General features: G+C 34.3%; 1 protein-coding gene and 1 long non-coding RNA gene across 3 annotated transcripts in view; both read left to right on the top strand.

Moving 5' to 3' along the window:
• Positions 1-13,389, top strand: part of LOC145692693 (uncharacterized) — a 32,109-nt gene extending 18,720 nt beyond the window's left edge. Inside the window, exon 5 of the long non-coding RNA XR_014132627.1 lies at positions 12,875-13,389. This is a non-coding gene — a long non-coding RNA (uncharacterized LOC145692693). The remainder of the gene's footprint in view (positions 1-12,874) is intronic.
• Positions 13,390-44,871: 31,482 nt separating this feature from the next.
• LOC145692691 (uncharacterized) lies at positions 44,872-118,992 on the top strand. Of its 2 annotated transcripts, none has more exons than XM_081768082.1 (10): positions 44,872-44,998; positions 52,833-52,923; positions 57,649-57,705; positions 59,165-59,227; positions 60,237-60,299; positions 64,012-64,050; positions 69,650-69,673; positions 92,354-92,527; positions 116,060-116,083; positions 118,811-118,991. In XM_081768082.1, exons 2-10 carry the CDS (start codon positions 52,854-52,856, stop codon positions 118,834-118,836), a joined length of 540 nt encoding a protein of 179 aa, XP_081624208.1. In that variant the 5' UTR covers positions 44,872-44,998; positions 52,833-52,853; the 3' UTR covers positions 118,837-118,991. The 2 variants fall into 2 exon arrangements, with proteins under 2 accessions (XP_081624208.1, XP_081624209.1); XM_081768083.1 differs by lacking the exon at positions 44,872-44,998 and adding an exon at positions 45,086-45,416 and having other exon boundaries at positions 118,811-118,992.
• Positions 118,993-144,179: the final 25,187 nt, after the last annotated feature.

The raw sequence follows: 144,179 nt of genomic DNA, 5'->3' as shown, positions 1-144,179 counted from the left end.
ATGATTAACAGATGGGCGAGAGGAAGTAGAAGCTGAAACGGTATGTCGGTTTATAGTTGCTTGCAAGCGATTTGGTGTATGCCAACCAGGCAGAGATGTAAATATATCTTGAAAATAGGAAGCAAAAATAATAGCCTTTCCTACATCCGTAGGGACTGCTTGATGATTATGAACAATAGAGTAAGGCGTACGAGATACTCTACCAGTTAATTGATGGAACTTGTTGTCTCGTCACATTTTGTTGGTTATTTAGTCTCGTGCCTCTGAAAAGTATGAGTTTTCGAAGCGAAACGAAACACAACAATGTTCTGGTCTAGTGAGTAACACTATTTATATCACTGGAAAGGAAAAAAAAATGAAGACTCCAGCCATTTGAGATGTACTATCCCAGCATTCGTCTGATGAGTGAAAATGACGTACCATCTTTGTTGAATGATATCAGGAGAAAGCACTGTGACACTCACGCAATGGATGCCGTACCTAACCTAACCCACTCACATGAAGACACCTACCTGTTGGATCATCCTGAAAATGATAAAACAATGCTACAACTGTGCTCAGCCTGGATGTTCGAAGTGATGTTCATCTTGATGTGCACAAATTCGCACACGATGTCACGAACATGCCTTCACCCTTTGCAGAGTGTCAGTGGTAATTGCAGCAGGCCCCGCGGATATTGTATTGTAGATCAACAATTGTATGTAGAGCAAGCATTTTAAGTTGCCCGACAACAAAATCAAGTGGTGTTAAATCAGGAAACCCTGGTAGCTATGCTACCGGGCCTCGATTCCCGATCCAATGTCCATGAACTGCTGCTTCCAACCATTGTCGAACATTGATACTGAAGTGTGGTGGTGAGTCATCGGGTTGGAAGTAAACGTTCTGGCGTTTTGCGAGGGGCAAGTTGTCCAAATAAGGCTTCAATATCGCTTGTAGCAGATTTTGATAGGTTTCACGTGTCAATGTCCTCTATAAAAACACAAGACCGACCAGAACATTGTCAAGGTCCTGTGTGTCTGGGAATTGCATACCACACATTTATACCTGGCATGCTGCTAGGAAACTTCGGTAACATGAGGGTTACTCTCTCTCCAATACGTGTTGTTATGTCCGTTAATAGTTCCATTAAAATGAAATGTAGCCTTGTTAGAAAACACGATGTTAGCCGCGAGAATAGGTTGTTCATATTGTGCGCGTGTAGACCATTCACAGAATTCACGTCGTCGGTCGGCATCTTCCTCATGCAACTCCTGCACGAAATACACCTTGAGAGTATAAAAATGATGCTTGCGGAGGAGAGATATGGGCAGACATTCGACTGGTATTACTTTTCTGGGACATCTTTCGTGTCGATCTTGTTGACTGCACGTAACTTAAGTCAGAATGCCAGAGCAGTTGTGATCGTTGGTTACGACTCGCGGTCGGACAGAGCGTACTAATTTTATTCAATTGTCCTCATGTGTCATCTCGGCGACATCATTAAGCCATTAGTACCAATTTCCCTTAAATAAATTCAATTCAATTTTCTTTTGGTAACTTCCTCCATTCTGATGGTTACGCCTCATCCTTGGATAGACGTCGTGTGTGATCCTTCTTCATAACCTTGATTGTGGCCTTTCCTTCTATTCTTCTTGATAGAGTGTATATCAAACTACACACTCTTTCCTTCGTAGTTGTCCAATATAAACATGCAATGTCTCATTTTCTTTACGATTGGGTACTATAGCACTGTAGAGCCCAAACGATTGCTCCAATTTAAAAAATTCTAACCTTTTAGATTGGAAACACATACCTTCCAACAACATTGCTCTCTTATCAATTTTTTCGTATCTTCAGTAGTTGGCTAGATGGCCTATGTGCATGGCTTATGGAACGCCCTATATATATATATATATATATATATATATATATATATATATATATATATATATATATATATATATATATCACTGTGTCACTTACTCAGCATGAACCAGATAGACATTTAATAAACTATATAAAATAGGGAAGACAATGAACATCGCATCAAAATAAGAAAGTTGAGATGGATCTCTGGGAAAAATGTGTAGATTCAGAGTTAGGACTGTCCAGAATCGTCAAAAAGCAAACTTTCAACATGCGTTATTTCGAATTCGTGGAACAGTGGGTTAGCGTCTTATATCGGTCTAAAGGAAGTTATATATACACAATCCAAAAATTCATAGTTCGTGAATGTGTAATGGGTGTGCAAGGGGATTTGTACAGAGTATGATTCTAAGACATACTCTCAACAGAGATCTCATATAAGCTACAAGTTCAAAATGAGTCTAATGTATGCAAGAGGCAAGCCTTGACAACAGTCAGCATGGATTGCTAAGGGGGAAGTAGTAAGTGTTAGGAAATATCAGCACTACAATACTTCGTGTTTTTTATAACGTATGTTGTGATATTTTATTTCACACCAAACGTGAGAAAAACGTGAAATATACCGTGGCCATATAAAGTACATCCAGGACTGGATCCAGGATTTTCAGAGAGGGATGCACCAAATAACTGCCAGTACATTTGAATTAAGTTTGAATTTTTAAAATGTCTCTAGGGATCTGTAGTGTGAATGAGGAAGTGCCCTTTAAATGCTAAGTGTCTGCTCTCGGTCCTTCAATCTTCAGAAAATTGACTGAAACTATTGATTTTGCAAAACTCACTGCTAGCTTCTCACTTTAGGTAGTGTATATTTACAACGAAGGGGGGTGCACTGCACCTTTGCACCCTCCCTAAATCTGGCCCTGAGTACATCGCGGCGTGCGTTATTTCGAACACGAAGAAGCTGTGGAGTTGCCTATCCCTAACACTTCCGACTTCTCGCCAAAGTATTACGTTTCTACTTTTGTCAAGGTTTTCCTTTAGCCTGATTTGGACCCGTCTTTAATTGTGAGCTTATCTGATAATTCTGTTGAGAGCTTGTCTGGGGATTATACCTTGTAGAGAATCCCTTGCGCAGCTAATGTACTTTGATGAAATATACATTTATGAATTGTGTCTACGTTTATATGGACTGCTACTCTACAGATTTTAAACCTTTGTAAAACCAATCCTTCAATCAAAAACTTATCAAAAGATCAATGTTCTTTAAGTGAATTTGAAGTACTAATATGTCGTAAAATATCTAGAGAAGATGGTGGCTATTACTGTAAATATTTTTGGCAATCAAAGTGCTCAAATAGATTTTAAAGTTAACTGTCCATTTCTAAAAAAGAAGAATGTTCATGGTTTGTCCTAAACAGCTTAAAAGATTGAAAATTAAATGTTTTGATGTTGGCTATCCTAGAAATTATTTCAGGAAACAATCAACCAGTTTGTTTGTATTCATTGTGATATCGAATTACGTTTTTGAGCCAGGATTTAGGAGATAAATATACAGGGTTTGGACACAAAATCTAAAACGTTTGCAAAGATGTGAAAATCATACCTACTATGGTGCGGGGCCTCCTTTTGCGTTCAAGAGAGCCTGGATCCTTCGTGGAATGGACGTATACAGCTGCTGAATCGTGGTGTGTGGAATTTTGTACCATTGTTCCTCCAATGCATGCTCCAGTTCCTTAAGGGATGCTAGCGGAGGATAATGAGACCGAACATACCTTTCTAACTCAGAGCACAATGGCTCAATGATGTTCAGATCTGGTGATTGTGGGACCCAGAGAAGGTGTGATAGCTCCTGGTCATGCTCCTTAAACCATGATTTCACTGTTTTTGTAGCGTGACAGGGTGACAAATCATCTTGGTTGATGCCATCACCATCAGGGAACAATATTTGGGCCATGAGTAGAGCCTGGTCCCTTAAAATGGTCTCATACGCCTTAGCATTCATCATTCCATGCAGGAATATGATGAGACCTGCAGAAAACCACAATATCACTGCCCATACTGAAACAGAACCATCCCATGCTTTACAGTTTGGAGCAGACAGCTTGTATCATAGGCCTGCGACGGTGTTCTCCATACGTAAACACGACCGGTTGTTGGGAAAAAGATGAAGGTCGATTCATTGGACAACACTACGTGTTTCCACTGCTTATGAGTCCACGACTTGTGGTCCTTGCACGACTGGATACACCTCCGCGGTTTTACTGCTGTGACGAGAGTTTTGGTGATAGCGGCCCTGCCATGAATTTTCATTTTATGAAGTTCTCGTCGTACTGTTTCGATGAAACCGGGTTCTGTAGGCCGGAATTGAGTACAGAGTAATTTGCATTGCAGTGGTCGTCTTTTTAGCTGGTACAATCCGTTTTAATGCCCTTCGGTCCCTATCTGACAGAATTGTCCTTCGACTATTGTTGTGCTTTGCAGACGTCGTTTGCCCATGAATTGTGTATGCCCTCGTTACATTGGACACAGTGCCTTTCGATATCCCCACAATATTCGCCAGTGTTGCTACTAACGCTTCAACCAGAGGAGAACCAACGATCATGCCTCTTTGGAAGTCTGTCAGGTCGCCAATTTTACCGCACCATTTTCACTCCATGATACTCACAGGTGAATTGGTTACTGCTGAAGGAAGGGAAAGGTCCACATGGCACATTGAAAACAAAAAACGATCGGCAACCGCAACACGTGTTGTACAGTGGAGGGCCAAACTTACGTGTCCTGTATGAAGTGTTTTTACATTTTCTTGTCAAACCCCTGTATCTAAGGAAAATCTACGTCAGCTTCATTAGAAATTCGTTAGTATTAAAGTCCAAAGCAGCAGTGTTCTTTTCTTTAAAACAAATTGTTTAAAACTTGTTTTAAACAAGTGATTTTCTTCAAAGCAGATTTTATATAAGTTTCAAACATTTTGTTGTATATTTTGTTTTAAATACATGTTTATTTTATTTTATTTTTGTAAACAAATCTGTCAGAGAAAGAAAATTGTCAAAAAGTGGTCCCCATTAAGATGACAGTTTCCTTCCGTGTGAATGTTTTGATCTCTCGTGTCTATAGCAGGTCTATGTTGTGATCTACAATTTACTTTCTCTTCTTTCCCCTTGGTTTTAGAGATTATTGTATTATTTAAATGCTTATCTGTTAACTTGTATTATTTAAATGCTTATCTGTTAACTTGTATTATTTAAATGCTTATCTGTTAACTTGCGAGAAAATGTCGTACTTGAAGGTTGGACTACTTGTAGAACTGATATTAAAAATAAGTAAATGAATTACCATGAAAACAAGTTTTTGTGTTGTATTTATTAAAAAATATCTTTAGATAGAATGTTCGGGTCACAAGTGATTAAAGCCCATTTTCCAAGTTTTCCAACTATAAATGATGCCATTCTTGTTGAATCAGAGATAAACCATTAATTGAAGATCAAGTGTCTGATTTTTAAAAGCAAATGCTTAAAATTAGGAGTTTCGAAGAAGTTTTCAGTTTGTGGTAATGGTGTGGTGTGGTATAGAGTCTATGTGTCACTCGCATACTTGACCTTTTTTTTATCTGTGGGACCATGAATGGAGAGAACCATCAAGCTATGTTGCAGGACAAGTGATCCCCCTCATTGATAACTCCAGAAGGAGAAATTCCAACATATTTCTAAACAAATACCTTGCATTCTTCTCGTTCACCTCAACCATAGGTTGGTGGTTAATATTACAAGTTTAAAACTTTTCTCTCCCTTGAGAAAGCTGTTTTATACTTTGATAATATCTTTTCTTGGAAACTGCATCTATATATTTTATCCTTGGTCTTCCTCTTCCTGCTTTTATTCTGCCTTCCTTTCTATCAACACGGTGATCCAATGGGAGTGCCAAATAAGATGGTTAAGCATGCTGTTTCTTCTTTTTCCTATTATCTTCATGATCTGTGGTTCTTCATTAGCTTCCCTTAGTACGTCTTCATTTCTTTTTGCTTTCGGTGCATGATATGCGCAGCATTCTGCGTCAACAGCACATTTCAAATGCTTTCAGCTTGGATATTTAAGCTTTTCTCAATATCCAAGTCTCAATATCCAATATCAATATCCGAAGAGCTCCACGCTCCATACCAGGGTTCTAATAAATCGTTTTCGGAAGTTCAACTACACATTTCTTGATGTTATTTGTCCTTTTTTTTCTACTGAATGCTTGTTTAGCCTGCGCAATTCTGGAACTTACGTCTTTTTCACTTTTTCCTTCTGAGGATATTAGACTTCTTAGATAGGGGAGCATCTTAAGGTCTTTGATATTCTCTCCCTTTAGCAATACGTTTGCCCCTTCCTTCCCGGCTTTTGTGCACTATCACTTTGGTTTTCTTCTTATTTAACTTCATTTTGCATGTTTTTTCCAGTTGGTCCTCCAAGTTTGAAAGTGCTTCCTGGTAGTGCTTTTCGCTCTCCGATATCAGTGTTATGTCATCAGCAAACTTTATCGTGCTGAATACCTGTCCACTTACTTTTACGCCTTTCTCGTTTTTATCTATGAATTCTTTCATAACCTCCTCTATATAGACGTTGAACAGGAGTGGTGAAAGTCCAAATCCTTGCCTTCCGTGGTCCTTTCCTCTTCGGGATAGGGACCAATATGCTTTTCTCGAAGTCCCTTGTATTTTTTTACGAGATGTACATTTCATTAATAGGACTAAATACTTTCGTCTTTGTTGCTATTTCGATATTCTTAATAACTTCCATTGGTATTTGGTTTATTCCTCGGGCCTTACTATGTTGTATTCTTTTTAAAGCATTGTCAAGTTTGCACTGTAAAATTAATGGTTGTAATTAATTTTCATCGACGTTTTCTTCCCTATCTTTTCTTCGTTCACTTTATCTCCTTTGTAGAGGTCTTCCACCTGATGTACTCCTTCCATCTTGTTATCTGCTCGTCTTCTATTAGCGTTGTCCCGTTCTTGTCAATGATAATGTCTATGCGTTTCTTTTTCTCTCTGAACTGTTTTCTAACCTTTCTATATACCGTTTCTGTATTGCTTTCGACTATATGTTAATTAATTTCCTTGCACGTTATTTACCCAGTTTTCTATATTCTTCTTTACTTCTCTGTTGATGTGATTCCTGCACCTTCTGTGTTCTTCTTCGTTGTTATCTTGAACTATTTTCTTTTGTTCTTCATTTCCGATTTTTCTACTGTTATCCAGGGTTTATATTGGGTTCTCGGTTCTTATCCTATGTGTTCGTCGGCTGCTTTTATAAGTCCTACTTTCATGGCGTCTCATTTCGTTTATATCATCACTCGTTAAACCTACATTAGACGTCTCCCTGTCTGCCGCTGTTGCAAATTTCCTCTTCGTGTTTCCATCTCTTCCTAGCTTGATTGTGTTCCATCTTTTGATTGATGCTCCCACTCTTTCCTTCTTTAGTCTTTCTTCATAAAAACTAAATTATGGTCAGAATCAACGTCTGCACCTGAGTAACTCTAACTGTTTTTCACTTGATTTCTAAATACTTGTCGAACCATTATATAGTGTATTTGGAATCTCTCTTTGTCTACCGGTCTTGTCCATGTGTATCTTCTTCTTAGTGATTGTTCGAAGATCGTATTTGTTACAGTCAGGTTATGACCTTTGCAGGACTCAACTAAGCGTGCACCTCTCGCATTCCTTTCTTTTAGGCCGAAATTCCCCGTCACATTATCTTCTTTTACTTCGCCGATTACTGCGTACCAGTCACCAATGATGATTAAATTGTCCTGGTCTAGAACTTTTATCAATACTTCTATTTGTTCATAGGTTTCTTCTACTTCCACATCTGTGTAGCCTGGTGTGGGCATATATAGTTGGATTATCATGCTATTCCTCGGTTCTGTTCCTACCTTCATCATTACTACTCTTTCATTGTATCTCCAGTTGTCTGTAACTTTCTGTCCTATCTTCTTATTCTGGACAAAACCGACTCCAGCTGTATCGGTTACAGCTCCTGAATAAATCATTCTGAAGTATCCGCTCCACATGTCTCCTCTATCAGGCCAACAAACTTCGCTAATTTGCAAGGTAACTATCTTCGTGCGTTCCATTTCTTTCATCACATTTTCCAGTTTCCACACTGTAACAACCATCGTACATTCCATGTTACTATCCTGCAGTTGTTTCGTTTGATGACGACTGAGGAAGCCTAGCTTTACATCCCTCTACTGCCTTGGGCGACCCTCTGTGAATTAGTAGCTTGGTATGCGCTTACATTACGCTTTCTTATTTTTCTTTTCATGTTATTTTCTAGGAGCTGAGAAACATGATGGTGTCCTAAGTTCTTCCACCTGGCAGTGAAACAGCCAAAGAGGATATCTTGTCCCTACCTGTTTTGGTTCACATCTGAGCCTTGCCAATATCATCTTCAGCCTCAGTGTGGTAATGGTAGAACTACTCCCCAATCCCATAGTATCTCTTTTCGTCTGGCTTCTATCCCTAAAGACCTGTCCGACATGGGAACCACTCCGATAGCGAAGCTATCTGCTGCGTAGCTCTTGGGATCATTAGAGCACGCATTATGTAACACGAAATATTAGCTTAACCCCTAAAAGCATAATTACGAAACTTTCAGAAGAAGTAACTCCAAAATTACTTCTTTTAGGGTTAAAATAACCACAAAGGTATTTCTAGTAAAATTCTAGTGTCAAATCACGTAAAATGAATCTCTTTGCATTTCAAATTCTTAAGACTAATCTAAGATGGCTGCCATGATGCCTGATAGCACCATCTGATATTTAAGAACAGTGGCGGCCGGTGGATTGTGGTTTCGGGTGTTGCAGTACGAACGATAAGAGAAAATGAAATGAAATGAAATCTTTGAGTTTTACGTCCCACGGTTATGCCGGTTAGGCTAAAGGAGACGGTGATGATGAGTGATGAATGAAATGGTGGAATGAAGAAAGTGGGAGGAAACGGGAGAACCCCGAGAAAACCCACGCACACGGTGTTTGTCCACCACAAAGTTCACTTGGCGGGGGCTGGGATCGAACCCGGGACCCCAAGCACCAGAGGTGAACGCTCTACCACTGAGAATGATAAGAGACAGAAGATATAAAGTAGACTCTAACTAATCAGCATAACTTTAGATGCAAATGCTATGTTACATGTTAAATTAAATAAAATTCTGTTTTTAAAAAATAAAAAATGCAGATCATTTTATCCGATTAACCACCTTAATTAATTAGTAAGTTCATTCTCCTCTCTTTGATTGAAGCAAATCTGTCTAATACATGCTGGTTGAACTCTAGTATTCTTATTGTCAAGTCTTTTTCGATGGAAAGTATAACCAATGGTGATAACCTTTCTTGGGACATTCAATTCCTTTGAAAGTGTCAATTATTTCTCATGTGGAAAAAAAATTCATCTTTTGCTGACGCCATAGGTACTGTTAATAATAATTTCAAAGCTTTGTAGATTTACTAAATATTTTTTCTAGATTATTGCGAACGATTCACTCTAGCAAACTCAGTCCTTGACAGTGATCCAAATTCCTCTTCAGCGTTGACTAAAGAGAGTTCGTAGCAGAGATTAGTGTTATAAAAAAATGTACATTAAACACATTTTATTCACATTTTATCCAGGAAAATTTAAAATAAATTAAGGAAATATATCTGGTGCAAACAACACTACTGCATAAGATATCCTGTAAATTTAAACTGGATTTTTTTTCGAACACTCTTCTGAATTGCCCTTTGCTTGTTTTGTCTAAGCCTTAATTGCAAATTTTTCCTCAGTTGAAAGCTGGTCAATGTTTTTTGTAAGTTATTTACAGAAGTCATGGTATACAATTCATTCAGAATTTGTAGGTTATTTACAGAATTAAAGCACACACAATAAAATTAAACCTAATAATTAAAAACCGAAACAGCTGATACAAAATAGGTACTGGTATATGGATTCCGAATGTCACATATTCATACACCAACACACACACATGTGCGTAAAAGAAAAAAAACTACATTCCAAATCATCCGTCTTGCTTGTTACGTAATGCACGATGAACACAATATACTTCCACATGAGGCGAAACAATGCCTACCAATGTGATATGTTCTGGAAAGGAAACCTCGAAACCCGCCAAATGAAGGATCAGCATGTAACAGAAGCCAAAAAATCAAAGAACAGCACTTCCACTTCTACACCCAGAAATGTTAATTGGGAGGGGTCCAAAGTATTTGAGGGAGGTCCAATACGTCTACATAATATGGAACTTATACTGCACTCGAAAAGACGATTAGTAATTCTTACTTACTGTCACCTATATTTTTAGAAAAAATGATAGAACGATTATTTTTATAAGAAAAGAAGAGTACATGATGAGGCATAAAATAAAATATTTAGCATACATCAATCGTTTCTGTGTTAAGAAAAAGTATAGTTTATTAAGAAAGTCTACAAATGTTAGCCAAGATTCGAAATTTTTGGGAGGTCCGGATCCGGTGGACCCCCTAATGGCTACGCCCCTGAGCATTGCTAATTAGTCCCAAATTCAATGTGGCGTTCCCCATCATACAGTTTTATGTGGAAATTACCAAGAGTATAAAATATACTTATTTTATAAAAGAAATACGTTTATACTAAAAGACTATCCACAGAGGAGGGGGGGAGCGATTCTACATACTTACTTATTAATATTTGATTCACAAATCACTGTAGAAGAAGCCTTCATTATCAATATAAGCTAAGAATTAACTTGTAAATGTGGGTCAACTTTCATTTGTTTTCTCCTCTACTAGATATTTTCTTTCTTATTTTGTAATTTTACAATCACTTTTTTTAATTGTCATTATATTGATTTGCTTCAGTATCGTCCCGTAATTTAAAAATATGAATGCATAAAAACAAATTCCATTTGTTAACTGCTAGTGAAAGAAAATTCAGAAATCTTATTTAGTGTGAAAAACCTCCTCGTTCACTGGAAATCGTGCTGTGTTGCAGGAGCACTGCAACGACCAGTCCCTTTAACTTCTGAGATAGGGGAAAGGAGACTTAACATTTGCTCCAATTCCCGCGCTGAAGGAATCTGGTCGTTGCATGCTCGCTGCAACACAATGTAAATTAGAGACTATGTGACGGGTTATTTTTCGCTTTTTAAAATGGATTAACGGAACGGACAGTTACAGAAGTAAAAAAATATGTTATTTAAAGTGTATATATGCAAGTATTAAAAAGTATTTTTTCTGTTCTTTACTACTATTAATTATAATATTTTTTCTTGAAATACTTTGGTCGTTGCGCAACGCTGCAACACTAACATTAGCCGCCACTGTTTAAGAACACTTACAAGTGATATCATTGTCCCTCAACCCAATCATAACACACACAAGAGCGGAGAGGAGTTTTGCTTCACTATGTATATTGATAGATTGTGTGAAATGTTCATAGTGGGTAGATTTTAAAATCTATATAAAACCTTATTATAAAGGTAACCAAGAAACTTCTTTCGCTTTTTTTGGAGGTCTGTGTTCAATCGGCCTTCACATTGTGAGTTGAATGCGAATATGGACATAAGACGAAGATAAGTTGTTGGTATAGGTTATCCAGCATTATACCTGGTTGTGGCAGTTCAGTTACACCGTGAACTTGGGTAAGGACAAAGTAAACATGGGACAAACACAGAGCATCATAAGGGCATGCATGCTGTACGAGTTCAAACTGGGGTCAAGCGCCGTTGCAAAGATTTGCGAGGTCTTTGGCGAGGGTGTCATGACTACGCGGACAATTCAGCGTGATCTAACAAGTTTAAGGACGGTGACGAAACACTCGAAGACGCACCACGTGCCGGAAGACCAATACATACAGAACATGAAGATCTTCAGGTAGCAATTGAGGCCAACAGTGGCCAGATATGTCTGCAACTGGGACTACAATTCAGTGTGAGTTGGTAAATCATTCGGCAGCACCTCCATCAACTTGAGAACCACTACACGTTTGGTCGATGAGTGACACATGATTTGATTCCGAACCAGAAGGCAACTCGAACAGAAACTTGTGTTTCTTTGCTGTTTCGTGTGAGCAAGGAACCATTTCTGTACAGGGTGTTGACATGTGATTAGAAGTGGGTCCTGTACGGAGCTCCTCGGAACCGTCATCATTGGTTAGCATCTCATGAACCGGTTGCAAACAGCCGAAACCAGAACTGCATCAGTAGAAAGTTCTTCTCTGTGTATGGTGGATTGCAGCATCATGCATCGGGAGCTGCTACCATCTCATGAAAATATCGATGTAGTTGTGTGCTGTCAGCTGTTCAGCCATGTTCAAGAAAACCAAAAACTCTGGAGCTAGCAATTCTGAATCGCTAACGGGTCCTCCTGTCACAAGAGAACGCTAAAGAACCACGTGGCTAGAATGAAACGGAGCACCATTCTACGCCTTGGATGGGAAACACTATTGCATCCGACTTACTCCCCGGATATTGCACCGTCCGATTATCACCTGTTCCATAACTCGGAGAATCATCTTAAAGGACGGAGTTCAAATCCCTACTAGAGGTGCAAAATGCAGTTGATACATTGTTCGCTTCACGGCCCAGCACATTCTACCGCGATGATATCCATGTCCTTCCAGAACGTTGGCAGAAGGTCATCGATGCTGATGTGGACTTTTTTGGTGCCTCAGGTATGTCTTAAGTGACATATCAATGTTCGGGTGAAAAAGAGACAGAACTTTTTTGTTTATACAACCAACAAAGTACTTTTATGAGAGGTACTAGTAAGAGGGTGTAATAAAACGCTGTAATACTGTGTTTTTAAAGCAGCCATAATGTGAAGCAGCCATATCACTTGTTTCTGTTGATATGTGTTCATTGTGGTATTAAAATGTTTGCATTTGAGAAGTTTACCAGGCTACAACAACATATTTACCCAGTAACGATAAAAAGTGAGCGTATTAGTTTAACTATGTTTCTGTATCTAGTTTAGAAAATATATTGGGTTGATTTTGTTTTTAATAACACTTAAATTTCAGACCATTAATCCAGATGCTACAAAAAATACAGACGAAGACTTTTCTGGAAAAAAGCTTATTCATCCTCAGGTACTAACCACATAATAATAATAATTTTGCTATTGTTACATTGTGCGTGCAAATTAAGATGTACCGTTATGAGGAATGATGCATATATCTGTTTTGTAATGCACATTTACGACGGCAGAAATACAGCATAACTTTCGTTTGGAGAATTAAAATAGAAAGTAATTTTTCTACAGGATTAAAATAGGATTTTTGTTATATGCTTTAGAACGAATGATACTAACTAAGAAAACATTTTGGAGTTTTCAAACCTATTCATTTCTTTCATAGACTTAAAATTATGTTTGGAAGATACTTACAAAGTAAAGTGTAAACAAGAGAGAAAAATAAAAATAATTGTTATTGGTTCTTGTACTTACACTGGGAATAAAAATGGCGAATTTCAATGCTGCGTACGGATCCATGTAAATAGACGTTTAATTTGTCTCAAGACAAATATAATGCTTTAGGAGCAGAATAAGAAATTTGTTTTGAGCTTAGCAAACTAAGAAGAATATTTGAAAACTTTGTAGTAATTTTGGTACATTGAAACTTAACTTTTGTATGTTTGTTTTAGTTCGTTGTAAAATTAAAATATGTGTAAAGTATATTATTATCACCAGGAAGAAAAAGTGAAACACGTGAAGGAAAATCTGGTTTTTCTTCGCTTTGTGTAGGAGTAGGGAAATGACCTGCATTCCCAGATTAATTCTTTCGCTGATTTAAGATATGTCCATTTTCAGTACTACTGGACTTTTTTTTTTTTTTTGGAAGAAAGGTCAATTCAAAATCATATCTTTATAATTTTTTTTTATTAAAAGTCGGTAATTTTACCATGTGCCGTAAATATCTACCAAAAAAGGAGTATTTTTTGGAATGTAAGCAGCTAGATACCTAGGTAATGTAACGGTTTTTGCAAAATGTTTAGCATCACTATTCCACACAGTTTTGTCACCCAGCTATTACGAAATCTGCGAAAAATCTAATATGATTAAGATAAAATCTACCAAGCAAATAATCTTTGAAAATTCACGTTAACTGTATTTGAGAAAAAAATCTAGATATCTAGGTGTTTATATTGAGATAAATGTAACGAACCGATCAGACAATTATCAAACCTTTAACATTAAGAGTTGTTCAGTTTTCAGCTAAATTCCTAAGAATCACTTACTATAATTTTTCTCCACTTTATATTTATTTCTTTTTTATGTTAATATCTGATTTTCTACTGAGTTGACATGTCTTACATTTCCTTCCTCTTTATTGTATATATACTTTTATACAGGGAACATTCTCCTCACCATGTTACTACATGACATGTAGGCTATAATGAAATGATTTTTTATTTCTCCAAATCCCTTTCCATGTCATACATACCTTTTCCTATCAAAAACATGAAGAATAACACTAAGATGTTTCATTAATTTATTCTATACTCTTTACTATAATAAAATTGTTTGTCACTACTTTCCTTACCCTTTTCAAGAACGACTCAGGAGCCTCGTTCCTTTTCAGTATTCGCGATATATGACTAAGAATTGTAATGTAAAATTACGTTAAATTATACGATATTTGGAAAATAATGAATCGTATGGTTTTTCGAATATCATAATATATTTTGCTGTTTTGTTGTTGTATGCTAGAGCCAATACAAGAAATGTTTTAAATATTACCAAGAACAGAAATAGGTTTGATATAGTATGATATTAGTTACATTTCTAATTACTAGGAAATTTACAATTCAATTATTCGTTTTAAGTTAAAAATTTATACAAGTTAAAGCTTGAATTTGCCTTACCTTTATATTTTAGGTAGATGTTCAAATGATCCCTAACATTATATATGTTTACAATGTTGTAATCTAAAGTAGTTTTGCCCATTAAATGATTTGTAACCTCTCACATAATATGGTTGAATCATAATTTATCATTTCGATAATATAATTTGGTTAAATCTTGTAAACAAATAAGAATTAACTTAATGGACAGTTACAAACAACTCTAACTGGGATCCCCAACCATATTGCTAGATTTTTTTGGAAAGTTACCAGAACAGCACTAATAACTTCTATGAAGGAACTGCTATCAGACTAACTAACTAACTAACTAACTCTATGGCCTATGGAACCCGGAGGTTCAGTGCCGCGTTCACAAAAGCTCTCCACTGACTTCTATCCTTAGCTAATTGCATCCAGTTTCTACTTTGTATTCCTATCTCTGCGAGATCCATCTTAATATTGTCCTCCCATCTGCGCCTAGGTCTTCCTAATGGTCGTTTTCCTATGGGTCTACCAGTCAAGACTGCTATCAGACTTCCACATTGAATTCTATTCCCTTCAATAAGAATGACAAATATAAAGTGCAAATGCAAGGATCATAACTTAAAAGATAATGTTGTTCAATGGGTTGAATTGTAAGGATCTATTGCAAAGTGCTAAGTAAAAGATTCATTTTCTTGAGTGGAAAAGTGAATAAGTAGCTAGTACACTGGAATAACCTTTCGCTACTAGTCACCTGAGATTATTTATTAGGCAGAACTATGCAAATATAATAAAATAGAATAGAATATTTTTATTGTCGTTAAGTCTGTTTACAGACAATAGACAACGTCAAATGCAGTTTTACAACTATTTTTTTAAATCTCTATTTCAATATACTCTTATCTTCTTCAAATTCTTTTATATTATAATATGGTACAGTAATTAACCAATCATATAGTTTGTTTTCAAAATGAGTGAGCGGTAACTTTTGGATGTCTATTGTTACCCTATTCATAAATTTTGTACCCTGTATTGCATAGCTAATTTTAATTTTTGTTAGCCTGCTGTATGATACATCAACTTGTTTAGCATATCTTGTGTTGTATGAATGAATACCCTGTCTACGTTTCACATCTGACATGTTTTGTTTTACATAAACTAAAACTTAATATATGTACAAATTTACAACAGTCATAATTTTCAACTTACAAAATAATGGTTTACAGAGTTCCTTGTATGCCCACTGATTATTCTGATGAATTTTTTTGTAGTAACAGAACCTCATTTATGTAGTTACTGCTCCCCCAAAACAATATTACATATTCTAAGGTACTCTGAAGAAAGGCAAAATAGGCTGATCTTATATAGTTGTTCCGTACAATATCTCTTAAATTTCGTATTAAACTTATTGTTCTTGAAAGTTTTTCACATACATATTCTACATGTGCCTTCCATGTTAACTGCCTTTCGAGAATAATGCCAAGAAAGTTCACATTATTTGACATTTCCGGACATTCATTTAATGAAAATACTTCCTGAGTAGTCTTATGTTCATTGAGAAGAAATCCGTTTGCCTTGAACCATTCCTTAGTTTCTATAAAAAATTTCTCATTCATTTGCATTAGATCTATAAAGTTATTGCTAGTGTTTAGAAAGGTTGTGTCGTCAGCATAGAGAAAGGATTTAGCTGAGATATTTAGTGGTAGATCATTTATCATTAATATAAACAATAGCGGCCCCAGTACAGAAACTTGGGGAACCCCATGTTTTATTTGAATACTATCAGATTTCATTCCATTAACACTAACAATCTGAGTATGACCTTCTAGGTATATTTAAAAAAGTTCAGACTCTTACCTTGAAAACCATAGCATTCCAATTTTCTTAACAATGTATAATGTTCTACACAGTTAAAAGCCTTACTTAGATCACAAAAGGTAGCCAATGCAAAACCCTTGTTCTCAAATACTTCATGAATACATTTCACTAGATTGTCAATGACATCTATCGTTGAGCTACCGCTTCTGAATCCAAACTGTGAATTATTAAGCATTGAGTGTTCATTTAGATAATGATATGCCTGTTCCTTCGTCACCGTTTCAATAATTTTTTAAATTTCTTTTTCTCTTCTAGTACAGACTTTTTATATCTTTTACGTGTAGTAGTGTAATTTCTTTTATTACGCTCTTTCCTCTCATTTTTATATAAATTATAATAAGTCATTACTTTCTTCTTCATATTTCCTAATTGCGTACTGTACCACGGAATTTCGTTATGTCCTTTACTTAATTTACCGGTGTTTTTGTTCATGACCATTTTTCTTTCCGGAAATGACATTTGCAATTTACTTATAAAAGTCTTGAAAAAATAGTTAAATGTATCATTCGCATTTATGTTCACATCTCTATTTAGTCCCTCCCAATCTTCATGTAACAGTGACATAATGAAGTTATTCATTTTTTCAATTGTCATCGGTCGAGATTTAACCGTTACAATATCAGGAGCCTTCATGAGACAGTTTTTATATATCGTATAGTACTATTTTCTAGGTTTGAGTTTTACCTGGAATATTTTCATTTGTTGCTTTATTTCCATGTTAATTTGATTTGTAATGAATCTCTATGATTTACTTGTAAATATTATGTAACAATTATGAAAAATCTTTCCAATTTCAGGTCTCTGTACATACAGTCCAACTAAAGACTGTTCACATGTTGAAGGAGACGAATCAACAAGTAATTAAAAAAACACAAAACAAGATAAATTTCACATTAATTTACAATCAGTGTACCGATATCTAGGAGAGCATCCACCAGAGATAAGTAAAAATGAGAAGTAAGCTTTAGAAGACAATGCAGATCTTACGTATTTGAGAATAATAGGCTGTACAAAAAAGCATTACAAACGAAATAACTAAAGAAAGCTAAGTTGCAAAAGTGTTAGTTGTTGTACACAGAAGTCAACAAATGCAGTTAAATTCGCACATGACAGAGGATATTCACGTATAGAGGTAATATCGTTGTCGGAATTCGACGTAAGAAATAATTTCAAGAAAATGTTTTTCGCCAGGAAGCTATAAAAACGTAAAAGAATATGTTGAAACTTGCGACATTTGCCAGAAAGTGAATAAAATATCCTTAAGAGTGAATACAACTTTGCATTCGATTCACGTAGACAAAAACGTAACGCAACAGGCGTTTGTACCTTGCCTGAGGTAAGAGGTTACAAGTATATTGTTGTTCTAGTAGATTATTTTTCAAAGGGGACGAAGCAAAACCTGTACAAGAGAGGTCTGCAAGACAAATAGCACGATTTCTGTATGAAGTAACCTATCTCCATGGTTCCTTTCAAATCAAATTACCCACAAAGGGAGAGAATTCATAAATTCTGTTTCAGATGAATTGCACAGATTTTGTGGAGTTAAGCAAAAGATCACATCCGCATGTCACCCCCAATCAAATGGTCTTGTTGAGAAGCAAAATATGAATATGAAGAACACTCTGCTCAAAGTATTGCAGAAAAACATACATTCCTGGCCTTTAGTTCTTGAAGGGTCTCTTTTAGCATAGTGAACCTGTAAACACATATCTACTAAGTTTTCTTCTTTCTGTTTATTGTATAAGAGGAACCCTTTCCTTCCGGTAGATATGCTGACCGACGATGAGGATAAAGTAAATTGAGATAAAGATGACAAGTATGATTGTAATACAGAAGAGTTTGAAGATTATGTCAATAAAATTTTACAAGTTAAAAATATGGAAGAAAAGTCGATAAAGATTATAAAGATTTCAAATGAAAAGGACAAAAAACGTTACGGTATTCATGAATCAAGAAGAGCAATAAAAGAAGGTGACTCTGTACTTGTAAACAATTTAAGGAGAAGAGACAGAAAAGGAAGGAGGGTTACAAATCCTTGGTCAAATCCTTATTACGTCTTACAGACATTTCCAAATAAAACATGCTCTTTGCAGGATTTAAAAGGAAAGAATTTAAAAACAAAACATTTAAGTAACTTCAAAGTTTACAGAGGAAGGAATATCATAAAGAAAGACGGAGGTTCAAAGAAAGATACAGAAATTAGAAGCAAACAATATGGAACTAGTGAAAATGACAAAGATTTCGCATTGGTAGGAGAACAGATAGAAAATTATTCTTTTTACCCTGTAAACTCCAAATGGCAAACTGAAGTTTGTAAATTTATAAATATGGAGGTACGAAGAAAACACTCTTTTTCCACTCTAAGGGAAGGGAAACCATTGGGAACACCTTCCAAAACTATCAATATATCTAGTGATGGAAATTGTTTTTTCAGAGCCATCGCTTACTGGATTACTGGAAGTCAGAAAACCCACGCAAATATTAGGGAAAAAATAGTTACTTTCATGAATTCAGATGAAATAAAAGTACTAATTGACTCTTACACTGGCACAAAAAATTACGTAGTAAACAGCAGCATGGCGTCAGATGGGGTGTGGGCTACTGATTGCGAAATACTAGCTACAGCTGCTTATCTACGTACTGATATCTACGTTTATACTAAAATCAGTAACAGGAAAGGCAATGAAACTTGTAAGTGGATGAGATTTAAACACACTTCTTTAAGGGGAAACGAAAGAGATTACAAACTAAAAAGAAGTATATATTTATCAAATGAAAATGGGGATCATTTCGATGTGGTACTGCAATGCAATATTTAACTTCTTACTAAGCCAGTGTTGTTTTGTAAAATGGAAAAGGATCTATTTGAAGGTCTTATTTTACTGTACGAAACTATGTATCTTCAGCAAATTTTCGTGTTGAAATTTGTACTTAAACTTGTTCCTGAAATCACTAAGCAACAGTAAGTTTTTAAATGTTTTAATGTAATATTTAATACAAATTTAAAGTGAATTATAATCCTTTTTTTAGGGTCGTACTTATATTTAATATAGCATAGGTTACACATTTATAGCTAAAACATTTTGTAATTTATATGACATGATATATGAGTTAGAGTAGAATTTTCTATAATATCTCTGGAACCAATAATGTAATTATAAATATATATTCCAATTGCTATCAAGTAGTTTGAACCTTTATATAAATTTAGTATAATGTCAAATCCAATTTCGAGATATTTTATTTGTGGTTATCCTGTTACATGTATATTAGTCTCATTTACATTCATACCTTCATCAGCATTCTTTATATTCACATTATCCCAAAACACAACCCCAAAATCCTTTCCATTTACTGTGTATTTATTGTGTATCTATGATCTTTTATTAACATACTTAGAGTTCTTATTCATGTTTTTGGAAATAGAGTTTAATTTTAGCCAGCAAAATATCTCGTGATAACGAGCCTCTGTTTTAAATTTAAGACCAGTTCATTATTTTAAAATGTAAATATTGATGATTATGGTTATTACAAATAAAAAATATAGCGTTGAAGAGCATACATTATTTCCACACAATAACTATTAACACACATTTTCAAAACGTAGTATAAATCAGTAACACGTTACAAAATAGTAACAATAAAGAAACTGAAGTCCCATAAACATCTTCCGTACTAGTATTAAAAACGTTTCAGAGAAAAGACTATAGAAGCAAGACGAAACTCGAACTATCTTTACAACTTTATATTGACATCTACGTTTAGAAGGCAACCTGCCATCTGATATGAAGCCTTGATAGAAACAAAACCATAATATTAGCCTGTAAAAGCAATGCTGTAAAATAAATAAACAAATTGAATAATACACTAATTCGAAACGAACAACAAAATATATTCAAGCAACAATTATTTACTAGATGTTCAGAAACTTCATTTCAATTCACCCGTAGCTTAATAAAACCTGCGGTCATACACTATTTTAAATAACCCCCCCCAGAGATTTTTTTACCGCCCGGCTAGATTAAAGGAAAGTTATAACAATAGTGACGGAACTATGTTAATCGATGCCTTTGGCAATGTCCAGTCGATGGATACCAATGAAGCTAATTTTACACTTATATAATTTAAAATAGTATAGAGTACAAATTTACCGGTGATTTTTCACCACCGCGGCTAGATCAAAGGGAAGCTATAACAAGTCGCAACTATCTTAACTGATACCTCTGGCAACGTTCAGTCGATTGATACCATTGAAGTTAATTTTCTACTTATATATTTTAAAACAGTATGGGAGTTCAAATTCCCCTGTCAAATCTTACCGGGGGTAAAAAGGCTCTGATGAGTTTCCCATCCAAGGCTTAGAATGGTGTCCCAGGTCATTCTAGCCACGTGGGGCTTAGCGTTGCCCTATAACAGGAGGACCGCCTTGCATTTCAGAACTGCTGACTCCAGATTTTTGAGTTTTTCTTGAACATGACTCAACTCCTGACAATATATAGTTGTATTGATGATCTAACAAGCTGGTAGCAATTCCCGATGCACGATGCCGCGAGCAGTCCAACAAACAAACACTGGACCTTTTCCTGGTGCTGGTTCCAGCTGTTTTGGAACCGGTTCATGAGATGCTAACCAATGGTGACGGCGGCTCGGAGCTTTGTACAGAACACCCCATCCAAACACATGTCAACACCCTGTCCGGAAATGGTTCCTTTCTCAGACGAAGCACCTAAGAAATACAGGTCTGCTCGAGTTGCCATCTGGCCTGGAGTCAAATCAGGTGTTACCCAGCGACACAACTTATAGGGCTTTCCAAGTTAATGGAAGTGTTGTCGAATGATTTCTCACTCATACTGAATTGTAGTCCTAGTTCCTCAGATGTCTGCGTAGTCTTCGCCTGAATTGCTGCCTGAAGATCTTCATTTTGTACATGTGTTGATCTTCCAGCACGTAGTGCGTCTTAATTTAATAGCGCCCAAATTTTATAGCATATGTTTATGAATAGGAAAGGAATGTCACACGATGTGAAACTGTCTCCAGCGTTTGTAACAGAACTCTGAACAATGAAGTTTATGTTTCTCAGAGTCTGCGGAATGTGCTGTTGCCGTAGCTACGCAGTATACACATTAGTGACCATATTTTATTTTGATCCACGAATACATCATCGTTTAACACATAGAGCCTAGGTGGCTCAGTGGTTGAGCGTTCACCTCTGGTGCATGGGGTAACGGATTCAAACTTTGATCCCGCCAGGTGAACTTTGTGGTGGACAAACACCATGTTCGTAGGTTTGCTCGGGGTTCTTCCATTTCCTCCCACTTTTTATTCCAATATTTCATTCATTTCTCATCATCACCGTCTTATTTAGTCTAGCCGGCATAACTGTGGGACGTAAAACTCAAAAATTTCATTTTATGTTTTCTTTTAATACATAGAGCACCAAGCAGTTTATGTAGAACACTCAGATCCCATATGCCGTGCGGTTGAGAATTCAACGTCATTTCCTCAGTGCAGACTCAGTGGTTTTGAGGTCTGATGAAAATGGATAAGGTGGTTAGAAAGCTCATTAGCGCAACCATTACGAAGTTTAAGTACAATTTTATCCTCATTTCAAATCAGGTGCCAGCAAACTACTGAGAAGCTGGTTTTGCCAACTTCTAGAGGAAATTATACGGTGCTGGACAAGACAAGCCCTGTGCTTTGTATTTGAAGAAGTATTAATTTGTATACCCATAACATAGTGTACGAAATATAGACATTTGGTCTGGGAACCTTGTTTCATTTATTTGTAATTTGTTTTGTGCTATAAACATGAATTATACCTTATTTGAAGAATGTTTAACGACTACAGGAAATATCAATTCGAGGGGTATATAAGTTATACGTAACATTAAAATGGTACCATCATTGTGAACTGTGTTTAACACTTCTCTATAAATGAATCCCTGATTTGAGAAACGTCGTAAGTCAGCCACATGCCGAAAATGAGTTTATATGCAGCATTGATTCTTGAAGGGTAGCTACAGTGTTGGGTTGTGATATGTCAGAAGTCACGCTAGTTCGTGCAATATCGAGCTGCAACAAGTGTCCATGAGTTGAGAAACGTTTCAAATCATTGGCGTACGCATTATTGACGTTATTGACTTACGACGTTTCCCAAATCAGAGATTCAAATATGGTATTAAGAATTGCATGTATGTATCGTGAATACCATGTATGTCAATACTAGTACAATGTAATTTAATTATTACATTTCTAATATGAAAAATGCAGCAATGAATCTTACTAAAATATCAGAACCAGGTTTCTGTTGTAATTAAATCATATAAGGAATTACAGATAAAAAGTGATGAGATATTTCATAAAATGTAAAAAAATATGAAGAACAGAGCAATTATTAACAATAAATTTCTTTAGAAATTCTTTACGAATGTCCGTGAGAAATCAGAAACATCAACAAATCAATCGTAAATAATATTGTTGAATGTACTGTGATTGTTTGCTTGGTTTCTAAAATAATAACGTTATTAAAACACTGAAACATATTGCAATAAGACATATCATCAATTTATGTAGTACATTCTGTATTAGTTGTCGCGCATTGGTGTAACTTGTATTTATTGATTTACCAGAAACAAGCAAATATTTCTTGCATCATTTCTATCCTCCTTGGAAAGTTATGTAGGAGTTAGAAAATGTTTTGACTGGATTTTGTTTCTGTTGCTTAATTTCGAAACATACTTTCAGGGTCACACTTATGAAATCAGCAGTTAATTGCTTATTTTTTGTTAATGCATTTTCTTAACTGCATTGATACTGTAGAAACTATGATTCCAGTTCATAGCTTACGTGATACAAAATGCGAGAACACAGTTCAAGCGAGTTCGATGTGCTTTGTTAGAAATGTAATGAGGTCACTGGTTGGTTTCTTTAGTACTCGCATTTTTTAGTTTTCATTCTTTTTATGTCAAATTACATAAAATAGATTTATAGATATTTGTTTTGTGATGGTAGGTTGTGGTAGATTTGAACACTTCGACAAATGCTTGGTTGAATGCCAGAATACATGTGAAACTGACGTTTCGGAAACCGTTTGTAGAAGAAATTGTTCACAAGGATGTATTTGCAATGACGGGTACGTCCGGAGTCATATCACATTCAACTGTATGAAAGAAGAGGATTGCCCATATAGCTGTAAGTGTTAATTATATTTGTTAACTTTAATTTTACATTATTATTTTAACAATATTTGTTGTTCTGTTTATCTTAGTTGAGACTGATCAGTTAAAGCATTTGCAAAACCTATTAACTTGTATCTTCAATTTATTTCAGAGAAGATAAAACTACTGAATATGTATAACAATTACTTCACTATGTAACTCTAATATTTAGTATAACATTTCGAAACTATCAATTCTACTCGTGTATTTATATGCTTATTAAAATTCCAGTTTTTCATTTAATGAGTTTTTAAAAGGCTATTTCAACTTAATGAGAAAGGGTAGATACGTTTATTGCATGATAAATACATTTTTACACTTTTTATCTTAAGATGATTACATGGTTTGTTGCTATTAATAGGTGGAAATGTAATATTTTTACTTCAATCAAAAACTCTTATTTGCAATAGAATAGTTTTCACAACAGAAATAAAAGCAGAATAGTGCAACATTTGCATATTACTGTAATCATGGGAGGAAACTACTATAAAGATGCATAAATTAAATCCCTTTTCATCACGAGCAAAGTAAGAAGAACCCAATAATAAAGGAAAATTGAGAAAACCGTTGAAAAATAGTTGGATTTCTATAGTTCGATTAGATATATCCTATAAGCACAGCGAAACACAATAAGTGAGTAAAGAAACGAAAAATTAGTATGGTTAACATTTAATTGAATAGTTTCCGACATATAATTGATGTTTAAGAGTATTTAATGTTTTCTGTTTTAATTAATTTTGATTCTTTCTCGAGAGTGCCTTCATGACTATTCCGAGAATTGTAAATCATTAGATCCCTTTACTATCAGCCTTGCCGCAAAAAATAAGATTCATTGGTTATGTATGATTAATCAGTTTTGATTCATTCATATAATATGACAGAAAATAAAAGAAAGAATCTAGCATATAATTAATGATTCGATTGGTCTTCAACTGCAGTATTTAGCTTAGAAGAATTTCCCAATTTCATTCCGAGGTCTTAAGAAAATTATATTTTTTTTTGGCAGTTACTAACTCCAATAACTTTTCTATGCAGCGAAAAGTAACCACGACTCACGGAAGCTTTTAGGAGACGTACAAATTCTCATAAATCCATTCCGTGCCCAATTCAGCTTTCGTCAAGTTGCATCGAAAAGTTACCCCAAGTACTTGTCGGGTTGTACATTTTAGAACATATTGTAAAATCAGTATTACGTAAATCATTTTCAAATTGGCCACGTTAGAGAATTAGAAAATAAATCGAATATAAATCGAAATAGCATCATAAAAGCTTCACGACGTCTGAACAAGGTAATTGTAATACATAATATTGTTGTTTATTGATGAACGGAGAAGAGAAAATATCACACTGATTACCCGTCCTCTTATTTATTATTGTATGCTTGATTACACAAAAATACTAGCAAGTTTTATTTAATTACTTTTAATTTATATGAAGTTGACGAAATCACGAAAGGGAAGTTTGAAAAATAAATAATGTATTACGACTACCTATTAATCAGCTTATAACTAAGACTGCCATCTTTGAACTATTTTAACTACATGTCTAAAGTGAGTTTTAGTATAATTTCATTATCGAAAACGGAGAAATGAAGTTTAAACGCAAATTTTTTATTTTCTATTTGAGTGACACGATCAGCCTAATTTATATCATATTTATGATTAACTTATTAAATATATTCAATTAGTAGTGATTTTTACACTGGAAGTTACTTATATCACTTCGTGTAGCGTACTGTTAATAAATATAAGTTATTTCCTTATAAGCTTACTTAAGCCTTAAATTAAATGGAATATCCTAACATATTTGATCACAGATCCGTCTTTGTTCTCACATGGAAATTTTGAAACCTGACAAATATAGCGACTCATGTTTATGAACAAATTATACTGAAGCTGAAAGAAGCTAAAATATGGCATGACTTAAGTAAATAGTAAGAAATTATGTATCTGAAATAATTAAATGATGCTGTACTGCTACGTTCTTTAATTGAATGCTCTGCGATATAATAGAGAACGAATAAGAATATGTACTAATCAGTATATGTCCGAGGTTTACTCAAGGATGCAATATATTCAAAATTATGGTTACCAAAATTGTTAAGTATATATATATTGCTTTGAGTTACAGAACTGAAATGACGATCCCGTTATTCGATTTTGGTATTCTAATCTTCTAATATAAATAAAATAAATAGTTTGCTTATGTGTTTGTCTGTCTGTCTGTGTACGACTTGGGGACCAGACGAGTCGACCGAGAGTTACCACATTTTAGTCAGAAGTACCTTGGTCCAGACCCCAGATCAAGACGAAGAGTTTCTTCTAAAATTTTAACCCGGGGGGGGGGGGGCTCAAGGGGGCGTTAACAGTGACATGTAAAAGTAGTAGAAAATGACCGATATTAGTGTCGAAGTCATAGTTTTCGCGGTCGCTGAGATCAATGGTGAAACTCCGATCGCATTCTACCCATTTGTCTACGTGTCACGGATCACCTGTCTTGATGTCAAGGCATATAATCCAAAATTACCGATAGTAGTGTCAAATTCGTAGTTTTCGCGGTCGCTCAGATCAATGGTGACACTTCCACTAGCAATGACTTGCAAATGCAGCTACCGTTGTATGAGCGGGCTCATCTGCAGGTGGAGGTTACCAAGACATGTAAAAATAATCCAAAATGACCGATGTTAGTGTAAAATCCATAGTTTTCTGGTTCGCTGAGCTCAATGGTGAAACTCAAGATCGCGTTTACTTTGAAATTTAGCTCCCATCAGCTAAGGAATGAGGGCCATAATAGAGGTGTCATCGAGACATGTAAAAATAATCCAAAATGATCGAAAAATGTGTGAAATCCAGTCTTCGCTGTCGCTGAGACTCCCGTAGGCGTTGACTTCCAAATACAGCTCTCATCAGCTAGAAGCTAGAGGTGTCTTTTTTTTTTAAAAAAAATTAGAATCAGGTTGTGTCAGGGTCGTTTACTGGGATATGTAAAAGTACTAGAAATTAACCAATATTTTTTCGTTCCATTTGTTTCCATAGATATTTTATCTGACCCATGTGAAGAATGGGTATATTCAGCTACTATATAATATTTTTGTCTCTATATTTTAATTTTGTTTTAAAAAATGAACAAGTTAGCTTTCACTTATGATTAAGATAATTTTATTGCAATTTATTGGTTTAAGTAAATAATACCTACTTCAGCTGTTGTGAGGTTCGTTATTACGAGTGAAACTTCCAATCCTTATTACAGTAGTATAATTGAAGAATCTATTTCATGTTTTCTGACATTGCAATATTGAACATTTCCAGTGGTTTTCTTTAAATATATTCGTTGGTAGAAATTCTAATCACTATTCTAACAAGTTTCTCATATGGTATTGTATACACAAAAGGATATTAACTGTACCAATTGAGTTGGAAAGTTTGAATTGTGAATAAGGATTTATTAAGAAACTTTGTTATTTAATACTATTTATTGCATCCTGACCCTTGACTAGATGATGCACATATTAGGAGTGTATTGCCAAAACATGCTAAATCCAAAAATGTCCGAATTTGAATTGAGTATGGAAGAGTATACTATGGAACCTCTTACGTTAAATTTTATAATTATTTTTCATCAAAACAATTTTCTGTCCTAAATTCCGTTTGAAATTTCATTTTCTACAGTGTTTCAATGCAAAAGGGTATATTGTTTCCCTTTCTGAAGAATTCTACCAAACAAATATGGCATGTTATGAAAATAGACTCCTCATATGATAACAATACAATTAGGTAATAATTATGTACTTATATGTTATTATATATTGTATTTCGAAACTATTTATAGCATGTAATAATTTATGTTGCTATTCCTCCTTTCTTTCTGCATATCCAGTCATATCAGGTTAGTCTTATTTAAATATTATTCAGAATTATTCTTATTATTCATATTACTATTCCTATTTATTACATAGTATAAATTTGAACAATTTTGTTCATTCTATTTAAATGATCAACATGTATAATTGTGGATCTTGTGATCAAATTGTCACAGAAGCTATCAGGTCAGATAATAATGAACATTTAAGTTTATTAAAATATTCTTATTATGAGAAGGGAAAAAGAATGAATGGAATAAATATTATGTCTTTAATCAATTATGTGGTAAACGTTTAATAATATAAAAATGTTTTTAATTCATTTGTATAAGGCAGAAATTCCTGAATCCATATAGTTAAGTGATATTTTACATATGACAAGTTCAAATAATTTAATGTTTACTCAATACGATTCCAAATGTGCTTGTAATATTAAAAATAACTTTTTTTTTTATCATAAAGAGTATGTTTGAAACTTAATATTGGTAATACCTAACAGCGTGCTAGAAGTGACCACATTTCCATAAAAATATATGTCCTTGCAACTTTATAAGTTTATGTTTTTATATTTATGTAAAGTATTTGAAGATAAACTTTGGAATGGAAATTAACAATGAATCATAAGTATATTTTAGAAACAACTTGAGATTGTCCTACAAGTTGATGATAACGTTATATAAATTATAAGCGAATTCAATAAAGATAAAACGTTTCGTTACGTTTAGAAATTAGCATGTTTAAATTATTACTATATCGATCATGTTCATTACAAAGCAAAAACTGGTGTTCAGTCTCGTGCTTATTGAGGACATATTGTGTAACTTAGATGTTTTAAAAGTATTAATTCCAGTAAGCATTCAGTCAGTTGCACTGTATAGGCTAAATCGTGATTAATTAAGATCTAATTGTTTGTATTTAGATTTTTTGAAAATTTGCAGAGAACCTAAATTTCGGTGACAAAATAATAATCTTGTTAGGTTTCCAGTTCAAAATACTGAAAATTAACAAGCTTGGTTTGTATCTACTTTCTCATAAGTCTTAATGTTAAACGTTATCCATTGAGACTCATTAGAGACTTCAAGAAACTAGAATACACAAAAGTTTGAAGACGAAAGTATATTTCGAGGAAATAAACCCAACATTGATTGTTTAGGTATGATTGATGCATTGTATTCGCAATTTGAAACGACAGCAAATCCCGCGATTCTCATTTAGTGTAATTAGCACACGCAATCAATATTAACACAGTACAATCTACCAGATTCTTGTAAGTGATAATAGCAATAGTTACGCACATTTGTGTAACTTTCTCAAACATAAATAAACCGAAAGGTAATGTGTAATAGTGTTCGCAGCGAATACAAGAGATATATTATACAGTGAGTTAAATTTTATTTAATATGTTAAAATTTGCAAATAAAAGCAACACTTCATACTTTTGCGAAAGCTGAAGGGTTTTGGATCCTAAATTACACTATCTTTACCTTATGTTCTTTTGTTGCTTTCTATGGACTCCTTGAGATGTCTTTGTAATCTGTCTGTAGTTGTGTTTTTGGGAATCAGTGTCTAAACACATGAATATTTATTTATTATTTTTTAAAAGAATAATAGGCAGAAACTACAGCAGTTTTCAACGTAAACAAGTTATAATCTTTACTTCTGAATGGCAGTGAATTTTGCGAGAAAATTGCATGTGAATTAGTGTACAATTATTCGATCCCTGAGAAATTAAGAAGGACATGGACCACCGTCGATCAATAATTTGTAATCGTGAGAAGAAAACGTTCCTTTAAGGGATCATAGCAAGGAGAACATGGCACTGAGCAACACAGCAGTAAGTTCAGGTGAAGTTGCATTTGTGCTCGAGCAGAAAGTGAGACTACTTCATAGCCATGTTACTGTACTGATCCGTTTTTAGAAAGTGAGCTAAAAAAGGTTTCACGTAAAAAAGAAGAAACAATCAGATTAACCGAAAATCATGTGAATTTATATGGAAAATATATGAATTTTCCATGGAAATGTACGGACTGGGAAGATGTGATATTTTGTATGAAAACTATCTAATTTTCTGGGTATAGAAGCGCAATTAAATTATAATCTTGGATGCGAAAGGAAGAAAACATCAAAATATGCATTTCGGAGACATAACAACTACGATAGAGTTATGATATGTTAATTCTTTTCTACAGTAGAGGTTGGTGTGATTAGAATTTGTACTAACAATGTTAATTCTCAAGAGTATCTGGAAATCTTGATCGTAAAGTTGTACTGACTGCATGGGATGATTTTCAGAATATATTCTCTATTACATCATCTCTCAGAATGATAAGGGGGCTTGTCAGTGTGTACAGATAATAATCAAACAATTCTGTCACGTGGACATACGGAGACAAACTTGGCTATCCAGACTGACTAGAATCCCTTTCAAAACTTTCGGGGTACAGGAAATATGGCAATCAAGCTATGAATTCTAAAAAAGAAATTGTTTAAGCCGTTGTGTTTGATTCCATAAATTTTTCATTTGCATATTGTGAAACACTCATTGACATCACTAACGTTGGAAGCACTGCAGAGAAATAGGGATGAATACACTACAAAATTAAAGGAACAGAGTACATTTAATTGTTGATTTTTGTCTTTATATTCGTTTGTGAATTTTGGTTTCTGGAATCCTGAAATTTGCTACTTCATCATATATATATATATATATATATATATATATCAGTTTAATCTTATCTACTAATATATAATAAATGTACAAGTATGTGTGTAAAATATACAATAACGCAGGGAAAATAGGAGTCATATCCCATGAACTGAACCTACACCGAAGGTTATATTACATTATGCAGTTTTGAATTCGACAACTTTCAGATTTCACGCAAGTATGAAGTGTTACTAATTTCTTATACAATGTATTTAAATATGAATTTTCATAATGCCATTACACCCCCCATATATATATATATATATATATATATATATATATATATATATATATATATATATATATATATATATATATATATATATGTATTTCCTGTATTACATACAGAGTCGGAATCGGATATTGGTAAGTACAGCTTCTTGGTACAGTTTAGTTAAATAACTGTGAATCCTAAATCTCAGGATATATGTTATAGCTAAAATCAGGGTTAATGTAATTTGACTGATGATGAATAAACGTAGTAGTCGTTCAAAAAGTGTTGCAAATCTTATAATCAGCTTTCGTGTACAGTGTCGTAAACTCAAGTGAACATACCCTAACACTATGCTATACTGAACAGCCCATAGGGAAAGTTAAATAGTTTCGTATGTAAGATATAGATTGGATTATGATTTTGTAATTGTAAGCTCAATGTTCTATTTTCTGTAATACTTGGGTATTACATAAAAATAAAATAATGCATTCACTAAAGATCGCATAGTAATGGAGGAGTGGTACAAAGCCTGTTCCGCCACAAGTGACAAAATAACTGCCTTATTGTAGAAATTGGAACTGTCACTAATAATGACTCGAAAACAGTTATGTGCGATAAGTCTGAACTATGACTGAAACATCCTTCATTGAAACATCTACCTTGTAGAGTGGTTTAGTAATGTAATCCAATAAAGATTAGTTAACAAAAAATATTGCTCTCCGTCGACTTTTCCTCCAGAAAAACATGTGTAGGCAAAGGCGATCTGGCATCAAGACCATTTTATCAAAATTTGACGCATAGCAAGTTCGGTATCCGTAAATTCATAAAGAGTTTTTGGAATCGATTTCTTTTAACTTGCTTCCTGTATGTACCATTTAAGTTTGATATTTTGTGTACTTTGGGAACATTCACAAATACCTTGTAGGTCTAGCGTTATCATGTGCCATTGTTATTGTTTAATAACTTAGGAATGTATTGATTATTCCTTGTTCTTTAATTATGTTCTCCCTACATCGCACCTTTCCTAGAATATTGAAAGTTTAATTTATGATCATTTACAGTAAAATTGTTCACGATTGCTAATACTTATAAGGAAAAGTATAAAGATCCAGTGTGATTATGCTTTATATTTATGGAATATTTTTGAACAACTTCCATATTCGACTTTCCCGTGATAATAGTGAGTAATTTCGATAATATTTTTAATGTGGACTATCCAAAGCAATGATATTACTAACTTTAGTTTTTATACTGATCGTTGTCAACGAAGGCTCGAAAAATTCTAAGACTTACGCATAATCTTTGAACTAAAGAATCAAATTTGGTACGTCGCCTTTTGTATGTCTTTGTTTTATGAAATTTCAAATATTGATATATTTTGTTTTCTATGTAGTGAAATAATATTTTAAATTTTTGTTACTATATATTTAGTAGCTTGAATGAGTGCTCAACGCACGGAAATTTAAATTAATCAATCATTTCAATGTATGTCAATATCTTGTAATTGCAGATTTAAAGGAAAATAATGATTGTAATCTGCATTATATAAACAGTAACGTTAAAATTCTAGGAATAAAATTTAAAATTGTTTCAAGAGAAGAACAACACTATTTGCTATGTAATTGCAATAAAAAAATAACACATTGTCGTTAAGTCATATCCAATATATTAGCAATATTTTTAAGGTGGACTATCCAAAGAAATGATATTACTAACTAGTTTTTATGCATTCTGTTGCTAGTTGAATGTTCTAGGGAAGACTAAAAAAGTTACATAAAGCCATGGTTCATGGATGTACCGAAAACAATCAAAATCAGTACAATGGAATGTTTCGTTTATTTATACGTTTAACATTATTTTCTTTAATGTTTAACATTAATAAAATAAAAGCACTTTCTACATGTTTCATTTATATTTACTACTGTTCATATCAAAAACAAATATATTGTCATGTCAAGTTTATAAGTGTTAGGTGTATGACACAAAGTCTGTCTCCATGCAAGAACTTATTATTAATAAATAATAGTGTTATTAGTGTAACCAGTATTAATAGCACACTTTCCTTACAGTATGCGGTATCAACGAAGAATATGATCCATGTACAGCCCATTGTCAAAATACATGCACCTATCAAGGTCAAATAGCGTGTCCGAGAATATGCATACCTGGATGCAGCTGTAAAGAAGGATATGTTCGCCATGAGCGATCATTCAATTGCATTAAACCAAGTGAATGCTCATAGTCAGTCATCCTAGTTTCCAGTAAATGTATTCGGTAGTTACTAAACTTTGAAGTGCAAGAATTTCTAGTTTAAACGTGGAAGTGAATTGACGTTAAATTAATGGTTCATATTTATATTTTTATGCGATTATTTGTTTCTCATTATGTTAAGTTCAATCTGTAGTATAGCACGTTTTATAACTTTGGTGACCTATTCATTTGTTTTATATTTAATCGAGGTACGTCGTAAGGAATACAACTGTAATATTAAACGATATCTACTGTACTAAATTACGTAGGTTGTGTAGATCTGAGGCCCGTTACAAACCTCATTGTATCTGAAAGTTACATGGAATGATTTACTTCATTAATTTTATTTATATCTTAAGTGCTCAAAGTATTAAGTAATAGTTATTTGTTTTAGAAAATATATGTTAATGTTATCATAAGCATGTAACAAAAACACATCGTATTTTTTTATTTTGTAAAATAAATATGTCACTTTTAGAGTGTGTTAGATTTGAAGGTGTGTAATTACGAAACAGACTTACATGAATAAAGTTTGTAAAACTAAAGATACGAATATTATTACACTCTTAAAAATTTCCTTGCTCAGAAATGAGAAAAATGCATGTTCAAACAAAATAAGTAATGTTTACTCATATTTGAGGAAAAATGTCTCATTATTTCCAAATGTGTTTTCATTTGTAAACTCAAGGCAAATTTTCAGGTTCCCATTTATGAGATTTTCTCACTTCTTTAAAATGAGAATGGAATAGTGCGTGATTTGCAATATCATAGATGATTAAAAAGTAACGGTAACAATCTTACCGAAATAATATTACTATGTTTTACTAGGGAGTACTATTGCTAGGGCTTAATTACTATTCAAAAAACGAGATAAAGGATTTCAGTTGTAGCAGAGTGCGAATGGTTATGAGTACGCAGTAGGTGATGGAGCTGAGGTAGCGTATGGATACATGTCATGTGACAGCGGCGAGGAGCAGCATACATATCAACTTTCGAACGTAAGTTTGGGTAAATTGTAAACATACTACCATAGACTAAAAGTTGCTGTAGTACATTCGTTAGGGTGTAGAACGCTGACCCTCATACAGGCTATATAGGCTATAGCAGTCAGGTTAACTCCTTTATGTATCAAAGCTCAGTACTCAATTCACATAATAACGAGTGCAGCAATAACAAGTGGAAAGCGGGTTATACCCTCGTAGGGCACGTTGTTTTTTATATTATAATAGGACGGGGAGGCATGTCAATGTTCTATACCCTTCGCCATTCGTTATAATGTGCAAAACACCATATGTACGGAAACAAAGAATACATAAGTCATCTGTATATTTAGAAACAGCGTTACAAAATTGTGATTTATAATTATGGAATTGTAATACAAGGGTACATTGTACTGATCACCTAGCATAGATTTGCGCCTTCTTTTTTCATCACCGTAATCGTTTTAATGACACACGTTTGCAGGTTATTTGTGGCATAGTACTGTACGCATTTTCACTTAATTTAAGAGGCTGCAGTAGCTCAGTGGTAGGACGTTCACCTTTGGTACGTGAGGCCCTTGCTTTGATGGCAGCACGCGGCAAGTGGGCTTTCTGGTGGATAAACACAGTGTGCATGGGTTTCCTCGCAGTTCTCCCATTTCTTCCCACTTTCTTCATTCCCTATCATTTTCGTTCTCATCATCATTGTCTCCTTTAACCTACCCAACACAACTATGGGAAGTAACACTTAAAGATTTCATTTTTTAATTTGACGTCCCACGATTGTGCTCCAAGGCTAAGAGAGACAGTGATAGAGATGGATAATAATAGTGTAATGAAAACGTGAACGTACGTTTCTTGGCAGGTTTTGCATGGGTTTGTGTCCTTGTTTCCAATTTGAATTGTATCCTTAGCAGTGGAGTTTCAGCATACTTATGAGAGGCAGAAACTGTCGCATGCCACTGCCGTAATAAAGAAGGTGGAAGGAGGGGGGTGAGTCCTGGGACTCCGGACCTTCCCCGAAATCGCAACTTTTATGTAAATTTTATCTACTTTTAGGGGCAATTTTACATATTTATTAGAATTTGTCCTTGTATTGAACTTGAACCCTATCCGAAATAAATTCCATTGTACGTTTCTTGTAGGAGGAAACTGGAGAATTCTAGAAAAGCCCACGAACACGGTGTTTTCTCATGTAGACAACATTTTATGGTAGAGAAGTAGGCATATTGGACTGTGATGACTCAGTGGGAGAAGTAGGCATAATGGCCATATTGCTGATATTGGCCTCGTCGGTTTGGAATACAGCATGCCAAGCGCGGTATTGTATGTTATAACAGTTATGATATTACCTATGATATGTTCAGGGATTTGAACCCAATTACTGAAGGTAAATCATTCTGTTGTCCAATGTTTGGTACATTATTTCAATCCGTGAAATCATATATTCCCAATTATCAATAATGTTTGTTCATAAAATTATTAACAGACTGAAAAGGAAGAAAAAGGTAACAAAACACCATGTTTAAGTTCCGCGTTCGATTCTTTAGTTTTTCTCTAAATAGCCACGATATTCGTGGGGAATTGTATTACATACTATTACCGATTTTTAAAAATGTAGTATTAATGTTAGGCAGAGAACCTGAACTTACTTAATACATTGCATAAAAAAATCATGTAAAGAAAACACTTAAATTAAAAATTAAAACTTTACGTTTGAAAAGGTGAAATGCAAAATCACGTCTCTTCAAAAATACAACGCAATAAAATTTTTCTATAATTTTTAAATCTAGTTACAATGTTTCATTTTAATTTATAGATTTGAAATGTGTAGTAACCTCACAAAACGCCATTTGAGAAAATATGAAACTTATTTTTGGTTGGCAATAGTCTTAATCTAATGGTATTTTAGAGTATCAAAAATAGTGTGTCGATGCTGATATTAGCATACAAAATTTCACTGTTACTATTTATTATTTTAAATGTTATAAGCTCGTATCAAGGTTTATTCTATATATTACATAACCGCAAGGTTATAGACGAAAATTATAATGCAACCTCATTATTAAGATTCTTAAGAAACTCAAATAATTTTACGTGAAGTAATTAACAGATCTGCATTATAGAAACTACTCACCGTCATTCTGCCGGTTTAAAATTCTTCCAGTCCGCTATCCTCGCATATCACCAATATCAGGTATGTGAAATAACATTTAGCTACAGTTGACGTTTAGCGTATTGATTGACTCTCTACCTGTGACGTTATAGGGAAATATTGCCAAAGATATTCTGTATGCGTGCGTTTAACTCGTAATATAGATATGGAATAGCATAATTAATTATGAATTTTCTATGTATTTGGAATGACAACAATATATTCTTGTACTAACAGATGAGAAACTATACTTGAAAAAGAACAATTAGTTCATATTATTATTATAACCGTTACCAGGTTACAAAAGTAAATTTTCGGACGCTCTGTATATTTTGGAAAGAAAGAAACCATTCTTCGTTTTATATTTTACTTTTGCAGCTAAAATAATTTCTTCGATGGGAACTGCTAACAGCTCGATTTCTCTCCAACGAGTTAGAAAATTGGATCTTTCATCGTTCACCAACAAATAAGTGTAAAACGTCGTTTCACAGTGAGAGGATTTCAGTGAGTCACACATTCATTTGGTGAACTATATGAGTGAGAAATTTACCTCGTCTATTTCGATACCTCAGTGTTTCTTCCTTACTCATTAATATTCGAATACTGCATTATATAGTTATTTAGAACTGAACTAAGTGATTTCTTCAATTACTTATGGAAATACTGGATCACAGGTGCAAGGTAGCCAGACAGTCTCCAAGCAATATTGCTCTGCAAACTCTTATCTTGAAGTTCTCACGATCGAACTATTGTCGTCTCTTCTACATTGTGGACAGTGAACTGTGAATTAATGCAAGTTCTTTCAACTATAAGTTGCATATCCATACAGGTGGTTTAACCCGATTACAGCTTTAAATGAACTACCAACATTGACCAGTTTGTCAACCCAGCTCGTACCTGGAGTACCTCGACTCTAGGAGTTTTCTCCGTGCGTTGACACAGCCAACGCATTAGTTTAATTCGTTATAGAACTAAGCAAAGAGGCGTAAGTTAAGTAGTCGCCCAAGAACTTTCTCTGCAGCTAGCTCCATTTAGTAAAATCGTGTGTCCTTCGATCCAGTTCGAATCAGTTGACGGATTTTAGCAACTTTTCGATTTTTATATCGTGCTGGTAAACGCTCATAAGATGGTTACGCCACTTTGAATTGTTGTTGAATTCTCAGTAAAATAGCAGGGAACTTACGTCATGAGATTACTTTCAGTGTTACCCCACAGTATTAACCCCAATTTGCAGCTTTTAGTGGTGTGAGAAAGGTGCTTACGGAGATCTCCAAAATGTAATATGTTATTCATATATATTCATTTGATTTTCCAGATTTCCAGAAAAATTCGTCATTTTTCATTCCATAGGTAAAATGGAATTCGTTCATGTTATATAATTATGAAACCCGAAATATACGGTACCACAAATTTTACTTTATTAGCATTCAATGCACAGGGTACCAACATTTGGATTTGCAATATTTCTTGCCAATTAATTTAGTTATGCTAAACGGCAGAGTGCAATCAAAGAAGAGGGACAAATGCTTTTGTTTCTTTCATTATTTTTCTGGTGCTTTTTTATTTCTTCATATTCCCCCTTTCTCTCTTTCACAAGGATTAATATATCAGATATAATGCAAACGTCTACAACCAACTGATATCTCCGGACACATGCATCGTTAACCCGACCCTTGTCCTCAATCCCCGCCCATCGTTAAAACAAAAATAAAAGTAATTTATATGTTGTACTTTTACTCCAAAATATTCCACCCTCCTTAATGAAACAAAAAAAAAAAAAAAAAATGAACGCTTAAAGCAGAGTTTACCGCAGTGGTTCTAGTCTGGTTTTAGTTTTTTTTGACTTGAAAAGAAGCGTTTTAAACCCAATATGAGTTCTTCACTATATTACTTTATGAACTCTTTCTGAAATTGAGAGCGTTGTAGAATGCGATAATAATTACAAGCAACACTACCCACTCGTTACACTCTGATTTTGATAAAATGTGGCGGGTAGATACTTCACATGAAATAAACGAATACATCCTTTATTTAATTAATTTTTCTTGCGAAAAGCCTGGTTAGGGGGCAAAAAACCAAATCAAAACTTTGAAAGTTGATTTCCGAAAGTTAACAAGAAGTGGACCGAAGAAAATTAAAATGTGTACAGATATTGTAGATGTAAACCCAGGGAATACGGATTTCGTATCTTCCTGGAAAATCAGTTGGGTGAGACACAGACTTCACTAAACATTTGATCACGAAATATCAAAATTACTAGTAAGTGTAACCAGTGGCGGATCCAGAATAGGATCAAGGGAGCGGCTAAACCATAGTTTACAGTTTTATCCACTGTAAGGCATAATTGACGCCCATTTTATCTAGTGTATTCCTGAGTGTCAGGGGACCCCTATAACCCCCTTGGATCCGCACCTAAGTGTAATTCAAAAATACCTAAAGCACATGCATAACTTCAACGAAACTGAACGGAGCCTACCCAGTACCTCTTCTCTGCTACAGTAAGTACATCTTCTACTAACTTTCATTCTATATATAGTTAGATTGTCTCCCATGTTTTTCCTGAGGGGTTAACGACGAATATTTAAATTGTAAAGTTATTGCTGCGCAGTTTTAGGCTTTAATTCTCAAGTAAAGAAATGCAGATTAACTTACTACATGGTTCTAAACACTTAGTTTTACAGAAACTTAATAGAGAAAAGATATTACAATGTAACTTATTTTAAGCACTTTTAACTTCATAATGGCAACTCTCGGAATGGGAATTCCACACGGGACCCATATAGATCTATATAGACTAGATAGGATATTGAGATGTCATATAGATCCATCTCGAGCCAACATGGGATGCCTATTTTCTTTTTATCTACTCTTTTACTTTATAAACTATAAAATCGACATGAAATTTTGTTTCTACATCGACCTCTACATTTGCTTTATAAGAAACGTGTACTATATTTTCGTTGATATGTCCAGGACCAGGACCCCTTTTCCGCTTAGGCATGCTAGGCACGTGCCTAGAGCGCAAAAGGCTTAGGGGGGCAAAAAAAAAGAAAGGCAAGAAAAGAGAAAAATAAAATACGCTGGTGCAGAAAACGTTATTTATGTTCCGGTTGAGCTACTGGTTACAAACCAACTAGATCTCTGCGGCTAATGTAAATGTAATAAGTATAGTTTTACTTTTGTTAATTGAAAGTAGAGATTTATATTACTTGATAAAGAAGAACTTAGGACAGTTCTGTGAGGATAACTGGGCGGTGAAAACAAACTATTAACTGAACTAATATCAGGAAAAATTAGCAGATAAAAGCCGAAACTGTGAAAATGATTCCTCCTCACTCTTTACTTATAATAATTTACGAGAGTAGCCAAACCATGCCACTATCCTTTCCTTACGGCTGCCGGTTGCCAGTCAGGGACACGGCGGATCCATAGGTGATGGGTAATGGAAATACTCTCCAAAGAGTAAAAACAATTAAAAGAAAAGAGTAAGAGAGTTTGAAAAATCCTTGAGAACCAAAATTGGCAAGTAGGATGGGAAGAAAAATTTTGGGGGGAAATTTCGATTGGCCGGGTTGTGGAAAATTTGCCTTGTGTTGGTGATAGTCAACTCAGAAAATTTGGATTTTTTGGTCAACCCTTTCCTTTGCAACATTTTTACTGCTACGCAAATCGCACAACACTAGGAAGAAAATTGTGCTGCACAGCTATAACCTTCGGTTGTGTTTTACGCTGAAGATTTCTAAGGCTGAAAATAAAATGCAAGAGAAATTTGAGATGCGATATGGTTCATATGTACTTCCAATGAGATACGGTGTTCTTATGTGGTTAAAAATGATAATCAATTAGACGAAGAAATTATATTGATGTTTTCAAAACATATTATAAATATAGGTCATGAAAAACTGTTGCTAAACTTTCCTTTGCAGCTCTTAGATCGTATCGGCACACACACACCGAAACTCCCGAGAACCTATCACGAGGAGGTAGCTGCAAACCGAGTACCACCCACCCACCCACTTGCTTCCGCTTTTTGGCTCACTTAGATTTGATAGTCATACTGGGAATCAAACTTTTTCATTTTTGTTCGAAATTAATATTTTGCCCTGATAAAACCATCCCTTCGATCTGCTTCATACACTGATCCGGACGCTTCTGTTACTACTTTTATAATCCTTTTCACCGGATGCGTATGACACGGAAAACATCGAGTTTCCTCAAAAGCTGTAGCCGTAGTTTTAATATTTTCTTCTATCTGGCGCGACGAAAGTTCTCTTGTCAATGCTGACTCGGTGACGTCCGTTGAGAACCAATCGATTATTTCATGATATTTACTTTCGTCTAAGGTTACTTTCTGAACAACGAATTTATGTTGACTTGATCTCTTTGTCTGCCGACATTTCTTTATTCTTCTCCATCCTAATACCCGGATGTCCTGGCTACTGTCGGTGATAATTGTCAACAACAAGTTTTCCAGGATGGGCAAAGTACGCGTTTGCTTGAGACATCTAAAGCAGGAGTCACGAAATACTTTCTGGAGGAATTGTGCTTCTTCATGACAATGCCCGCCCTGACACTGTTGCTACAGCTCCAGAAGAGTTTTATCAATTTCCGGAGGAAATTTTTGATCAACCACCTCATAGTTTAGACTTTCCTCCTCGTAATTTCCATCTTTTCCCTAACCTGAAAAAGTTTCTGGTTGGTAAGCGTTTCGGTAAAAGTGATAAAGAGTTGGAGAATGCAGTGACCACCTAGCTTAAAGAGCTGAGTTCTGAAGCTCGTGACCAGATATGGCAAATGTTTAAATGTAGGACGAGAGATGTAGGGAAGTAAAGGAAGCTTCAGGTATGTAACGTAATTGTTTTAAAAATAATTGTGTTTTTCATTTTCAACGAAATTGGAAAGTTCGTTACTAAATTCTCTCTCTCTCTCTCTCTCTCTCTTTATGTGTGTGTATGTCTGTTATTTTCGAATTTTTCAATTTTGAGCCCTTCACTCGATAGAGCATCAAAAACTATCTGAAAGAAGTGATGGAATGTTTCAAGTTATTCTTACCTTTCCGACATATTTTTCAAAATTTTTCGATTTCGATTTCGGTTTCGGATGATATTCTTTAAAATATATATCTCTCATTGGGGAAGGGTACAAATACGTTCCTCCATTGTGACCAACGCTGATTTGGGGATCTCAAAAAAATACAATGATGTGCCGGGCTCCGATGACATTTGTTACGGCAGTGAGTATTTTATAAGCAATGTTCGAAATGAGTTATATACACCGGCATGATATACTCTGACACTTCTTTTTGGCATTAATTTTCATATCGGGATATTTCATGGTTTGATTACATATAAAATGTTTTTAATTGAATGCACACTTGAAGATTCATATACAAAGTATATAAGCTACCTGGGCTTATGTTTGACATTCGTTGCTTCCAGCACTGTGGAATGATTTGAAAACAAGGAGAAAGGTTAACTCAAAAGAAATTAAAAGAAAGTATATATCGTCCCTCCTAATTCAAGCACCTTTATTTCTATAAAGGCATTATTATTACGGAGAGACGACCAAAATTACCAGTGATTGTTGCGTTTTGTAACCATTATATTGTTTCAAAATCAAAATTCAACTTTGAATTTATAGCAGTTGCGATTTCAAAAATTGAAAGCAGTTTTTTTTTTAAAAAAAAGGTTTCAGTTCTAGTAACAGAAAATCGTTTTCGGTTGTAAAAAACGAAAATCAATTTTGAAATATTCGACCTCCTAAGAAAACAGAAAACCGAAAATATCATGAGATGTGAACAGCACTAATAGATAAGGTATTATAGAGAACTGAATTCTGAAATGATTTAAAGTTATTTAGAATTATTTTATTTCCAATTTTACGAGAGGAGGCTGGAAAGTTCATAAAATCACCAAGAAGAAATTTATCTGGAAGAACCATTTTTAAACACTATTCAACTTATTCCCTCCGAAGCTCAGTAAACTTTTCACAAAGATGTTACACCACCTCTAACTCTTGCAAATAGTAGGTCTTGTCCTGCTGTGTAAACCATCCCTCCACCTGCGCAATGAGTGCCTCATCGGATGGAAAATGTTTGCATTTGAGATGTTTTTTTTTGAGATGTGGGAAGAGGTGATAGTCGGAGGGGACCAGATCAGGTAAGTAGGGTGGGTGAGGTACACAGGTGAAGCCCAGATCCAACAGCAATTGCATGGTTTGATGAGCCTTGTGGGAGGGTGCATTGTTCTGCAGAAACTGAACTCCATTGCTCACTTTTCCGCGCACAGCCCCCTTCAGCTCAATCAAATAGTTGGAATAAGCCTCAGCATTGATGGTTTCACTCTTTTTAAGATAATTGATAAGTATGACACCGTCCTTATCCAAAAACACCGATGCAAGCACCGTCCCAGCAGATCTTTGGCTTCGGAGCTTCTTCGGTCGAGGAGATCCACTGTGGCGCCACACAGTGGTTGAACACTTGAAAAAAGCGGACAAAAATAGTTCATTCCGAAACAATGAAAGTTGACGGACGTCTCTCTCACTATTATTCTATACGTAATTGTCTTTTCTAAATTCGTAATTATGTTTGGCCTTAGGATACAAAATTAAAGTTGGCGGTTTTGTACTCGCACCATCTTCGAAGAAACACTAATATATACTGGAATCTAATTTAGTTCAGAATTACGTTGTTTCGGTAAGATTAAAAGATTCAGTATAGAATCTTCTTATATACTACTGCACTGACGTGTAATATACAGCAGCTACACACGACTGATATTTTATCACTGCTTCATGTATGAGGTTTTCACTACAACTTTGATTCAAAGAACAATGGGCAATCCTAAATACGTACAAGACAATATGCCTTTTCCCTTTGTAAGGCTCAGATAACGGATCTCGATTGTAACCACAACAACATTACTCATCACGCATTTCCAGTTAGATGGGGCTGAATCCTTCAGCTGCACTTGTCTGCAACTAGTTCCAATGCTCAACCTTTGAACTACTCATGGTCTACTCAATAAACTTTATTTTGCAGATAAGCAAGGATAAACTTAGAATGCAAAGCAACTAACATCAACGTATATATAGCGTTTGGTAACACTAATAAAGTTATCATATAAATGATATGACAATGGATAACAAGTAAAAATCTTCACTACACACACAGCATTTGAGTGCAATGTACTATCCAACGGCTATCATCGACCTCAGAAACGATATAAATGGTTAAAACATGTCATATTTTTCGGTTCATTTTCTGATTTCTCGACATTTTTATTCGTTCATGTTTGCATGCATTTTATGGACACGAAACTCCATGTCCTGAAACTCCGGGTTTGGAAGCAGGAGAGATACATATAATCAAATATGAATACCGATTTCATAGGCGAGGAAGTTTGACGGCTGTTTTGACCGCTTTTTTCCAGTTTCTGACCACTGTGCGCCATTCCATGGTTCGCTGTTTAGTCTGTGGATCATAGTAGTGCATCCATGTTCATCTCCGACTGCGCAAAAACTCGCCAGGGTTTTTGAAACTTTTGCAAAATGTCCTGTAACATCTGCACGCGTGTTCTCTTTTGGTCAGCATTCAAATATTTTGGGATCCAGTTGACACTGACCTTTTGCATGTCCAAATATTCTGCTATTATGACAACTACGCACTCACGCGATATTCCTACACACGCAGCAATGTTTTTAATCGATATGCACGTATCCTCCATGATCATGTAATGCCATTTGCCGTTTGCTTCCGCGATCAGTGCACTTGAAGGCCTGCCTGAGCGGAATTCGTCTTCAGTCTCACGATGACCAGTCTTAAAACGCCTCACCCACTTCGCTACTATTGTATCCAGGAGCGTGTTCCCCCAAAGTATCCTGCAAAGGTTTATGAATTTCCATAGACGAATTGTCTTGCAGCACAAAAAAACTTGATGACACTGCGAAGCTTATTCTTCTCGCATTTTCGTAGATCCTCCACCATATCTTCTTACAGAACCAGTAACAAAGGACATAACAATGATCATATACGGGATGAGAGGTTCACAATATGTGACCTTTCTAATCACTACAATATTATGTTTCACTTTTTATTTCTTCTTGGTGATTTCATGAATTTTCAAGCCCCCCTCGTATTGTAGAATATAATTCGACGCATATTTTAAAAACAATCACTCAATGATCACATGAATCTAGAAATTCCGTTTTTTCAAGTCGTTAGTTGTATTTACAAACAACGAAGTAGTACTACTTTTACTCGAACTAAGAGTTTTTACTTATGTCCTCAAATATGATCCAACAATACCACAAATTATTTTATAAGAAGGTTCATATCATATGGTGCAATTAAAAAATAATGTTATATGATAAAAGGAAAACGACTTTACAATTGAAGATATCTAATTTGTACACTATTATGTACATAATATATTGTATAAATTTTGCTTCATTTTTAAATCAATGCGCTATGTGTTGTTTCCTCAGAAGTAGCTTATTTTGGAAATGTATTTTTACTGAAATACATCTGTGAAGTTCCTTAACCGAAAGCAAGAGTATAGTCGATTTTTCGAATATTACTTTCACTGGATAATTTATAGTCTAATCTATTGTATTTTTCAAGATGAAAGTTATGTAATGGTCTTTAATGAAATAATTTTCTATATTGGATATTCTGTACCGTGAAAACAAACGAGGAGACAAAGCATTTGACAGCTATTAATCTATAAAACATAAATGTAAAATATTTATAACTATTGATGTGTGGGAAGTAATAATTTGACATTTTTGAATAACGTTCGCAATATTGACAATGTGATAGCAATTATATATAATAAATATTTTATTAATAATGTAAAACATTTATAAGTTAACAAGTGTTCATATTGTAATATTGTTTCTTGCCAATGTAAAATTTTAACAACGAATATCTAATATTTAAATCTGAGGAAGAAAAAAATACACATAAATATCTACACAATGGGTAGAAGTGTTTTACTAAGAGTCTTATTACTTAAAAAAGATTATTATGTAATTAAAGGAAAACGAGATTATATGTGTAACGTAAGTAAAACTACGATAGAAAATTACTTCTTGTTATGCACACGAAAAATATAATAATTGGGAAGTTAATATGAACATTTCTAACTTGAATGTTGTTGTCCTATTCTGATTTTAACTTATAATCTGTGATACTTCGTATATGTTAGTCTTTATGTAACTAAAGTAATCAAATTGGCTATAAGTCTATTGATATACAGCAATCGTAATTTTATATACGAATTTTGTTACTGTTTCTCAAATGCAACTGTCTGTTTAATGTCTGTTTGAAAGAAACACTTGAAATAAGACAATCATTACCAGAGTTACAACGAAATAACTCTAAAGTGTTTGCAAACATCAATATTTTAGAGGCGTTCGCTAATAAAGCAAGCAAAGCGAAAGTGAAATTGTACAAGATTATCTTAGTGCCTATTACCACGTTAGTAATACAAATACATAGAAAATAAGTTATAGCTATATTAAACTTATAATTGTTTATACAATTTCCAAAAGTATTGTTAATTAAGTATCACATCGTATCACGTTGAAAATTATGAACTGAGGTGTAGATTATATATTCATTTCTTCAATTTTACATTTCGTACTATTACGTAGCTGTCAATAGATTTGGTATAATTCGAATTACTTTTTTAAAATTTTAAGTTATCAGCTTTAATTAAATTGATGTCTATTTGTAATTAAATTAAAACCAACTGTAATTGAAAATCTCAGGCGCTATTGCTGCATTGTACTGCAATGAAGTGAAAAACTCAAGATTTAATAAAAAAGTTAATAAGCAGAATTGTCAAAGAGGGAGAAAATAGTATGAAACCGCGGTACACGTAAATCGGGAAATACATTGTTGGAAACACCAGGCCGTAATGTACACTCAAGTCCAAAATGATTGTCGTATATCTATAACTGTCTTCTTGTAAGAATATAATTTGATAATGTTTTTGCAGGATACTTTTAATACTGATACTATGTGTGTAGTCGGAAAATTTATATTTGTGGTAAATTTCATAGGAAAAGAATTATAAATACGAAATTTAGAATGAGTAAACCAAATTTTGCTAAGTAGAGAAGAAAGTTTTATTTTCGTTTCATTGTTCTTATTTACTGCTCTTTTGACATGAAATTTTCCACATACTTGTCTTTCCGATTATACACATTAGTGCTGTCGAAATCGGTTTTTGAAAAATCCGAAAACCGTTTTTTGAAAAAAAGTGAAATTTCATAAAACCGAAATGTCGGTTTTGAAAACCGCTTTTTCGGTTTCAGTTTTGAAAACCGCATTTGCTGTTTCGGTTTGGAAACCGCATTTGTTGTTTCGGTTTTGAAAACCGCTTTTGCGGTTTTGGTTTCGGTTTTCAAAACAACATTTGCGGTTTTCGGTTTTCAGAAAACCGTTTTTCTCAAAACCAAAACCAGCAAATGTCTAAAAAATTCGACAACACTAATATCAGGTAACGACGAGAAGACAGCAAAGAATCTTTCACCACTTCGGCTCACAGTTGCCAGATGGAGGGAAACTTCCCTCGGTATAGGGAAAAAAGGATCAAAATTTGCAGAGGGGAAAGAAGGTATTTTTTCTTAAAATGTCTTAAAGTGTAGAGAAATTCTTGTTGAGTATATTTTTACAATTGGCTGAATAAAAAAGTAAGTTTCAATTTCTCACAAAGAGGAACGGCCAAGGTGACGAGACGTCCCGTTTTAGCCGGGACAGTCCCTTTTTTCCACCGTAGTCCCATTTTTATCTGATTCTCAATAGGGATGCCTAAATGTCCCGTTTTTAAGCAAAAATTACCCAGGTCTCTAGTAATTATTATTCAAAATATAAATAGTCCATGCAAGTTCTACACCCTTCCGTACCAACACTCATTGGGAAGGTTCACCTGTGTCTGGAACTTCTGAATGATCAAATGGGAATTGAGTGTTCTGTGTTCAAGTGAAAATTTAGTTGGAATTCTGAGTGTTCAAGTAGTTAAAAGTATTGTTCGGTTGTACTTAAGTTAGAAACGGTGTGTTATCATTCTTACTTGTATATTTTGTAAATTGAAAACACTGCTGAGTCCAAAAATGTAATGTGGAAGTCAGATATATAAGCCCCCCTCCCGGTCGCCGATTAGTATATGTCCCGTTTTTGAAAGTAAAAGTTCTGGTCACCTTGGGCATGGCTATCATTATTGGGAAGTAAAAAGATACAGGATAAAATATGATCGGTGTTCCCTTCACGTATAAACTATTGCAGGTGTCTGGGACTTGCGACAAGAAACCAGACAACACATGCAAAATCACAACCTTCACATTTATCGGAGTGGCAACAAATCTACAATAAAATTGTGTATTGCGATTTAGATTTTCTTTCTTTCTTTCCTTTTCATTTTTTTAAAAAAAAGAGAGGTGGCGTTTTTTAACAAAAGAAAGAGTGGCAGTGCTATTTTTAAAAACAACATGGGGAAAGAGTAATAATAATATAAAAGATCTCAGTCTAAGTGGATGATATTTCAAATTGAATTTCATGAGTTGCATGTGTAGTGATCTTAAATAGGGATATACCATATTTTTTTATTCAGTTTAGTGTTGCCATATTACCCAATTTTAGCGGGTACCACCCGATTTTTACGTTCTACATAAACATACCACCCGCTTTTTTGAGATTGGAGAAAAATCTAAGACGACTTAGTTGATAAAGTGTTGGCATATTCAACGTAAACCGCTACACCTCTGACAATCTCAATTGTGATTGAGTTAAATTTGGACTCGCGCTCAGGCTCAGCTGTGGGCTATCTGAGCAGTGCGCGTGTACAAAGCCATTTGCTAATAAGCGATCTGCTCTAATGCACAATGGTTTTCTTTGTGTAGTTCAGATGTTTTTAATGTAATGTATTGGAGGTTCTATAGAAATTAATATTCGTTTCTAGTTGTTGTGACAAACATACTTGAATTATTCATGCCTTCATAAGTACAAGAATGCCGGACGACAATTTCAAGTGCGACTTTAAAGACTCATATAGAAGCGATTTTATGTTTCTTAGCCAGGGCAGAATTCAGTTTGAAGCAAAATGTACACTCTGGAAAACTCAGTTTTGTTTGAAAAGTAGGCTGCAAGGAAGGAAACTGGACCCCACCTGATGTTTTATATATTTCGTAAATTGGACCTCGAGGAACACGAATCTGAAGGGATTTTGACATTCCGAATTTCGAAACTAGAGATTTTAAAAGTTAAAGTTTAATATCGATAATATGTACTTACTTGCCACGTGCTGTTTGTCCACGAGCTTTCACGTGGAAAATGGCCTGAAACAAGGAGATAAGTTATCGCCATTATTATTTAACTTTGTTCTGGAATACGCTATAAGGAAAATCAAAGATAGCACCAGGGCCTAGAGTTGAACGGTATTCACCAGGTTATGGCATATGCTGATGATGTAAATTTAATAGGGGATGATAGGAGGGCCATACACAGAAATGCAGGGATCATATTAAATGCTTGCAGAGACGTGGGTTTAGAAGTAAATGCAGAGAAAACTAAATACATGGAAGTGCGTTAGGACGTTAATACAGCAAATTATGGATGCGCTAACATATTAAATAATACTTTTGATAAAGTGGATAGTTTCAAATATCTAGGAACAATATTAACAGATGAAAATCATATTCACGAAGAAATTAAATGTCGACTAAAAGCAGGGAATTCGTGTTACCATTCGGTTCAAAATCTCTTGTCTTCGCGAATTCTGTCGAGGAATTCGAAGCTTAAAATATATAAAACGATAATCATGCCTGTTGTTCTGTATGGTTGCGAAACATGGTCGCTTACTCTGCGAGAAGAACATGGACTGAAAATATTTGAGAACAAGATCCTGAGACGAATATTCGGGCCCAAGAGGAACAAGAATGAGGAATGGCGGAAACTTCATAACGAGGAACTACATAATTTATACGGTTTACCCAACATTGTTAGGGTCGTCAAGTCTAGGAGGCTTAGGTGGGCAGGCCATGTAGTTAGAATAGAAGACAATAGAAATGCTTTCAATCTTTTGACAGGAAGACCAATCGGAAAACGACCATTAGAAAGACCCATGCGGAGATGGGAGAACAATATTAAAATGGATCTCGCAGAAATAGGAATGCAAAGTACTAACTGGATCCAGTTGGCTAAGGATAGAAGTCAGTGGAGAGCGTTCCTGATGCGGCATTGAACCCCGGGGTCCATAGGCCATAGAGTTTGTTAATTGTTACATTTCTTCAACATTTTCTGATATACTCGTTTGAAAACTATGCTTTTTAGACCTTGACAAAGTGCTTTCTTTCAACTTGCCCTTATTGTTAATTGCAGAATTACCTAGAAATCCATATATTTAACTCAGAGCCTGTTAACAGCATAGGAAAACTTGTTCTTTGCACTATATAATAAGGGTATAATGGTACGTCAATTTTAAACGCCTGCAAAGTCTGCGAATTTTTTATATCTCCTTACTGTAAATGGGCGAGGTAGCGAGTAACATACAAATGAACGCAGCCAATTCATTGGTTGTTTATCAAACTGAAACCATTGTTGACGTATAGTAGGTATGGAAATATTATATTGAAATGGTAGTAGCAAATGAGCTCTAGACATAAGGGAAAAGCAAGTCACGTACAGCGTCATGTAATAATATCAAGAGATATTTTCTCTGGGATGTATGTCGTTACAATAGTTTTAAAATTACTCTGTAAATACATTTACAGGGAATGTCTATTGTTACACTTTCGTATGATAACCGTAATCTTATAATCTACTATATTGGATCAAAGCGAACATTTTAAACGTGAAGAAAGTCATTTGAAGTATTAAACAGGAGCAGGTCTTCTGAGCATGTTAGGAATTTACAATACTTAATATAGCAATTTATAATTTACAGCACTTAAAAAGTTCACAATTTTGGTGTTTGTATCAGATAACAGATGCCAAAACTGACAACAAACATACCTCTAGATTTACTTTGCACGGATTATAGTAAGCGACACCTTGGTGAGGAAATAGTAGTATTAGCCAGTTACGTTAGTAAAGTTCGTAGCAACAACGGAACCAATTTAGAGCCTGAAAGAAAGCAGATACCGTTTCAGAAAGAGACTTGTTTCAAAAAGCTCCAAAGTCATGTGAACCTTTCTTGAGAAATACCTATTGTGCTTATGTGTTTCTAATTTCATGAGGTTCCTGTATGTGTGTTTGAATCAGTATGTGCAGACAAAAATGACAAACGGAAGACGTTAGAGAATGCGTTAAACAATGAAACTATTGCCAAATATGTTACAATAGTTGTACAAGTATATTACTGTTTAATTAAAATTAACGAATACGCCAGAACAGGAAAAGTAATAGGAGAAAGCAATTTGGTTTCTAGGTGATGAAGAATCGGAGTTTTAAATAGGGTACAGTCTAAGTATTCTAGAGATATTTAACAAGAAGAGATCTTGGGAGCTGAAGGGAATACTCACACAACAGATTAAAATAGTATTGATAAACATGAACACACCATAGATTTCGTTAGATACATCATTATAGTTAGTACAACGTAAGAAAGACAGTTTCTTCTCATTTGGCAAGGAATATTAATTGTACGACATAACATTTAAAACCAGGGCAAAAATATGTGCGACCTATTTCGTATTAATGAATAGACATTTCAGCGTGTTGTTAAGAAACATTGTCAAGCAACATCACTTGAAGACAAGAGTTATTTTCACCAACAACATTATATCGTTCTGAACGTGAAATACTTTCGCAAATTCTTCTATCAGGCAGTGATCTGCAAAGAGAGGCTTTCATCGCTAGCCTGATATAAGATATGAACAGTTGAAGGCCTCGGAGACTACGGAAGGTACACGAAGTTCACCATGATTTTGATTTTTGATTTCAAATATGTCGGTAATAATGTGTAAAGTAACTTACTACTTAAAATGCACCGACTGACATTTCTGGATATAAGAAGCTAAAACAAAACACATTGAGATTAGAACATTGTTTATGTGTGCTATGACACTCTTCTACGCAATCATGTAATTAATTCAAGAGAGAAATAGTGGCTAAAGTGTCCAATGGTCTTCAGGAACAGATTTAAGTAGTACCTGTAACACTGACTGCAGGCTTTAATACATATGCAGACTCTTTCCACTCAGCACATGACAACATCAATATCCGTATAATATTACTTAAATTAAAAGAATGTTACGTGGATTACTATTGTTGTAATGTAGGTAACATGGGTTTACTTAAGATAGGTAGCTAGGCATCATTAGTAATCAATAAATGCAACACACAATACCTTCTCCTGAGAAACTGTTGAAGTGCAACATATTCCAAAACGGACTATCGGCAAATTCAGTGATTGTGTAGTAAAGAACAAAAACTTTCAATTAAATATTCCATTGGTACGAGATACAGTTGATAATTTGCATTCATTTATATACGAGGTGCTTGTGTATTCTAGCTTAATATGAGTCCTTTGTTATGTATCTTTTAATTCGAAATAAATGGATAATCAGATTGACTGTTTCAGGTACACTAGAAGTACTAAAGTATGGTTTTAAGATACCTTGGCATTCGATGTTTGACATTTCTGACCTTGCATTTTATATCATGTCCTCATCGTGCACTAAAATTTTTATTTTTGCATTTAATAAATCCTAATGTCCATTTTTATTATATGGGAAATTTTCTAGGTAAAATATTATCTTTGGAGCTATTTTTATTGTCAATGTCGACATCTGTTATCTGCTTTCACTGTGAATTTATTAGTGTTCTTAGTACTCTAAATTATAAACCATTTCAGATATGAAAAAGCTAATTAATGTACTAAATTCTTCGGAAAGGCTTTTTATTGAAAGACATGATACACCACATGACCTTAATTCTATTTTAAGAAGTTGACTTTGATCGAATATGGCAGATATCAAGATAGCAGTTGTGTTCAGGAAGTGCTACAAAGGCAGGCCCAGTAAACCGAGTTACATAATTGACATTAAAACTGTTGTAGAAATATATGTCTCGGAGAAAATTTCTCTTGGAATTATTACATAATAGTGTACGTTGATTGTTTACATTCATGATTCCAATTGCATTATTCACATTTCTAGTGCTATTTGTACAGAAAATTTGCGTCAATATATTATATTCATGCATACTATAGCAGTAGATGTTTAATTGTGATTACCCACCAGTGAAGTTTTGAAGTCAATTGATTAGTAAACAAAAGTAACTTGATTGTATATAACTATGTTTTATTTGACAATGATATAGGAAATGCATTCATGCATTTGTGTTTTAGTATGTCTTGACTTAAATACATTCTTCTCCTTCTTCATATAACAAATATTATTCTGCTTTTATCTCCTTTATACAAATCGCAAAATAATAAACATCGTGACGTTTCAAAGCATGACACAGCAAGATGTGCAAAATTTCAATATGTGAGAAGCAAAACATCTGAGCATAAAATCAATGAATAATACTATTATACAAATGTGTATGCAGTAATGCAAGGCGTTTCATTAGATTTATATATTACTTGATATTTTGTTATGATCACAAGAAAAAAAAAACAATATTTACAATTTAAGCTGCAATCTTCGCTACTAGAATGTAAGAGTTTTGTAAATTTTAGTACATTTAAATTTAGCGTTGGAATTGTGTTTTTCATTAAGGACATAACACAGAACATATGATAGCTTTACTGCAAAATGTCGGAATTGCATAGACTTTAGAAATTGAATTAATTTTAAAAGGTAAACTAGTTTACATAGGACATAACTTTTTTATGTGCAAGAAATATAAAATGTGAACAAAGAAAGTGATTATGCTATTTTTCAGTTATTTTAGGTAACCATAGAAATGTCAGTCACACCCAGAATATTTATCTTCATATTATTAACATGGGAAATATATGAATCCAATGCTTCAGGTAATTTATTTTACTCATGTTTCATTTAAAAGTAAATAACTAACGGATTAAAATTAGATTGCACAAACATTATTGCATAATACTGAACATGATTTACATTTTTAAATCGCAAGGAAGAAACAACTTGTTTCTGTTTTCTTAATGTCTATAAATACTAATATCATTTACTTGTTTCTTGAACTACTTTAAGAAAACTGTGTTTGTTTTACTGTTGTAGTAAGTTCAAATATATTTTCCTAAACTAGCTTTGTACTTTCTGAGAGCTATAATTAAATGTCATTTGAAGCCGAAATTAATATTCTTCGTTTAGGAAGTCTGGTTAGACATACGAACATTACGTTTGAAAATAATTTAGAAATCATAATTTTCCTAATTTTAAAACGTGTTTAGCTAAGTTTGTTGTTGATGATTTTTTTCCTTTCTGTATGGAACAGCTTTCTTCTTGATTACACACAACATTGTAGGCACTGAGTTTGCAGTAATTTGAATAACGATTATTCGCTGAAGCTGTGAGAAAATAGAACGAGAAATGAAAGCAAAAAAGATTAAAATATCAGAAATACTGAAACAAGTGCTAACGAATGTTACATTACTTATTTATCTTCGGAATATTAAACTGAATGATGCGATGAATGTTATGTTCTAAAAAAACTTTCTTCTAAACTTTGGGACCTATTCAGTACGCTTATACACTACTATCGTAAACATGATTCATTTTGCTTATTAATTCAACCAAAGTAATTACCTGCGAATCCAGATACTGACAATTGTTCTAGAAATGTATCAGGCAAATACTTCACCACGAGTCTGGAACTTATTACAAGTATAAATAAAACTTTTCTGATCAGAGTGTATACACTTTATTAAATTTAAAATACTGTGTTATTGTTTTGACAACTTAACGTTATCTTCATCAAACACTAACTTAGATGAAAATAAAGTTATCTTATGTAAACTGTAATTGTATTTTAACTTTAATAAATATGTGTTCATACTCTGATCACAAAAGGTTTCGCTATTCTTGTAGATACATATTATGTAAAAGAATAATAGGTCTGGAGTTGTGATGTTGCAAAAGATTTGTAAATTATAACAGGCGTATTTCGTTTTAGAATTTACTAATTGTAAGGCATTTTATTGAACTATTCTGTCAATTAGGGTAAAGAATTGATGACCACGGGAAACTAAATGCAGCATTAAGTGATACTATACAAGATGTACTCAAACACACGAGAAAATACAAACGCTGGAAAAATCAATATAGAACATCATGTTTATCTTCTCATCGAAATATGAAATTAAGTACATACTTTTCTTTAGAACTGTGATGAGGAAAACTACTGAGAATCAACATTTAAAAACGTTTTACCAATAAATTGATATATCTTTCGATCTATTTATATATCCATTCTTTGAGATTTTATAGCGAAAATTTGATGGAATAAATGTATAAACGAAATAAAATAAATATATATTTTTAAACTATCAGAGATGCTAATCGATAAGAGCTGAGGTGCCATACAACAAAACCGGCAGCTTCACATGTTGTTGTATCGGTTAGCGTTCTACTCAAGGCACGTATTTTTACACTTAAAGTACGTAATATTTTGTAAACAATTGAAACAGTTTAATTTATTCCAGTGTTGGCTCGTACTTTAAAAATTAGTTTTGTTTAGTTAAACATCATGGCTAATCTAGAATGTATCTTACACGACTGATTATATCTAATTTAACAACTTTACATACATTTGTTTAATAAACAGAATGTAGTGAAAAGTTTTCAAGAATTCTGTCAGAAATAAAGGTTTACGTTTAAAATTTTCTAGTAAATATGTTCTGCTGAAAATTATATAATTAATCACCCTCATAAAACAGAAAATTAGTCTAATTGTAGACATCTATGTATATTTCTTCTAACTTCTTTTCTGAAAATATATAACATGTTTGAGTCTCTCGATATGAAAGTCTTGTTCCTTAGAAAGCAATGTATAAACAGGATCTATCCTTATATACTTGGAGGTTGTTATTGGAATTACATTCGTAACTGAGATTCAATATGAAATATCTCAGATGAAATATCTCTGGGAACTAAGGGATAACAAAATAACAAGAGAGAGAGAGAGAGAGAGAGAGAGAGAGAGAGAGAGAGAGAGAGAGAGAGAGCATTTCCTAGAAGTTCACAAATACTTTGAAGGAAATCACATCTCAAAACTTTTCTCAATGAAAGAGGAGTAAATTAGTAAGTAATCAAATGTTAAAGTATATGACAATATTGTTTAAAAGTTGTGAAATGTTTCAACATATATATCGTTTGGTGTGTTAGCATACGTTATATCTAGTGGTTTTCTTAAATATGTAAATATACACGTACTTATTTTCACTTTACTGTAGTATTGTGGAAACTTTAAATTATATTAGTATTAAAATAGAATTGGAACAGTAGCACTAATTTCTCATATAAGCGCAACTAAATTTTATAAGATGTATTTAATAATTAAAAATTCGCTTTTAAGTAAATTTCATTCAAGTTTATTGAGAAGTAAAACACATTAAAAAGAACATTACTCACTATTAGATACATTTGTGTTCTTAAATTTCATCGTTGGGTATATAAACACTATTGATTCTCTCAAATCTATTTTAAGAGTATTTCAATCATTAATTATGTAATCGTACTCTTATGAACACACTAATTGAAAGAAAAGCATAAGTTCATAATATGTAGTTTCTTGTGACACAGTAGAGCATACATTAATATTTATCAATATAAACTCTCTGAAACAATACTTACCTACAAATACTTCTTTGATTGAGATCAACTCATACATATTGCTGACCCTAGACAGACTAGGAAAAATTAAAGTCAGTGTAGAAATTAAAAAAGAAACATTTGAAATTACTTCAAGGTAAATCTTGCTACAAATTCAAATTTTTGTTTCGTTATATAGTGTTGTATTCACCGTTCCAAAACACCGTTCCAATACTTGAAATCAAGCTCTAGCGCAAATACCTCTTCGTAGTATTAGATGAGCATAAGTTTTGTACTAAAAGAGCAGATAATCTATATGCTTCTTTTCCGCAACGAGATATTAATAATGCGATTGAGAAAATAAATACTGAGTTAAACAAAATCAGCGACTGGTCTACGGCTCATGGGTTAAAATTAAATGCAACAAAATCGCAGTGCATCTTAATTGGCTCTCCAAGAATTATCTCTTCTATTAATATCTATCAGCTTCCGAATATAAAATTGTCCAATACTTTTATTCCATTCTCCACAACTGTCAAAAATTTGGGAGTCATACTAAATCAAAATCTCTCCTGGTCAGATCAAATAAATTGAGTTTGTAAGAGAGCATTTGGTGCCCTGCATACGTTAAATCGACTAAGAAATTTCTTACCAATATCTCTGAAGATCAAACTTGTCAAGGTACTGGTGTTTCCACATCTTGACTATTGCGACTCAGTCTATTCTGATCTAACAGAAAATCAATCAAAGCGCTTGCAAAGAGTGCAAAATGCATGCGTTAGATTTATTTTCAATATAACTTACAGGGAACATCTCACATCCTTTTATAAAAACCTGTCATGGCTGACGTTAGTTGGAAGAAGAAATTTACATAATCTTACCCTATTGTACAAAATACTTACTACGTCAGAACCATCGTATCTAGCCCGTAGATTTTTATATTTATCAGACTTTCATACTAGAAGCACAAGATCACAAGATAATTTCTTGCTCTCCATACCCAGTCACAATTCTGATTCATGCTCAAAATCCTTCACAGTAAGTACTACACGCCTCTGGAACAGTTTACCTCAATTAATACACAACGTTTCCACAGTTGCCAAATTTAAAAAAAAATGTAAATTCCCTTCTCTTAAGTAAAGATAAGGATACTGGTAGCTCATGAGTCATCTTCGTTTTACGAGATTATTAATAACCCACATATGAACACACAATCAATAGGTAACCTATGTTAATTTGTACAGCTTATATATTCATAGTTCTGGTACCGCTATATGATATATGCATTTTAAGTTTCTCCATGTTATTTTTGTTTCCTATATTGTATATTATTTTCAATTTTCGTTTTTCAAGTGTTTACCTATTTTTTATTTAAGTAGTATATTCTTCTTTTTATGTGGTTCAATAATTTTATTTTGTAATTGTTAATATTTTCTATGTATTGGTGCTTTTTTAAATAAAAAAGAACATATGCACGTGGTTAAGTGCTCGGAGAAGGCTGCAGAGCCTTAACTTCGCCACGTAAAAGAAGTCATAAATAAATAAATAAATAAATAAATAAAAGATTTAGAAGACCTTAAGAAAAGTTGAAAACTCACATAAACCAAATTAAACAGATAGAAGTTTCAAGTTAGTGCTCAGAATCTGAACTACATGCCATTCTAAAGCTAATTAGCTTTTAGTTAATACCTCTCGATAATTGAAATATTAATAGCAGTATTACGGTGGTTAAATTATTTTGAGGAACAGGTAATAATATTGTTGGTTATAATATTATAACTGTATCAAACTTGCATCAATTTTTATGACTGGTACCTTTTTATTTAAAAATAATAGCCAATGCCACCTATAATAGGCAAAACTGCAGACATTCATTATGTAATTTGTTTGGAAGTTTAGGTCCATTACAATGTAAATAATAAATTGCAGTTGTATATGACAATATGAAGTATTCATATTCTATATTTTTATTTTAGGTATTAGTTTGATGGCAGGTATATTACTTGGTATAGGTAAAGATATTCAAACTAGAGGTACGTAGTAAAGGTATTGCCTGTTTGTTTAATTCGAACCTTTTTGTTTAGTTTTTATCTTGTCGTTTGAGGACATAAATATGAGTCAGAAAATTTGAATTTAGCTTCTGATTATGATTTATTGATACTAAAACTAAATGAACATCGTTCATTGGGAGCAAACTTTATATAAATCAAATTAATTGTAAAGCATTGTATGTGAATTTAATGTTGAAATGGATAGTTACTAAAGTGGAAATAATTTTTTATCAACAAAAATATCAACGATTCTTATCCTTCTATATCAGTGATATTCATTATGCTAACTATGTACTATATGATCACCATATAAGCAGAATCATGTATTAAGTTAGTTAAGACTAGAGCTATTTTAATTTTAGAGCAAACATAAACCTTGATCTGAAAACGCATCACTATCCCTTGAAAAATATAGATTCTTCACTTACTAATTCCATTCTCCATTTAATATAATCTGAAAAAGGAAACTTATTTGACTAACAACGGTGGATCTACCACTTAAATATCCTAGCCTCAGATAAAATTATTTTTTGTCGTTTGATTAGCAGAAGTGAGCAAAAAGAACAATGTCCTACAAAAATTAGGATCATCTCCAGCTGAATACAGAAAAATATGACAGGTATGAGTAATACACAGAATATAACACTATTTTGACGTAACTCTATCAATTTTTCAAAGATAATGGCACATTTGTATAGTTTGAGTTTACAGACATTATCGTGTTGAGTTGTAGTAAAAAATCAGGCAAATATTATACAATTAATCAAATCGTAGTTGTACAACACAGTGTACTGAAATCATTGAACCGCTGTTACCTTGAGATTAGGTGCCCAGCGTATTATATGCTGGGCACATGAATATTTTTGTTTACCTTAAAAGGTATGCAGTCACTTATTTCTGTTTCTTGACATCTAAACTTACCCACAACTATACACCTAATGTCTTCTTATATTTCCCCGTCAATAGCAAATATCAAGCACTTATTTGCAGAGATTTTAACTCACTTAGAAATTACTTTCTATATAGACACTCATATTTTTATTTAAGGTTTAAGTTAAAAAAATATACAATACAACCAATACGTATTGCGGGTAATTATATGTCGCAATAGCTATTGGAATAGTTTAAAGATATTATAGACAGAGGAAAGAAAAAGGTATTTTATATTAATTCCTTCACTTTCATTAATGGTAATCCACTGCTTTTGTGCAGAGAAAGTAACACAATCATTTCTATAGTCTCAGCTGTTTTCGAAAGTGTTCTACTCTCTGAGCTATGTTTATTTAGTTGATAATATTATACAATCATTAATTTTGTCTTTTCAAAGGATATTTTTGAAACTCTGAAGTAATTGCAAAACTTTTAAAGTAACTTAGAGATAAACTATTTTATTCTTAGCATAATTTCTTAGATACAAATATATACTATTCTCACTTCACAGATAGAGAGTTTAAAAATAATTCTCAGACTGAAGGGAACACTGTAATTGATCCACAGTCTGTAGGTATGTATATTTTTACTATAATATAGTATATTCTATAAAACAATGTCGTCAGTATTAACTGATATTAGAGTGTTTAGTAAATTTTATTTAAATTTGTTGTTCAATCTAGTCTTAGAACAGAATAATGATGATGTGATGATATAATGATGTGATGATAATGGTATAATGTAGAATATGTCACAAGTTTGACGACAAATTTTGGATTTGTATAATGTATTTTACAAGTATGTTATTAATTTTAAAAGTAACTAATATGATTTAAACTAGTTTACATGTAGTTTAGTTATTTTAGATATCAAACAATATAACACAGGAAGCTACAAAATGCAATTATGTTTATATTATTTTTAGTCATTGCTGCTAATGATGTAGATAATAGCTTAATTTAAGAGCAAACTTGAAATAAATGATTTTATTTTCTAACATTATCACTTAGATTGAAATATATACTTTCTCATTTCCTAGCGAGAAAATTTCGTTCTCATCTACCATATCAGCTCGTCTTCAGCGATTTTAACTAAAATAGGAATTACTTCCCGCATACACACACTAATTATATTTTTATGGGTGTAAACAGAATACTGTATAACCAATACCGTTTTGTGCATAATTATATGTTACCACAGCTATTGGAATGATTTAAAGAGTTTTTAGACCAAAAAAAACTGAAAAAAGTAATTTACATTAATTGCTCTGCTTTCATTAATAGTAATGTAGTGCTCTTCCCCAGGAAAACTAACAAAAACATTCCTTTGGTCTCATCTGTATTTTCACAAACGATTTACACTTTTCTCTATGTTTACTTATTTCATAATATTATACCCACATTAATTTTATTATATTTCTAAATATCTATTTAGAAACTGTATAAAATAATAATAACGTTAGGAACAAACTTAGAAGTAAATTACTTTATTGTTAATATCATTCCTGATATATATATATATATATATATATATATATATATATATATATATATATATATATATATGTTATCAACACTTCACAGAAAGAAAATTTGAACATAATTCTCAGACTGAAAGGAAGGCTATAATTAAACCACAATCTAGAGGTATGTACATTTTTACTATAATGTATGGTCTATTCTGTAAAACCATCTTATCAGTATTAACCTCCTCAGACCTGGGGTATCATATGTGATACCTTGGATTTTGCGTCGTGTTTTGAAACGTTCTCAACGAATAAAGTTGTGCTTGTGGTATCACCAACTATACGGCGTGCGCTCTGTGATCGTAAATTGTTATGTTGGTTTTGTGTGGTTGTGAATCCTGCAAGAGGCAAAAGAATGGCAGGAATCTCTGGACGAACACATGTGAAGAGTTCTCCTGGTACGTTTCACTTATTTCATTATTTGTAGTTGATATTACTGAATAATATTTACGTTCCATTCTCTTACAAGAAATGTCATATCTTTTTATGAAAGGTCATATAAGTTATTACATAATAATAGTAACGAACAATGAAGGTATAGAATATGATATCTTAGGTCACAACCGATACAAATGTAGTTACAGGAGGGTGTTTTATATTTACAAATGTAATTACAGAATCCAACTGAGTATTTCAGTAGACACTTCGGAGATTACTTTTTTGAAGATGTAACTACAATTTCCGGAATTTTGGGAAATCTTTCAATATAACGCTATAACCGCTACCAGGTTATAGAAGTATTTTTGTGGACGCCCTGTATATTTCCTGAAGACAGTGATTATTATTTTCGATTTATACTTTATTCTGAAACGCACATAAGTTCTTTCTTTGGTGGGAATTGCTTCTTTCCCACAGAATTGGACAAAGAAGTCTTTCATCATTTTTTCATATATATATTTAAAACATTGCTTTTGCTGAGAACATTTCAGTTAGTGATTAACCATTTCAGTGTTTCTCCCTGACTTATTATATGCACAGTATATATTCTATAGTTATTGCGAACTGAATTAAGTGCTTTCTTTAATCGCTTATTTAAACATTATAATAGATTAGAGAAATACGGGTTGACGAGATGTTTCAGCAACCAAAGTGGCACCAATTGCGTTGTTTCGTAGTTCGTTATCTGTACTTTCTCACGCCAGTGTTATCGCCGTGTCTAGTGCATTATAGGCAGTTGATTAAAATTAACATGAATTGTTTTCCGTATTCTGTTTGTATGTGCATACAGGTGAGTTAACTGAGTGATTTTTGAAATGAACTGCCAACACTTTTCCGTTTACCATTGCAACCCGTAGCTTGAGCTTGGATGCTCAGGGAGTTTGACTCCAGGTCTGGATGACCGTCTGATCGTCCGTGAGGTTTTCGAGACGAGACACCCGAACCTCTGGGCGCCTAATGCTCATCTCATTATTGAGACCGACGAGCGATTTTGAAACAGTTTGTAACCTTTCTTGGAGAGGTTCTTCATCGTCCTGTCCAGGTAAGTTAAAGTATCAGGAGTATACTTATTGGTAGTACCACGAGCCACGGACAGCGAACAGAATACGGAGTGGTTACAAATAAATGGAAGCCCGAACAGCAACCCAAACTCCTGCCGGTTACAAATAAATGCCGCCCGAACAGTGACTCAAACTCCAATTAGTTACAACGCTACAAGAGATCTAAACTCTACTTGGTTGTTCTATTGCAATGAACCTATTCGGGCTATCAAGCATCAGAATGTTGTGGGACAGATGAACTAAGATACCGCTTGTGTCCGACAATATTAGAAGAGACAGTTTTCTCCAGCTCAGAAAAAATCTCAAAGCTGTGGACGATGATTTAGTTACACCTCACTAACGTGAAGAAAACAGGTTATGGAGAATACGCCCAATGGTGTCCCAAATTGCGAATGCGTGTAGAGAAAACACAAGATCTAAACATGTTTCGATTGACGATTAATTTTTTTTCATGCGAATGTAGCTATGAAACAATACATAAGAGGAAAGCCAAATCCAGTTAGACTAAAGGTACTTATCGTCTGTTCACGGAACGGTTTGCCCTTCGATCTGTATTGTATGAGGGGAAAAAGCAATATTGCTTCTAATATTTTACAAAATCGGGAGACACTTGATGTTGGCAGGTGTGTTGTTCTTAAATAGTGAGACAGTTTATCATATAACACAGAATTATCCACCGACCGATATTTTACGTCCACCCCTTTATTGGACATGTTATCTGACAGAAATATTTTGGCAACAGGAACAATAATGAAATCTCGCATTCCAAAATATGTGCTTTTGAAGACTCACTTGCAACTAAAATCGAGGGTAGAGGCAGCTACGATCAGGTGGTTGGAAACGATGATAAGGTAGTAATAGTAAATTGGTTCGACAATCGATCTATGCTCTTTGTTTCTTCGAATACTGGGGTGAATCCTGTAGATGAATGTCGCCGTTGGTGTAAAAAGAGGAAAGAGTATGCGCAGGTTCCAAGACCAGCAATTATCAGGAAGTACAATGTTTATTTTTGCTGTGTTGGTATGTTAGATCATGTAATATCCAAGTATCGCTTTAAATCAAGGACAAAAAATGGACTGTAAGATGTATTTTCACTTCGATGTTTTGGCAGCAGCAGCGTGGATTGAATACCGTGAAGAGGCTAAACACCACCAAATGTCAAGAAAAGACATTTTTCGTTACTATGAGTTCAAGTTATCAATTGCACAACAATTGATACTTGATACGGATTCTGCCGCTGAAGCACGTTCAACAGAGGCTTCCAGTGGTGAAAAAGACGTTAGAGGGAAAAGAAAACAGAGGCAAATTCTTCCTGTGCCTCCTCAGAAAGGAAGAATGCGACATTCAGAATATATGTCAGGATATAATCTTGAAACACAGGCTAGTAGGTCAAAATGCAGGATGGAAAATTGCAAGGGGTTAACATTTGTACGATGCTCATCTTGTCACATATACCTCTGTTTTACCAGTGGAAGAAATTGCTTTGCTGTATTTCACAAAATATAAAACAACATACGAAGACAACTTGAAATTATAACTAAGACAACAGTTAATAATATTCAGTGTAACGTTTTAGAAATAAGAAAACTGCTTAATTTTCTGGATTTATTATTGGAACACTATTATAATAAGTGCATATTGTAATATTTAACTTGTTTATTTTATGTATTTAGAATGTAATAGAAATTTAAATATTGTATAGACGTGTAACCACAACATTGTTTCTTACTATTTTCACCATTTACATGCACAACTTCCCATCTAACTTGGAGGCAAAGAATTCATGTATTTGCTTGGTTAAGACCTAAGGTATCAAATATGATACCTTACTGTGTGATGCACCCAGAGCGTTGATACACCAAATGTCCACATTTTCTTACTTTTTGATCATGAATGACCAATTTAATTACAGTCTTATAAATTTTTACCTGCTATCACAGCCTCAGGTCTCAGGAGGTTAACTGATATTAGAGTATTTAGTAAATTTTATTTAAATTTGCTATTTAAAGTTGTATTATGTTAATGATATAACACACCATATGTGACAAGTTTAATGAAAAATATTGGATTTGTATAAAATGTTTTACAAATATGTCATTAATTTTAAAAGTAGCCAACATCATTTAAACTAGTAAACATGTTATATATTCTTTTAGAGTATCAAACAATAGAACAGGAGAAGTTACAAAATGGAATTATGTTTAAAATATTTCTTTAGTCATTGCTGGTAATGATGTAAATAATAGCTTAAATTATGAATAAACTTGGATGTAAGTGATTTTGTTTTCTAGCCTTATTATTAAGATACTAATATATACTATTCTCATTCCCTAGCGAGACAGTATTATCCTTATCAACCAGTTCCACATCACGGTATGTAAAGTCATCTTATCACAATTAGTTATATGAAATTATAATATTGTTCTAAATGTGTTAGTCCTTACATATATATATGTTACCGTCAGAACCCGAAATTAGGTAAAACTAGAATTTCCTAGTTAAAACTAGTTTTCTCAAAGCCGTTTCGAAAGAACTAGTATTAACTAGTCAATACTAGAATATACTATGTTAGTTAGGTAATTCTGGAATTAACGAAAAAGACTATATAATGTGAATCATATACAGTTTTTACTAGTTAAAACTAGTTCTGACCAAAATGGATCAGTTAACAGTGTTTCTGCAAGTTCGGACTTGCTCCTACTGGGAAAGTATTGTTTTGTTTTCTCTCAGTCTGTTCGGAGCCTTTGTAAAGTGTGCAGGTGCGTCTCTCTTGTCGTGGCTACGCGTGTGTTAGTGTTTCGGGAAGTGTGAGGTGATTATCCGTTGTAATGAGTCAGTCCGATAAAGAAACAATTTTGAAGGAAAGATTCTTCAAAGAAATTATTCGTTTGGAAAATGAAAAAGACAGTCACTATAATGCAATGACCAAGGACGTTTACTATAAACTTTTAACTGAAGTTGAAGAGGCAAAATCTGCTGCAAAGAAAACACCTTTACAGTTCAGACGTTTAAAACGGTTTAATATTTTGGAAATTTGTGAAACAAAAAAACTGGTGTAGAATAGTGAGCCTGTGAAGTACTACTTACCTGCCGAGGAGATCTTTGATGTTATTGAAGCATCACATGTTGCTGTGGGACACGGAGGTCGAGATAGAATGAAAGCTGGAACTTCTAGGAAATATGCCAACGTTACGACTCAAATGATAAATATTTTTCTGTCAATGTGTGAAACATGTCAACGGAAGAAAAGTATGAAAAAGAAGGGCTTTGTTTCTAAGCCAATACTTCACACAGAAATGAACAGCCGATGTCAAGTGGACCTGATAGACATGCAAGCACACCCTGATCGTAAGTTCAAGTTTATCATGGTATACCAGGATCATCTGACGAAGTTTGTCTTACTGCGAGCGCTGCAAACCAAAAGAGCTGAAGAAGTAGCCTACCAACTGACAGACATATTTTTGACATTTGGTGCCCCCTGCATTTTACATTCTCATAATGGCAGAGAGTTTGTTAATTCTGTCATCAAGAAACTAACGACACTCTGGCCTGAGTTAAAGTTAGTCAACGGAAAGCCCAGGCACAGCCAAAGCCAAGGGCCGGTAGAACGGGCAAATCAAGATATAGAAAATATGCTTGCCTCGTGGATGCATGATAATAAAACAACAAACTGGTCAAATGGTCTCCGCTTTGTTCAGTTTATGATAAATCGAGCTTATCATTCCGGAATAAAACAGTCTCCATACCGTGCGATGTTCGGCATTGAGCCAAGAGTAGGACTTACGACTTCAGCACTGTCATCAGATGTTCTCCAAAACATAAACGATGAGGACGACCTCATGAGAATTATTGAGAACATGAATGAGCGCCTTAGTGAACATGAAACATTTGATGAAGGAGAAAATGAGGCTGGTCCTAGTGCGGTTGATATCACATCATCCAGGAAAGAAGCACGTGAAAATTTGTCAAAGCAGGCCAAGAAAATGAAACGTATTTCTGATGCCACCCATCCACCTGTTGAAGTGGGAGATAATGTCATAATACCAATCCCGGAAGTGGACAGAGCAAAGGCGGATTTTCGGAATGTCATTGGAGTTGTTCTAGAAAAAAAATGATGATCTGCACAAGATTGGAACCAAGGATGGAAAGCTGGATAAATTATATTGCAGGTAAGTTTTCTGTCTTTTATGTGCTCCTTATTGATACAATTTGTATTAACGTCCTAAACAAGCTAAGGAGCTTCTAACGACGGGACCTACAGGTTAAAGTGGGATCCGAACCATTGCTCGGGTTTGCATCCGAGGCGGAGGGCTCCCAGCGGGATTTAGAGGCCGCGACCACGCCCGCAGAAGGCCTTAAGCATTTTCATTTAAGGCCTTTAAGCATCTCTGGTACACACCGGGATGGGGTACGAGATAGCATATGGGAAGGAAGTTGGTTAAGGCCTAGTTTTATAGGTACTATCACATTCTTTGATTGGTATGAGAGGGATAAAAGCTGGAAATCCTCAGTCAGGGTGGTAGGCCGCTGGACGCGAACTTGCGACCTTCCGAATGCGAAGCCAGCACTTTACCAACTGATCTTTGGCCGCTCGGTAATTAAGAGCTATATTGTACATGTAACGCTGTTGACTAAGCTCCCCACCACTTTCTTTTCTTTCTTTCTTTCTTTCTTTTTCTTAAGATTGTGGGAAGTTGTAGGTCACTATCACAATTTTGGATAGCAAGCAAGATAGAATTTAGTAAGTCTGTGATCTGAAAGGATTATTCCTGTAAACAACTTATTTTTTTGTTTAGATTTTTGAGTAGTCAGCGTGTGGCATCATTATTCACAGCTATTCAAATGTCTATACAGAAAGTAGATTGTTTACAGCGCTGATCCTTTTAGATCATAGAATTACTTAAATTCTGTCTTGCTTGCTTTCCAAAATGGTGATAGTGACCTACAACTTCTCACAATCTTCAAAAAACGGAAAAATTAATGGGGAGGAGCTTGGTCAACACCCTTAACCATAGATGTTAGTGTTTTATACGTATCTGTAATATTATTATTAACCGAAATAATGATGGATTCTTCACATCATTTTATGTCAAAATAATTTTCTGTTATAATGTCTATTATGTTTTTCCGGAACCGATTTAATAATGTGTAATCCATCTGTTGTTGTCTGCTGTGTACTCACCAGTAGATTGATAACATGTCACGAACTTGACCCCGGTAAAAGACTGTTGTTTAGCTTGTGAAACCGGTACTCGTGAAATGTGCTTTAGTGCATAGGCGTTTTTGTAGGAAATACGCAGATTAACTACCGGTGTTTCTCTGAAATACTAATTATGACGAATGTGGAAATTGTGCGTTAAAATACATTATTATTTTGTTTTGAAAAGTCATTATTATTTTTTATATAAGTGATTCAGGATTCCCACACCATGTGATTAAACAAAATGTGTCTGTTGTAGGTCTGAATTCGACATTTGCCACGAGCAGTTCCTGACACCAGTCGAAGTACCAGATCCTGAAATTTCGTTGAGAACTGCAGCCAGGAAAGCAGCATTAACCCCACAAGGGTTCACACGTTGTGTGTGCAAGAAAGCATGTATTTCGAAAAGATGCTTGTGCAAGAAGAAAGGTTTTCTCTGCAACTCAAAATGCCATGATAGTTTACCTTGTGGTAACAAATAGAAACATTTCAGATGTTTTAGCAATAAAAACGTTTTTCTTTGTATTTCATAATAAATATACAATATTACGTCAGTAGATTGGCTTTGGCACCACCGAATTGAATAAGTAGTAGTGCAATAGTAGTGTGTATTTTACTTGTGCTAACATACAAAAGCATTTCAGATATTTCTGCAAAACGGAAGTCTTTTCTGTGTATTTCTTAATAAATAAGTGTTTCTATAGAATTGTATTTGAACGACAAGGATTCACATATTATGCATGCAAGAGGCCTTATATTTCGCAAGGTACTGCAAAAACAAAGGATTTCTATGATATTGTGAGTGCCATAATAATTTTTAGAAATATATAGAAACATTTATGATGTTTGTGCAAAAGAAAAGTTATTTCTAAGTGTCTTAATAAATACATTTCTTCAGGTTTCACTAGTAATATTGTATTTTAATGAAAATAAATAGTAAACTACGTATTCTTAATAAGCGTTGTCAATTTTACAATTCACTAGTTAATACTGAGTTAATACGAAAGGCTGACGAAACTAGTTTTAACTAGGGTATTCTGGTTTCTACAGATTTCGGGTTTTGACGGTAACACATTTCAGTTAATACTAGTTTTGACTAGTAATAACACGTTTTAACTAGAAGGAAAAATAGTAAAAACTAGAACTACCTAACTAACATTGTAAATTCTAGTATTGACTAGTTAATACTAGTTCTTTCGAAGCGGCTTTGAGAAAACTGATTTTAACTAGGAAATTCTAATTTTACCTAATTTCGGGTTCTGACGGTAACATATATATATATATATATATATATATATATATATATATATATATATATATATATATATATATATATATATATATATATATATATATATAATTTTTGACATGGGCTTAATAGATGGCAGAGTGCACACCTAATAACGAATAATAGAGTGTTTTTCATGACATACAAAACATAACTTTATAATCATAATTACCAAACAAGCACAATCACTTTTAGATATGTTTTATTTAAACCTGTTACCGCTTGTTATTTTACTCCCTAAGTAACCAAATTCCTACACTTCTTCCAAAAGGTGATTTCCTATTTTGTTCTACATTTTTGGTTGTTTGTTTACTAGCGTATCTTGTGTCTCATAACCTTGTTCTGCTCTTGTTAATCTTTACGTTGAATTAGCTGCTAAGTTCCAATTTGCATACTGTATAGAGCTGTCTGTAATATTTTCTTACTATCTGCCAGCGTTACATATAGTTTGAAAATCTAGGCGTGTATATTTTCTGCCCATGTAAAGTTATTCTCCTGCTTTGAATGTGGTTGACTTCTTTTTTCATTGCTTCTTGTATTGTGGAAATTAAAAAATTCATGACCTTAAACACCTTTGTTTAAACCCCTTCTGTCATACTTCTTATCTCTCTCCTTCTTCAACTGTTCCTTTCTATTCTTTGTACACGCTATATGTTATTCTTCGCTTCTTATAGTTTATTTCTGCTTCAATCATAATTTGAACATCTTGTTCGAATCTATATTATGTTATGATATTTCCATCTCTAAAGGCGCTACATAAATTGCTCTTCCCGCTACAATTGAATCGTTGAGTTCGAAAACCGGTCATCTCCATCGACGCTGATTTGAGAGGAGCGACAAATAAAACTAAGCTACTCAATACATATCTGACATACAGAGCTGCTTTCATTTTCGGACAGTAGAACAGTTATTTTTCTACAGTCCAAAAATGAAAACAGTCCTATGTGAGATATATATTGACTAATTTAGTTTTGGTAGTCGCTTCTCTCAAATTAGCTTCGATGGAGATGACCGGTTTTCGAACTCAACGATTCAATTATATTTGCTAGTAAAACTTTTAATGCAAATATTACTTCCCTTATTCAGATTTTCTTTTTAAATCTAAACTGGCAATCTGCTAGTATTTTTTCGAGTTTGGACTCAAGTCTTCAGCATATAATAGTTGTGAAGGTTTTTGAAGATGCAAAGGATGTTTAGCATTCTGTGATTCTCGTTTTTCATAGGACCTGTTGGTTTTCATGTTGTTACTATTACGTTGGCCTGAAGTCTGTATCCATTTGCTTTTCTCCGTAAATGTTTTCATTTATTTCTTCAAATTAATTTATATAATCCATATTAAATTTCCTGTTCCACATTTTGCATTATTTGTGCTTCTATACTGCTGGCGAGTTATTACGTTTTAAATCTTTTAATGCTTTCCATACTCAGATCTAAGCCTAAGTTTAATTTCTGGCTTTTTACCCAAAATTTCCGTTTTCTTTCAGGCGCTATCGTCACTAAACTCTACGGTAAGTTTTTCAAAGTATTTTACTCAATCGCTGTTATATTAAAAATAAAAGATGAAACGTTAATAAAATATACTAATACTTAACGAGTATTATAGTGTAAACCTCAACTAAATGTAATTCTCCTAACTGATATAAGTCCTTCAGTTCGTGTCCAGTACTTTGTATGGCAAGGCAACCACTTCCGTAGATGCAGAATAATATATACGTAATATTGTACCCGAAAGAGAACAGTTAATAAGCCGGTGAATAGTGGAATAGGATTTCTGTGTTCCGTTGATAAGTTAGGAATGTCTATATTTTAGTATTGGAGCGCTGTGTCCAACTAGTGGTATATATTAAAAACACTTATTATAGCTATAATTTATTATTTCACGAAATACTGCATATGAGAGAAAAGAAAAGAACACGGATCATGTGTCAGTTAGAAAATGGTTGAAATAATGTGAAAATATCAAGTGTAGAACAATTTAGTATAATACGTTTGTAAAGGATTCTATCGTTTTATCCTCCCCATCCAATTCTTACTTATTCTCATCATTGGGCACTTCTTTCTTTTCGTACAGCACAAGATCTTGATTATCACAATCAGCGTGGATTGAATGTGTGTGATGTTCGAAAGCTTGGCACTGCCGGAAATCGAATATGTATCTTCTGCTTGAAAATGCAATTCCGTAGCTCCTTACCTACACTATTCACATCTTTCAGCAGTGACGACGCCAGAGGAGGGACAATTGCAGCGAACCCACAAGATGGTTACTCTTGCTCCCCTGACTGCCCCCCAGACTCTCGTGACCTTAAAACATTTTGAATATGGTATTTTATACGCCATTATCATAGATAATCTTTCTGTCAGATTGTATTATCCATGGAGTTACCACGTCGCGGATTACTGCTCAAGCTTTCTGCTCTGGGCGTCTGAGTATAATCATGTCTATTTGTGTTTTATAATACAGCGCTTTTTCCAGTAAATTTTATTTATAGTTCCTTCTTATGAATTTTAATTTCCATCAGCAAGATTAGGGAAATTTTTTCTTTTGCTAGAATTGGCTACATTGTAGATCCCGAATCAACTGAAAATTGTGCTTTCATTGTGCAAATTGGTTAACTTGATTTGTTTGTACTAAATAACTCATGTGTATTTATCCAAATTTGAAATTTCAATTACACATCTTGATTTAAAAATATTTAAAGGTTGCATGTTTTTTTCTGAATCATTATTCTCGATATTTAGTATTTATAGGATGGATTTATAACAGCTTAATTTGTAAGTATCAAGAGTTAAATTTTTGGAAGAGATCAAAAGTAATAATAATAATAATAATAATATTGATTTTGAGTTTAACGTGCCTTTTAGGAGCGAGGCTATATGAGACGTGGACCTAATGACTAACGTGGAATCCAAACCACATGAGCTCAAACCGGGAATCAAACCCGGGTTTCCCACGCCAAAGCCATGTACGGTAACCGCTTAGCCACGATATTATTATTATTATTAATAATAATAATAATAATAATAATAATAATAATAATAATAATAATAATAATAATAATAATAATAATAATAGTATTGTATATGATTAAACTGATTAGTTCTCAATAAAATGTATTGTCAGAATGCTGGTATTTAGTTCCCTTTCTAGTGCTCCCTTTTGCCTCAAAGCACTGGCGTAACATCTACCATATTGACCATATTGTTTGCCATATTGAGCAGAAATGTGCAAGAAACTGCTAAAAAGTTCGTAGTCCAACCGAGAAGTAGGCCTAGTGCACGTGAAATGAGAAAATGTGAGTTATTTTACATTCTGTCCTCCGAAGTTCAGTGTTTCCTTTCATGGTGCTCCAGGTTTTAAAGACCAGTATAAAAATCTGGAGACTGTTCCTTGCACCACTGTTCATAGCACTGGGGCCGGGGTGACTCAGTGGTAAAGCGTTTACCTCTGGTGCATGGGATCGCGGGTTCAAACCCAGCTCCTGCTAAGGGAAGTTTGTGGTGGACAAACACCGTCTGCGTGGGTTTCCTCGTGGCTCTCCCGTTTCCTCCTACTTTTATCATTCCACCATTTCATTTATTTCTCTTCTTCACCGTCTCCTTTAGCCTAGCTGCCATAAGCGTGGGACGTAAAACTTAAAAATTTAATTTCATTTGTTCATAGCACTACCATTATCAGATCCAAAACGGTGTCCTTTCAAGTGTTATTTGAGTTTGGGTAATAAATAATAGTCATACGAAGTAAATATGAGGAATACGGAAGATTATCCTATATATTAAAATACTATATCATGCAATGTCAGTTGTGTTTCCAGTGATCGATATACAGATGCATTCTAGTGAAGAAAGCAATTTTCTTTTCAGTTTTTCGTGGCTTTACACTTTCCATTTGTCTTTAAGTTTCCTGATTAATGCAGATAATCTCCATTTAATGTCTGGCCTTTGGGCAGGTAGTCTATGAGTATGAATTCCAGAAGAATGTTACAAACACTTTTTCAGCAGACTTCTCTTTCTTGAGATTCTTGGGGAAAATGAATGCTTTCACTCCATTGACTATTGCTTCGTAAATTCCATGAATTAAGTAAATGTCGATTTCTCTCCAACCGTTAATTTAAATTCTTGTATAGAAAAGAGTAGAAAATAAATATTTTCCCCTTTATATAACAATAAGAAATGAGTAATATATCTAGTTCCAATTATTGAGCTTAAAATCCATAATAACTATTATAAAATTTGGTATAGATTCAGGGAATCTTTTGTAGAGTTTTGGATGGTGATACATTTGAACTGTTATTAAGAAGAGAACGTTTTCAAACTTTTTCGGAATATTGTCAAAAGGCAATGAAATGTAATTAGAGAATATGTTTTTATGAATAAACATGTTAAAACATATAGTTACTTATGATGAAGTTGTGTTCATCCTTTGATTATAAAAAATATGTTATTATTGTAATAAATATTTTACGGGGATTAATTAAGCTGAGTAAATCAAAGTTCGTATACGTTTATTTTGCGTTTACCTCAGCGTATATATCTTAAAAATCAAAAAGTCAAGGAAATGCTAATTTCCTCTCGTAGGATATATTGATGAAAAGGATTACAAGTAAACTATGTCGGATTAATCAAATCACAAGGATTACAAGTAAACTATGTCGGATTAATCAAATCACAAGGAATATTGATCAAAAATCTGCAGTAATTCTATTTTATTTTTCACTAATCCTTCGTATTTTCAAAGAATATGAAAAAAATATTATAATTATATATACTCATCTCTTGATTTAACAAATGTAAGAATTGATTCTGTCTGGAGGAGACTATTCTGTCTGAAAGTCAAGATTTTAAACCAAAAATGTTGGAATTATTGTCTTATGTGTATTTACAGTGTATACGGTATTTTACGAGGCCACGTTGGAGATTGTGCTGGATTAAAAGTACATAGTACTGTATTATTCAACTTTCGCACTGTAATTGTAGATATTAACCACTGCAAATATTTTCAGTGGATAGTACCTATTGCAAGAATTTACAGACAATCGGAAACATTTGGCCACTCATACTAACTTTTTAAACGACTTAAAAAATAGAGGAGGTTCATTTAAATGAGGGGTGAGACTGTATATATAGCGTGAATTTTGTTACTTCATACTACGAAATATATTGAGAAACAAGCGTCGGACGAAACATGTACGAACTAAAAAGTTAATATTTTGTAAGGAGAAATTTACCTATGCTAAAATAAGCCTCCCGCTTCCCCATTTAGGAGTGGGATGCGGGAAAGCTGAAAAATGATAGCTATGGGAGTTCCGTCATTTTGATTGAAGATTCTGGTTCTAGTTCGTAAATTTTAATCGAAACATTTTTGTGGTAGTCTAGTAAGTGTGGTGTTATCAAATAAGTCTAGGTTCACTAAGGTATTTTCAATTAGGTTGGTTAGATAGGACTTTAGGGTATTTATCAGCACCGAGGCTACATAAGTGTAGCTAGACCTTTTAATGTGCAATTCAAACCACTGTAATGAGCTGAAATGTCAATATCTTTCAACGGGAATAGAATATTTCACGTATAGACATTACGCCATTTGCTACTTGCAAATTTTATTTGAAACGAATTTAATTTGTAGTTATACAATATGAAAACAGCAAAGTAGTACACGTTGTAGTGTAATGTAAGTCAAACATCATAAAACTGTCATTTTGGCTTGCAAAAATAGGTGACCCCATAGAAATGTTTCTGTCCCTCCTTTGCTCCCCTAAGAAATCAAAGGTGGATTCGTCACTGTCTTTCAGTATACACAAAAACAGTTAGCTAGATATAATTTTTTCGTAAAAGTTTTCAGGAGCTACTAAGGACTTCTGAAGAGTGGACCACGATAATGCTTTTATAATTCTATCAATATTTGATTGTTGTTAAAGACCAAGGAAATTTGAATTTTGTATAAAAAAATATACTTTAAAAGATATGTTTGGTCGAATTATGTCCCAGAAAGTAACCCGTAACTGACTGAACAAAATAAAGTACTGAAGGGAAAATCACATTACACAATTCAGTTTTGGGGTAAGATATGAAATATCCGATTTGTTCGGGTGAGTAGTTTTTTAAACTATGTTTGTTTTTAAATCTTGGCGATACTAAAATTTATTTCGTCGTTTTCTTGTATATGCTTGTTCCTAAACTAACCCAAAGTCTGACAATATTTTTAAACAACTCTTTATTAACCATTTTATTTTCAGAATGAATTACGAACAATATTACACGAATTGCAAATACAATATACCATAGCTGAGAACAGGATATTTCGTTTCTTTCCTATTAAATTATAGTTCCCACGAGCGAGAGAAAGAAGGTTTTGATTGCTAGCACTAATTTATGTGTTTCGAATTCTAAGTGTAATAGTAAATTCACGTCTTACATAAGGTTGTTATTCAAAGAACTACTAAGGTTTAACTAGACAACTTTTAATGTCTAAGTCGTAACATTAAAACAAGATTTTGCAAGTTTTCTTCACATATTTAATAGTTCATTTGTTTCTTGTTATACAGTTTGAAACGTTAAAGTCATAACGTTGTGGAAACTAGAAAAGAAATATTTACATTGTAAATTACTATGTATAATACCGATTTCCATGCATAGGAAGTTCTTAACTCGAAGTGAAATTTAGTATTGTTGGAATTGCACTTCCAAGACTGTTTTTACTTAGAGAATAGTACTTAGAGAATAGTGCTCAAAAGAGAAATCTGATCTCAGTCAGTTAACTAAGTAAAGTATTAGTAGTTTATTCTAACATAGTAATAAATATGCCAGAGCACATCTTAGAAAATTACATTTTGGTAAAACAACATATAGCACATCGTTCATTGAGTATCATAATCCGTCAGTCTAGAATTTTTATTGTTTCTAGGGAAAAAATGTGAGACATCTTTTACCGCCTCCACTTCAAACTAAATTAGCACTATTCCGAGAATTGTGCAGGGAACTAAGCACACTAGACACTGGCAAAGTCGTGGTTATACGGTGGATGCACTAAGACTTTCCAACCGAGAATTTGCAACTTCTGACAAGTAGTCAAATATCTTAGTATTTTGTTGCATTTTGCATGGTATACAATAGTCTTTCTCTTGACCAATTAAGGAAATTTCCTTCCAATTGTAGCTCAACTCGGGTAGCTGCTGACAATATAGTCCCAAGTTTATCTTTATATCGTTGGCAGCAGACTGTAATGCACAATTCGTTTCTCATTCTACTAAATCCATAGCATTACCTATTCGGCCGTCAGTATAGACTTCGCAAACACACTGTAGAACTTCTCATTTCAGCAATTATCCTTATGAGACAATATTACCATGTATTTCCACTCATCGTCACTCATTAGCGATTGCTTAAGAAATATCTCAAGTTCCTTATGTTTCAATAGAGATCCGGAGATGGAAATTCAATCGGTTAAATATTTTTGAGCCTGATCTTGTGTCATCTAATCGTCAAGCTTTATTTTATAGTGAGATTTCTTTTAATTCTTTATCACCGTTTGATGATTGGTGTTTATATTATTAGTAATGTCATGAATGCTTACTCGTCAGTCTTTCTCGACTGTTGTCAAAATATCCTGTACTTTTCTCTGATTAGTTACAAACGTCAAGGAACATTAGACATAAATTATCAGAATGAACACCATATTATCATTGTTTCTTTATATTGATCTATATTTCGTATAAATATTATAAATTTCTTAACTTGCTTGTGTGGCGTTTGTATCTTTATCGAAGTAAAACTATAAAATACGTATGCGCTCAATTTTGAAGAGAGTTCACACTTCTTTGTATCTCAATACTTCACGCCTGATAATAAGATTTACAACACGTTTTGGATATGAACTAGGTTCAACTCTCTGCTCTCTGTCACACTGAGATTTCATGCTCTAAGCTTTGATTTATTAACTATCGCATGCCGAAATGCTGAATACTTTTTGACTTAATGATATCTTCTACTATTCAATGGTGTTAACATTTTAGCTCCATAATTGGGATCTCTCAAATGGACAAACTCACTTCCGAAAATAAATTATAGTTTATTTTACTCCAATGGATCGCTACTATAAAATGTTTTTCTATAACTAGCTAACTGACTAACCCAATCTAAAGCCTACGGAATCCCAGGTTCAATAACACATTCACAAATACTTTCCACTAACTTCTATCCTTAGCCAACTCAACCCAGTTTCTATTTTATGTTAATATTTGTGCGAGATCCATCTTCATATTGTTCTCGCATGTGCGCCTAGGTTTTCCTAATGGTCGTTTTCCGATTGCATTTGCAGTTGAAACTTCAAAATCGTTCCTACTTTCTTCCATTCTGGCTAGATGACCTGCCCACCTCACCTTGTAGATTTGATGATAATAACAATGTTTGGTAGACGGTATAAATTAAGAAATTCTTAGTTGTAAAGTTTCCGCTATTCCCCATTCTTGATCCTCATGGGTTCAAATATTCATCTCAGGATCTTGTTCTCCAACACTTTTTCCCTCAGAGTAAGCGACCATGTTTCTGAACCATACAGAACAACAGGCATGATTATTCTTTTATATATATTATTAGGTCTAAATTCCTCGCTAGAATACGTGGGAACAAAATACAAATATTTTGAAGTGAATGATATCATGAATTCCCTACTTTTAGTCGATATTTAACATCTTCATAAATATTTGGTCTGCTAATATTGATTCTAGGCATCCACTTGATCGAAAATATTATTTGATATTTTAACGCATCCATAATGTACGGTATTGCGATTCCGACTCATGTATTTAGTATTCTTTGCATTTACCCATGTCTTTGCAAGCGTATAATAAAACCTCTGCCTTTCTCTGTATTGTTCTCCTTTCATCCCCTGTTAAATTTACATCATCAGCATAACCCATAACCTGGCGAATACCATTCAACTCTAGGTCCTGGTTGCTGTCTTTGATTTTCAATATAGGATACTCCAAGATAAGGTTGAGTAAGAAATGGCGACAACACATTCCCTTGTTTCAGGCCATTCTCGACGTGAAAGATCATAGACAAGATTTTCCAACCCGGGCTTTCCTCTATGATTCACTTAACATACCTTAATTAATCTAAGTAAATTCCTTGGTATTCCAAATACTGTAATAATGCTGTATGTTTCAGAAGTATCAACCTCTCTAATTGATCTAATTCCATTACCTAGTGTCCAGCTCATTTGCAGTTTAAAGAGACGATTGAACAAATGCTGCCCAACCTACACGAAACATTTCATCACAACAACACCAGTTGGTAGCACTGAGTCAAGTCTTTGTGCGTAGTGGAATTTGTGGGGTACGAACTCTAACTCTTTCATTCTAAGAACAGTATAAGTCTCTATATCGTAGTGTAAGAAAAAAGATCACTTCAATTAACTGATTTATGAAACTCTTACGTAGAGTTTTGGGAATTAATGTCATTAGAATGAGACTGAAATCATGAAGTACGTTTTGATATGTAAATTCATTATTTGATTCTTGAACGGAATGAGTTGATTAAACGTCAAACATACCTAAAAGATATACATTCTTATATTGAAGTAACAATAATAAAAAAACAATGCCATGTACACTCATCTCCCAAATTATTGTCGCATGTCAATAAATACGTTATTGTAGGAATATAATTTGTTAACGAATCGCCCTGTATTTCTTATAATGTTAGTAAGTGTATAATCAACAAAGACATGTATGGTGCAAATTCAATGTCAAAAGAGCAGTAAATAAGAATAATAAAACCAAAATAAAATTTTCTTGCCCATTTCGAAACATTTTATTCAACTCATTATTATTTTCGTATTTATAATTCTTTTCCTACGAAATTTACCACAAATATACATTTCTCGATTATACATATAGTATCTGTATTAAAATACCCAGGAAAAAATTGTACGGTTATGAAATGAAATCTTTGAGTTTTACGTCCGGCTAGGCTAATGAAGACGGTGATAATGAAAAATGAATGGAATGGTTCTGAAGAAAGTGGGAGGAAACGGGAGAACCCCGAACAAACCCATGCACACGGTGTTTGTTTACCACAAAGTTCACTTGGTGCGAGCTGGGATCGAAGCAGTTTCCCCATGCACCAGAAGTGAACGCTCTACCACTGAACAACCGCTGCCCTCCTGGAACGGTTATATCACATTATATATAAAGGACTTACACTGATCTCCCCCAAGTGAAGTTTGTGGTGTACAAACACCGTGGTCGTGAGTTTTCTCGGGGTTCTCCCGTTTCCTCCCACTTTCTCCATTCCACCATCTCATTCATTACTCATCACCGTCTCCCTTAGCCTCACCGGCATAACCGTGGGACGTAAAACTCAAAGATCTCATCTCTTACACTGATCTTTACTTAAAAGCTGTTTCCTTACATCATGTAACTAAGAATAATAAATTTTTAAATACGTTATTACACAGAGCTAAGATGATATTGGATAAAGATCAAGTATTTTCTCTCACATAAATTTTTGCATGTTTTCCGCGGGATAGTATTTTTGCCCCTTGAAGCGATGGCAGATATGAGGAAATCAGGAAATAGCTTAATGTAATTGAAAGGTAAAAACTTTTATTTCTGTGGATCCTGGTAAAACATCAAAACATATTACGTTAACAAATGCAATTTACAGAATAAATAACACGAATAGTATGACAAGCAGGGAAAGCAGAGGAACTGTTATATGGTAAGACGACAGAAGCAAAAATCACAAGCTGAATGTTAAAGTGTATAGCAAGAAAACAAGCACCCGACTATTTGGCGTAGTGGTTAACGTATTAACCTACCAATCGGCTGATCAATGTTCGAATTTTCATTAAGTTCGTTTTCTTCCATTTCGTCGAAGGAACAACAATTATTTGTAGTGTTTACTTTTTACATCCGAAACTAAATATACAAGTAATTTAAATGAAAGTAGCAAGCTGGTGAGTCACCATCGGGCAAATGAGCAAAATAATATAACCTGAAGCGCTTTCAAGTGCCTTTTGTGTTTCTGTTTTAACCGTGAACTAAACAAACCTTTTCTTAAAACACAACATTATCAAAAAACAACTGGTGTGTGTAAAAGCATAAAGAGAAGAGGAACGAAACAGTATTAGTGTATTTTGTTTTTATTATTAGACGTTTCAGTGTGTTGAAAAATGAAAACGTGTTCACTATTTAATGAGAAAATACCTAATAAACTTGTGTTCGTACCAAGTGAAAAGACAGTATGTGTTTTGGAAGGTCATATTCTATTTGGGTCATATTCTATTTGGAAGGTCATGTGAGAATAATAAGATTTTTTCATTATATTAATAGAATAACCTTTATAGAATCAACCTTATCAAGAGATTGATTTCTGATGGGAGTTAATTTCGCTTATTGTCCCAGTTAAGTTGTAAAACCATGTTTCATATAGTCTCGGTGCTGAAAGGATGTTATACTCCCAATGAACCAACTGATCAGTCTTAGAACTATCACTTTGAGGAAAAATGATTGGCTTGTGAACTGTGAAAGGTCTCTATTAATCTATAAACCATGTATGGAGCAATTTCCAAGTAACCCAAATAGATTAAAGTCACACATCTGCGCATAAAAGTTGATAGCTCGCTGAACTATTGTGGCAATAGAATAATTAAAGTTGATTTTCAGCTTCCTAAAATTGTACTTCTAGCTTGATAAAATTCAAAATTCAATATATTCTAAAATTCAAAAAATAGCATGCACAATTCGTTTAAAAATATAGGGTGGAGCTATCTTTAAAGACCAGACACAAGCTAGTTGAAATGCTCATTCTTCGAACGAGAAGAATAAGTTTATGGAAATATTATTTACGAAATATTCAAAAATCTTCCCCAATAGAATAGCATTTTAATTGAAGTAAAATGAAACAGACCCAAGTGAATTTAACTGGTAACTATCTTCTAGATTTATTTTAAGGAGGTAAAATACTTACTAACTTTGCTCAGTTTGTGAACATAAAATGGAAAGTTAAGATATTGTAGCAGTTGGCTTGCTTTCTTTGCTAAAGTTAGAATTTCCGAATAGGATGGACAATGTCGTCACAGATATGTAAGAATTTTAAATGTCGAGTTTCATCTTCCTATGGTGAGAGATTAATCAGAAACTCTCTTTTTTGGAGTATATATTTTTAATACTCCTTTCCTCGCTTAGAGCATGTATTGTATGAAAGTAACATGAGGAAAACCAGGCCATTGTTAACTAACAAGAGTAAAGCCGACTCTTGTAAATGAAGTTCGGAGCCATCCTTCGCGATGCAGTTGTGCACATTTAACCCTAGAAAGGTAGCGTTCTCAATATGTACGTTAAAGGTAGCGGCACGTCAAATTGACTTGTAGGTCATAAAAGTGATGTTTAATGTATACACTTATTTTATTTATTTTGTTTTTATTCAAATATTTTATTTTTTATTTATCTTAAATAAGACACTTTCTGCTATTACAAGAATAGTTTTGTTTCCACAAATGACTATCTAAGAAGTAGGCCTATTTATTTTACCGTATATAAAAGAAATTACAAATGTGCTTTTTTTTTAAAAAAAAACACCGTTCTATGTATACATTTTACAATTATAAAAATCTACTCCTTGGATACAATGTTGAATAAGTATAATGAAAACAAGGACAGCAATGTAACACATTGGCATTTAGGTGCAGTCAGGGCAAACTTTTTTCTGGTGCTCCCCACATATCGCTTTTCCACATTCGCAGTAAGTATTCGTCATTCTTCTTTTCCTTACATCACAAAAGGCACAGAACTTTCTTGCTCCTCTTTGGTCAGCTGTTGGTTGCGATTTCTGTAATTTCCTATAGTCCCCAACAACCTTCTCAATTGTCATCCTCAAATCTCGACTCAGTGTCCTTTCCCTCAGTCGTTCCTCTTGCCATGGTCTTGTTAACTGTTTGTGCAGGTCTATACAGAAGTCTTACCTTGACATTGGTTTGGAATTCGCTCCACTCCTGAAATGGTTGTGATGATAAATTACATATCCATTTATCAGAGAGATGTTTATCATATTATAGAAGAAACAGAGAGGCCACCTTTGTGTCTTATGACCACAGTTTGTTTTGGCACATTCGGTCCATGGTGTCAACCGCACCTTTTGTTGCATTATATGTCACTACGATCTCTGGCTTTCCTGTGCGATCGTTCAGAGTGGCGTCATCATGCATTGTGCTCAATAAGCACACCATCTTCTTCGAGTTTGGTTTATAGGAGACTGCTGTTACGTCTTCATCAAATAGAAACATTGAAGATCCTTCTTGCCTATTCTGAAATTTCTTGTCTTTGAATTCTTCTAGTAATTCTGGTTTGTTTTTCTTCACAGTTGCAACTGCAGTCAATTTCTTTTGGTGAAGTTCTTTGAGCAATGGGATGCTAGAGAACCAGTTGTCCATGGTGATGTTTCGGTTTGAATTTTGAATGGTTTTCACCAAGTCATTCACAAAATAGTTTGCAGCAGGAGTTTTTGGCGGCACTGTCCCTTTCCCCAAATAAACTTTTGCATCAACCATATATTTGGTTGCATTGTATATAACAACGATTTTAATACAATACTTGTTGGGCTTTGAAAGAATGTACAATCGAAAAGGGCATTTACCCCGAAATCTAACAAGTTGCTCATCAATGGCCAATTATGACCCAGCCTTGCAAAAACATATTCCAAATATCATATATAGCGGCCAGGGTATATTCTTTTTTCCTTACTTCTCTCGTTTCTTTATTATCAAATCTGATTTAGTTTATCAAGAACTTAAATCTCCTTTCCGACATGATTCCTTGTAGCGATCTCCACATAGGGTCGTATCAAACATCTTTTCAGTGGGCAGATGATTGTCTTTCAGGGCAGCAGATAAAATTAATATCCCTAACAGTGCTCGAAGCTCTTCCATACAAACATGCCTCACGCTTCCTTCAGGTCTTTTGTACTTCTTACATTGTTGCTCAATTTCTTCATTGGTGTATTGGAGAATAGTCGCAACAATTTCGTCACAAAAAAGAGTGCAAAACATTCAAGAGAAGATGTGGCTTGACGGGAATTATTTGATGCTATGGGTCCTGGCCGTATATGAATAACATTTTCGGACGGTGTCTTCCCCTTTTTCTTTAGGCATGACGTGTTCCAAACAAACCCATTCTTGCTTTTCAATGTTTCTTCTTGTACTTTGATAACACTTCCAGCAGATCTTCCCTCAACATTGTTCGAACATTCGTCTTTGTTTCTTTTACTTTCGTTCAGAACATTGTCTTTTTTCTTTCTCCGAGGCTGAGTTGGAGCAGTAGAAATTTCAATGTTCTTCACTGCTTCTACACAATTTAAGTCGTCTTCTTCGGGTGTGTATTCGGGGTCAGCATCACTATCGTAACAGCTTTCACCAGAATCCGAATGGACTTCAACTTCTAAATTATCTGCTTCCAAATCTTCGGAAATTTCTTCTTCCTTTTCGAGAGCAGCCAATATTGTATCTTCATTGTCCAAAATGTTTGTCATTATTCTCGTCCTTGAAGTGTCTGCCATCACCCAGAAAACGATCGAAAGTGAACCAAAGCATTTAACAAAACACCCGTTAGAGGTAGCAACGCGTCAGATCTACGTGTACGAAAAAGGTGGTTAAAGGTAGCGACACGTCAAACTGACGTGTAGGTTTTAGAAAAAGAAAGTCGCCTAGAACAAAGAAAGCGGAGACTATTTACACCCGACGCCAACTAGTTGGCAACTAACACAAGTAAGCACTGCTGGCGTGCGGAGATCTGGAAGCGAGAGGAGGGGAAATGAGAGGCTATTATTCTTTACCTACACGTAAATTTTACGTACGCTACCTTTCCCGGGTTAAAGGGTTAGTATTACAAACTGGAAGACTGCAATAGCCAGAAATAGTGGAGAAAAACGTCTTAAATATTCCAACTTACTGCATGTATGACAGGACTCGAAAAGTTATGAAAAGACTGCGTGGCAGAGTTAGGAAATTCTCGAGTTCTGTGCAATGGGCCCTGGATTCAATCACTGCTTGAATCATTTTTTGTTTTTTGCTGTAACCAATAAAGTATCCATTTGTATCTTCATACATGAAAATGAAATGAAATTTTAAGTTTTACGTCCCACGATTATGCCTGCTAGGTTGAAGGAGACGGGCGATTATGAGAAGTGAATGAAATGGTGGAATGAAGAAAGTGTGAGGAAACGGAAGAAACCCGAGAAAACCCACGCACAATGCCTCAAAATGTACTTGGTGGGAGCTGGGGTCGAACCCGGGACTCCACGCACAAAAGATGAACGCTCTACCACTGAGTATTTGTAACTACAAGTAAAATATTAATTCATCATATGTTTAAAATACATAAAACTATAGAAAGGTTCAAATCAGTTGTAAAAACTGAAAATTTTATGTTAACGAACAATAAAATTTAACCTAATTTGCGTTGTATATGGATGCCATGGATTATATTATGGTTAGTAAAGTCGTTGTGTAAGAAATATTACTGACGTTTCGTGTCTATATTTGTGAACAGAGTGCGAATTGACCGGACATTTGCAAGGGGGATGGATTGTGCTTCAGAAGACAATAGCATGGCAAACTATGTCAGTTTAGCCAGAGGCGTTCTTTAGTTAGAGCAGGGGGGCAATTGCCCGCGAAGAGTTTGAGGAAATTGATTATCTACTAATATACTAGTACAAAACATTAAAGTATTATGTCGGTGGTGCTCTTACCCCCTTTTGAGCGAAGTCTGAAATGCCGCAACTGGTTATAGCTCTATCCAGTATCACCAAAGGGAATATTTCTCTCATCCTCCTTGTAATTCGCACACTGTCCACAGATATAGAGAGCAAGCGTCTAGAACATTTTTACGCAACGATTGTGCTAACTATAATATAACTCCAGATATCAATGCACAACTCGGAATAGATTACATTTTATTCCTAGTTAACATGGAACATTGAAAGATTTGACAATTGATTTGAACATTTTTATTGTGTTATGTATTGTAAACATATGGTGAGTTACCATATATGGCTATTTTATTGGTTAAAGCATAAAACAAAAAATGGTTGATTCAAGCGGGAATTCAACCCGGGACCCTTTGCACGGGTTCGTGGATGCTCTGCCTGGCCGTCACTTGATACCTTTATGAGTCGTATCATATATGCGCGAGTAGTAATCTTTAAAATCCTTTTCCTACACCATTTCTGGCTATTGTGCTCTCCCAGTTTGTGATATTAACACTTTGAATGTGCACTACTACCTCGCGAAGGATGGAGCGTAAGCTAATTTACCTAAGTCTGCTTCCCCCTTATAAGAAATGGTCACCTTGCGTCTTAAGGCGAACTTGGATACTATTTAGAGAATAATCAATTATGGCTGAACGAAAAACATCAGGTGGATATACACACGAGGAGAAGTTATGGAGTTTTAAGTGAAATTTAGTAATGAAAGTCAATAAAAAAACAATTGTTAATGTAGCTGCAAGCAATTAGCATCAACTGAGAGCGCAACTAAGCACTTCGGACTCGTGTAAGAAATAGTCGATTCGTTGGGATAAATAATCTGTTAATCATGTCTTCAAACCATATAAAAAGTTATGTTTTTGTCGTTTGAGCGCATCTCATCCTGTTTTTCAATGACTTCCAATGCTAAACTTAAATACGCTATTACTTCTTTCCTCGTGTTCACTTCCACCTGGAATGTTATATTTAGGCATAGTTGACCATCCTCTAAATGGTAACGAAGTCTTGTCAAGTTTCCAGTGGACATCAGCTATCATTTTCTTCCAAGTACTAAATGTATTGAAATATTCATTTCAAACAGTTCATTCGATTTCCGTAATGATCGAACAGATAACCACAATATGTTACTTATTGACTGCGTATTAGGAACTTGCCCCTTTTCTCCTCAAAAGCGGATTAATAAGAACAACAGAAGATGGGCTCACATATTTTAAAATAAGATGTTTATGTCCATCTCTTCCTCTTATGATATATATGTTAATGTATGATAGAAACCCGACTGGACCAAATGCTAAATGCGGTATGACAAGACATAACTTCGATGTCATCATTCTTAAATATTCAGCAAAAATGATACAAATTGCCTATATTCTCCACTTAATACCGAAATCTCTAAACACGATCGGACACTTACACCCTCATTTTAAATAAGGATTTTATATATTAAGTTTCATCTCACAACATTATATATACTATTTTTGGCATGTATATTAAACCCCATCTCATCTGTTATGATACGTAATATAATAAAAAAGGCGTGAAAAGAGCTCAGTCCGAGGTAGGTGTTAACAATGTTAATAAAATTCATTTAAAACGGTTCAGTCATTTTTCGTTGTGATAGGCCACTTTTCACTTGTACACTATGTAGATATAGAGTAATAGTATTGTTACTGTCTTGTTATTTATTTATTTAAATTATTTATTGATATAAAATGAAGTGTTATGTTTAATGTTTAAGAATACGTAACATTTTTCATGTTATCAGTAACCAAGTAGAGAATTTTGTGTAATATTTATATTACATTGAATTTAATGTGTCCCGCTAGTAGTAAATTAAGCACGAATGCTAAAATACTCTTCAGTTTCAGTTCTCAAAAGAGTTTCTTTCTTGTCTTTGTTTTAGTTCGTCAGTAGATTACAAAACACTGGCACCTGACTTTTGCATGTATAGTATTTAATAGTTTTTCCCGTATACTTTTCTCAACGTTTAAGTCCTTTAGGCTAAAAGAGACGGATGATTATTGAAAATAAATTCTAGTTAAAGTAAAGCATTAATTGACCCTTAATGGGAATCGAACACGAGACTACTAGTACCAGAAAAGGACGCGCTAGCCACTAGACCAGCAGAAAGCGTGTAAGTTTTACTAATAGTATCATACAATTCTCCGTGTGTATGACGAGGTTTTGTCGTCCCATTTCTGTTCCGATCATACTGGGACACGAATATTATTTCTTCCAGGTGTGGAAATTCTTAACCAGTTTCATCACTGCTTTCCAATACCAGTACAACAATAGGGCCTGTTCCAACCCCAACGGGTAAGAACTGACTGTAATCAGGTACTTTTCTCTCGGCGGGAGCTCGTGTTTCGGATCCCACGTTAAGCTGTAAGTAAAGCCTCGCTGCTGAATGAGACGCTAAAATCAAACCAACTACTACAACTAATAACAGACATTCTAGAAAGAGCTCTGCAGACCATTTTCTTCATAAAGGTTTTTTTGTACCAAATAAAACAAACATATATGTTTAATAACAAGCATTCTGTAAAACCTTCCGAAGTATTCTAACGCCTTAGTAATCTTGTAGGAACTTCAACCAAAAATAGGTTCTAGCAGGCAAAGTAGGCCATTTTTGGCATTATTCAGTTTGATCAGTTGCTACATTTGCTAATGAAATGTTGACGTTGTGCGTTCTCCTTGAAATATATGCAAAGGAAAAAAAGTATTTTGACCAAAACTCCCGGCGTTAGATACGTTAATATATATAAAAAACCGGAAAACAGGAGCTGGTTCAGTTCGCTGCTCCCTGTATTTATCGCTAGTTTATTCAGTTTGTAATGACAATATTATAAAAATGGGACGTCAAACTTGTGTTGCGTTCTTCAAGGTTTAAAGTTCTTAACATATTTCAGATTCTATCGAGAATCAAATTCGTGGTGTATATTTCAAGGCGAAGTTTCCCTATCAATTCAAGAAAATTCTGTTTCAGCGTATAAGGGCAAATACTTTTGCTAAATTCAAATACCCTGCAGTTTATAAACCATTGATTAATTCTATTATAGAATTGTTCATAATATTTGTCATATTATCTTCGACATTTTCAAGTATAAATATATTATTTTTTTCATTCTTTACATAAAGAGATCTAATGCCATAGTGATACCTTGCAGTATGATCTCTGTTTCGTTAAGAACTAAATTTGAGTATTTTATACCACATACGAAACCACTGAAATCCATCTCTTTACCATAGCTAATTAGGGAGTAGAGTTGAAGAGAATTCAATTTATTTTTGAGCTGTGAATTTATTTATAGTTTTTATGAATAGTAAAATCTAGATCGGTATTAGCTTGTAAAATTCTACTTCATCTTGTTTGCTTGACAATAGATATAAATAAATACTTGCAGAATATCAAATCACACCTTAAACTGTAACCATATTTTTCCTTTTTATTGGAGTTTTACCTGATCAATGAAAAAAATAAAAATAAAAAGTAGTAGGACGAAGAATGGAATACAGGCCCAGAATGGGAATTATACACGGATCCAACGAGTTACGGAACAAGATACAGAAGAAATCCACTCTATAAATATATGGCAAAAGCCGTAAGCTTCATGCTGCGAAAGAATGTGGTTTTGGTTTCTTTTTTCTTCTATTTTGGTTAATATTTCTGTAGTGCCTTTTGTTAACTGCTAAGAGAGAGATCGTGCAGTTATCGCTTTGGTTAGAGATTGAGTTTATAAAATCTTTAAAACATTTAATTAAATCGCGAGTTGGCAGCAAGGAATGTGTACTGATTTCATTCTCATAGTAAGAGGCAAAAGATACTATCCCGCGAAAATCATAACTAAACTTATGTGTCAGATAATACAAGGAGAAGTAAGTCGCCTAACAGTTACATACATACAAGTCAAAAGCAAAATGCCACACTGAGTAGAGCTGAAACAGAATTTTGAAAAAAAATCTTTTGCCTTTACTTCCTTCATTCATAACACCTGGAATGGACTAAGTCATTTGTGTTGCCAAAGTAATTAACACGCCATTTTTTAAGATTAAAAATTTCATACATTTAGTCAATTCTATGTGAATGTGGACTAACATATATTGGAGAAAAGAATGATTAACAAAAACTAAATGTGAAGATCACTAACACATATAGTATTAAATCAACCAGAGAAATCGCCCTTGTAAACGTCTACATGAAAATTGCAAGGAATATATAATCATAACAATTCATTATTATTAATTGTGAATAATCCTTTCTCCTTTCGTAGAAGTAGCACAATTTACGTTGTATGTGTGTTTGCTTAACAAGTTATTTTCTATTCCGTTTTACGAGATGAGTGTATTTTGAGTTGCAATCGACTATTAGATATTTCCTAGGCATCTGATTTACAATTTTTTTTAAAAAAAAACTGGAAATTTGATTCTTTCTTGCAATTTTCCATTCTTTATACAAATTACCAATAAGATCACAATTTCATTTGGTACTTTCTCTGATTTATCTCTTAGAAATTCTGATGTATCGGAGAAAAAAAGGTTTGATAACTAGTCTAAAAGAGAAAGAAGGACAGATGTCATTAATGTTAGATTGTTATAATTTCAAACTTCCTTATCAGTATAACTTTAAAAATTTCCTTATAAATTGCACAAGTATTGAATTATTATAATATAAATCATAGTTCTTTCATTACGTTTTACTGGAGGATCTACATTAAGAAAAAGGATTTACTTGTGTATATCATATATAAGCATTTTTTCTATTGTTTCAAAACTATTAAGCATGGCTTTCGAAATATCGGTTAGATATTAGAAATAGTTTTCAAGTGATAACAAAATAGTTGTTTTGATTAATTCCATTGATAGAAATAAGAATATATATGTAGTTTAGTATTCATATAGTAAATACTTTTAACTAGTGTTAGAATTGTATATAAAACATATAATATCAATAGTAAGAGCTAATTTTACGAGTATACTTTTAGCACTGATTGTTAATAAAATAAACATTTTGCTTTAGAAACTTTCATACTCTTTAAAAATAATTTTGGGAGTACTTTTCATAACTGTGTTTATAATTTTATATCTTAAAACTGTTTAAAATGTGCTTCTACGTTTTAAAGTCATAATCGAATTTCCTTTATCTTTATAAAACACAGTCAGATTATAATTTACACAATGTAATCAGGATTGCAAAATGACCAAAAATTGTATATATTCAAAATTTTTCATTTTACAATACATTATATAAAATACTTTAAAGATAGAGAAATATATAGACAGTGCACAGAAGGCAAGAAAATGAAACAATTACCAACTAAAAGAATGAATTGAAAGCAATAATAAATAAACAAAATAAATAAATGAAAACTGAAAAAATGAAAAAGAGTAATAGATCCCTTATGAGAGTAACCTCTGCGAGGGATATCTACAAGAATGGTGTAAGACCTCGGTGCAGTTTGAAGCTGACGTATTCTACACATTAATTTGACTTATGCTCATTCAAGGAAAACAGTTTACAAATTTTCCATCATTGTACCGGATAAGAATTTGTCCTTCGTTAATTGAAATATGTAAACTGAAATTTAACGGAAATTTTAGATCCTTTAAGTTGTGAGCAGTATAATCATTTCGGAGCAGGTGATTGTTATAAGGTATAATTCGAACATATGATTGTATTGCCCTTGGTGGTTTGGCCAGGTCTGCAAATTAAGGGCACTCTCTTATACAAAAATAAATCTTATGAGGAAAGAATATTAGGAAACGATATATAATATGATACGAAATATTTATATTTATGTGGTGATCTTATACATGATGATGTTTGATGTGAAAATAAAAAGAAAACAATTACAAATGCAATAATAATCTAGGAAATATGAGAGGGATTGTAAGTTATTAATCAACAAGAACAGATATTAAACTTAAACACACTTTCCAGAAATACAAACTACGAGTAACTATAACATTCTTTTATGTATGATAACAAGATTAAGCAATTGTAAATAATACATCCTAATTGGCAATCGCACGTTAAACGCTACTATATATAGTGTTATTATTTATTTCATATTAGCAAAGCAAACGTCATATTGCTGAATAACTTAATATAGTTTGATAAACACATTCAATACATCATGTTACACGTTACACGCCAAACGTGACTTCTCATTCTTATTAACTATGAGAACACTACTGTAATTAACAGCTTGTATCCCGAGTAAGCCAAATATGCTATTACCAATCAACTGGATGAAGTGTCAATAAATATGTAATCACATTAGCCCATGTATTGCGCAATAGAGAACACTTAATTGCATTGGACAATATTTACAAGATCTTTTAGGAATTTACCTCTTGGATACGACAAAGACAGGAAAGGTGATCTGTTCAGAACATGGAATTTACATGTTCACATTAGTACTATCATTTCTAGAGAAGGTGATATCAAAAGAAATGTTATAACTGTATCTAACGTCTAGAGTAGAACTTATTGCATAACTTAATCTACTAAATAAATAACTATATGGCTTATGGAACCCAGAGGTTCAATGTCACATCACAAAAGCTCCCAGTCACTTCTATCCTTAGTCAACTGAATCTAGTTTCTACTTTGTATTCTTGTATGTGCGAGATTCATCTTAATATTGTCCTCCCATCTGTGCCTATGTCTCCGTAATGGTCGTTTTCCGATTGGTCTTCCAGTTAAGACTTTGAATGTTTTACTGCTTTTCTCCATTCTGGCTACATGACCTGCCAACCTGATCCTCCTAGATTTAATGACTCTAACAGTGTTCGGTAAACCGTATAAATTATGCAGTATTAACTTAATCTACAATCATTAAAATTATGTCGTTAATTTTTGTAAATATTATATAGAATAGCTTTCCATCATAATGTCAAGATATAAATGGAAAATCAATAAGTACGCTGGTGTCCTCTAATGAGATGACACAACAAAAATATAGTTGTATAAACACTAGAACACCTAACAGAGGAAACAAAAAATATAGACTAATACTTGAAAGCAATACATGAAGGGGAGATGTTTCCCTCTTCTACCGATTAAGTTAATATCTTGTCCAAAATATTTATTACAAGCTAAACATAAGAAAAAAGAAATTTAGAAATGTTAATATTTTGTATGGTTTTTGGAAATTTGCGTATGTCAACTTTCAAACTAGCGTGATTTCAATAACCTAGTTTATTAACCTTTTATTTATTCCTACTAGTTAAATTGATACTTATTTATTTTTGAAGATATTGTAAGTGTCGTATCTTTCTCACAAGAAATGCGGTTTACTAATCGTTTGGACAAAAATATTGTTCTGTGAATAAAACGATGTTTGCTAATATTCTGTTCGTGCAAGAATAATTCGAAGGTGACTCAGGACGAGAAATGTTTGTTCAAATGAAGATATGAGAAGTAAATCGCAGTTTAATTGGTCTCGTGTTTATTTCATATCTGTCAAATTAATTAACATAATAGTCAATAGAACAGATTAAATATCTTGGTGTGCATCCCTGTGTTTCGTTTATTGAGCATCTCAAACTTGTTCTTATCGATTTATTAAACAATGTTACAATTAAACATATTATGTACACGAGGATGAAATAAGTAATTACAGAGTGTACACATGAAACCTCTCTGATTACAAATATTAATTGCATGAAAGCTATTGGTGCCAGAGAATAATGTTTTGTGGTGTCTTGAAGAGCAACTTACATTATGTTTTTTTGTCTATATATGCATTTTTATATTGGTCCCGTTAGTAGCTTTGAGAATGTCCAGTTGATATTCAATCTCCTGTCATGTGTTATGTTGCAAGTCTGGTGTGACCGAATTGATGACTTATCAATTTTTTGACGAAGAGCAGGAATATCACGTACAGGTGTGGCGTAGGCTCTATCCTTGACATAGCTTTATAGGAAGAAATCCATAAGGGCTATGTCAGGGGATCGCGGTGGCCAAGTAGTGAGTTCAATCAGGCTGCCGGATGACACTCCCCGATGGTACTTTCGTCTCAGTTTCTTTGCACGGTAATTGGTGATTTAGTCTCAGCCAACCACACCGCACACTGTACTCTCTCTGTGCTGTTTTCATCTTTGTTCATGAACACCTGCAACAAATAACAAAAATTCATATAAACTTTGTTACTGAATATCTGCAACAAATAAAAATAATCAACAATCAACAAGAAAAAAACTGTTTGAATTGCTTTTGAAGATGCCGCAAACCGTTATTCTCTTGCTCTAATAGTTTTCATGCAATTAATGTATGTATTCAATAAGGTTTCATGTGGACACCCTGTATATTTTAAACTGAATGAAATAACAAATTCGAATATGTGGACCATTCCAATAATCACTTATGCATTTAAGACTTTGTTGTGAAAAGTTAAATGAATAATATTCACTGTTTTACTTTTTTCTAGAATGTGGGATCAACGAACATTACAGTGAATGTTTAGGTAGTTGTAAGCTAACCTGCAGCACAATGTATGACGAATGCCCAAAAATCTGTGTACCAGGATGCACTTGTAATGAAGGATACGTCCGAGATGATATAACCGGGATGTGTATCCCGAGAGACCAATGTCATTATAGACGTATGTATAAAAAAAAGTTTCGTAATTTGTATATTAAAATCCAATAGTTAACTTACACATTCCATTCCATTTCATTTACTTCAAAATTAATTCATGATCATATCAACATGATTGAAATACTGTTGGGGTGATTAGCGTAAATGCTTTTTCTGCATCACTATTTAATTTTTTTTCTTATGCGATTTAAACATCTCAAAAAGTAAGGATATACTTTAAAATGTACTTTTGTGTTATTATTTATGTCGTAGAATATAAAGTACTGGAATTATTGTTGAATAGCAGGAATTTAGTTTAATAAAAGCTTTAACAATAACAAATTGACAAGGCATGGATATTGTAAAACTTTATCTCATATAGGATTTTGGGTAGAGCATTTAATAAAAAGAGCGTCCGGAAATCGACTCCCACTACCAGTTTTTATTATAAAACTTCCTCTATAAAAGTATTTTCACAGAATACTGTACAAATTATTCTATCTAGAATCAAGGTTAGTTATTGGTGGTCTTTGACCGTAAGAACGCAGACAAGATCTCCAACAGAGCCTCGTAGCAGGCTAAGAAGAGTGGAATTAAGGAACCAATGCTCCGTAGCAAGCAGAGGCGGGTTAAGTGGCCAACAGAGCCGAGTAGCAGGTTAAGCCAGGAGATAGGATAGGCGTAGTCCCGTAGCAGACTAGAGGCCTGGGGTTACCGTAACAGAGTAAAGGAGGGTCACCAGAAACTGGTGTCGAGTTGCCTTCGTCCATCCAATTTATAGGGTCCTTTGGGTGGCGGTGGCGCTGCTGCTCCGATGTCGTTTTCTGCTCCGTGTTAGGGGCCAGAAGCCGTCGTCTGCATGTGATTATAGGTTTATCTGGTGGGAGATCATCTTGCTAAAGCACGTGGTGGTGTTTGTAAACACTGATGCGTGGAATTGTTTGTTTACAACATCACATAGGATATTACACCCCCTGGCTTGTTTAAAAAATAAGCCGAAGGGTTATGTTTATATAAGGGTTGACAACACTGAGGTGTCACACAAAAAAATCACTAAAAATATTAATAACACTTCAACACTGCAAAAAAAATCACTTTTCGGAGCAGTAATAAGGTAGCGGAAGAAAGCACTAAACAGTTAGTTCCAAATCACAGGTAGGATCGGTGCATAGTATATGTCACTTCATTTCCCTCGAGGTAGGGCTGTTTTAAGCTTTGGCTTAATACACATAAATTAGTTTACTTATAGTGAGTGGTAGTGATCTCCATAGTTAAATTATTGGTATTAAATGTGTCCATCGGAATTGGAGGAGATATTTCTAAGCGAGGCGTTTTGGATATTTTTGGTATCGAGCGAAGACGGATATATAATATATATATAATGATAAGAGTTAGAAGTACTAAGAAAACTGCTTTTTACAGTGAGATATAAAGATGTTCCATACTGGAAGAAGAAAAAATCAAATTACGATTGGTTATTATCGGAAATCCTTTATAAAATAAAATGTTTATGAAGCGTTTCTATGAATAAAGCGTTTATAAACAAAATATAAAAATATGCCAAATCCAATCAATAATATAATAATGAGGGTAGCAATTGCAAATATGGTCCATGGGAATGCATTGGAGAGATGACATTCCGGCATCTTATCCAGCAAAGAGCTTTGTTCATGTTGGAGTAAAGAATTCATGGAAGTAATAGTACGTTGTAGATTTTGAAAATTGTAGATGAAGTTCAAATTTGGGTTCTCTGGTAATTTCCTATATATTAACGTAATGTTCGCCGATGTTCTAGTGGGAAGATTTAAAGTATCCCTTATTATACGTTGAAATTCTTCATATTTTAAAAAATAAGTTGATGAGCGATTAACTGCACCAGCGGCTAACATATGGTTTCTTTGGAGTGCTATTTTAACAGATTTACGTGTAGTAAGATGAAGTCTCATGGGTATATATAGATAAAATTCCTCTGTCCGTGAAAAGTAGGTTTCATATGGCAGCTATCAGTTGTATTTCGAAAAACTAAATTATATAGACAGCCTGTTTTTTGAGAGCGAGGTTGTGCCTGCAATTTACATATAGAGAACATTTATGAGATTGGCATAGTGATGAGTCTAACTCATAGATTCCTTGGTCCGTCCAGATTGCATGTTCAGGTGTTTGAATACGTATATGAGCTGTCTTAGAAATCAATTGTTATAAATTTTATATAAAATGTGATAATCATTAGTGTGCACAATTGGTGTTTGTATTATAATGTCTAAATTGACAGATTCTGGGTCGAATGAGAGTAAAAATGCTTTTGAACACTGATAAAATAAACCAAGATCTCTTTCCATTAGTGTGCTTCTTAGGTTTATATTCTGTCTAATCATTTCTTTAGCTAAAACAGGTTTTATTAAAGCGTCGTTAACTTTATTTTGAAGAATGCTTTGTATTATATTATCAAAGTGTTGTTCTAAATTTTGGTAATTAAGAAGAGCGATCAGATAACGTTCATTTGTGGGCGTTGTACATATCAATTTCAAAATACTATGATGAGTTTCGCTTATCAATTTTTCGACAGCTACTGAAAAGTTTGTCACCAAATGTGTGAGTTCTTTATATTATTTTGAGCTACAAGAAGAGAGAGTTCAGCCATTTGATTTGCTAATTTAGTGAAATCTAATGAATTATTTGCACTGGAATTACTAGATGTGCTAGGCGCGGGGGCTTCGGGAGGAGGATTCGGATTAGCAACTTGGGGGGAAGGATTTGGAGTTGTCTGACTTTGTGATGCATCCTGTAGCTGTGGTGCTGAAGGTGTAGGAAAAACTGGGGTCGGTTGTTGGTATTGATTCCAACTAGGTGTTGGGTTACATAATGAATAGGTCAGTTGTTGTTGATGCACAGGGAAGGAAGCGCCAGCGATTGTTGATGAGTGTAAATTGCTGACTGGTGAATTCTGATCGCAGAGCGAATATATTGCCTGTTGTAATTCCACCTAATCACGTTTCTTCATTAGGTCATTTGCTTTCTCGAGATTGTGTTAATGCGTTTGTAAGGCGTGAACAGTTGTAAATGTTTCTAACGCTATCTTTTGCAAAAATGTTTTGTTTAAACCCAAGGATAAATAATTTAGTTTCTGTTCCTCCGTGGCCTTAGGCAGAACTTTTTTTGTTTTTTTAGGCTCAGGCCCGCCTTTCAGAACCGGTATCTGAAAATTAAAACCGGCACGGGTTATCATCATTGCCTTTTATTTCTTTAATTTATTTTGTTTTGCATTTTGAAATAGGTGAAAGGGGATTTGAATTAGGGAGGGAAAGGAAACCACAAACAAGAAACAAGAGACAAGAAAACGAAACAAAACGAAACGAAACAAAGAATGAACAAAGAATAAACTATGCAAAACTCAACTATTGACTGTTGTAATTTCCAAAGTGCTATAACCATTGAGCTTGACCCTAACATATTCTAATATTAAACTATGCAATACGCAACTATCTACTAATACTATTTCCAGGGTATTTGACCATTGATCTTGACACTAACATGTTCTGATACTAAATTGTTTGCTAATCAAATCAAGATTATCTAAACTCTTTCTGATCTGCGTTGTCATTTCCTACCTCTGTTTGGTATTTTTATTTATTTGATTTTGATCTTGTTAGTATTTGGTTAGTTACTTCTAACTGTTTAGCTACTTCTATTTTTGGTATATTTATGTCTGTACGTAATATTAGTATTATTATTATTATTATTACCATTCTTCTTCTTCTTCTTCTTATTATTATTATTATTGGAGTTATTTAAACTTTGTTTCTTTACTTAGCTTGGTTGAGTCCATATTTATTAACTATGATTATTATGTTTTATTTTTTAATATGCTTTATTTATTTATTCTATTTCTTTTTAATTTAATTTAATTTATTTTATTTTTGAATTTAATGTTTATTTAGTGTTTATTTTTTACTATGTTATTTCATTTACTTTGATGGACTTCTTCTATCTTCAGGTTTCCTCTGTATGAGCTTGGTTTTCACTTGCTATTTCAAGTTTCTCTCCTGTGATCATATTTAATTCTTTCACTAATTATACACTGGTTTTTCCCTGTATATTTTGCCTGTTTCACACACTAAAAGCACTAAGAACACTAACTTGACACATAAACCGCATTCACCAAAACACACTAAGCCACACTAGTCTTCACTAATCCATACCGCATTCCTCTTAATAGTCCCTTGAGTCTTCGTTTATTGAATGTTCTCGTGGTTGCAATAGATTTCCACCCAATAACACAGGTTTGAGGTCCAGGGCCCACTCAGAGTACTTAGTGTGGATCCTGGTCCGAGGTATCCTTCCACCTGTGCCAATATAGGGATCAATCTCCATTAACATACCGTTATTGAGTCATTCACGAAGTAAACTTGTCTCCTATGGGGACATAGTCACAGCCAACACGCACACGGACACACAGATGGACCCGCCACCCGAAGGAAAGACACTTCCAAAAACACACTCTAGTGCGTCCAGAGTTCCGTTCCAAGTCACCTATGCCTGGAGACGCACTAGCACAACCACACTCGTCCTCCCCGGCAGATACGGAGTTCCAGTATCTTCCACGAGACGTTCTGAGGCCTCCGGTCTTGAGGAGAAACTGGATTCCATTCATCCTTCCACATTCATTCTGCTCTTGTTTTTCTTATGTGTTTTTCTCTATAGAATTGTTCTTTTTTTTAGTTTCGAGTAAAGGTCTGTTATTTTCTTCAGGATATTGTAATCTTTCTCGCTTCTCATTATATCAGCTATCGTCTTCTGTCTTATGTCCACTCTTTCCTTAAATAACTCTTCGAGAAAGGGGCACCAGAGTATATGATGCTCTGGTGTCCCCGTTTCAGCACATTCGCAAATTGAATTGTCTTTGACGTGTATATTTTGTAGGTAGGTTTCATATGGACCATGTCCCGTTAGAAAATGAATGAGTCCTGGGGCTGGGTCAAGAAACTTTATTTGTTCTCTGATTTCTACCGTTGGTATAATATTTCTAAGTCTTTGTGACTTAGCAGAGTGCGTCCATTCAATATTCCACATTTTTTGATTCTTTCTTCAATCTCTTGGGCGCTTTCAAAAACATCACCCAACAGTGCCCTTACCTCTTCTCTATTATTCCTTTTCATCCAATAATTTGCCGCTCTCTGTACTGCTATTAAGTTCAAAGGCTTGACATCAAGTAACAAACACAGGGCATTGTTGGGGTGGTGCTATATGCACCACTTAATCTCATCAGAAGGTTTCTTTGTGGTCTGATAAAGTTTTCTTTTATTCTCTTGTTTTGAAGCAGTCTGTGCACCCATATGCTAGATCCGCAAGTCATTGTAGCACATAGCAGGGTTTCGTGATATAATTTTAATATTTTGTTAGGCAATTTATATTTATTTTTACCTAGGGCTATCAATTTATTTGTCACCTTATTTCCTCTCGTAACGGTTTCTTGAATGTGTTTACCATAGTTCAGGTTTTCATCGATTGTTACTCCTAGGTATCTAAATTCTTTAACTCTGTCTATTTTATGATTGCCTAGTTTTATTTGTGGGCCTCTATTCAATTTTCTACCGAAAAGCATGTATTTTGTTTTTTTGACTGATAATTTTAGTTTATTTTCTTGACACCAATTGTTTAGGTCTTCAACTATTGCATTTGTTTTCATTTCTATTTCTCTTCTTGAATTGGCTGATAATATTATCGCAATATCATCTGCAAAGGCTATTATTTTGTCTATTAGATTGTTAGTATTTAATTTTTCTAGGCAGGGTTGTATCAAAATGTCCCACATTAAGGGTCCTAATATTGAGCTCTGTGGGCAGCCTTTTTCATTACGAATTTGCAACTCCTCTTGCTCCATTTGTACTGAGATCCATCTGTTCCGAAAATAGTGTTTAATGATATTTATCAAATAGGTTGGCATTTCTAGTTTAACTAATTTATCGACCAATGATGGGACCCATAGGTTGTCAAATGCTCCCTCTATGTCTACGTAGAGCGACAGGACATATTTACTTTCTGAATTACTCATTCGAATTTGTTCTATGTACTTATTCAGAGCGTCTTCTGTTGATCTGCCCGCTCTGAAGCCAAACTGTAGCGTATCTTCACTCATATTCCTATGTTTGTTAATCCTATTTGCTATAATCTTTTCGTATATTTTACTTATGTTTTTTAGCAGGCAAATTGGGCGATATGAGCTTACATCAGTTGGGTCCCTGTCTTCGTTTTTTAGCAGGATTATTAATTTTGACATTTTCCATGAGTCCGGAAATTCTTGCCGTTGTAGTAGTACATTGCAAAGTCTTGTCAGGTACGGGGTCCATATTTCTCTATTTTTCGTGAAGACTTCATTTGGTATTTCATCCAATCCTGGTGATTTTCCTGTTTTTAGTTTCCTAATGATGTTTTCGATTTCTTCATTTGTTGCCATGTCTTCCTTATTTACCGGTTCTACTTGTGTCGGCTCTTCGAATTTTCTTCTTATTCGTTTCTGATCTTCTGTTTCATCTTCCATTATATCCTTCGGGAAAAACTTTCGTGTTAAATTTTCAATGCTTTCCTTTCTAGTTACTGTATAAAATCCGTCATTTTTTCTTAACGTGCAAAGTGTTAAGGGGTTTATTTTCTTCATTATTAATTTGTATGGAAATCCCCACTGATCAAGCTGTATGTTTTTGGTTAGGAATAGTTCCCAGCTTCTTTTCTTTGCTTCTATGATTTCTGTTTCATACTCTTCTTTGGCATTCCTATAAGCTAAGAGTTTCTTTCTTTCAAATTTGGAATTGCTGTGGCTTGGTAACTTTTTCTTTTTGCTCGCACGATTTTTCTTAATCTTTCCAGTTTAGGTGACCAAAAATCGCCATATCCTACTCTCTGCGTGGTTTTAGGAGTGGATGCCTCTATTGCCAATTTAGTAGCCTGTTCAATTTTTTGTACTAATTCGTCACTGCTTTTGTCTATGTCCAATTGTGGTAAGGTAAGCTTCTTTTTAAAATTTTCCCAATTTATCTTTTTAATGTTTAACCTTTCTTTATTCTTACTTGGTGTATTTAATTCCATGTTAAATGTTATTATTTCGTGATCGCTTGTTGTTTCTCGATCCCATGTATGCCAATCTGTAATGTTATCAACTAAATTTGGTGTACAGAGTGTTATATCAATATAAGATTCTCCTCGGGAGCCCACAAACGTTGGTTTGTTTCCAGTATTTATGATTACTAATCCATTCTGGGCTATGAAATCTTCCATAATTTCTCCTCTTGTATCTGTAGAGGGTGATCCCCAAGCAGTACTCTTAGCATTCGAGTCTAGAACAAACAATATTTTCTTTTCAGGATTCTGCCAAATGATTTGTTGAAGTTTACCTATAAATATTTCAATGTCTTTGCTATACTGGAAATATGAATTGACTATCCAAAAGGTGTCTGTTCCTTTCGTTATTTCTATGCAGATTATCCAATTGTCACAATATTGTGAAAGTTTTAAAGCTTCAATGTTCCTGTTCATTATTACTGTGGCTGCTTGGGGTGCTTCACCTCCGTATATGATATTACTTGTTACAGGAAAAGTTGTTAACTTGTTGTTATGCAGATATGGCTCCTGTATGGCTAAGATATCTATGTTGTTTGTTTCTGTAAATCTTCGTAATTCCATTGTTGCTATTTTTGATTTGTGCGAATTGTTTTGTGCTATTCTAATTGTTGTTAACGTGTTATGCATATTTGGTATAAACATAGGCATCCATCTTCGTTTTACTGTAGTCGAAACAAATCCTACCATGCGCATTTACCAGTTGTTTATAGACATTCTCTAGATCCCAGTGGATGCCTCTTCTTTCGTATACCTCATCTATTAGATCTAGCAACTCCCATCCATTAGCTGGCAGATCAAACGTTCTTAGTTCCAATCTATCTATTTCTTCTAAGACCGGATATGTAATCGTTCTTCCTTTTTCGTGGATGTCTCTTACTAGTTGTCTAAATGCTTGTTCAGTATGTTTTTATCTTCAAGCTTGGCTAATCTGTATAGATGGTTCATATTGGGGTACAACATTTTGGGCTCATTAAATATTGTTTTCTCTTCTTCTTCAGTAGAGGTTATCGTGTTGTCTTGTATCCTTTTCTCTTTTGGTGGAAACAGATATTTCTGTTCTCCCGGTGTGAATGAGATTAATGTTTTCTTCTTTGTATCTCCTTTCTCAGTTGGTGTGATGTCTGTATTCTTTATTCTATTTTCTGGTTCCATTTCCATGTTAGTCATCCTAATTGACCCTTTTAATTCTTTTTCTTCTATTATGTCGGTTTGAATATATTTGTCCTTGGTTGAAATAGTTTTTCTCTTTCTGTTTAAAAAATCTTCTAATCTTCGTTTATCCCTTTTTTTCTTACTGGGCGGTTTGTTGCGTTTCTTATTTTTTAGTTGTGCTCTTTTATCCATAATTTATCTTGCTTATTATCCGTTCTCGTGCCATCCTGTACGATACACATTCTTCTGTGTTGGGTGTTTGACATTCCTTATGTCTCAACCTGCACGGTACGCATATGTTTTTATTCTTATTTTCACACTCGTCGCTATTGTGTCTATTTGAGCCACAGTATCTGCACACTTTTCCATCCTTAGCATCACAGTGCTTCATTACATGGCCAAAATCCTGACAAACGTAGCACTGTGGTACTACGATGAAATCTTTGACTTTGTGTGACTCGTAGTCCACGTATACTCTATCTTTGCTTATTAATACCTTCCTTATATCTGGCGTTACTTCAATCACCAGATGGCATTTCTTTTGTCCTTTCTTGCCTGCTCTAAATCTGGCTTTGATCTTCTTTGCCTCTTCCATTTCTTCCTCTTCAAAATTCTGTTCTATTATGGCAGCTACAATTTCCTCGTCTTTGACATCTGATGGTATGCCGTAGACTATCATTAAAGGGTTTCGCCTCCTAGTCTCTTCGACTCTAAAATCCTTCTTTATTTGTTCTTTGGAGACAATTTTATTCAAATCTTCCTTGGTAGCTGTTTCCAGGAATACCAGGTCTTTTGTTGTTCTCATCCCTGTGATTTTTAGTTTCTCTTTCCTAGGATCTATTGTCTCTGCCAGTCTTCTTACTGTCTGTTTTGTAGTCTCTCCCTCGTTTGGTCTAATTATGAACGCAGGTTTTGTTCTTGCCGTGACTTTCATTATTTTCTTCTCTCTTTCCGTTACCTTTCTTCCCATAACCACTTCCGACCATGTTAGGTTTTCATCCTGTTCCTTTTTTTCATGTGTATCTTCTATCTTCTTTGAAAGCGACTGTATCTCTTTAACTACAGCTTCTGTATCCGTGCCTTGCTTATTTTCCAATTCTTGTAGCTTTTCTTGTAAGATATGACGTTGTTTTTCCCAGGCGATTTCCGATCTACCAAATGTTTGCTGGGTCTGGATCAATTCTTCTTTCAACTTTTCGTGCTTCTTTTCCAAAAATTTGTAGTCCTCTTCTGCTTTCCTTAATTTTCTGGACGTTTCCTGAAGTTGCTGCTTAATTTCATTCCTACTTTCTGTTATCTCTGCTATTTCCGTCTCCAGTCTTTTATATTGTCGGTCTCGGTCTTGCTTGATCTCCATTGTTTCTTCTCTGAGGTCTTCGATCTCTTTCTCCAGTTTTTCATTCTTCTGTTTTAATTCTTCTATGAGTTTTTTGTCTTCTATTCGGCTACCCTTTGCTCCCGACATTAGCTCCATTTCATTGATAAGTTTCTTCTTCTGCAGGTCATCATATTTAGTCTGAATCTTATCATTCATCCTTTCTAATTGTTCGATCTTTCCAATAAGCTGTGAACGGTCTTTGACCCAGACTGTTACTCTTTTCTTGAGCTTCTCTAAATGGCCCCTACCTCCTTTTTTCAGTCGAGCAGTCCTTCCAAGTATGTCATTTCCTGTTCCATTTGCAAGATTGTGTCAAAGCCCGGCTCCTCCATTGTGGGTTTTCTGGTTTGGTGTTCAGGCATCTCCATCTCTTCTCTCCCTCTTTTTCTTTGTTCCGTGTTTTCGTCAATTTTGGTAGTTGTTACGACTGGTGATTGATCCCTAGCTGGCGTGCCCGGTGGCGATCTATACATGGCCATTTTCCACGTTCAACTTGTCTTCCTACAAGTGTAGTTTAGTTATGATAGAGTCACTGTTTGAAAGTTATGAATAGTATACGTACTGCACACGCTAACAAAAGTCTCGATGGGCAAAACTTTTTTTGTTTTTTTTTGTTTTTACGCGATTTCACTGAGACTTGGTGTGGGCACTAAGGACGTCTTCCCCGATCGGGGGGACCTGAGAGGGGGACGATTCCCGGGAGTGAAGGGGGTTCGATGGTGGATAAAATTTTGACCCCGGAAATAAAAAAATATAGAAAATGTCGCGAGGGGTTGGGGGAGGGGGTCACATATATTCTTCCGAAAATGGGGTCAAAGGTCAAGACCTACCCCATTTTTGGTCGAATATGTTTTCGGGAGAGGGAGGGGGAGCACCATGGGGAAGTAGGGAGGAGGGTTGAGGATCCACCTAAAAAAAATCAGGTCCCTGGTCCTTTCGGTTTGGACTCCATAGTGCCCTAGAGTTGGCTTAAAAGCCCATGTTATATTTCATTGTTTCTTATAAGAAAAATTCTAAGTTCAGTTTTGTTGAAGATATACGGTACTAAGTTCAGACTTACCAGAAAGATGTGATCCTATGTTGCTTAGTGTTAAGCCGCACTAGTGAGTTCGTTTACTTGTCCTTGGTTGCTTCAGCAGGAAATGCTGATCTTTTATTTTTTACTTTTTAAAAATTCTTCCTGCTCTCGCCACATGTAAAAGCACACACAACACTATTTAGATGGAGAAAACTGGTCCAGTTTTTTGTCTATATGTTCTAAACGGTTGGCCCGATTTTGATGCGGTTCCTTTTGTTGGACTCTGGACACATTCACTGTTTGAATGGTATGTAGCACTACACATAAACATCACTTTTACCCACTTTTTTCGGCTCCTACTATGGAGCAGAAAGAAACACGTCTTTTCACTCCAATCAATCACACATTAGGCAGAACTTGTCTAATGACTCTCAATTTTCTGAGAAAATACGCATCTACTGGCTCGTTTTCACCTTGTTGGACTTGAATAATTTAGAATTCCGCCCGATATGCCGGTAATCTTGGCCTACTCAGTTCAACGAATTTATCTTTTAATTGTTCATAATTAAGCGCGTCTAACTGGTTCTGGGCCTTTAACTGTAGGACTAAGTCAAGTGCTACATCTTGTAAGTTCATAGGTAGTAGTTCTTTCTTTTTCTGTTCATTCCACGAATGCAGCAATGCAAGATGGTCGAAACGCATAAAAAATCTATCGGGGTCCTCCGTAATGTGTCCCGAATACTTAGTGAGGTGTGGTATATTAAAGGAAGGGCGCGAATTCTGCTCCATATTTGTACCGTCCTCCGGAAAAGTGTTCTTTCCAGTTCTAGTTTGGGGCATGCACTAAAATAAAGATTCACGTCTGATTCACTAATTGTACACTAAAGAAAATCACATACCTTAAAAAATAGTTCACTTTCAAGTTAATAAAAGTACTGTCCGATAGGGGAGTATTCAGATCGATACTGAGCCGGTCAAAGCCTCTACCATGTAAAACTTTGTCTCATATAGGATTTTGAGTAGAGCATTTAATAAAAAGAGCGTCCGGGAATCGACTCACACTACCAGTTTTTATTATAAAACTTCCTCTATAAAAGTATTTTCACAAAATACTGTACAAATTAATCTCTCTAGAATCAAAGTTAGTTATAGGTGGTCTTTGACCGTAACGTCGCAGAGGTAATCTCCAACGGAGCCCCGTAGCAGGCAAAGGGGAGTGGAATTAAGGAACCAATGCTCCGTAGCAAGCAGATACGGATTAAGTGGCCAACAAAGCCGAGTAGCAGGCTAAGCGGCTGAGCTTAGGATTCCCAGACAGAGTCCCGTAGAAAACTAAAGGAGGGTCATCAGAAAACTGGTGTCGAGTTGCCTTCGTCCATCCAATTTATAGGGTCCTTTGGGTGGCGGTGGCGCTGCTGCTTCGATGTCGTCTTCTGCTCCGTGGGAGGGGCCAGAAGATGTCGTCTGCAGATGATTATAGGTCCATCTGGTGGGAGATCCTCTTGCCAAACCACGTGGTGGTGTTTGTTAACACTGATGCGTGGAATTGTTTGTTTACAACATCACATAGGATATTGCAATATATTTGATGAGCTTGACTTCTCTCTCGATTTTAACTTCATGAAAGGTGACAGCATTTGGGAAACTGCTTTCCCGATTTGGTATTGTATGTTGGTCACATAGCAACTCATGGGTACCGTGTGCGAAAGTGGTATTAAACATTACCTGTGTATACTGTATATTTTTTTAAACAGGGTATCTGGAGAAAGTGTCAATGCTTTCTGATATAGTAGCGTAGATGGGGTCTAAACAAGAACATTCATGCGATCATTGGTCAGATGATGAACACAAACGAGATATGAACAAAATAACAATGAATTAGGAAAACGCAAAAAAAGCAGCATGTACACTGAACGACAAAAATTAATTGGAGGTTGTAGTTCCACGAAATAATACGTATTTCCTCCAAGAGAATTGTTTCACTGTATGAGTGATAGACAAACAACAAGACAGTACAGACTTGCTCCAAAACATGTCATAGCAGGATATTCCTCCATTTGGGGCAAGAAAGAATAAGTAGTTGAAAATTACTTAGAATACCGCGAGATAGTTAGGCAGAACTTCCATTCCTTTTAAATTTTAATAGATGAAAATTAATACAGAAAAGAGAAAAATTGTTTATGCATCATACGAAGACAGAGAATGTATAGAAAAACACGGAGAAATAGAAAAAAAGAAAATGCAAAAGGGAAAGCAAAAATTGGAAGACACAGGATTGTATGAAATTTTAATGAACAGGGATATAATAATCTTCGTCTCTTCTCCTGGACCGTCTCTCTATCTTGTTTTCTCTCTTAATTGGACAGATAGCAATCATCAGCATAGGTGTCTCATAGTTGTTCACTTTGCTAGACAGGCCATAACAAATATGTTGTTACATTGCATTAAAGTCTTTACTGCGAGCGAGATACTCCCGCTTTCATTTAAAGTTTGAATTTTATTTAGGTGTCTAAGATTCAACTTCTGGTTCCATAAAAAGCATTTGTTCTGTAGATCAGGGGCAAGCAAGGATTCATCCATAACTTTGTGAACTTACTGTTGCACCAACGCGCGCGCATACTATATATATATATATATATATATATGTATTGTACTATATACCTGTATTGTAATATTTGGCTCATGGCAGCCTTCGGGGATTTTAGGCAAGGACCTTCGTCCAGGGCTACCTCAGGAGCAGTTTTACGCTAAGTGATCAGGGGTCAACCGATGTCTTAGTCCTCTTTGGGTTCACTTTAGTAGGTCGTATCTGGGTAGCTCGTTCCAGTTCCGTTCCGCGCCTTACTATTCGTCGTGTCTTCCTACTTTTGTGTACTGTCTGCTGCTCTGATGCTTAAAAAACAATAGCACATGTTGTTTGAATAACATGTACTCAGACTGCAAGGTGGATATACTTACAATATATATATATATATATATATATATATATATATATATATATATATATATATATATATATAACTTCTTTTACGTGGCGAAGTTAAGGCTCTGCAGCCTTCTCCGAGCACTTAACCACGTGCATACATTAGATATATTTAAAAAAAATACCAATATATAGAAAATATTAACAATTACAAAAGAAGAGTACTGAACCACATAAAAAAGAATATACTACTTAAGTAAAAAAATGGTTAAGCACTTCAAAAACAAAAATTGAAAAATAATATACAATAGAGGAAACAAAAATAACATGGAGAAAACTAAAATTGCATATTGCATATAATATGGTACTAGAAGTATGAACATATAAGATGTACAAATTAACATAGGTTACCTATTGGTTGTGTGTTCATATGTGGGTTATTAATAATCTGGTAAAACGAAGATGCCTCATGTGCTACCAGTATTCTTATCTTTACTTAAGAGAAGGGAATTTACAGATTTTTTAAATTTGGCAACTGTGGAAACGTTATGTATTAATTGGGGTAAACTGTTCCAGAGGCGTGTAGTACTTACTGTGAAGGATTTTGAGTATGAATCAGAATTGCGACTGGGTATGTAGAGCAAGAAATTATCTTGTGATCTTGTGCTTCTAGTATGAAAGTCTGATAATTATAAAAATCTACGGGCTAGATACGATGGTTCTGACGTAGTAAGTATTTTGTACAATAGGGTAACATTATGTAAATTTCTTCTTTCAACTAACGTCAGTTTTTTATAAAAAGATGTGAGATGTTCCCTGTAAGTTATATTGAAAATTAATCTAATGCAGGCATTTTGTACTCTTTGCAAGCGTTTTGATTGATTTTCTGTTAGATCAGAATAGACTGAGTTGCAATAGTCAAGATGTGGGAACACCAGTACCTTGACAAGTTTGATCTTCAAAGATATTGGTAAAAAATTTCTTAGTCGATTTAACGTATGTAGGGCACCAAATGCTCTCTTACAAACTCCATTTATTTGATCTGACCAGGAGAGATTTTGATTTATTATGACTCCCAAATTTTTGACAGTTGTAGAGAATGGAATAACAGTATTGGACAATTTTATATTTGGGAGCTGATGGATATTAATACAAGAAAGAATTCTTGGGGAGCCAATTAAGATGCACTGCGATTTTGTTGCATTTAATTTTAACCCATGAGCCGTAAACCAATCGCTGATTTTCTTTAACTCAGTATTTATTTCCTCAATCGCATTATTAATATCTTGTTGGGGGAAAGAAGCATATAACTAAAAATCATCAGCGTAAATATGGTATTTACAATATGTGAGAATTTTAGGGAGATAATAAATGTAAAGGGCAAAGAGAAGGGGACCTAGTACGCTACCCTGCGGCACTCCACTGTTGATACAATGCCATGTCGATATGTGATAGTGATTGATCACTACTCATTGTTTACGTTCGTGAAGGTAAGAATGAATCCATTTAACCACTGATTCAGAAAAATTAAACAATAATGATAATTCTGAAGTAATATGTCAAGATCAATTGTTTGAAATGCCTTACTATAGTCAAGAAGAGTAAGGAGCGTCAGTTTTCTGCTATCAATAGCCCATCTTATATCCTCCGTTACGTTAACTCGTGCAGTGCATGTGCTATGATTTCTTCGAAAACCAGATTGAAATGTATCCAATAAATTATTTGTTGTTAAGTATTCCCGAATTTGATCATTTACAATATATTCAAAAACTTTTGAAAGCACGGGAAGGACACTGATAGGACGATAGTCTCCAATATTATCAGCGTTGTTCTTTTTTGGAAGTGGGCGGACCTTAGCGAGTTTCCATACTGTGGGAAAAGTACCTGTGGCAAGAGAGTAATTCAATATGTCAGTGATAGGATTAAGTACATGCGGTAGGATTTTCCTGATCATGGTTATTGAAATATCATCTGTACCAGTGGCTTTAGATTTAATTCTTTGGATTGCTTTTAATACATGTGCAGGCTGTACGTGAGAAAACGAGAGCAGTGAGTTAATTTCCGAAGCTACAATATTATTCATTGTTTGCAGTTTCATGGAGGCTGGTATCATATGGCTTTGACAGAAAAAAGTGTTCAATTCACCTGGCGTATAGTTAACTGTGTTCTTGACTATGTTTCTCCCAACACCTAATACTTTTAGCCGTTTCCAAAGAACTGCTCCATTATTTTCGAATTCAAGTATTTCAAAGGCAAAGCGCCGTTTTGCCTTCCTTACTTCTTGAGTGCAACGGTTTCTTAATATCCTATAGTTTTCGAATTTTGTATTGGAATTTGTTGTGCTATCACTGGAAGGATCACTATTTTTAACATGTCTCCTGTATGCTCTATAAGCTTTATCTCTCCGCGCCATTAACGAACGTAATTCATCGGTTAACCATGGTGATGGGGGTCGCGAAACGCGTTTCTTCACTACAGGGGCGTGTCTATCATACAAATTTATTATTAAAAAATTTAGAGTATTTACCTGCTCGTCAACTGTAGGGAGGCAGTTTATTGAGTGCCACGGCAAGTAGGCAGCGTCGATGTTCAGGTCTACTTCATTCATGTACCTAAAGTCTCTGTATGATGTGAATTTAGCTTTATATTGCGGAACTCGAAGTTTGTAGGATATATATAGCATATCATGGTACGAGATGCCCGGTGTGTGGATTTGACCGTGGCTAATTACATGTTCTTCCTTGGATACCAGTATTACATCTATCCATGATGCTGAGTTCCTTATGTGATGGGTTGGACCAAGAGGACAGATAGCAAGATTCAGGCCCGAGATCGTATCCCGATATTGCAAGCCTTCGTCTTTTGTTGTTAAAAGATCCCAATTTGTATCACCCATTATTATGGAATGCTGATAATTGGGTAAATGTTTTGCAATATCGTCAACAAAGTTTATGAAAAATGTACGGGTGGGGAGGACGATACACAACACTCAAAAGCAATGTCTAGTGAAATACAGTGACTTCGAGTATAATATATTCTGAACTACTGTTATATACACCAGCTGACTAAGACAGAAGTTTGATCTGGAAGTTGTCTCGTAAGTATATTGCCACACCCCCGCCGCGTTAACTCTTTCTATTGTTTGTAAAGAGATGGAAACCTGATAAATGAACGAGATTGTTTGACAGGGAATCCTGTAGCCAAGACTCAGAAATAAGTACTGCATGCACATGTTTAAAAGAGGATACAATGCTTTCAATTTCCGCGAAATTTGAATGAAGGCTTTGTGCATTGAAATGAATAGCGTTGAAGTTCCCTTGGGCAAAATCTGGTTTCTGGTCATGGGAGGTAGTTTCCAAAGGGGAGGGAGGAAGTGTCACTTTCTAGACATAGAAGGTCATTGTCACTTTCTATGAGGGTGGAAGTGTCAAGCCCACTGAAACAGAAATCAAGGTTGCCATATTTAAGTCTGCGAATGTGTCATTCATTGTTCTATCCTGAGAAGATAATCAGATGCAATGCAATGTAATATACTTGAAATGTTTACAAGAAACCCTTCTCTATACATACGTACAAAACAATCGGTAGTTCTACTTACTAGAATATTCATCAAAAACAAAAACAAGACGAAACACCGACATAACAGCAAAATAATAGCATAAACACACACATAGAGAACAAAACGTATCCTGCCGACACTGGATACATAAACAACACAACTACACACAAGATATCAGACACATGAGGAGAATGTTGTAGACACTGCACAAGAAAAATATATGTAACTCAGACATCACTAGCTTTGCAATATGAAGTGGAGTACAAATACGGGTGAATCAATAAGAACGTACCAGGCCTGTATCGCAGCTAGTACTGCACGTAGAGACTTCAAAAAAAAAAAAAAAAAAAATTGCATTACCAAGTCGTATGTGTAGAATGCAATAAAAATAGTAGCGAGACCAGTGGCGTCTCGTGAATATCTCCAACGGAGGTCAACTTCAAAATTTGCAATGGAAAGTGCTATAACTGTTGGAATCGCTCGAAATGACATTAAATGTCGTGCAACTTTTAGAGGACAAACTTTGTCATATCATTTCCCATTTAGCCGCTAGAAGCGTTGATGCAGACTTGTATCTGACTGCCCGTAGCAGGCCTTTATCTCAGCTAATAATGCACATAGAGCCGTCAAACAAACAATTGAACTACCAAATCGTATGTGTAGAATGCAATAAAAATAGTAGCGACACCAGTGGCGTATCGTGAATATCTCCAACGGGGTCATCTTCAAAATTTGACACGGAAACAGGGGTTGGTTGTGCCTCCATTAAAACAAGCGCACAATGGAAGAAAAGCCGAGAGGAAACACCCTGGTATATTTCTTCCTCGTTGGCAGCAACATGGTCGCATTACTAGGTGAAAGTGAGATGGTGCGAGGGTCACACTAATTTAAGGCCCCCATTGTTATTGAGATATTACAAAATCGAAGGTTGGATGTTGGAAGTGAAGTTTCGCACAATTTGTATGAATTTATCAGACAGCTAAAATTTCTTAGCTAGGGTGTTGTCGATACTTTTGGTTGTTGCACCTCCAGAGTGAGGGACTGGCAGAATAACTGGTGTATGTGGAGTAACTATAGCTGAAAATTTACGTTTCGCCCGCAGTACATCTCTCTTCAGTTTTCCCTGTCTCCGCAATGATGCAACCTTTATGCTTGTATTCGTAGGATGATTTTTGTTCTGTCGTTACATAACACTTCTGGCAGTTCGTCAACATCTTTATGTGCAGCTCTAATTGTCAGTACTCTAGTGCCCAACTCTATATCTTGTATGCATAATTATATGATGAAATTCAAGGGACATTTTTTTTACTTGGTACCATCTCAGGGATCATCTCCCAAAGTTTGTTCTTACTTTTTTGGGTTCACTGTGTTTATATATTTGTGCACTATGAAAAAACATAAAGGAATGAAAATTGGAAACAAACAATACTTCGCAAAACTATTAGGCTACAATCACGACAAAACTTTAATTCCAAGCTTAGGCATGAGCGGGTATGCCAGGTGGATTGAGAATTTACAAGGACAGCACCGAAGGCGTTGCACCGCAATTGTAATCAAAGAGCTTGAGGAAATTAAATCATATACTCGACAATTCTGTTAGTAATTTCAGTATTTTACAGTTAATATTTTACTTTTCACCCCTTCTCACCTCATATCGATAGGGGCTGAAGTTCGAATTTAACGTTATCCTGATTGTAATTAGTAATCTCAGAAACATTGAATTCTATGGAGTCGATATTGATATTAGTCCTTTTTTTATTATTTTTACATGTCAACAATTTCTACCAAACCAAGGATATTAATGAGAATTAAATGTATACTTACGAGGGCTAGTCAAGAAAGACTTGGACTGATTTTTTTTCTAGGCAATTTATTATTACTCAGCAACAGGCACATAATCCTTTTCAAAGTAGTCCCCGCCCGCCATGTCGATTATAGACACAAAGATGCAGAAAGTGTCTATAATCGACTTTGGAACCCCAAAATCTATCGAGGTCGTTCTAGATCATTTCTTTCATTTCACAATCCCCCAATCAAGGGTACTATTGCGCTGGACTTGGACTTGAAAAAAATGAAATGAAATCTATGAGTTTAACGTACCACGCTTATGCCGGTGGGGCTAAAGAAGACGGTGATGATGAGTAATGAATGAAATGGTGGAATGATGAAAGTGGGAGGAAACGGGAGATCCCCGAGAAAACCCACGCACACGGTGTTTGTCCATCACAAAGTTCACTTGGCGGGGGCTGGGATCGAACCCGGGACCCCAAGCACCAGAGATGAACGCTCTACCACTGAGCCACCGCGGCCCCCAAACTTGGACTTGAAGAGCATTGTAAGTGTTGCTATTCATCTCAGCGTTAACAAAACTTGTATCTCTGTGTGTGAACTCTGTACTAGTATCGGTCGTTTTCGATCATTTTATATGTTACTCGCTGATACTCTACCGAAGTCTGCAAGGGGTCTTACCTCCAGTGAAGATTGAACTTAAACTTGGAAGTAATCGAATGTTCTACCAATCAGCTTAAGGGATCGAAAGCTATTGATTCGATACTAATATTGCTTATGTTTTATCACTTTTACATGTTACAATATCACCCCCCTTCAAGGTGCTGATGGGGGAGAACTATAACTTAAATAACATCTGGATTTTCACTCTTTATCTAAGCTACTCCAAAATCTATGGATTCGACACAAATATAGGTCGCTTTTTCACTTTTATATCTGCACCTCCCACTCTTCCTACAAGGGCTAAGGGGATCTAGCCACCACTCGGGAAGAACTTGGACTTAAACTTCATCTTAACTGCCAAAAATGAACTTAGTGACGTTAAAACGAATAGTTCGTAATACTATGTGTTGTTTCCGATACTTTACGTCACTATGCACATCCAGGTGCAAATAGGAGTTTAAATTAGAGTTAAAACTCATCAAGAGTTTCACTATTTATCTAAGAGACACAGAAAACTATGCATTCGGCACTAATATTGGTGTTTTGTCTTATCATTTTTACATATCCTTCTTTTATTCCTTATAAGTGTACTAGGAAGTCTGATCCCCGTAGTACTATTTCCCAAACTATATGCAATATGACTTAGAAATTTGGTTATCATTGCTCCATACGTTTCAGAATTATGTTGGAGTACACACACAAACACACGACCAAAGCGTCATTACTTCCATCAACAAAAGCGTTCAGAATATCAAACTGAAAACGTAAGGCAACAAATTTCTTTCTTCCGTTTTACTAAAACACAATGCAATCTCTTAGATGTTGTTGATCGTAAACATCCCATGGACATGGTTTTAGGGATCGTTAGATTTCAGACTGGAGCCAGAATTAGAATTTCGATATTCTCTGTTTATGCCCATATGTACTCTTTACGCCTCTGAATATATTTCAAGAAATTCAACTACGTGCCTGAATGATAATATTTTAAGTAATCTGCGTATAACAAATAGCTGTAAACGGAAACATTACATACTCTCATTTACTGCGATTACACGATTTTCTTAATTTAACATTCACATATTTTATACCAACGTTCTATCAATATCTACCACATGCCATATATTTACACATTAAAATTATTTATGTCATAAAATTATAATATATATATAACAGATTAATTTAATGTAATTATATTATATATATATTCCTGCATTGAGGAAAGTAGGATTACACAGCAAAAAGTTTCACAGAAAGGATAATCGAACCCATAACCTTACGATCAGAAGTCTTCTGGGTTACCACAAAGCTAACGTGGATACTTCTGTGATCTTCTACTAAAAGTATAAGTGATTCAAAAGGACAATTACACTAATATCCATTGCAAATGTCGTTGTTTTTCTCCATAGTCCTTCATTTTCTCCTATAAATGCGAGAACTTTGTTTGCTCTTTTTCCTTTCATTCGAAATGTTCTTTCGCGTATGGAATCATAACTTACAAAACCAGATGTGATGACATATATACATAGTTACGAAAAATTCTATCATTAAGTATTTCAGTCAATGTTTTTTATTTCTCGTCAGCACCTTCAACAGTTTTTTTCTCTATGAAAACCTGTACCCAAAAGCACTCCTAATTACAACTACTATCAGTTTCGATATACTTATGCAGGTTGTAATTTTATACATATTGGAATATATATACAGTGTGTCCTTAAAGTTACGCAACCCAAAGTTTGATTGTGTATATTTTTTAAACTAAGAACAATAAAGACCTGAGACTTCAAACAAAATCAAGCGTAATCTATGTAAATATTTTTGAGATCATGACCAATGTTACAATTGTAACGATTTTGTGTAGTATCGAAAGAAAGTACCGAAAGTGTAAAATAAAAATGTACAAAATGAAGAAAATTTATGTTCAGTTGCAGAAAACATTTTTTTCTTGAGTTTATGTGCAGTATGCATGAACATTTATACATTAGTGCAAAAATTACACACCTGCAACTGTTAACCCTGGAATGCTCTTGGAAAGAGAAGCATGCTTAACTGGAAATGCTCGAAGTGGCTGCCGCGTTCTCGTAAAGAGAAATTTACATGGTTCACCATGATTCTTGACACCTTTTTAAGAGTGTTTCTGTTGATTGATTGAATTTCTGTTATAATGTTCGTCTTCAGTTCCTCAATGGTGTATTCTTGTACACCACATTTTTAGGTAACCCCATAAGAAACAGTCAGGTGATGTTAAGTATGAACAATGGGAGGGCCACAAATTTTTCAAGATTAAGTGGTCACCAAGAAATTCCCCTAACATTTCTAATGTTTCCTCGGAAGTATTCCCAGGGTTGCCAGCTGTAGGTGAGTATTCTTTTAATCCAAATTTTTGTATAATAACTCTGGTTATCAATTATGTGCAAATTTTCACTTCTTATCAATAATTAACGTAGAAAGCACCTGTTGCAGTAATTTTACGATAATAGTGCTGGCAGGGGTCGGGTTTCTGTGAAAAGACACTCATTTTATAGACTTGCATTAAATATTCTTTTCACATGACAACACTGCATCAACGTTATCACATTGTCGCACGAAGGTATAAATGTTGAAGCACACTGCGCATATACTCAGAGATTCACCTGCAGGAAATCAGTTCTCTGCAACTAAATATTGATTTTCTTCATTATGTGCATTTTTTATTTTATACTTTTGTTACTTTCTTTTGTTTCTACACAAAAACGTTACAAATTCTAACATTGGTCATGATCTCGAAAATATTTACATAGAATACGCTTAAATTTGTTTCAAGTCTCAAGTCTTCATCGTTCTTAGTTCAAAACATATACACCATCTAACTTTGAGTTACGAAACTTTACGGACACACTTAACTAATTGAATACACCCATGCTTTGCACAGGGGCTGTATTTGGAAGTCAACACCTGTGGAAGTACGCAAAAAGGTCTATAAGAGCGTGGTATCCATGGTTTTCAGGGCACCTAAGTTGAAGAGTGATATTTCCGATGCAGTTTAAATCCAAATTCCTCTTCGTAACTTGGGGACCGGGGAGAGGATATATATGTGAATGAAACGTATTATCGCTATGTGAAGAACAGATATTCTGTTAGTCTTTAATAATAATAACGAACGGAAGTTTGACATGTTAAATTCTTTAATATATTTATCGCTGTTCAAATTTACGCACTTGTGCGGTGTGTGTGTATTATGTAAATAAGGGCATCTCTCTTTTCTCGTTGTGCCAAAAATATACAAATAATAAAGAGGGATTTTTATCAGAAATCTAAAAAGTAAAATTAAAAGCCGTTGCTTTAAGTACCTTTGCTGCTAGCGAAATACGTTGTATGTGTTCTGCAGACACGTTACAGTAACTAAGATTAGCATCAGCAGAAGAAATATTTTTTAAACAATATTTTCCGTGTTTAGCCAATATCTAGAAACAAATGTTTTCTTCTAATGGGTTCAAAATTTCCGGAAATTTTTCACAGCACAAGGAAGATACGTATCTCCATTATATATATATATAAATTTATGATTTTAACAGACTGGTATTAACTAAAATGATTCTGGTCCTGTTATTTTAACACTTCTCTGCCATAAAACGGCAATTTTATAAGATTGCTTAAGATAATTTAAAGCATCTATATTAATTAATCTATCTAGGGTTATGTTTTAGTATGTTTTGTAGCCATTACTCCATCTATCACGGTGCTAACTTTAAAGGAGTTTTGCAAATATATTTGTTGCAGCAATATTCTCCAATTCTAATACAAGAAACACAACTATTCAATGATCTTAATGTAAACTAGTAAATATAAAATAGTTTTCATTTTAAAAGGATAATGTAGTAAAATATTCGAAAATTTCAAATTTTCCCATTTTTCAGTTTTTTCCAAGCTCGGGAAAAAACGGCAAACACTAGCTTTTTAACCAAACTTTCCGTTTTCTTTCAGGTCCTTACGTCACTAATCCCTACGGTAAGTTTTTCAAAGCATTTTAGTCAATTATTGTTATATTAAACATAAAAGATGAAACGTTAATAAAATATACTGATACTTAACGAGTATTATGGTGTTAACATCAAATGTAATTCTCCTAACTGATATATGTCTTTCAGTTCGTGTCCAGTACTTTCTATGGCAAGGCAATCACTTCCGTAGATGCAGAATAATATATACGTAATATTGTACCCGAAAGACAACAGTTAATTAGCCGGTGAAGAGTGGAATAGGATTTTTGTGTTCCGTTAATAAGTTAGAAATTTCTATATTTTAGTATTGGAGCGTTGTGTCTAACTAGTGCTATATATCAAAAACACTTATTATAGCTATAATTTATTATTTCACGAAATATTGCATATGAGAGAAAAGAAAAGAACACGCATCATGTGTCGGTTAGAAAATGGTTGAAATAAATTGAAAATATCAAGTGTGGAACAATTTAGTATAATACATTTGTAAAAAAGTTCTATCGTTTTATCCTCCCCATCCAATTCCTACTTATTCTCATCATTGGGACACATCGTTCTTTTCGTACAGCACAAGATCTTGATTATCACAATCAGCGATGATTGAATGTGAAATTGTGTGATGTTCGAAAGCTTGGCACTGCCAGAAATCGAATATGTGTCTTCTGCTTGAAAATGAAAATCCGTAACTACTTACCTACACTATTCACATCTTTCAGCAGTGACGACGCCAGAGGATTTGTAATACGACATCATGACAACGTGTAACTTTACTAATCCTTGAAATGATATAACCGTTAAGAAACAAGAACCAGTTTCTTCTCAATGCCCAATTGAAAACATGGGTGAGATGAATCGTATGAATCAAAGGATATTTTATTAATTAACCTTTAGTTTTCACTCGAACAAAGGTAACCGACATAGGTACGTTTTGACGACACACTAATTAGCTGTGAGGAGCAAATCACGTGAAGCAAGCAGTTAATCATTTTTGTATATTTGTAGTTGTAATATTTCCTCTTCTTGTATAGCTTTTTAATTGTTCTAGAGAAACAAAATATAAATAATGTCTCATATATGAGACTTAACAGTTAGTGTAATTTTCTGGATTGTAGTTATTATTTTTAATAAACGACGAAATTATCAAATGCGTTCTGCTAGATCATTACGCAATTTCCTTTCCTGACTTTGTGAAAATATGCTGGGAATGAGAGCCAGAACCGAGAGGGATTTGTAAGCAGTTAGGGTCCTCTTTTCCAACGGAAGTTTAATCTAGATACGTAGAGCAGAAGTGTACAATTAATAAAAATACAACATTTACTGCAAACAATCATCAGCCATTTCATAAAGTAGTTTTTAAGTGTGGAATGGCAAATAAAGGATTTATAACTATTGTTATCCAACATAATGTGTTTGTCCTCAAAATTAAAATTAAAAGTAACCTATGAACGCTGTTATTATTAACAAGAAGAGGAATGACTACTCCTAAATTATCCCTGATCTACAGTCCTTCTTCTAAATTTAGACAATTGAAATAGGGATAGAAAATTCTTCATTAACTGGTAGATCTCGTAACGTTCAACCGAAGATGACGTTTCGGAAATATGGAAAATCTAATAAAGTCAAATTAAAAACTTGATGCATATTTTATAGCCAAGCATAGTAAAGTAGCAATTTAAATGATTAAGTATACTCAAAAGTCTGTAAGGAAGATTTCATCAATAGCAAATGCTAGTTGAAGCGTTGAAATCATTAAGTGTATTAGTAGTCATTTTTATTAAGAAACATAGCAATTTAATAGACGTCATGAAATTTTAAATGAGGTGCTTAGTAGTAAATTAATTTTTTACAATTGAATTACGATGCTGAATAAATTTGTATCAAGCAAAATGTATTAAATATAAAATTTTCTAAAATTAGTTTCGATATTTCTTGGTTATTTATTATTTTAATTACGACATTAGAGACAATATTTTATTTGAATCTAATGTTGTTACATTAGTAGATATAGCAAATATTCTTTTAACAGTACTAATATTAGGATACGAGAGAATTAATAAAATTTTGCCATCGCTGCATAGTTAAGGAGATTATGAATGTAGTAATAATTACCATACACTAAAGTGTGTGGATGGTTGATGAAACGTTTGAATTTAAAAACTTGAAATTCTTAAAGAAATTAATAATGTTCTTATTATTTTAATATCATTATATTGTTTTAAAATAATATCACTTTAGGAATAGGGAACGATAAATAAATAATCTTTTGATGTCTTCAGAATTGTAATTCATTAACGATTTACAAGAACATTATAATAATAAAACTGTAAAACCTTATCAAAATATCATACACCTTGATTTTCTGTTTTTAATTATTTTTACTATAATATGCTTTGTCTTTAGCGAAAAGACTTCTTACTATTTATTTTGAGGTTTTAATTTATTGTGTTAATGACTTTTCTTTTGCTGTCACACGTTTCAGTAATCTGTACGTTGAAAATTATTTCTTCTCAATTCTCTCTTAAAATTTGAGAATATAGGGATAAATTAGAATTTGTGATTTCGATTTGAGCTATTCGAAAATATGGTAGATAAAATTTTAATTTTTTTGTTTGTTGTATATTGTTAAAATATTTATGATGTTTATGTAGATATTTAGTCAATGACTGTTTAAAATGTAGAGCATTGTAAGTAGTTCAAGTTTCTGTTATTATTCTTTGCTTTTTGTTTAATTTAGCCAATCCAATGCCACTTTTACCATGAAAGGTAGGTTATTATTTGTGAACAAAAGTATTGTTATTTCGTATTTTTTTAACAATATGGATTATTATCATCTTCTTTAACCCTTTTCTTGGCAAGAAGACTTGTGTTGCTCAGAAAAAATACTGGATGCGATTTCCGTGCCATTATAAAATAATAGATAATTGCACATTTTAATTACATGTTTTATTTAGACAAGGCTGTGATGTAAGGTATCCCATAGTTAACATTGCCAAAATAGGTAGTCAAAGAACGAAAAATGTTCAAAAAAATTATGTATCCCAAAGGATACATTGTCAAGAAGAGGTTTAAGAGAGATAAATTTTACTATTTTTTATTCATCTACCTCTTTTAAATTAAGTCGATACTCTAATTAGAAGTCTCTTCCTTCATTTTAATATTTTATTTATTTTTGAAGTATATTCAATTTGTATATACCTTATTTTCAATTTTGATTGATTAATGAAAGTTTCATGGAATGTCAGCAGGAAAGGTTTCTGCCACCATCATGATATTACCAAAGAAGACACAATGTGAACATTAAAAATAAATTAAACTTATAAATATTAAAACTACTAAAATGGTCAAATCAAATGCAAGGTCTACAAGAAAAGAAAGCATTAAAACAATAAAAACAAAATTGAAAAAGTGATGGAAAGGTTGAAAAAACTATAGGAAACAAATGTAGAAGTAAACTTCCTAATAGCAAGTTAAGCATTCCAATTGCACTAGTAATACCGTCACAAAATATCACCATATCCCACAAAATCATTTGTACGTCTTTAGGTTGTTCTTGAGATTTCAGTATTCTTAACTTTGTATAAGAATGTAACTTTGTATAAAAATGGAGTAACATTACATTTTAAATTTTAATTTTTACAGTGACTTTGTCTCATATTGTTTATAACAGAAATATTAAATAAAGGTTTGTCTAAGAGAAACGAATTCCGTGTTCTAAATTGCCTTACTTACTACCTTGTGAGAGTAATTTTACAATATAGTCTAAGAAGAAAGTGAAGGACATTCAATATTTATTGTAACTGTAAGATAATCTTAACGTAATGAAGAACAACGAGATAATCCTTGTAGTTATTAAATCAGTTATTAATTAGGGTTATACTAGAAGATGAGAAGAAAGAAATGCCACTAATTTATAATGAAATATATTAAAGTATTCTAGTCAACATTTTCCTTAGAGACAATTGTCAACACAAATATCTTATAAATTCAATACTGAAAGATGTGAGTATTATAAGATGACAGTATTATATCTAGTGCAATCTCAAAATTCTGCCGGTGGCTCAGTGGTAGAGCTATCACCTCTAGTGCTTGGGGTCCCGGGTTCGATCCCTGCCCTCGCCAAGTGAACTTTGTGGTGGACAAACACCGTGTGCGTGGGTTTCCTCGGGGTTCTTCCCTTTCCTCCCACTTTCTTCATTCCACCATTTCATTCATTACTCATCACCACCTTCTCCTTTAGCCTAACCGGCATAAGTGTGGGACGTAAAAGTCAAAGATATCATTTAATTTTTTTTTCAAAATTCTGCCCGAAATATCGAGCAAGGTATTATATAACGGACGGAACTAATTAAATACTTGAGGAATAAAGATCAAGTTTATGAGGTAATAATAACATGAATGATACGATTGGCTTACTACAAATAATGTCTGATTTTTTGCTTAGAGAAAGAAAATTAAGTGAAACACTGTCTGTTGAGTAAGAAAGTTCCCTCGATAATTGCACTCAAAAAGTTTAAGGGCAGTGTTGAGGAACGTTGTGGAAGAAAGAACTTTCCATGGGAATTTCAGAATTTCCATGTTATACTCTTCTACCGGTAATTCATTAGGTCAGGTGATCACTATGTTCAAACACATGATTTCTCGCTCATTGCTGCCGCGCAGCTCACTCGCCTTTCTCTTTTCAGGGTCAACTTGCTTACGTAACAGCTGTGCTCATAATGCTGTTACAAGAAGGTTTCAAGGTTGCAGGAAGGCGCCGTTGTGCAGTTGGGGTGGTCAAAATGAATATGTGATCTGAAATCCTGCCGACTGTGGCGTAAGGAGTGTTATTCGATTTCTGAATACTGGAAACGTGAAACAGGCAGAAATTTACCGTCAACTGAAAGCAGTGTGTGGTGATAATGTAATGAACGAAAGAAATGTGAGAAAACAGTGAGAAATATTCAGCAATGAACGAAACAATTTACAGGATGAAACTTTACCTGGACACCCATCACTCATCACAGACCTCCTGAAGACTGCAGTGAACAACGTAATCTCTGTACACAGGCTCGTAACTCTCGAGAAATTACACATTCTGTTTCCAGGCATTTCTCATTCTTTGGTGAAATTGTGTCTCAGTATTTCGGCTACGACAAAATTTGTGCTCAATGGGTTTCGCTGCTAAAGGGTGACCAACATAAAACTCAAAGAATTGAATCAGCATTGACATTCTTTCCTTTCTTGATTGAATTGTGATTGGTGGTGAGACCTTGTTGTCTCACACAATCCATCACGAAAAGTCGAGAAAATTCAAACGAACTCTGTGAACACGAAAGAAATGTCGTGGAAACCGTCTTCAAGGATTATAAAGGTATTCTTTTGTATTCTTTTCGTGGATTTCATGCCATAAGGCACTAAGATCAATGCAAATCGTTATTCTGAGACTCTAAGAAACCTACGGCATCCTATAGTTTGGACCTTTCTCCTGGGACTCTAAGTTGAATCTCCGCGGTAAATGTTTTGAAAGAAATGGAGATTGGAGGATGTAGTGACCAACTGGTTTCATGAAGTGGTGGGAGAAGAGCATAACATGGGAATTCTGAAGTTCGTGACCAGACACAACAAATACTTAAATGTAGGAGGAGATTATGCAGAAAATGATGGAAGCTTCAGATATGTAACAGAATTGTTTCCTCAATAAATATTGTGTTTTTTATTTTCTATAACTAAATTGTCTTTATTTTCTGAATGATCTTCGTAAATTATTACAATTTACATAATAATCTTAGTACTAAACACCTAAATCACCATGTTATTCATTTTGTGTATGTGAAATTTGTACGTTTTAAAGTTTGATATTGGTTGCCAGCTCGATTTGATTTCCTCCGTGATTGCCTAATGCAAGTAAAGTTTAAAAACTAAGAATAATTTAAATATTAGAACAACTAATATAGACCATATCTTTATGTTTGTCAATTTAGGAGGGGCCCTTGAGTGCATAAAGACGGCATAGTCGATCATTAATATATATCATAATTGAGGCGGTATATGGAAAAAGGGCATATATTGCTATATGCCCTTTTTCCGGAGATCATTTTATCGAATTCACCAGTCTTTCAAGAATATGTGGTGAAATTTTCATCAAGATATTTTAAAAATTGAGGTTGGTACTCCTGTTTTGTGTCGCGTGCAGAGCAGTATTTTGGCGGTAATAGATTTGTACTGCAGTCCATTGTGTTTCGTGGTGAATATATCTTAAACCTAAACATGAACGCCAGTAACAGCAATGATTCTAGTATTGCGAAAAGCAAAAAGAAGGGTAAGAAAATATATATTCAGCGAAGAAACAAGAAGAAAGAAGATATTAAGCGTAAGCACCTTCGAAGCGAAGAATATATCAATGCTGGAGGGAAACGTATCAGCAGCAAAAATTTCAGGTGCTGTTCTAACTGTTGTCTTAAATCATGTTAGGAAAAATTTTCTCTGGATACACAAAACGAAATATTTGCAGGATTTTACAATCAACAGGAGAAATCATGCCAGGACTCATTTTTAGATAACTGTATGGAACGAAGCAAAACGTCGTTTGGAAAGAGGACTCTGAATCCCAAGAAGGAACGTTTGCACACTTGGTCGTATTCGTTGTGTGTTAACGGAAGAAAAATGCCGGTATGTCAGCAGTTCATACTAAAATTGGTACTAGTGTCCGTGAAGCGGCTGCGTGTTATTGAAAGTAAACTACTAGCAAATGCAGACTTCAGGGAAGTAAGGGGGTCTCACGCGAATAGGCCTCACAAACTGGAAAACAATGTGTTGGAGCTAATGGCAGAACATTTAAATACTATACCCAGTGACTGCAGTCATTATTGCTCGCATAAGACTAATCTAAAGTACTTTGAGAATCCTAATCTATCGATAACGAAACTTTATGAACGTTTCCCCTAGTATTACAAAGAGAAATCTGACACTAATCTGCGTATGAACTACAAAACATATTTCCGTCCTTTTTCCACTGAATTTTCATATGCCTTTGTCAGACCCAAACCGACACTTGTGATTACTATGCTGTATGTGAACTCACGTTGAAAGACAATCCCGGTGCTGAATGTGCATTATCATATGCACTTCATAAACGCAAAGCACCAAGACGAAAAGAAATAAGGAATCATCATGTGTAGAATGCAAAACAGGATGTCTTATTTAGTGATGGAATTTGATTATGCTCAAAATTTTGCTGTTCCACTCCTAAACGTAAACACACAGTTTTACAAACAATTACTGTGGCTCTATTGTTTCAATCTGCATGTTTTCAATGATGATACATCGTACTGTTATTGTTTCATGGAAACTTATGGTAAAAAGAATGCTAATTCAGTGGCTTCTTTTTTGTATGACTGTTTAGTGAACAAACTTCAAGACGATTGTATTGTTTTGTGATGCACCTGGAGGTCGAAATCTGAACCTCACCATTCTCAAATTCTTAGCGTGGTTTGCCAAGACCAATGATCTTAAAATAATACAAGTATTTCCAGTACGTGGACACTCATTTTCACAATGCGATTGCAATTTTGGACTTATTAGGAAGCACATCACCAAAAAAGGAAGTCATAGGAACAGCGAAACCATATCTTACTGCGATGGTCTGCTGGAGACGCAACCCCAGTCCGTTTCAAGTTCTAATGGATAGAGATCTATTGAAAGAATGGGAGAACGGATTAAGCCATTTGTTCCTATCCAAACCTGTCTCCAACCGCCACACATTTACGATTATGAAATATGTCGTGATAAAGGTGAACCAATCTGGCTCTTTGCTTTGTTCCGAAAATTACCTCCCTGAGTATAAGCCATTCATTTTTTGGAATCTGAGGGCACCGCGAGACCGTATAAATTTTGACTTTGAAAGCATGCCGTATCCAGAGCTCAACCGCCTAAAAGTCAAAGATTTAAGAGCTCTATACAGATTTCTGAAGGATGAAGACAAAGAGTGGCTGGAAAAATTATTTGATCGTTAGACTTCACCTTCTGGAAGCATTTGCAATTTGATGCCATGTTTGTTGTATGCAAATTTGGTAATAAACATTGTATAATGTAAGTAATTTGGTTATTACATTTGTATCTATGGAAAAAGGGCATATATGGTATTTTTTAGTTTACATCATTCTGAAATATTTTTTCAACACAGCAAGTATAAATGTCTATAATTCCATACATTAAATTCCAAAGTTTATTTCTATCATAGGTATCCAGTGAAATAAGCACCATGCATTTATGTATTCAACATTGAAAACTTTGATAGCGATTTTCTCGAAATGGTATTTGTGCGTATATGCCCTTTTTCCATATACCGCCTCAATTTTCAGTAGATATATCACACACTTTATGTTGAATGCTTTTTTCTTGGACTGGAAAGATCTAGTAGGCTGAATTTTTTAAATGGTCTTATCTATTTTTGACCCTCAGACGGCAATAGCTAGTCATTGTTGCAGCCCAGCGGGGCGCGCGAGCCAAGGTGTGAAATAGCAGATTCTCAAAGTGACGTTAGCCAGATGTGCGACTTTAGGATTTTTTACAATTTATGCAGCCCGACACAGGGAAAGAATAATAATAGCGAACCAAATGGTAATAGTGAGAGTTATAGTTCCGATCATTTCCAGTGCAGTTTAAAAGATAGTTTGTTTTGGCTAAAACGCAGAAGCCTAGTGTGACATATAAAACTCGTGATTTGTTTACATATAGCGCAAGGTCAGATAAGGAAACAGAATGTTCTCCTTCGCGTACTTTTCAGTGTGAATCTGACGTGTTTCACGCACACGAAGATGCAGTGTTGCCGGTTCTCCCTAGTTCAATACACAGCCCGCATTTACAATTATACGCGATACGCCCACATTTACTTCTCGCTTCCGTCTCGTTCAGTAACGCTTTGGTTAATGAATTTAAATCGAAAACTACCGGCGCAGACAAGTTAATAGTTCTTGAAAACACGTCGTTCAATTCTCAAGTGGATGAATCGGTTCTTAAAGCCATAATCACGCAACACCGTTCTGTCAGTGATTCCAACCTGTGTAGTTGTGTGTGTAGTCATCCGCCCCGACAAAGGGCTCGAAGAAGTAGTTATCCACTAATAGGCCTAATAAGTTTTAATTACTCAGTTGTCTAAAAAACGTTTTTGAGTGCCGATTGACCGGACTCAGTACGCGATAATCTTAAACAGCTTTACAGGATTCTTCAAGGGACTCGTTACCGAAGCAGTGGAAGAGGATAAGCCGTGCGATAGGTTGCAACACGGAAGAAAATTGTAAGTATCCACAAAATTGCATTTCTATCAGAGGAAGAATCCAGTGTTAGGGATCGCCAGAGAAATATTGTTTGAAAAGTCATAGTGAAAGAATAATATAACATGTTCAACTAGCACGCCAGCTAGTAAAGTGCCATTGTAGAAAAAGGTAACAGCGCGCAATTGCTTACGCACAACTCATTCTTAACGAGCCACTTACATATAGATAAATGTGCACAACCTAGTATTAATGCAAAAGAGAGAAAGAGGAATAGTTAGTTGAAATTCTCAAAAGTTAACATCTGATATTCTTATTGTAACGGCCGTATGTTGTGTAAATGTTGTAAACATTATTATTTTTCTTACGTGTAATACTAAATGTAGTAACAATCTTAAAGTGAAAATATGAGTAGTTAAACGTAATTACTATTTGAGTAATCATTTGTTTTGTAATTTCTATTCCTTCATTAACGCGAGGTTGTAGGTTATGGGATGTGCTTCGCATCCAACGTCGAAGTAGGAGCTATTACTCGCAGTAAGTATAAATAGTAAAAATGAGAAAAAGGATAACTAAGCCAATTTTCATACTTTGATAGCTCGTACGTAACTGACAACGTTGCCTATCGATTTGTTATTTAAATCTTCCCAAGTTTAAATAACAATTGACAAAGCATGATATGTGTCCTAGTGGAGGAAATGACTGGAAGTTTGCATTTTTCGATTCCTCTCAGCTGTGAGCGCAAGGGTAGAGAGGCGTGACCTCAAACACTAGCGATAACATTTGTTTTTAAGCGTATCTCATATCTCATAACCGTCGTGCTGCTCTCGTGAATATTCACGTTGAAATTGCTGCCAAGTACCAATTTGCGTACTGTTTACAGCTGTCTGTAAGATTTCCTCACTGTCTGCAAGCATTATATATCGTTTGGAATTCAAACATTTGAATTTTTGCCCATGTAAAGTTATTCCTCTGCTTTGAATGTGCTTGATTCTTTCATTGCTTCTTTTATTTGAAGATTAACCAAATTTGTGACAAGAAGAATATCTGTTTAAGCCAGTTGTCAATTGATACTTCTTCTTTCTTTCCTTCTTCAACCCTCCCATTTTGTTCTTCGCACACGCCATATATTATTTTTAGCTTCATTTTATAATCTATTTATGCTTCATTGATAATTTGAGCATCTTGTTCGAATCTATATTATCCTACGATTTTTTCAGCTTTAAAGATTCTACGTAGATTGCTCTTCCAAGTAGAATTATTTTTTGCTGATAAACCTCTTAATGCCAGTATTGCTTCTCTCATACCGATTTTGTTTTTGAATCTAAACTTGTTATATGTAGTATCTCTTTCAGCTTAGATTCCAGTTTTCTGTATATAATCTAAACGAAGGTTTTTTGAAGAAAGCCTAACCAAGTTTATCGTTCTGTGATTGCCGCATTAATCAGAAGACATTCTTTTTGTTATTTTCACTATCTTGTTGGTCTGGAAGTCTGTATGCATTTGTTTTTTATCATAATGGTGTTAATTAATTTATGCAATCTATGTTATATTCTTCATATTTTTTATTTGAAACACTTTATTTTTCTTGTTTACATCTGGAGAGTTACTACGTTTTATGACTTGCAATGCTTTGACAGTTGGCGATCAAAGAGGAAGTTTAATTTTGCCTCTTCTTGTACTTTCTTTATGTTTTCTAAATCTCTTAATTCTTTGCTGCTTCCTCAGAGACTTTGTAAATATTCACTCAATGTTTTTACTTTGTCTCCACTCTCAGTGATGGAAACTCATTGTTTATATTTTAGTATATTGCTCATAGTATGTCTCTGTGGTTTGAAGTCCATCTAACGTTGTTATAAGCCACACCTACTCTTCCTGTGTTTACATCATTTTCTGCTTCTTCACATTCTTGTCCATCCCATCATGATAAATCTTCAATTCGGACTAACCGGAATTACTGTTTTACATACTCTCTTTGTTGTTGATATTCTTTAATTTCCTTCTCCTTCTCCTACTCCAGAATTTCGTTAATGGCCAGATCCATTCTTTCCTAGTATTTCTTCACAGCCTCATGCTTCCTTTGCGCTAGTGAGCAGTACACTTTTTAAGAATGATCTTTTCTTGTTAATTTCATCCTTCATTCGTTCTTGTGGTGACAAGGTAAAATAGTGTTAGATATATTATTTCCGCAGTTGGGATAGCTTACTCCGGTCATGTAAGTTTATGGTGGAGAGTGCTGTGCAGAAAATTATTTAGTTGGTTGTCAGATGCTCTGTTGTTATGAAATCTGGCCCATTTGAGATTTGCAAATAGAAATGTAGAGAATGTTTTTGTCCATTTAAGACTAGTAAGAATAAGTAGTTTTGTTCTAAATTGTTTTATTTTGTTTCGTCTACGTGTTGGTGGATGTTTAGGGTCATGATTAGTCCCTCCGATTAAGGCGTAAAAAATAAAACATTACTTTAAATTTGGATACTACGATTTAATTATATTTTCAACTTATTCATTTCAACAGATAACATCGTGTGGGATTAATCGGGGTACTCCTGTTTACTTCTACTTTTCCATTCCACGAATTCTTATGCAATCCTTCATTTGCTTTAACAATCCGCCTCTCTTTAGAATCGTTGGAGGTTAAACTGAAATATATCATTCCAATTCCCCTTGATTCTATTTTCTCTCTTCCTCGCGTAACTTTCCTGAATTTCTTTGATCTTCAGCTTCAACATATTATGTCCTCATAATTTCTATCTTATCACTAATTTCTCAAATTTCAACTCACTCTTCAAAATAACTAAGTTGTTGCCAGTGTCTAAGTCCTCGCCGGAGTAACTTTCACAGGTTCTACAGAGGTTTTTGAACCTATGTTCCGAGGATATATAACATATATTTGTACCCCTCTAAATCTCCAGGCCTTTTTCATATATAAATCCTGTGCTTAAATTTCCTCAACAAAAGTATTTATTACTACGACCTTGTTCTTAGTGCAAAATTCAATCATTTTCTCGCTTTCCGTTGTTATTTCTTAATTTTTATGTTCCTGTTGTTTTCCATTATGTGCCTTCACCTACGATTACGCTTCAATCTCTTACTAAAATAAGAAAGTTCTTTTTTCTTTAACTAGCTTTATCAACTTGCTCTACTTCAGCAGCATCGTGCGCTCTCGTTGGCATACATACCTGGATAATAGTTGTAAGAGTAGGGGTAGGACCTTGTATGGGTAAATCGCAAAAGTGTCATGCAGATAAAAATCTATATTAAACAAAACTAACAGCAGAATACATTTAATAAAATAAATAAAGAACTTATATAGAAAAACGATAAAGTGATGTCATAAAACAAAAATATTCTAAGACAAAAGCAATAATAATACTAGGAATAAAATAATTAAAATGCAAAAGGAAACCTCCACATATGAGCTAAAATTAAATCGCATGCATAACTAGAAGGTCTCGTAAAAATACCAGCACTCCAGGTGGGGGGAAACGAGTGTGGTCACCAAGGAGCAAGTTCAGGTCTTCAGGAAGCTTGTAATGTCGATGTCGAGCCAGAGTGGGGCAATCGGCAAAACGATGACGAATAAAGAAACGGTCTCCACAACAAACACATTCTGGAGTCCACGTAAAAGATATGTATCGGTACCGTTTGTAGCTAATGTTACTGCTATGACTCAGTCGCTTACTATTTTGCAGGTTTGTACGTTTGTCCAAAATTCTATTATAAACGTAACTGCGTTTCCCGTTCATGATTTAGTAAATGTATATTCATCTCACCCACATACTATACTTTTCTTTCAATCTTACTTCACTGATTCTCAATATGTTGACGTTCAGCAAGCCTATTGAAATGTTCTATGTTACTTTCTTTCTTAAAAAATTTCATCTCTGATCCGTATTGCCTGCCAATAAATAAGAACCTTCGCTCTCCTTAATATCTGTTGATCCGACAGATTTTGTAGTGTGAAATTCTGAGTTTTATTGACCTACCCACTTAGGGTAATTCAGTTTTATAACTCGCTATTGGTATGATGCGTGTTATTGGACATAGTTATGGATCTCCTTTGTCTTTCACCAATTAGGATTACACTTTGCCAATGGTCTACTACTCTCCGCTGCAAAAATCTGCTATCGCAGGCCCACCTAGACTGTTTCTGTAGATTGAGAGTTTCACTGCGAAGTTTCCAGCTTTGGTTACAATATCGATACCTAGGACTCTGCACTAAGATGGGTGCAGTGTGCTAAATTCCCGATGACTCGAGTAACACTCATACACGCAGAATATTTACTGGCCTTTAATGTTCAGACACACCTATACACAGGGAGGAGTAGTGACGTAGATAGTAATGGCGTTCCTAATTCAGTAGAGCACAAATATAATAACTATTCTTATCAGACAAATTTACTGCATTAATACCTAGTCGGATATCTAGAATGTATAAAAATGTAATATTCCATATCAATGTACATCTACTATGTATTTACTCTAATAAATTTCTGTATACATCAGAATAAAGTACTTCGAATTGTGTGTTAGTTTAAACTTTTGATCTTACAACACCTCATAATATTTTTTCTACAATCTGTATGTGATTAATTTTAATCATAGTACATACTTTAATTACATTCATGTACTTAATATTAGATTACAATGTGGAAAATTATTTGTTAGAGAAAAAAACTATAAGTAAACAAGTTTTAATTTACTTATATCTTACTTAAATGAATAGTATATATATATATATATATATATATATATATATATATATATATATATATATATATATATACACATATATATATATATATATATAAATATATATATATATATATATATATATACAGAGTGAATCAAAAGTCTGGACACGGTAATAAATCGAGAACTTAACTTCGGATCGAAAAATCAAAAAACACGTGGTTAGTAATATTAAAAAATCTATCTGATGAAACCAAACTTGACCCTCTAGACCCACTCCCTGGGGCTTGCAGTGGGGTCAATTTTGAAATTTCTAATGGAAACCCCAATTTTTGATTGCAGTTTTGGATTCTACGGCCCAAACTATGTAAAGTTTCATCAACACTTTTCCGTCGATGCATAACATGGCGCAGTAATCGGGGAAAATAAATGGCCCCTAAATACTTCCATTTCGTTCATGAGCTTGGTAGTATTTCCGACCTCTGTTCTCGTTCAGTGTCACTGGTTCACTTCTCTGTTCCTTCTCGTCACTGGATAGAAGCACACTACACACAGACAGAAGACACAGAGAAAGGCACACCTTCTTCATTCGGGCTTCGGGCAGTATCAGTGTTGCAAACCAGAAAATTCAAAAGCGGCGAGTAGAGGACAAAAAATATAACAATTAAAAGTAAAAGGAAAATTGAAGAAAAGTATAGCTATTGAAGTATCTGCTTATTGCACTATGGTGTTATTTGACATCTGTGTCTAAGATGAAAATGTATTGATATAACTGTTTTCTAATTGCTAAAATATGACATTCATCAGGGTCGATTGTACCATTCTCTGATAAAGATAAATTATTGGAATGATCCAATCTTGTCGCGGTAGTAGATCTCATCTTACACAAAATAACACATGACCACTGCGACCAGTGTTATCTTATCTGACGATTAAAAAATATCAGGATAGTGTAGAATTGGCCCTATAACGTGCAAATGTTCGAATGCTGTGAAATTATCAAAAATAGCCTGTAATTGTCAAGCTAATTTATGTTTGAAATAACGGGTGAACCGAAAGTTTGACCACGGTAGAGTAACTGGAGAAATTTACTTCTGATCATAAAAGCGCAAAAAAAAAAACGTATTTAGTATGTTTCAAGAAACTATCCGATGATATCAAACACAACACTCCGCCCCCACCTTCTGGAAAGGAGTGGGGGGCATTGATTTTTCAAATGGGAACTCGAATGTTTTATTGAAGATTCGGAGACTGCATCCCAAATAATGTAAGGTATAATCAAAATTTTTTCGTCGATGTGTGATATCATGCTGTAATCGGCGAAATTAGATGCTCCCCTCTTCGTTTATGAGCTTGATATTAGCTCCGACCGTCTGTACAAGGTGCAGTATTTTGAGAAATACGCGTCGGATCAACAAAGTTATTCAATGGTACCAAACACGATACCACACCCTACCGCTAGGTGGGGTTAGATGAAAGATTTGAAATGGAAGCTTTTATTTCTTATTGCAGAGTCGGATTCTGCGCACAAACCTGTATAAGATTTAGTCGAAACATCGTTGTCGCTGTGTGACGTGGCGCTGTAATGGCGAAATCAGGAGAACTTTCTATATGAACTTTAATTAGCTTCAATGCTGTGGACGTGATGAAAGAAGTATACATGTGATCAAAAAACAAAAGAAAATGTGTGACTATTAGGTTTGTTAGGGTGTTTATCGTTCCTTTTCCGCAGTGGGACAAGAGAGACGGGATCTACAGTTGAAAGTGAGATCCGAACCTCTATTAGGTTTTGGAACCGAGACGTTCACCATGAACAATTGCCGACGATGTCCGACCGTCGTCGATTATTGGGTGACAGCAGCGAAAAGGGTGTGCTAGTGCTGGTTCAAAGGCGGTTGCCTATTTGTCGGCTTCGCAGCGAACACCGTGACGGCCCCGCCGCTGTTCAGGAACGGCAGCTATGAGACAGACGGTTGTCTTGGCCCAGCAGTGGCACGACGTCGTCCCCCGAAGCGACGGCATCATGATTTTCGCCATCATTTCGCCTGACTTGTGCGAATAGTCGGACTGCGACTCACGAGACTGCTCGCAGTCTCGCATAGTTTTAGATGGGTGAAATTATTATTGAATTCTTTCTTTACTTCTTCTTCTCCTTATTATTATTATCATCATTATTATTATTATCATCATCATCATCATTATTATTATTATTATTATTATTATTATTATAGTATATTGTATTATTATCTGCTAGTAGTTGTAGTAGTAGTAGCAGTAGTAGTAATAGGAATTGTAGCATTAGTTGTAGTGTTTAAACATAAGTTATACAAGTGGCTAATAGAAAGACCGTTTTATTCATTACATGAAGACTTCACGCAAATTAAATGTGAAAGTTAACATATTGTAATTTTGATGTATATTTTGACGTTGTCTATTGCCATAATTGGTTCAAGGACAATAAAATTATTATTATTATTATTATTAATTGTAGCATTAGTAATAGTAGTTGTTGGTGTAGTAGTAGTAGTGATAGTAGTAGTAGTCTGTAAAGGGTAGTAGTCTGTAGTAGTATGTTTTATTTTTATTTTTAATCCTTTCATCCTTTAATTTTTAAATGTCTACAATGTGCAGTGCTTAAGCCCCCCCGAAATCTTAGTATAGTAAAGTAAATGAAATATCTTGCAGAATTTTCACATTTCCAGGCAAAGCCTCATCCCGGAAGTTAGCAAAGCCCCTCCCGAAACAAAATCGTAAATACGACATTATTAATGTGTCATCAATAAATTGATCACATCAGACCCTAGACAAGATTAGATTCTGTCGTTCCAATATACATTTCAATACATACGTATGGTACCACCTTAATTTCGTGGCATGGATGGCGCCACGGTGGCTCAGTGGTAGAGCGTTCACTTCTGGTGCTTGGGGTCCTGGGTTCAAAACCTGCTCCCGCCAAATGAACTTTGTGGTGGACAAACACCGTGTGCGTAAGTTTTCTCGGGGATCTCCCGTTTCCTCCCACTTCCTTAATTCCACCATTTCATTCATCTCTCTCATAATCACCGTCTCCTTTAGCCTAACCGGCAAAATCGTGGGACCTAAAACTCAAAAATTTTATTTCATTTTCGTGGCGTGGAGTCCTCTTAAGTACGTTGATCGAACTTTCGTTCGGGATAGACATGACGAAGGTTATAGGCGTAACCTGTAATTTGGGCATTATAGTGGAGCATTTGTACAAGAAGTGATACCTGTGTGTGAGTGTGTGTGTGTGCTATTCGTTTCATTATTGTTTTCTCTTCTCACATGCAACGTATGGATGTGTAAATTATAACACGTTTAGTGGCACGCGACATGGGATTGCAACATTGGGATGGCATTGCTCGTTCGTTCATTCACATGTTAAAGCGACGTTCACCTGAGCGATTCGTTTATAAGTGGCAGGTCGTTAACGGTGACGGATCTGTTGGTAACGATTCTCGGTCTAACAGCAAAATGTCTTTCTTTTTCACCCCAAACAGTTGGTTTACTTTCGCCGATTATGGCGCCATATAATGCATCGACGGAAAAGTGTTGATGAAACCTTACATAATTTGGGAAGTAGAATCCAAATCTGCATTCAAAAATTGGGGTTTTCATTTGAAATTTCAAAGTTGACCCCACCCCAGCCTCCAGGGGGTGGGTCTAGAGGGTCGAGTTTGGTTTCATCAGATAGTTTTTTTAATATTACTAAACACGTGTTTTTTGGTTTTTCGATTCGAAGTTAAGTTCTCGATTTATTCCACCGTGTCCAGAATTTTGATTCACTCTGTATATATATATATATATATATATATATATATATATATATATATATATATTACTCGTAAAGAGGATTGATGAATTATAGAAAATAATTTTTTTATATGTATATCTATAATAATGAATCTAACAGATCGTGACATGTTCCTTAAATAACAGTGAAATGCTTAACGTGTTATTTTTATATCTTCTCATCAAATACATTAAGAATCCCAATAGAGTTAAATGTGGCAGCAAAGCTTTGGCCAATAAGCATATTATATTTTTTAATTTTAATAACCCTGATTATATAATCTAATTGTAACAAGAAGTGAAAGTTTTGAGAGTAATTATTGTTATTTGTTTCATTTCTAAGTATGTGGAGTACAAGAACATTTTACTGACTGTGCTGTTAAATGCCAACCCACATGTAGAAATAGATATCCTTTTGAGTGTTATTTCAAACTATGTGAAAGAGGATGTATTTGTAACCCAGGATATATTCGGAGTGATTATTCCATGATATGTATTTGGGAGTCAGATTGTCGATATGAAGGAGGTAGAGTAGTATACCCTACGGTAAATGTTTCAAAGTATTTTAGTCAAGATTGTTATATTAAACATAAAAGATGGAACATCAATATAATATACTAATAATTACCGAGTATTATAGCATAAACATCAAAAGAAATTCTGGTAACTTATATAAGTCCTTCAGTTCGTGTCCAGTACCTTTTCTGGTAACGGAATCACTTCCGTAGATGTAGCCCAATATATACGTAATATTTTACCACAAAAAATAATACTCAATAAGCCTGTAGAGCGTGGAACAGGATTTTGCTGCTCCAATGATAAGTATAAAATTTTCACATTTTAGGATTGGAGCCCGGTGTCCAATGAGTGCTATTTATGAAAAACACTCATTGTGCGTATAATGTATTATTTCACGAAATACTGGATATGAGGAAAAGGAAAAGAACACGGATCATATATCGGTTACAAAATGGTTAAAATAAATTGAAAGTATCAAATATGGAACAATGTAATATAATATGTTTGTAAAGGGTTGTTTCGTTTCACCCCTTCCTAAAATTCAGAGTTATTCTCGGCAACTGAATTCTCCTTTGCTTATACACAGTGCAAACTCTTGGTTATTACAATCAGTGTGAATTGAATTTGAAATTGTTTCATCCTGGGAGCTTGAAACTACCAGAAATCGAACACCTAATTCTACGTGAACTTTCTAATGTGGTACCTACTTACCTGCACTATTCAGAGCCTTCAATATACACAGAAACAATTAGCTAGATATAATTTTTCATGTACGTTTAGACTTCTATTAAGGTTTTCTGAAGAGGGGGACTATAGTAATTTTATTAAAATTAAAATCAATCTTTCGAGCTTATAAAAGATAATCCCAAACTCCCTGATTTCACAGTTTCAAACGGTTTTACATAAGTTATTGTGACGTAAAAGAAAATACGACTTGTATAAAAAGTGCACTTTAGGCTTTTCTTCTTCTTGATTACCACTCATATCTATGAAAATGAACTGCGATAATTAACAGACGTCTGACAAATCATTTTCTAAGTACCTTCAAATTTCAAGCACCTATTTTGCTAAGAAATAAGTCGAACAATATGGCTGATGTGACTTCAGCAATGTAATCACCATAAAATATAAGGTTATCGCCCAAATCTTTTATCAATTATCTCCGTTCAGCCAGTGGTAGCAAACCAACTAGTTTGAAGACTCAAATCTCCACTAAATGTTCTAGAAAGCAATACTTAATGCACTTTTGTATCAAGTAATTGCTGAAGAAAATCCTTGTACAAGAGGCAGTTTGAAATAAAATAGCAAGAAACGTGTTCAAATGGGAATGAACATAGGAAGTTTTGCTACGAAACTTAATTGCTGTAAGGTGTCCGGCATTTTGCGGTGAACAAGAGATGTTTTGAATGCAAGTGCAGAGTTCAAATCCATTTTTCTCTGCGTTCTGGAACATTTTGACCAGAAATAAAGCTTTGAGCTTTGAGAACTGTTTTCTATGACGGTAAAAGAACACTTTATAAAAAAATATTTTTCTTGAGAACATGTATGTCTACAAAGTTATAATGGAGATCTACAATGAGAGGAAAAAAAGTACTTAACATCGGAAGAACTATAAAAAAAGGCGGTTAGTTCATTGCCCAAGTTCATGGAATACACTAAATAGAAAATTAAATGTCAAAACGTGAAAGCAAAATTTTCTTTTTGGGAGTAGTTGCAGATAAAAATAGGTATAGGTATACATACCACCCTGTGTTGATATATGATAGTAGTGCAGCTATAGTCTTTTAACGACCTTGTATGCTACGTTTTCTTTTGTCTAATTTTTTATTGCATATTTATCTGTGTTATCGCTATGTATTTTTCTTTGGTTTTAAATTATCATAGTATGTATAAACATTGGAATTTTGTTTCTCGTTTATTCTGTATCGTGTTCATCTAGTTTACATCCATGGCCCCGGTACAGATTATTTACCTTGAAGATTATTGTTAATATTTTTACAGGTAGTGCTGACGAAATTGATAAACAATTTATCAATATTCTAAATAATGCGTTCTTTTCAATATTCTGTTGATTAAATATTCTATTTAATTAAGAGCGTCAGATTTTAGAATCTTTGTTGTGTAAAATAATGCGTTAATTGCAAATGGAGATAAACGGCATTAACTGTAATTTTGAGCCTTTGAATTTCTGTACCATTCCGCCACATTAAGGTTCTATTATGAAGTTACAATTAACTTCTACTGTAACAAACTATTGCTCTGTCTATCTAGTTTAAAGACTTTAAAAATGAATAAAATGAATGAATACTTTTTTCTTCTGATACCAATCTCATTCTGAATTAAGGTTAAATTGTAAAATTAAACCTTTTAATATAATTGCGTACAAGAAAAATGGCATCAAATATGTATAACGATATGGCAAGGCTTGTTGCTGTATTCTCGAGATGTGTATGTACGTACATTTAACGATAAGTGTAGTTGGTCTGAGTTTATTATTACAGATGCACAGTCATGAACACGAATATTCAATTATGTGACACGGGGAGTGTTAAATTGTATCCGAAATGAAAGCTAAAGAACAACTTTCTGAACACTACTGTCGTAAGTTAAGTTCACTGTTGCAAACAGGGGGACGAAAGATGATATCGTTTCGGTAGATACTCTATTATTCGTGAAAGACATATTTATGGATAAATGTTTGATGATTTGTAGGATTTTGGTGCCGGAATTAGTGATAAAAGTAGAAACTAGGGAGCATTTTGTCGTAAAGAAATGTATTAGAATGTGCCAATCCATATTTAATTGAAGATGTAAACAGCAGGATTACACGCGCATATCCATGATTGCCTATAGTGTGCGCATACAAAATCAAGAACTTTAATTATTTTTGGAGACCTACGTCATATAGGAGCAACACAACCACATGGAAAATTATGAATTGATCTGGTGGGAAAATAACCTACGAGTAAAAGTTAGTGAAGAACATCAATCATCAATGTGTGTACTAGATTTGGAAGCTTTTATCCGCTTTGAAACGCGCATACCAAAGAAACCATACATTGCCATCAGCGTTGTTACTTTCATAATTTGTTTTTCCGAACTATAGTTTTACAGAGCAGGGAGAACAGTTTAGATCAAACCACTAGAAACACTTCTCTGGGAAACATCGGAATCACCGTCGCTCGACGTCGCCTTATTTCACACAAGTGAATTACCTGGTGGAACTCCAACAGTGAATGCACAATCGTATACTGGGATTAAAATTTAACAGGGACAATACGCGGTGGTTTGAGTCTAATAAAGAAGTTCACTATATTCCCAACAATTCTCTTTGCAGTATTACTAGAAAATTCACAACAGAAAAGTTTATATCTTTCTCACAAGTAATGGACATGAACGTGTCATCCGGACATCCAAATCAAACCTAGTCTATTCGATAAACATATCAAAGATATGTTCATGCACGAAAGTTAGGTGTCATGGACAACGGAGTTAGCCCCTGGAGTCATTAACCATGTTACTATAAAGAAAATAGTAGGCCACAGTGAAATAGCTATTACATCAACACTGTTCGCTGGAAAATCATGGTTTATTGTTCGTTTCTTCAGCATGAAAAAAGCTTTCCAGAGGTGTTACGTATTCGGGCCCATAACGTACTTTGACAGGGAAAATTGGGAGAATATAGGAAAAATTACCTTCAGAAATCCCTCTCATCAACTTTTTACCCCTCTGGAATCGCCCCGACTAAAAGGATACAATTCAAGTCTATCTCGAAACATATAGTAGGGAATAAAATCTGTATATCAAGTTATGTATTAAGAGACAGAATAGGTATGAGGGGGAAGTTTATATTATTATACAAACCTTTTCCTCACATCTATTTTGTCTTTCAATACAAAACTTTGTGCAATCAATAATTATGCCCTATAGCATTTTTCGAGGTACACTTGGATTGTGTGCTTTAACCCGGGACCACTCCAGAGGAGTCCAAAGTTGATTGGTTTGATTTCTGAAGGGTATTTTCCCCAATTTTCTCCCAATTTTTCCTGTTGAAGTACGTTATTGACCCAGAACACCTTGGGAAATCTTGTTTCATGCTGAAGAGAATAAACTATTAACCAAGACTTTCGAATGAGCATTGTTGATGTAATAGCTCTTTCACTGAGAGTCTACGATTTTCTTTATAATAACTAGGTTAATAAGTCTCAGGGACTTACTCCGTTGTCAATGACACCAAATTTTTGTGCATGAACATATCTTTATGTTTATCAAATGGACTAGATTTGATTTTGATGATCGATTAACAGGTTCATGTCCGTTCCTTGTCAGTATCTATGAAACTTAAACAATATAATAAATTGCATCTGAATTTTTAACAATTGAAGTGGATGACGAGCAATTATACTGCAGCACCAATTAATCGACACAACAATGAAAGGAGAGCTTGAATATACCCACTTTGAAAAAGGGGCTACTAATGCTACGACGCGGTCCCCTAAAAATGAATAGTTTTATTATTACGAGAAGCTCAATTAAAAAGATATGCATGAATGTTCTTTGCAATCTTAGGAGGAAAGTAATGACTCTCTTCGTTATAAAGCTTTCTTTATTATTGTTAATTACTTGCATATTAATGTTTGTTGTTGACATTTTGTTTTCCATGTTGTCTAATTTTCAATATGTATTCTTAATTCAATATGTATTGGCTTAATTATTACAGTTTTGTTTATAGTCTACTGTTTAGTTATTTTAGTTAATTAACACTGTTAATTTCCAGAACTTTCTTGTGGAAGATAACCCATTAATTACTATTAGCGAAACGAACTTAAGATTTCGTTTAATTTCGTTTTTTTTACTTTCCAATCAATCTTTTGCTCACTGTAGATAATGAAGTAATTTCTTTATGAATTGAGTTGGTAGTTTACTTCAATTAAAAGAAAAACTGTAAAATGCTTCGTCAACCTTCATCATCAATGTACAATGTGAAAGTTACAATGAGCATTAAATGTTTCAAACTATTACTCAACAATATTAGCTTAATGACTATTGTATAAATATAGGAAGTTTGTGAATAATTGGATTTCATTCGTGTCTCGATATATGCTCTGTTTTTATCCTGGATCCAATCAGCTTCTAAATTATTTGTAAGTTGAAAATGTATAACTTTTAAAACATAATACGTACATTAGAAGGGAAATGTCATCCATTGTAGGTTTTGATCGTACAGTTTAACATTTACATTCGAATTTCTTTCTTAGTGTTCGTAATGCAAGAAATTGTAATCAATCGATAATCTAACGATGAATTAAGATTTGTAGATGTGCACTAATGGCTACAAGTATATGTTATTTAAAAGATATAAGATATCTTTGTATTTTTATGACTAAGTTAGATATTTAATATATATATTTAATGCGAATTCTATGCAATTATATGTATTGCGATATGGTGACCCTTGTTGATGTTGTCCACGGGACATGATGATATGTGCGTACATTTAACTGGAAATGCTGCTTATTTGAGGTTTTGTATAGGTATGAGATATATGAGAGGTATGAGATTTGAGGTATGAGATATATATATACATTGTAATTCCATAAAGAATGAACCATTTGTGTTGAACCATTTACCAATGAATCAACGCCTATCAGAAACTAACATTAATTATAATTAAATATTTCAACCAGGAGTTTTTTTTATTTCCTCATTTTAGGTTGTTTAGCCGATAGATTACAGAAGTGATGTCTCCTCTTCAACAAGATCAGGTAATTTTTGTAGTTTCTCTATTAATAACAACAATACCCAAGTTGCGTAGTAATTGACATTTGAATGGATTCTTCATAGACATTCGTATTGTTAAATATTTTGTTAATGTAAATATAAAAATATATGTTTTATTCAACTATATGTAGACAATAGTGCATTCAGTGCCACATCAATAATGTTGACATATTCTGAGTGTTCGTTTTGTTGTCTGTATAGCAGCAATTCTTTCTCGTGACTATGGCTATAATAACATGATCTGCACGGTATTGGATTGGAAAGTAATTGTATATAATAAACATCAGTCACGTATAAAGAGTTTACACGTGAAATGAGGATGTGGAACATTATAGGGCTTATGCAGAGTCGTTCTGACGTGTGATTAGTGCGATACTAAAGAGGTCTACTAACATATGTTTCCTGCAGTAGTCAAGCCTTTAGTATGACGCTAACCATACGTCAAAATGACTCTGCATAGGCCCATATTGTGTAAACTTAAGCTTTATAGTGACATTTTGTTACATTGTGTATAATATGATTTGATAATAAAGTGTTGCGTGAGAAAACTGAATCCCATCCGCAAAATTGGTTTACCTACTAGCTTTAACAAGTTAATTTTATAATAACATTTTTGTATTAAAATGGAAAGTGAAAGATTTTCAATATTTGAGGTAACTGCAAAAACTCATAAGAAGGTGAAAAACAGAAAGACAATCCTTATAGTTAAAAATTCAGCTAATAATTACGGATATACAAGAAGACGAAAAGAAATAATTACTTGTAACTTAAAATGAATTATACTAAAGTAGGCCAAACTGTTTGTTAGAGACAATGATGAATTCAAGAAAATTATAAATTCAATAGAGAAAAATGTGAGTACTGTAAAACCACAATGAAATCTAAAAACTGCTGCCATAAGTATTGACCAAGAAGTGTTATAAGTAAACAAATATGGAGTCAAGTTTAGGAGGACAAAAGATCAAGCTTAGGAGGAATAATAACATGAATGATATGATTAACTTACTGCGAATAATGTATGAAAACTTGTTTAGAGAAAGGAAATGAAGTAAGATACTGTTGTTGAGGGAGTACATTCTCTCGATACTTGAATTGGAAAGGTTTAGTGTCAGTGTTGACAAACATTGGGGAAGTAGGATATTTAGAACTGATAAAAGTTTCTTTCTATATTTAGGGATAAGAGTTAAAATAGTGAAGAAAATTACAGATTGTAATGAAATAATAAACAAAATCAATTAGTCAATATTTTCTTCCACCAACATTGTTTAGTTGATATTTACAAAACATAGTGACAATCGGTTTGACTTAAAACATATTTTCTTTCAACATAAGACGCAAGAGTAAAATATATATGCTTCACATATATAACTTATGGACAAAACTAAATCTAAAATTAAAAGGTCAGAAAATTAGAGAAAAAGTAGTAAAGAATACACACAGTATGAAGGTAAATAGTAACACTTCGAAATTAATGTTGTCGGAAAGAATAAAAGAAATTGTGGTAACTCTAACTCTTTTTTTTATAAGGAGAACAAAGTGAAATAGGTTATTAGCTTGGTATTGCTATTCGAGAAAATATGATCTGAAATGAAAGAAGCGCATCTTTGGCAAGCACCATTCTATTATCATCACGTCTCTATTCACTTTTCAGGCAGCTGTGTTCCATATTTTGCTTACCAAAGAAGGTATAATCTATATTGTAAGATGTTAGTGTTCCAGATTTATCACTCTCCGTTCTCAGTCTTTCAGCATATGATGAAATGCAGTAATATTCCTTTCCCCTAAAAAAAATGTAATATGTGTAACCAATACACCTAACATTTCTAAACGGAAGCATATGAAACTACAAGAATTGTAGGCCTCTGTCAGACAACAGTATGTCTGTCTAAACACACCGTTTTCACACTCTTCTCACAATAAATAAATGCTATAATCTTACGACACTTTATATGCAATTTTGATTTTTTTCCGGTTGTGTGTCTAGCCTGAGAACTAGGCAATACCGACGATTTCTTCGGTAAATGGACGTTCCACGACATTTCCATCTGCAGCGCTAGTACAATTTATAGTGATGAAAGATGAAATAGTATCAAGTATTGGATATAACTAGATGCAATGATCAGGTATTAAATGGGTGAAGCTAAATTACTACACGAAGTTACGATAAACTGTAATTAATTGCTTTTATTCAATCAATAAGCTGAACATAATATCAACACTCTAACAAATAGTGGTGTATTCTTATCTCCATATCACAATGTTTTATAACATGAATCTAACTGACCACATTTGTGATGGAATTCAATTTAACTACAGGAAAATATACTTCATTCTGTTTTACCGGTCGAGGTACCTGCAGTTGAAACAACAGTCATTCGTTCCAAACTCTGATATCGTCTACTATTCAATACCCAACATATATGAAATTTCAGTTCAGCATATCGATTATTACGTACCCCAATATTTTGTTTGAAATCTGGTACAGCTACAAAAACGATTAACATTATTCTACGTTTTCCTTGATAGTTATCATGTCTGTTAAAATAGCCACCATTAGTATTAAGAACCAGGAGATATCTACGAAAGAATTTTCCTTACGTAATTTTTCCTTATAGAGCCACACATAGATGTGGCACTCTTACCGAATGTTTCCTTAGAACGGCTGAATATCGTTTTATGATTATACAATATGTAATAATTGTACCATATAAGACACAGGTAATGCAATAGTGGTTAAGAATGATCTAAATTCCAGAATTGTGGAATTTCAACCAATAGACAGAATAATGAGTACACTAGGGAGCACATCTGTACTCACCGTCCGTGTTACATCACAGTAAAAAAGGAACTAATTTTATGCACATGACATTTCATCACTTTCTCTTGAAATAATGCAATTTTCTAAATGCTCAAAGACGTGTACGCGTTAATACGTACTGAAGACAAAACACCTGGTTTTAACTGCTGTACTACTTTACATGAACAAGTTAAAGCGTTTTACTTGGAAGGCAACTGGTCACTGAAACATTAAAATGAATGTGGATATACTTACGTACGGAAGAATTCTGCTTTGGAATATATTCATTTGTCCCCTCTGTACATTTATTTATTTATTTATTTAACAATCACTAGGTACAGCTCAGAGGCCATTTTACACTGGATATGTTTTTTACTTGATAATCTAGAGATTAACCCGAGACAGCTTATGATAATTTTACCTTTAAACGGCGTAAGGAGTTCCTCTGAGACTTTTTGCTGTATGTACAAGCTACCTGAACCCACCGCCATCATTTTTATTTACTATCATCTATAGAAAAGGCTAGTCACTACTTTGCTATGCAATAATTTGTCAATGGTAAAAAAAAAACAGTATGAAAAAATTAGAAAATTACGTATTTCAATAGAGCCTCAGAGGAACCCCTTGGGCCTTAACGTTAGTATAAAAAATAATCCTACCTTTCCTAAAGTAAAAGAGTACACTGTGTCAAGAATTTCATGGAAGAAAGAGGCAGGGCTTCAAATGTTCGATTTTATTTCATTTCAGGATTTGGTATACATAAATTAACATACAATTATTCATTTTGTCATACTATGCTGGTCAAAGAGGCGGAGAGGTTAAAATCCGGATGTCCCCTCCTTCGAACACCACTTGACGTGGTGATAATCATCTATATCATCTAAAAATGAATATAACGATGTTTTTACCACATTACATTCAGACCGTTAAATCGATATTAGTTACAATTAGGACATGATTTGACCCTTACTAAACGTACGTTATTATTATATTACTTTTGTTAAAAATATGAATCATAACAGGAGAAACGGAATCAAGTATATGCGAAAATATCCCACGAACCTCTGAACTTTAATAATTAAACTTGGTCTATTAGTAAGCGAAAGTGTGTGTAACGGTTTCAAAACTTACCGTGTTAAGGAAGGAATGGAGCCATCATATATCATAACGTTTATAATGATGCGATATTTGTCTCTTAACTTCTTCTAGATTGGTGAAGGAGGTTTGAATATTTTGTATACATGGCTGGAAGA

Source organism: Thermobia domestica, chromosome 8, assembly GCF_964235325.1.
Source record: "Thermobia domestica chromosome 8, izTheDome1.hap1.1, whole genome shotgun sequence".
In the NCBI taxonomy this organism is placed as follows: domain Eukaryota; kingdom Metazoa; phylum Arthropoda; class Insecta; order Zygentoma; family Lepismatidae; genus Thermobia; species Thermobia domestica.
Note: the sequence above shows the minus strand (reverse complement) of the source record. Positions and strands in the feature narration are given on the sequence as shown.

Bases quoted from the DNA above. Each gene is read 5' to 3' on its own strand.
- LOC145692691 (XM_081768083.1), top strand. From the start codon at position 52,854: ATGTCAGTCACACCCAGAATATTTATCTTCATATTATTAACATGGGAA. The intron at 57,706-59,164 runs GTACGTAGTAAA...CTCACTTCACAG, and splicing joins TAAAGATATTCAAACTAGAG to ATAGAGAGTTTAAAAATAAT. The intron at 59,228-60,236 runs GTATGTATATTT...AACACTTCACAG, and splicing joins AATTGATCCACAGTCTGTAG to AAAGAAAATTTGAACATAAT.